Raw genomic sequence first — 109,946 nt, forward strand, 5'->3', positions numbered from 1 at the left:
AACCCAGCAGAACTTGACTTCGCAACCAGATTTCCCAGTTCTGAACAAAACAGATAAAATCTCATTAATAAGGTCAGGCCGAGCTTTTGATTTAAGTCCTCTTATAGCCATCAGAGCAGCTGCTGAGTCAGAACAAATGAGGACTTTCTTTGGTCTTACGTCCTCTGTCCACCACAAAGCCCAAAGAATTGGCAGTAGTTCTGTTGTGAAGACAGAACTTCCATCAGTGACACGCCGCTCAATCCTAAAACCAAACTGAGCCAAATACAGTCCAAATCCTGCTTTCCCACTCTCTGGGTCCCTAGAACCATCTGTAAAAACTTTCAAATAAGATTCCATCTCTCTGTTGAGATAATGTTCTGTTTTTGATCTTTTTTCTTCTTCTTCTTCTTCTGGTTTTATGGCGTTTTCGAACCAACGTTTTAGAGAATTACCGCCACCGTCAGGAAAGAAGTGTGGATCGGGATTCTTTCGGTTTAACCAAAAAAAAAAAAAAACAACAACAAGTATATCCTTTTTATTAACCTTGTGCTATTGAATAATTTATCCCCGCATCTCCCAGATTCTTAACCAAGAATTCTTCCTCTAAATGATATAAGGCAAGATAACATCCTCAACCGTCTCTACTTGAAGGGAGTAATCACAACTTCCACTGTTGTTTGCTCATTAAATTAAGTGTACTATCGATGCCCATATGTCCTAATCTCATTCTAGATATGACCATATCCTATTTTTTACCCCTTTGTGCCTTCCTCATCATTCCCACCCTGTCCTGAACCTTAAAAAAATGCTATTCAGTTTTGCCATCTTTTCCTCATTTCAGTTTTAATCAAAATCTTTATTTCTGCCTTACTAAAATTTAAATTAGCATCCACTATAACAAATTTGATCTTTATCTGGTTTTTACTCTGCTATTCTCTATAATGGTTGCGTCTCGACCCCTTTGACTCTCTTCACTCATATTATCAGTGCTGTGCACTTTGACAAACGTCTGCAAGCATTTCAGCCTTCTCCCCATTAGACACTGCTAACCTTTCTCCGTTATCTAAAATGGGGTATCCATATTCTCTGTTTATCTCATTAATTATTTATACAATTCCCCATATTTCTGCTATAGGTGTTTCTCTACCAACTAATCTACAAAAATTCCCCCAACACTGTTTGCATTCTTACTGGTTTTCCTTGCATTAGCTTGCCTCTTTTTATACTCAATTAAATTCTGGAAGTTATGTGTTCTTTTCATAATTCTAAAGTATTTATTTTTATTTCTTTACAGTCTTGTCACATTATTTTGTCCACCAAGGCACCACCTTTCCTTGGTATAGATTATTATGCTGCTACAAATATTGATCCACTTATCCTCTGATTTGCCATTTCAGTATCAATTTTCGTCAATTTTTGCTCATTCAAAATCCTTAAATTTGTCCCAATATGCCAATTTAAAGTTCCACAACTTAAATCTCTCCATCGTCTGTCTTTCTACTCTCATTCCTACTTTAATTTATATTGGATAATGATACCAAAGTGGACTTTTATCACATCCCATGAATATTTTCTTGCCACAGATTCAGAGACTGGTATGATTTCAGTAGCCAATTCATTGCCTGTATTAAAATTTAGTTTTGTTTCATTTCCATTATTTAGACAAACAAGCTTTTTGTTCCCCATTAATTCTTCTATTACTGAACCATTGGCATCATTATGATCAAGAAAATTACTATGTCTACACTGTGTGACCAAAGATTTGCCACCCCATAACCTCACATTCCTACAGTAAAAAAACAATGGCAGTAATGGTATAACTACCTGGGAAGGTGGTCTTTGATAATGTAATGGACTTTGCTGAAAACAGCTTGATTTAATTATTTTATTGAATTATTTAAAAGTGCCATGTATTGAATTGAATGGCCATTTTGGAGAATTTTGCTATCCCATAATTTCAGATTCCTACAGTAAATTAATACCTGGGAAGCAGGATGTCAAGAATCTAAACTCCATTTTGGAGTGTTCAATACTGCATTTTGGAATATTACTGCAGGTAGTAACTTTATCTTCTGTACATTTGCATCATAATCAGGTTACCATAAAGAGTAATGCAGACTGTGCACTAAAATTTTAAGTGTAGATAGTTTGACCATAGTTTGTATGTTGCTATCGGTGTGTTTTAGCTACCTTACTAGTGAGCTAGTTTAGCAGCTGCACTCTCTTGTTCTTCTTTCCTACGGCGCCGCAGGACTGCCGCCGTGGGCTATATGCGCCGCAAATTGTGGTCACTCACTCACTCACTCACTCACGGACAACCTTTGGAGGCGCATGCGCAGGAGGTGCGCCGTGGGTCTGGGATGGTTTTGTGCTTGTTATATGCAAAGCCTCCTCCATCCTCAACCCCACCCACACATCCATCCATAGAGAACACACCCTCAAGAGCTACAAGCAAAATATCAAGCAAAGAAGTGAGGTGGTCAGAGATATTTAAAATAGCATTTTAACAACATGCAGAGATGGGAAGTATTTCTGTTACTTGTATTTGAAATACGTATTTCAATTACTTTTGAGTATTTTGTAATTTGTATTTGACAGGGCTGAAAAAATTCAAATGTAATTTGTAACAAGATACTTTAGAGTGGAGTAGTTTTGTATTTTCAAAATACTCAAAATGCTTTCTCCATGATTCATAAAAATAATCATGTAAATACATCTTAAAATGAAGAACAATACACTTAGACACACTCAGACACAGTGATTTTGTAAGCCCACACTACTCAAAGTATTTCTGTAATCAAGTTCATCTTCTGTGAAGTTCACCCACCGCCACCCCCTGATCTGCACAGAGTTGGGTGAGCAGTATAAACTGTGAATGCGGCTGTGTTATGATCCACATTTTGCGATAAAAATAAATTATGCGTTTTGTGTAGATACATTTTGCTGATTGTAGTGACATGAATGAGCTGAAATTTTTTGGGTGCACCTGTGCTGGTGCAAATGAAAGTTAGGTGCACCAGTACCACCAATGTAAAAAGTTAGTCTGGAGCCCTGTTAGGCTGGTGCATAGCTAGTGGTTAGCAAGCTAGCTTGTCAGTTGGGTAGCTAATGGGAAGAGGGAGATTGGGAGCTTGTACACATTTTATGTTCATATGTTCATGATAACCTTATGAAGAGATGTCTGACCATCTAATTCTTTGCACTCCCTAACTTAGTTGTTGCTCAGTTGATGAGAGCCACAAATAGTGGCTAGCTTCCCTTGAACAACATTAGCCTAGTAGTTATGCTCTGTTATGCTGTATCACCATGTCAACTGTGATATTGGCATTGGTTCAAACTCTCACCAGAGCCTTGTGTACATTATAAAAATCTGAATGTTCTGCCATTTTTAACAAATTCAGAATACCCAATGTTGCAAATGTATTTTCCTGTATTTTGAAAACACAAAATACATGTATTTTATCTTGATACATTTTCTGACTCCAGTATTTCGTATTTTATTTTTGATATATTTAGTTGAAGGGTATTTTGTATTTTGTAACAAGATACATTTTGATGTATATGTATCTTTGCCCATCTCTGAAAACATGAATGATGAAAGATGGTAGTAATTAGGTGTTATCTTTAGGCTGAGTGCACCCCTTAGCGTGTGAGAACATCGTCTGGTAGCTACACCGTAGTGCATATTTTGTGTTTATCCTGGTATTTAGCCATCCCAGTTCCATTCCCCAAGCCGAAGACAAACTTACAGAAGTGCAGACCAAAGAAACATTGCATCAAATTAAATAAATCTCATATCTTCTTCTGTGGGCCTCAGGAAAAAAAAATCGGTGCCTGGAGAGTAGTTAGTTCAATGTGAAGACATTTTAGAACTTAAAAGAACTGTCCAAAATAATTAAATTTGACCAGGGTAAATTCGTAGTTTTGAATGGACTTCAATATGGAAATTTGCTTTTTGGCACCAAAGGCTTACTAAACTGCAATACCTCGAGTAACCACTGGAATTTACGAGCTTCACATCTCCGTGGTAACGACGACGTCTCGGATTGGTGGAACTCGCTTTAGCATTGTGGGTATCGTAGTACTTCACCTGGAATACGGGATTAAAACACGATTTCTTAAAAACGAAGCTGAAATCAGTCAGATGTATGGCTTTTAAATGAATATAAACCGTCGTTTCACAATCTCATTGCTCATGGTACATCTACCTTTTATGGTTAATACATAATGTCCACGAATCAAATCACCTATGGTGAATACGAATCGTACTTCTACTTCCGGAACAAGACGTTTCAGTTCAATTCCCGGACCATCTTCACACTGCATGCGGCATTTGAAGACCTTTGAGAAAGTGCAGGTCCACGCTGGGAACAAAACTGGGACATAGAATATTCTACATTTTACCATAGTATACGTATTGCGTAAAGAAAATCATAACACGGCTGGCAGAAATATAAAGCAAATATGGCTGAAATAATCGCCAAAGATGCAGAGAAACTCTCAATCGGTAAGCTAAATACTATTGCTAGCTACTATACGGTGTTGCATCATTCCCGTATAACCTGAATAAATCGCAAAAGAAGACGTAAGGCACCCGTAAGGCCATGTTACATACATCTGAAATAAATAACTGTTAACTTCTGACTAAATTTCTTCCAATTTAATGGGTGTCATTAAGTTTTTTATCCAAATGTATAGCCAGCTGTCAGGATGATGGTGCTTGTGTTAACGCATAGATGGCTAACTGACTCACGAGTTAGTAAGAGGAAGCATGAGATGTATTATCTAGCAAACTGTTGGCGCACGTTAGCTAACGTTACCTAACAAACCATTAGTTAATGCGAAATGGAAAGCGTTGGAGTCGAGGATGTTGAAATAAAAAAAAATGTAGCCTATGAATACTATGCTTTTGCCGTTTTCAGCTAAAGCATAGTATTCATATCTCGGCTAAGTTGCTAATGTGAAATGTCTGGCATAATTTGCAGTCGTGAATCTAACGTTAGCTTGCCATACGGCTTTTCATCGCCACTTTATTTGCTTCGAGACCGTATTGCTAGCCATCATAACAAAGTATTTATAATATTTATCTTAATTCAACTGTAATTATTGGCGTGGCAGCAAGGTAACTTCCTAGTTAGCGTTACCACCCTGTTTGTAAGATGGAGAGAACGTTCTGTTGATACGGAGTTGAAAAACGTGTTTGGTGCAGCCTCTGGTTTGGTGTTGGCTGCATAGTAGAGCTGGCTCGCTTTCCATGAAACTGCCCTGTGTGCAGTGGTTTTCCTGGATCAAAATCGAGATTAAGGGGAAGTAGCACAGGCGAATGCCTAAATAAATAAATGACTCAATACCTGGATGAATGAATAAATAAATATAAATGCTAGAAAATTTTTTAAAGTAAATGAAAATGTTTAAAAAAATGAATGTACACAGAAATAAATTAAAGGAGTACCATGGTGATTTTCACACTTTCTCGGTTTTATGTGCTATTTGCACAAGAGGCATTGAAGAAACACTGAGTAAAGTATTTTTGCAGAAATATGCGTTTTAAATTTATCGTCCGATTTTCAACCGGTTGAGAAAGTTGTCAACTTAGATAGTTATGTAGCCTAGCTATTTGTAACAACAAGCACGGAACCGTCCAGACCACGGCGCAACTCACTTCCGCAGACACATTTTAGCTGGCACCACCTGTGCATGTGTCCCACAAAACGTCCGAGTGAGTGAGTGAGTGAGTGAGTGAGTGAGTGAGTGAGTGAGTGAGTGAGTGAGTGAGTGAGTGAGTGAGTGAGTGAGTGAGTGAGTGAGTGAGTGAGTGAGTGAGTGAGTGAGTGAGTGAGTGAGCGAGCGAGCGAGCGAGCGAGCGAGCGAGCGAGCGAGCGAGCGAGCGAGCGAACACAGCTATGTGATGATGCACACAATTGAAACTTTTGCCAGGCTTTTTACAATCATACCAAGTATCACCAAAATTCCTTTGTATTCTAAATATTCATATGGTGAATATGAATATGACTTTGTCTTCATTTTCCTGTTTTAGGGGAGCTGTATGTCTCAGAAAAGGAAGGAAATGATCAGGATGCTGATGGCACAAAAGAAAAACCTTTTAAAACCGCGCTAAGTGCATTGATGTTTTTTGGAAAAGAACCATTTCCAACAATCTATGTGGACTCTCACACAGAAGGGGAGGTGCGTTTTAACTGAATATAGGGGCTGGCTGCATAAAAGCAAGCAAAAATGATTAATTTGTTGCTTAACCTGTACAATTGAACAGCTGCAGTTGTATGTTTGGATGGTGGGGAAGCAGTGGTCTAGTTGCCTGGTTTTTAGCTTGTTATGTATCATTTACATTCTGCTTCATTGTAATGTAATTTTTTTTCTTTTCCAGCGCTGGGCAGTGATGTCAAAGACTCAAATGAAAAATGTAAAGAAACTGTGGACCCGGGAACAGATGAAAAATAATGCAAAAAACAAAAAGGAGGTAGGGAACAGTTTGTAAGAGAATTTGTTGAAATTCAAGACATAATTTTTTTTTTTTACAGCTTTAACCCATTAATGTGGAGTCCCTTTCAGAATAATTGGCACCCTTGATGAAAATACTGTGATTTTAATACTATTATTCATTTTAACAAAATAAAAAATATTGTCTCAAAAACATGGATGTGAAAATTGGCACACCCTAAATATTCATTAAAATAAAATCAATGTTAAATCTGCAGTAAACATCTGCTTTGTAAGTTCATCTCAGTCTTAAAGGCATACTATGCTGGATTTCTTCTTTTCTTGCTTGGCTTGTGTTTACTATCAAAAACATCTCCTCCATTCTCAACTCTGCCTACACCCCCAAGATGAAGACGTTCATGCACAAACAAAACAACTAGCTAGCAATGTGGCTAGCAATGTTGCTAGGTTTAAAATGCGTTGCAGACTGTTGAAATCTCCTCTCTGAGAAATATACAGCAATAGCTGCATGCAGACGGGCAGTCACAAGTATGCCAAAATGCTCAACTGAAATATCCAAGAGAAAAAACTCCCACTTTGTTGTCAAATGCAGCTGAGTTACAGGGTGGCTAGCTTTAGCTATGTGGTGATGGAACAGCCCTATGCTAGCCAAGGCTAACATAGCATCAGCGGTCTTCAGTCTGGTGCAAAGTTCTGTAACATAAGAGTGTCGCTGTGTCCGATGGTTTTTGGTGGTTGAAGCAACATTTTGCTTTATACTCCTGCTGACTGTTGCCCTGTGGTCACTTTTTTTTGGATGGTTACTGAAGATGTCACTGCAACATAAAAAAAATTGAACTTTGACCCTGTCGCTGACTCCATTGTTAGTGTAACATTTGTCTCGGGTAGAAGAGCCTTTGGCTTGAGTGGTCAAAACACTAGCTACCCATGTATAAATGCCCATCATTGCACTGTCTAAAAGATTCTCTTAAAGAGAATGCCTAGTCACAGATTGCTGCCGATTTACATATTTCTCATAGCCGAATTACTAGTACTTGAAAAGTAACATCAGATATCTTAAATTAACATCTTGTTTACAGACTAGCAGGTTAGAAAATTTTCCTACCTATTGTGTTAATAGCATTTTAAATTAGCAAAATTTACAATCAGTATTAATAATAATGTAATTTCACTGATTGGTCCAAAGCTAGACTGTGCTGAGAAAGAGATGCAATCCAACGTGGGAAGCAGCTGGCTTCCAGTGTTACAAGTTAGTAGTGTTAATAGTCTGTATTGTGAGTCATTACATTCACACATTTGGCTAGCTAGCAAGTGTTTATGTGGACTACGCCTGCAAATGTATTGAATTTATTTGCTTTAACAGTAACTTTATCTGTCTAATATTATTATCAGTAGCCTATTAAATTGTAGGCTGTATTACTGTAGGGTTAAGATCAGTCTTTCATTGGGGGATATTAGCTGACAGTGCCTTGGCCTGGTTGTGATGCAGACTTGCTGTACATTTGAGTGATAAAATATGCTCTGTGGCATTCTGATGTAGCGAGTGAAATACCAACCTCCATAGCCTATACTTCAAACTCATTTCTCTAATTAGAGAACTGTACTTCCCCAATGAGCGCTGGCTTGTATTTTCATTCCTGACATATGGTCTTCATGTTTGCTTTCTCCTTACTGATATTGCAAATGAAACAGCCTGCTCCACATCCTTGAATTTTGTTTCTCTAACCAGAGAACTGTACTCCCCCAACGAGTGCTGCCTGTATTTTCCCCAGACATTCCCATGTCACCCCCTTGCTCACTGACCTCCAATGGCTGCCTGTTATGGCTCGCATCAAATTTAAGACCTTGGTGCTTGCATACCAGGCAGCTAAGGTCATCAGACCCTACACACCAGCCAGACCTCTCCGTTCTGCCACCTCTGGACGCTTGGCACCTCCCCCTCTTCGCGTCTGTACTTCCCGCTCCCGTCTGCTGTCTGTCCTGGCCCCTCGCTGGTGGAATGATCTCCCCGTGGCGGTCAGAACAGCAGAGAATCTGACTACCTTCAAACGCAGACTAAAGACTCATCTCTTCAGGCTGCACCTCTCCCCACCCCTCCCTAGCCTATAGTTTAGCTCAATGTACCTAGTTAGGCTAATACGATTAAATTAGTTTTTATTTGGCAGGATTGTTTTTGTTTTTGTCTGATTCTGATTAGGCAAATGTGATTTCAGTGCTAGTTTGTACTTGGCAGGATTGTTGTTTGCTGAACAGGTTACTCTACAGGGTTGGAGTCCCGATCTATGTGGTCACTTCTGGCACTACGATCTTTACTTCACTCTAGTGTGTTTCTTTTGCACCTCTGCACCTTGAACTAATGCACTTGTTGTACTTCGCTCTGGATAAGAGCGTCTGCTAAATGCCTGTAATGTAATGTAATACATACATAAAGTATACACGGAGGACATATGCCCTCCATGTTTACTTTCTCCTTTTGAGGAGGAGTAAAGCAGCAAGCATAATGACTTGTATTATTAGCATTGTTGTTATTATTATCCTAATATAATTTGTCATTTTGGTTGGTTTTATTGAGTTATTAATAAAGCATTTATTTTCTATGTGGGAAAATTTCAAAATATATCATTTTGTGCATCTGTCAAGGTACCAATAATTCTGGACCAGACTGTATGTGGGATTGTTTTTAGGGTAAAATTGCCTATCACCTAACTTGCCTCAAAAGGGTTAAGTGCCTAAATCTCTTTCCATGGCTGCTTAACAAGCTATGGGCCTTTGTGTTTCTGACTCATTTGTTCCTCTGCAGGCAGAAGATGCAGACAGAAGGGAGAAGAACATGGAAGAAGCTAAGAAGATCATCATTGATAATGATCCCAGTCTTCCAGAACCCAAGATGGTAAGATCTGTATCATTATAAATTTCCAGCCAATATTTTCATTTAAGTCATTACTGGTGTTGACATTTTTATTGACATCTTCATTCTTATTTAGACTTTGTATATAACATTAGGACATTTTACATTGTAGGCTAAAATTTACCAACTGGAGCCTTACAGGGAGCAAAGGGTGAAGGTGTTTGGTTGGGTTCATAGGCTGCGCAGACAAGGTGAGTGGACACTTAACTCTGTACTCGTCTTTCTGAAAATGATCACCACCGCACGTTACATGTCTTCTAATGCCCTGTATAAAGGAAGGTACTTTAAAATAAGGCCTTGCACTCCTATGAGAGTTTCTTATTGCATTACAAAAATGTATTCTGCTTTAGGTATTTGATGTTTAGGTATTTGATGCAAAGCAAAAAATTGTTTTTGAAATTAATAATCATCAAGCAGTTTTTTTGTCAGACACTAACTGTACGGTTTGCCTACTTGTTTGGCGTTATTTAGCAGTTAGCTACAATCACTGATAGCAGAAGCTGCTGAACTTTGTGGCAGTAATTTGGGAAAGTACCTTATATCTTTAATATAAGGTCACCAAGTCACCAACGCAGTAAGGGCAGATCAGAATTTTTGGAATGCCAAATTCTTTCATTGTTGCTGTAGGTAACAGTACCTGCAGCAACAATGCAGGTACTGTTACCTGCCTTACAGTGCCTGCATTTACTCAAGTAAATGAGTACTGACCAGCAGATACTTAATTGTGCAGGAAAAATGTAGTTCAAAAAAAATCAAAATCAAAAATCATTGTGATGCATATTCTCATATGACATGATGCAGGTGTGCAATGGCTTCTTTTTGCACGTAGAGAGAACCAGCAATGTGTGGCAATTGGCAGTTGACTATTTGGAAATATATATATATATAACTAATATTACAAAAAGAAACGATATCCGATCAAAAATACGTTTTTAGCATTTTCAGATGTTACATAACTGCTCTTACTTTTAATATGGGCATTTCCCACTGCTTTTATCAAACACTTATGTACCCCTGCCTGTATAACATTCAAAAATACTGCAGCATGTCCATGTTAGTAAGTAATAAACCTGAATTTAACGTGCAAGTTCCTTTTGTAAACATCACTGTCAAACATAATCTGTGCTTAATTAGTATAAATTACTTTATTAACTTAAATGATTAAGATGATGCAAATGCTATAATTGTTTGAGAAGTGGCTTGACAGAGAGGCTATCAATTTCAATAAAATTCATTGATCTGGGCTTTAATCTCCTTCTCTGCAAAGGTAGAGCCACACATAAATGTGGCCATGATCCCTGTTTGAAGCCTAGAGATTAATCTTTTTGTGGAAGCCAGATCTGTGGATTACGAGGCTTTGAACTTGCAACTATGAGAGTAATGCTGCTATTGTGTTATAATGGGGCACGTTCTAATGGGATTCCATTGTATTCGGATTCTGAGCGAAGCCATATTCAACTTGTCTTTGCAATCACATCACCATCGGATTACAATAGGATCAAAAAAATATATATGCATGTTATGTTAACCGAGGTAGTCTAGGAATTATAAAATGTATTTGGCTTTTCCTTCTTTCATTTATCCAAATGAATTAGTACTATTTAACTGTTATGAGTTACAATATTGGATCTGTCACATGTTGCTTATTGATTTTATGCTAACTGGTTTTCCTCACAGGAAAGAATCTGATGTTCTTAGTGCTGAGAGATGGAACTGGTTTCCTTCAGTGTGTCCTCTCTGACCTGCTGGTATGTAATTTATTTTGTTGTTGGAAAAAACACTGCCTGATCTGAGGAATCCCATTGTCTGCCACAACATGCAGATAGTAGGGTCAGAATTTGGTGTAAATTACATGAATTGATGGATTCATCCTGCCTTGTTTCAATGGTGGCAGCTGGTGGTGGTTGTGTAATGGTGTGGGGAATGTTTTCTTGGCACACATTCAGTGGCTTAATTCCAATTGAGCATTATTTCAATGCCACTGCACAAATAAGCATTGTTGTGGACCATGTGCACTTTATGATCAGTCTACCATTTTACAAATGGATACTTCCAGCAGGATAATGCACCATGTTATGAAACATGAATCATCTCAATCTGGTTCTATGAGCATGAATGTGACTTCACTTTACTGTAATGGTCTGCACAGTCCCCAAATCTCAATCCAATAGAGCACCTTTGGATGAGGTAGAATGGGAGGTTTGCAGCATAAATGTGTCATTGAAAAATTTCAGGAATGAGTGATGCTATCAAGACAGCATGGACCAAAATCCATAAGGAATGTTTGCAGCACCTTGTTGAATCCATGCTGCAAAGATTTCAGGCTGTTCTGGTGGCAAAGGGTGACCTTACTAGTACTGTGGTTAACTAATGTAGACACTGAGTGTATGTTTCTGTATAGTGAATGTGTCAAGTGTGCCAGTTCTGTAATTCTTTTGTTATATTCCAGTGTCAGACCTACAATGCCTTGGTCCTGTCCACTGAAAGCACTGTAGCCCTGTACGGAACTTTGAAGCCTGTACCTGAAGGAAAACAGGTAACTTGCATTTTGCTCTTTTTTAAATTTGGTAACTTAGTGTGTAGTGTGTATAACATTGAAATGACTTGTAGGATCCACAATTGCTTACATCATATTCAAATGAGCAATTATACTAATTTGTTTTTGGACTGTAACCGTTAGAGACACACTGATTTAATTTTTCCTTGACCAGTTCTGACACCACACTGTTTAAATGAATCTGCTGACATGGTGTATTCATGATTGGATATATTTTCCTCATGTAGCAATTAGTGACTATGACGTTGTTACAACCCCTGTTGTAAGTTTTGTTTACATTTGTCTCTGCTGCGTGTGTTTCGTTCTTCTTTTTCGTCATCTGATGGTCGTTTCTCTCTGGTTACTCTTTTTGAAAAAGCCGTCGTTTGCCACTTACCAGTGCTGACTAGCTCTTCAAACTCATGCTTGGTGGTTTGTGTATAGTGATTGCTTCATTTGACTTTGCGTATTTGACCCAGCCAATTTTTGATGATTGATATTTGTCCGATTCCCATCAAACTAGGGTTGGGTCGGTTTCCGGTTTTGCCGGTCCAGTCCGGTGTACGAGCTTAAACCGGTTTGATTTTATGCGAACTGACTGAACCGGCATTTGTCATTATGCGAGTAGCCTACTGGCAAATTAAAAAGTAGCCTACATCAGCAACCTGTGCCGACGGCGCTAAATCAAACTTGTATTGCATTAGTAATAAACAATATGACAATATGATTAACATAATATTATGTTTGTTTATAAACGAAGCCACTAGTGTCTGAGTGAAAAAAAAAAAAAAAAAAGATTGACCGGCCGTGCAAAGTTTAGTGCCGAGACTGGCAACAAGGGGATCCAATTTCGTTATACAACGGCTTGGCTGAATACTCGATTCTGATTGGTCCAAGGGTGGGCATTATTTCTCAGTAAAGGGACACCTTGGCCTTTTAACCGTTCTAAAATCAATGTGCTACAAAATCCAGCATTCTAAAGCAGTTTAAACAGCAACTTTCGCATTTGAATTGTTCTTACATCCCCTCTCGTTTTCAATGTCCCAATTTCACAATTGATGGCAACGTTGAATCACATTTCTAGTTACTGTTGCTAGCTTTACAAATCGGAATCGTCCCTTATTTGGACAGTAGAATAGGCGTTACACATTTTCATCTGAATGTTTGTGAACGATTGCATTTATAGTAAGGGTCCGTCGTTTTTAATACAATTCAATAGTTAGCTAGCTAGCTAGCTAGCCGGGATAACAAGCATGCCGTGAGACCATTCTGACCTAAAACCAAGAATTCAAAACCCGTTTCAGAGGGTCTTAGAAAGACGTTATGTATACACTGCGCAACCACACCATTTAAAAAGCAAGACAGTGCTAGGGAGATTAATTTGATTGACTTATGGTTTCATGCAGTTTTATTAAATAATATAATGACAAAAATGACCAAAATTGGTGCTAATTGTATGGTATAAAACGAGAAGGAACTATTTTTTCTTGATAGCATCATTGTTTTCATAGAATTAATGACCAGAGATTTTTGCTTAACAACGGTGCAAATAGAACTACCAACCGGAGTTTTGCTTGACAATGGTAAAGCCGCTACACTCTCATGCATGGGCTCTTATTATGTTCCACTCTGGAGCGGCTGAGACGTGCGACACCTAGTGGTAAAATTTGGTACTTCCGGTCCGGTCTGGTATTTGGCTTAATATCAAACCGGTTTGAAAATTTTTACATCAGCCCAACCCTATATCAAACCGTTGTGGTTTGTTTACTGATTAAATCTTGTGTATGACCACTGACTCGTTCCCTTCAACGCCAATTCTTACCTTAGCCCTTGTAGTTTGTTTTCCCCGTGATTTTGTGTGTTTGATCCTTCACTCGTATTCTATTTTGATTTTTGCCTAGCTCCTTTGCTTTGTTTGCTGATTGGATTTCATGTTCGACCCTTTGCTCGTCCTCGACCTTAACTCTCGTTTTGTTCTCAGCTCACCATGTTGTGACTCCGGTTTGTTAGTGTGCTCCCAGCTGGGCTACCAGTCCTTCCATTGGGATACAACTTTGATATTTAGCTTTGTTATTTTTCCTCTATTATTTTTGAAGGTGCTCTGGGTGGAGTTTTAACTCCCCGTTGGGGGTGCGCTATTCCAACTTTTGGTTTGAGGCTACAGACTAATATGCCCACTACCCTTCAAAGACTAGCCAGTTTTCAGTTAGATTTGGATAGACCGGAGTTACTGGTCGGTTTGCTGTATTATTTCCCTTAACTTACATACTGTTACAGTCTGACCCTAGACCAGGTCATAACAGGCATGTTTGCAATATCTGTGAAAAGTGATTTTTTTAAATCAATCTTTCCCCCCATATTTGGAGCTCTATTGCACCACTATTGCTTGATTTATCCAGTTCTAAGGGCTGTCATCTGAAAGTACCACAACGCATTTTTCACAAAATATCCCATAGCACCAAAGAGTGGCACAGTGTACATCAAATCATTCAACAATGCCCCTCGGTGTATCACAGGATATACCGGAAATTATGAAAAGCACCACAAAGCACAGCATGAAGAATATTGCAGCATCACAAAATGCTGCACAAGGGGGGCCTGTCCCAAAGCACCAAACAGTCTACACCAATAAAAACTACCCAGTAAATTAAGATATTTTAGACTATTGTTATATTATTGGTTTATGTTATTACGTTATTTAGCACAAATATCTTTATCAGGTCTGTAATGTAATGAACTAGCAACTACAGAAAAAGTTATTATGTTGTGGGTAAAATGTTGTGGGTATGTTTTTGGGTTTGTATTACTTCATGAGCTTTATAACATTTGATTATGCTGCATTGTGGGCAGTTTTTGTATGATGGGCAATTATCACATTTTGAGGCCTTTACAAAGCTCTCTTCCCTTTCAGGCCCCGGGGGGTCATGAGCTTCACTGTGACTTCTGGGAACTGGTTGGCCTGGCGCCAGCAGGGGGAGCCGACAACCTGCTGAACGAGGAGTCTGACGTGGATGTGCAGCTCAACAACCGGCACATGATGATCCGTGGGGAGAATGTTTCCAAGATACTGAGGGTGCGCTCCACTGTCACCCAGTGCTTCAGGGACCATTTCTTCAGCCGAGGATACTATGAGGTTAGCACGCCCAATTTTACAGATGTCCCCACCCTCACTACATACACATTATGTCTTCACACCTAAATATTGAATCTGTGACGCATTATCATTCCTTGAAGGAAATTTATTTGGAAATTGAAAAAAAACAGCAAATTTTAATCATTTTAAAGACTTGAAGTTTATTTATTTATTAGCCATTGAATGTATAATATAAACACCACTGAATTCATATCATTGTAATACTTTTTCTGTGGGCTTGAATTCACCTCTTGGTGATAATGTGTTTAGCAAATTCAGTACTTGATTTCTAGTGTTTTAAATGTTCTGATATCCACATAATAAAATTTAATGATCAAAAATTTTGCATCTACATTCAAATTGTTTTTTCCCCCCATTGTTTACAAATTCAGATGCAAAAAATCAAGTTTTCAGTTATTCAAAAGACTATGTTCAGGTTGTTAATCCTGCTCCAAATTCAGTTGGTCAAATTCGGTTTGCAAAATTCAGTTTCTAAATTTGAATAGATCATCCAGGCTGCCAAGGATAGGCAATTGAGCTTGAAGTCAAACCAACATCTGGCTCTGCTCTGTCTGTCAGCCATAATCCAACAAAGAAATAGCCACGGAAGAGAATGGGTCTCCATTATGTGCGTTTATTCAGTGTCTTCTCTGTTTTTTATTATCTAACTGCATTTAAATCTAGGGAGAATATTAGGAGTTGATGTGCAGTGATGCTAATAAATACAGCTGATTTGCTCTTACCAGCATTGTTGCCAGCTTGTTAACCAAATGCAGCTATTGTGTTGTTGTGCAAGCTACAAATCAGTAACAACTGCAGTTGGGCTTGATAGATATAACAAAGGCAGTTATCTACTTGCTAATTGAACACAGACTTTGTTAATCCAGCTCTGCACGTTCCAATAAACGAGGTGGTGTCTGCAAGAGTCGTGCAAATTTACAATGGTTGTTTTGATCGATTAATTTTAATATTAATGAATGATTAATCGGTGTTGTTAAGATCATTTCCATGAAATAACGTTATATAGTTCACCAATGAAGTTGAAAAGCTGTGTTCAGGTTTTTTTTCACCATTTCAAAATGCAATAGATCAAAATATATCTACTACAGTGTAGATATAGGCATAGAACAATATTTGTTTAGATAGCTGTTAAAGTTTGATGAAAAGGTAACATGATCAACCCAGAGAATTTAATTCCTTCAGGCTGCTACACTTAAATTGTCTATTGAATTAGGTACAAATGTTGCCCACAAATGTTGTGGACACAGTTTTCACGGGTATTATTATAAATGAAAGACACTGTCACAATTACAAAGCCTTATTGTAACAATTCCATTGATAGGTCATTATTTCTACTCAGTTAAAGGGCATAGTATAGAAAAATGTAACATAGTGGAGGACATCTTGCCAAGGCACTTGAAATAGATCCAACTCCAGAGGGCAAAATATTTGAGTTTCCATAGGAAAACAGTGATCTTGGATTTGCAGTTTTATTTATTGCCAAGAAACGCATGGCTAGCAACACCTAAAGGCATTAGCCCACAAAGTGACATCATTAATGTTGCTTCTGCAGTTGAATGTTCAAATTGAAATCGTTTGATTATGCTCATCTAACTAATGTTAGTTTACTGTTCATGGTCAGCATGATGTATTTTACATGGCTGCTTCCCAAGGATTCAATACAAATGGATTTATTGATCATAATCTTCAGACATATTAAACACAGTTTTAATATGTCTGAAAATAGCCTCTTTAAATTGAGCAAAAATGGCTGATAATGCTCAAAATGTGCGTATTGCCACAAATTTATGTCAACTGCAACAATACTTCAGGGGATGATAGATAGCCATATTGTGGACTGGCATACACAGGATAGCAGTGTTAGTGCTATAGTGCAGTATGGCCTGCAAAATATTAATTTGCTATGGCTTCATATGGCATTGCTGCTTGCAGCTATATTTTTTCTTAGGATTTTTTTTCCTTTCCTTTCAACTCCAATAACTGAGAGCTGGAATGGCCCAAAATCACCAAACTTCGTAGGCTTCTTTGGATGGCTGAACTCTTGGATCTCTTAAGTTGCAGATTGCAGTTTGAACACCTGGTGGCGTTATAGTGCATGCAACATTTTTAAAATTTGAAAATTTTAAATTTTTTGCAAAATGCTTAACCTTCTATAAAAGTGGACCAATTTTGATGAAATTTGGTATTTTACCTCATCTCACATAAATACTACTGGCATAATTAAAATGACATAAACTCAAATATTCAGTAAAAATCACAGTTCCCTTGCAGTTTCCTCACAGTTGAAACTTGCTACAATGACAAAAGCCCTCATTAGGAACATGCATAGATGCATACATACATACTTTATGGACTGGTGCCATCTTGAAATGGCTGCCATTTTGTATTTTATATGCTCATCCATTACGAGTTCTTCCCTAACTGGTTGGTTGATTCTTGGGCAACTTGGTATTTTGCTAGATTGTGGCATCCATCCAGCTAGAGCTGGTTCCGAATTTAAACCGGTTCTTAATTTCCAAGAAAGAAATGTTCGTTTGGAATCTGCTTATCGAATCCTGAAAATGTGTTTTCAATGGCATTTGCGATGAGTGAAATGCGAAGAATTTTAATCAGCTGCCCGGACCTGCTCCGCTTATGTCCACGTCGCTGTTATGTAATAGGTGTGTATCAACACGCCTGTAATATTCCAAGCCCCCCGCGATGGGGGAAAACAATCCATTGCGCTGCATATAGTTAGCACAGCAGTCAGTGGATTATCAAGATTATACAAATTCTGAAACTTTGTTGCATGGTGGGCTGTACAAATAACAAAGCCAACAACCCTGATTTTAAGTTTTACCTCCTCCCGTGCAAAAAGACAGAGCCAGTGAGGAGATGTGAAAAAGCCAGAAAACTCTGGGATCCTGAATCAAGTCACATCCACATATGTAGTAAATTATTCATTTTACTACAGATTAGTTTGGTGGAGTCCCAGAGCCTTAAAAATGGCTTTGTAACCATTTTCATGCTGATAAATTTCAAGAATCTCTTCTAGAATTTCCTTTGATCATGGCATAGTGTGCTTGTAGAAACTTTGTGGTGACTACTTCACTTCACTTGATGGTATGGTTTAATATGAGTGAGGTTTAGATTCAATAGAGCAGGGCTAACTGTTCAATCAGCTGAATCTAAATATGATTTAATAATTTTATTAAATTTGGCTAATTGGTTGATTGATTACCTGAGGGTCTGATGTTATGTTTTGTCGAAAGATCTGAAACCATTCTGTGCGACTAATTTGCAATAATAGAGGAAATCAGGAAAGATGCAAATATGGTAGGCTGAACCATCGTTGTCAGTTATTATACACACCACAGTAGTATCATCAGCCAATTTATAAATCATTACAGAGTGTAATCTACAGTTGTTTATGGACAAAGAAAAAGTACTAGTAAATGTTCAACTGAAGTCAATGAAAAGAACTTGTCCATACATTGATTAAAGGCATATAAGAATGAAGTGCAGGCACAGGGACACAGCGTCATCCAATGCTCTATATGCAAATTGGTGAGGATTAAGTACTGTCGATGTTTACAAAACAGCCACTCAGAGACTTGCATAATGACTGAGGTTAAGGCAGAGGGACTGCAGTCATTAAGCCAGGTGATGTTATTTTTCTTTAGCACTGGTATAATTACTGCTGACGAGCAAACTTGGAGGTTTCTAACAGCCAGTTACAGATGGTGCTGAGGACTGGGGTTAGCTGTACAGTGCAGTACTTGAATGTGGCTGCATACACATCATCAAACCCTGCAGCCTTCCTGGTTTTTTGTCGGCAGGGCAGGCTACTAACCTCATGTGCTGAAATGGTAAAAGGTGGCCTACCAATGCGCAACAGAGAAGGATTTATTAAGGCTGTCAGGAAGAGAAGGGTTTCTGTCCAAAACATGGTGCCTGGTTTTATGCTCTGTGATGGTCTGCATGCCTTGCCACTCACACATTGTCCTGTAGCTTAATCTGTAGTTTTTCTCTGTATGAAGCTTTAGCTGTTTTCACAGCTTCCAAACACAGCTTGTCTTGTTGTTCGTCTCTTGTTTGAAATGCACCGTTCTATTTAATTTTAAGTATACTGGTGCCTTAAAGCTGTCTCCTGAATTTTGCACCTAGCTGGCACCCCCAGCCCTGTTGTCCCACCCCCAGTCACTCAGGCCCTTCCCCACCAGTGGCTGATGGGCCTGTTTTCACTCCTAGGTGTCCTCCAGGTGAGAAACTATTACCATCTCTCACCACGTTCTGTCACTTTTATGGTTTTTACAGTAAAGGTATTTTGATGATATGAATTCAGTGGTTTTTTAATTTCAATATTAGATATTCAATGGCTTTTCAACTTCAAATCTTAGTCTCTTCTTTGCTTCCATACAACACATTCTTTGCTTTTACGTCATTACTATGGGTCTTTCTTTGTTACAACTGCAACCTTCAGTACAAATGTGCTGTCAAGTGCTAAGGGCTGTCCTCCCCTCAGATTGCTCCACCAACACTGGTGCAGACTCAGGTTGAAGGCGGCTCGACTCTTTTCAACCTGAACTACTTTGGGGAGGAGGCGTACCTGACCCAATCCTCCCAGCTGTATCTGGAGACCTGCATTCCTGCACTAGGGGACACCTTCTGCATCGCCCAGTCCTACCGTGCTGAGCAGTCCCGCACCCGCAGACACCTGTCTGAGTGAGTATTCTTAATATGACTGTGCAAAACTTCTCCCAAGAACATAAAAGCCTTTAAAAAATATATATGGAAAATTCATGATTGTTGCAAGGCCAAAATTTCACAGGTCACAAGGCCATTATAAATATTATGTCCCAAATACACAGCCACGCTTCATTTACAAGAGGAATTTAAAATGCTTTGTTGATCTCTGATGTTGAAAATACCTGGAACTTTTTAAAATGATATTTCATACAATTTTAAGTAAATGGCCCATATTATTCATGAATGTAACTTAGGCCAAGGCAAGCATACCAGCTTCTGATAGTGGTTGGCTATTTTTTTGACATCTACGTAACAATTGTTAAAAATTTGAATTTTATCTGTCTGTCACCACTGAAAATCTGAATGATCCAAGAAAATTTTGGAAAATCCATTAAGTCTCCAAATAGCAAGATAAAAAAAATAGAAATAAATACAGAAATCTAAATAATAAGCAATAGAGCATGAGCAATAGGCTAAGTGCTATGTATGCATTTTTTCCTGAGATTTACATCAAAGTAAAATTGGACTGCATATGATCCACAAAAACTATTGATTGCCTTTTGAATAGACAGTGAAACATGCTTGCAGAAATCCCCAAAATTAGCATTCCGCTGGTTGATGGCCTGCGCCATATGCCTTTGTCGTGGTCTGGGCAGGCGGGTGGCGAATGGTGCAAATGACAGACTGGATTGACTGGGAAATTCATGTGAGCTGCCAAAATTGTACTGCGTGGTGCGATATTGGCTGCCACACCCCCTGCAGCAGCTTGGCTCCCATTTTGGTGCATGGCGAGTCATGTAATTACCAAACCACTCAGGCGTGTGAAAAAATATGGCGAAAATACGATTTCACACGCCGGCCAGAAAATAGGGCTCATATATTCAGATCGGACATGTCCTAGCTGATACTCATTAAAATAGGGTGGTTTCGGCAGTCAATCTGTGGATCGGATTGATACATCCCTATTTATCTACATAATAAACATCTAGCTATTAGTACACTAACATGTCGAAATATGTCTGAAAAATGTACCGTGGTCTTAAAATGCGAGTCTGGAAAAGTCTGGAATTTTAAAATGGAAAGTATGTTAAGAACCCTGTACTTAGCACTTATCCATAACAGCCTCATTTTATTATTTTGCATTGATAAACATCTACTGATTGGCAAACAATTTCTGAATTTAAATGGCCTGCTGGGACTGATGGGGGAAGACAGTTCAGGTTGAAATTCAGTTTGACAGTTCATACGTGATGTGATTGAGATTTTCTGTAGGACTTGTATTTTGAAAGTTTTCTTTAATGGGACTTTGTGACTCATTTTCTCAGGTATACTCATATTGAGGCGGAGTGCCCCTTCATTACATACGAAGATCTCCTGATCCGCCTGGAGGACCTGGTGTGCGATGTGGTGGAGAGAGTCCTAAAATCCCCAGCTGCCAGCCTGCTCTATGACCTCAACCCTGTACGTCCTCCATATTGTCTGAACTTTTTACAGGGCTGATTGTCAGCTTCTCCTTCATGCAAGAAGCTGCCTGTCTGCTGTATGACCTCAACCCTGTACGTCCTCCATATTGTCTTAAACTTATTACAGGTCTTATTGTCTGCTTCTCCTACATAAGAGTGAATTGGGAGAGTCTACTGTTTTGTAAATATCAGTGAGAAAAACGACTGGTAACAGCAGGGGTTTCACTAGCATCACACAAAGTAAAGATGTATACAAAGTCATTTCTGTCTTCTATAGTATGTTTGTTTGTCCTATGGATGCAAGTATGTTTTAAAGTGGAATGGATCTTTGAATCTTGATCACATTTATGGAATTTCTGTTTTTTTCCCTGGACTTTTGCAGGACTTCAAACCTCCTAAGAGGCCATTCAAGAGGATGAACTACACCGAGGCGATCGATTGGCTGAAAGAACATGACATCAAGAAGGATGATGGCACCTACTATGAGTTTGGAGAGGCATGATTCCCCATCTGTTTAATTTCACTCTGAAATTTAAGTTTGGACCATGCTATTGTTATGACCGATCACACTATTGCTATAATACATTAACATTAGCCTTGTCCATGGCTATGCTTATTAAAAAGAGGAACTGGGGTATTTCATTATAATATTTAACCCCCCCCCCCCCCCCCCAGCGTGCATGCGCGCACAAAGCATTACCAGGTGTTTCTACATCCCCCTCAACAAGCCGCCTGAGTGCTGCTTATTCAAATAATTTCTCATTACCTGCAATATCTTAGTCTAAATAATGCAAGTTATGTACAACTATCTCAGTTGGCAGCTTGTACACATTCATTTTTTCCTTTTTCCTTTTGTACTGGAAGTAAAACTCATGAAGTGACAACCGTGTTTGTACATGTGTGCTGCAGGACATCCCAGAAGCTCCCGAGAGGCTGATGACCGACACGATTAACGAGACTATCCTGCTGTGCCGTTTTCCTGCGGAGATCAAGTCCTTCTACATGCAGCGATGCCCTGAGGACCGCAGGCTCACTGAATCGGTCAGTCCCCAACTCAAAAGTTCTGTTTGTTCAGTCTCATCATTTTGTCTTCTTCAAATGATTTACTTCCCTTTTTTTATTTAACTCAGACTTCACATGTCATTGAAATAAAATGGATAATAAGCAAAGAAAAGGCATTTTTGAGAGCACCATGGGTCATTCATATTCATTACACTGAGCATGGTCTTGTCCTTTGCGTTGGTCAGCTCTCCAGTATAAAATGGCAGTTTTTGAACCACAGTATCCCTGCTGTGTAAAAATGTCAGTGGCATTTCACAGGTGGCAGCAGCAATTGGCAGATTTTTATATTTAATAAAGGGCAACTTTTTTTACCAGCGTTGTAGATTTGTGTTTAGACACTTAAATGCAAGTAGTCTCCTTTAAAGTTGTTGTATGTGTTTGGGAAGCTGGGCCAGGAAATGTACCTGGGGCAAGTAGAACACTGCAGGGCTCAACGTTAAGAATTTTTTTCTACTGGCCCGATTGGTCCAATTGGAAAAAATCCTTGACATCAAGCCCCCCCAAAAAGGCTTAAAATCATCAGCAAATGATCAGTATTAATATGACCAATTAAATTAAATTAAATTAAATTAAATAAGTCAAGACTAACTACTGTGCATATGCAGTCACAATGATAATCACCCACAAATTTCTTTGATTCTGATTGCGGGAAATTAATGCTATAATGTCACAAGAGAAGGTTTGAATCTGAAGCAATTTGCCCAGTGGTGAGTATGTGTTGTTTGGAGTACAGAAGATGTATGTATGAATGAATATGTATAGGAAAGTGTAATAATTATTGCTTAACACAAGTAGTAATTCCTCTGTAGGTGTAATTGATGAGGTTCTCCGATTGAACTTCTTACAAAGCCAATATTTGTGATCAGGTTGATGTGCTGATGCCAAATGTTGGAGAGATCGTTGGAGGGTCAATGCGTATCTGGGATGCAGAAGAACTGCTGGAGGGATACAAGAGGGAAGGCATTGATCCGACTCCATACTATTGGTACACAGATCAGGTATGTATTTAATGAAGAGTGTGCAATTCCCGGATGGGATTATGCCACTACTGTGTCCTTGAACTAGGCACCTAAGCCTGTATTAAACCAGTAAACATTCTTGTATTGGTGGACATTGGAATGTATTTTGTGATGTTACCTTATTTCTCAGGTAATTTTTTTATTTTCTCTGATTTCTTTAACCAGGAAGGCCAGTTGAAAACCGTAGGAATTTGTCATGACATCTTGGCTAATGCATAGCATAAAACACAAAATTTTGGTTCTTTATGGGAATTACAGAATTTTAGAGTATGACTGTAAAAGTACAGATATATAAACAAGCCGACATCACTATACACAACAATATTCTAAATCAAGTTAAAATCTGTAATCATTATTAACTGTGATATTGGAAATGTAACATTATGTGTGGGCTTGCAGAATGCAGGATTAATTGTAAATGTAGTCTGCAGCAAATGTATTTTATTTTTTCACATTCTTACAGCGCAAGTATGGGACATGCCCGCACGGTGGCTATGGCCTTGGGCTGGAGAGGTTCCTGACCTGGCTCCTGAACAGGCATCATATCCGGGATGTGTGCCTCTACCCCCGCTTCATCCAGCGCTGCCGCCCCTGAGCTACCCAGAAATCTTCCGCATCGTTGTTAAAATTGCTAAAAATGCTATTAGACCAGTGAGTCTATTCGCTAGACTGCTTTAAAAAAAACAGTGTCGAAAATAAAACATTCTGAAGATGGTTTGATTTGTCTGTGTTAAGCAGAATATCCATCTACCAATAAATCCGCATAATTTATCCGATCTCCCGTGTTTGATAATCATTTTAAGGGGAGGGAGTGGATATTATTCTAGGACTTTAATTGAAGCATATGGAGGGTAAATTTGTAGCTGCTGAGTTTCAATAAGTCCACACAATTGTGGGTCTCGGAAGGTAAAGTTATATCTGCATGAATTGATTCAGTAGATGATAAAGGGTTACAAGGTAGGCATTGTATTTGGACCTGCAATGTCATGACCGCTTGTGATTCCAACTTCGACTACTAAAATCACTGTTGAGGCAGAGAATATTGGACATTTAAATGTTTCTTCAGCCCATCGTCCATGCTGTGTTCTATTATTTACATTACCTTATCACCTCCCTTGCATCCACCAGCTTTCTGACTGTAACAATGGGTCTGCCAGGATGCCCTCAATTTTAAATAGGTTCTGCATCGTGTTATAACTGCATTTTCTGAGACCCTGACTTATTTTCTTCACACATGTTCATACCAGCAACTCAGAATAAACAAGTGGAGTGGTTAATATTCAGTACTTAATTTACCCTTACATCCAGTGTTTTTGTTTGTTTTGTTTCATGGCATTAAACCCATCAAAATATGTAAGGAATGGAGATAGCCGGCTCCATGAATTTCTATGCATTGCTGTCCTTAAAAAATGTATACCTTATAAATGTATAATAGTGCAATTTTTTCACAAAGTAATGTGTAAAATTGCAAACAAAACTTGTATCAAGTGCTTAATCAATTCACAATTGGCCTGTACCTAATAATACTGCATCCTTTTTTCCTCTTTGAGTGTGTGATAGGATATTATAATGAAAGAAAGTCCACCATATGCTGAAATGGCCGACAGAGAACCTAGTTTATTTGTATTTTTAATGTAGACAACTGCTAACAAATGACTTCACCTACTGGCATTATGCATTGATATTGTACTAAAACAATTTGACTAATCAAGCATGCATTTGCACTAATTTGTGTGAATAAACGAAAACCACAAATATGAGTTAATCCATTCACCGAAGTTGTCTTTAATCATAAAAAACAGAATATTGATAGTCATAATGAGTACTGTGTACTATGTACAGTTTTGTAGCCTACAATGAGTATTCATCTTTTCATGTGATGAAACAAGCTTCACTAAACCATTCTCATTTTAATATTTGCAGCTAAAAAGATTATGAAATACATCCCAAAAAAGTGATTTATTTCAAAATCTTTGATGACAAGTAGAACAAGTAGAAAAATAGATATTAAGTTGCCCACTGGCACTGAAACATTAATATGATATTAGATGCAGTATTATAATGTTTCTGTACCAATAGTTACATTATGCCATCGATGAATAACTTGCTAACAGTAAGAGTGAATGCCAGAACAACATGGTACAATGTGAAGCCAGTTAAATAAAAATATTACAGATTGTCCAAAAGAAACATAGCCACTTCAGCATCACTTTTGATGCGTTACTTAACACACCTCAAGCGTTTGCTATATGGGAGCTAACTAGCTAGCTAGAACAGATGTAAATGTAATTGAGTTGGAGATATGCTCATTCCCTTATCAATGACAAGCTACATTTCATGGCCAAAAGTATGTGAACACCTGACATCCAACATCTCATCCAAAATTATGGTCATTAAAACGGAGCTGGTTCACCCTTTACTGCTATAACAACGTCCACTCTTGTGGGAAGGCTTGATGCTAGATGTTGGAACATTGCTCCCGGGATTTGTTTTCTAAGCAGTACAAGGTGGAAATTATTCAAGAACATGTCTTTGACTTGTGCTGATAAATGTACCCCACCACTTAAAAGCCATCCAAGGTCAATTGTGCTTTATGTCTGTGTTTGTTTTATCATGAAATACACGCTAAGAGATGTGATTACTCGTCTATATCAGCCCCATCATCATGCAAAGACAGAAATACTACAGCCAATAGCATTTTAATGATAGTTGGCTATTAGTAGCAATATCAGAATGATAATGTAGTTAAAATAATATAGTGGAATTGGCCATAATAGCATCTTAATTTAAGAGCCACATATGCCAGCTTTATTACAAATCATTTATTTGTCATGATTCATCACCATGACAAATGGGTATAAGGAAGTTATGGCAGGTAGCATCATTATTAGTGCTATTAATAGTAATAATATCAAAAAGCAATATAGTCAAAACAATAATGACAGTGGATTTATGTAATTCTAGGTCAAGGTTCAATACTCTACGTATTCTGATACAGGTCTGTGCAGGCAACTCTCAGTTCAACCCATAGACTGTATAAAAATAGGTTCAACCCTTTTCAGTGTCATTGAGTCAATCACAGCCCCATACTCCTTCATGCGCGGGTGTGCCTGTGTTAGCAGTTACGCGCACTGTGATGTAAAACCATGTGGACCAAATTGGAATAAAATAAATCTCATATATTCTTCTGTGGGACTCGGGCGGAAAAAAATCAGTGCCTGGAGAGTAATTAGTTCAGAATAAATATTTGAGCTTGAAAGTACTGTCCAAAATTATTTAACTTGCCCAGGGTAAAGGTCACAGGTTCGATTCCCCATTAGGACACTACCGTTGCACCCTTGAGCAAGGTACTTAATCTGCATTGCTTCAGTGTGTATCCAGCTATATAACTGGATGCAATGTAAATACTCTGTAAAAAGTTGTGTAAGTCACTCCGGATAAGAGCGTCAGCTAAATACCTGTAATGTAATGAATGGGCTTCAATGTGTTAATTCAAATGGGCTTTTCGGCACCAGAGACTTAATAAACTGCAATACCTCGAGTAACCACTGAAGTTTATGCGCTTCATGGAGAATGGCAATCCCTGGTCCCCTGGTTCATGTTTTGCCTTGTGTACCAGCTTCACATGCTGTCCTGGATTTAGCTACCTGAAAAAGTTTATTTGAGCCTGAACGATGGGTACAGTTGTAAGTAGCACAGACTGGAATTTTGACAATATGGCGTACATATCATAAATGTACTAACACTTAACAATGTTACTGGAATAACTCAATCAATCCATCAATCGATCAAATTGTATTTAAAGAGCATATTTCACAGCAATTGTCACAATTGGCCTAAACCCCCACAGGAGCAAGCCTAAAGCAACAGTGGCAAGGAAAAACTCCCAGTAGCAGATGGGAAGAGACCTCGGAAGGAACCAGGCTCAAGGGGGAAACCCATCCTCCTCTGGTCGGCTCAGGGTGTAGATTGGTGACCAACATGGTCAGTCAGTCAATGTTTACTCTGTAACTCTGAAAGCTTAGCTGTCATGTCGCGATATTCTTAACCAATATGGATATTGAATAATATTGCCTTTAGAAATCAGGACAATTTGGGTTTCAAGAAAAAACTATTCCGAGACACTCTTCTTTAGAAGGTCTTCTTAAGTTTTAAAATGCCTTTTATTAATATTGCAGTATATACCATGGGGAAACATGAAGGGAGACATCACGTTTCAGGTTTTTCCTCTAGGTTTTACGATCCTGTAAGGGATGCTGGCAAGACACATTAATTAAAGAATGAATTAAATAAATTGTTAGTGCATCATTGGCAACTTCTGGTAGCACCATAATTGTGAAAGCAGAAAGCTTCTTTCTACCTAATTTTAATCTTCATTGTGAAGGATCACCGAAATATTCCACGATCTTCAGCTTAATCATAATTGTTTTAATATATTATTTGACATTGAATTAATCAGTTTTCAGTTTTCAGACTGATTTAAAACTGAGAATCATTCAATTTATATAATTTTAATTAAAACATGTATATAAATAAACGGTCTTTAATTGTGCAGTTATAATAAATGAATAAATCATGCAATTATGACATGTTGTTTCAAATGTTGTTTAATTCAAATGTATTTATATATTTTTCATGTCGATGGCATATTAGTTATACATGTTCTCAACTTTCGGCCATAAACGCGCCTTAGAAATGCTTCGGCTTCTCTTTCCGAACCCTGTGCATTACATCATACAGACCTCCAACTAGAATGCCCAAATATGACGTAGGCTAAAATAAATAATTATGAAAAATTCATATTATTGTATGTGTGGTTGGAAAAAAATATATTTTAGCTTGGGAAAAAAAAAAATTTTTCTTCCTAATATAACGCACGGAATTAACATCATGTGGGAGTATTTTATTTTTTCTGTAAAAAATGAATGGAGCCCAATGGGGCAACTGGCGTGTTGAGCGAAAATCGTAGGCATCAGCAGGGGGCGACATTACATCCAGTGCTGAGGTTGAGAACTGAAAACTAGCCACTTGAAAATCTCCATGGTGATGAACGAAGAAACCTTAGCATTAACCGGACTTAAGAGGGGCAGCCCAATCAATCAATCGCAATCAATTATTAATAATTTGCTTGCAAGAGTGGTAAATGATGAAGGGGTGCAGGCACGGAACTGTATAAGAATGACTGGTGAGTGCAGGTAGTGGAGGTGGCGGTCCAGAGGCAATATTCGGGACTCAGGGCAGGCACCCCACAGATGAGAGTTAGACAAGGGCAAAAATGGGCAATTAGGGAAGAGCACTGGGAATCAAGCAAGGGCAGAGATGGGACATCTGGTAAGAGGTGTCCCTGTAATATATCCCCATCACGCATTGCTGTATGCTGTCAGTTCACTACCGACTCATTTCATTTGCAAAGCTGATTACAGCAAAAATACATAGAAGATTTATTACCAAATTAAAGGAGTTGTTATGATTAAATGTTATACAAATGAGTCGGCAGTGTATGGCAATGCATGTCTGGGCCAGACACAAGCAACAATTGCTGGGAACGTAATAATCTTATAAATATGAGCATATTACATGTAATTATGTCCAACGGTATGAGTTACAAGACGAAAAACGACAAAATTACAGTTCAGAAATATATTTTTTACTTTACTTTTATTTTGAAATACTTTAACCGGAAGTCTGCAATTGTTGCCCGCAACAATTGACAGCTTCAAAGACCAACGCAGCTTACGCTCTGCGAATGTTCGTGAATTACTCGAAACCATGAAACATCACGCACATGCACCGAATAAGGTACTATATTTTAAAATAGACACAGTAGCTAGTTGTGTTCTTGAATAACGTTTGCTTGCTACATGTAGGTAAGATAATAGTTTGGTAAAGTTTTTTGAAAGGTGAAGTAGCCAGGTAGCTAGCTGGTGTTCGTCACGATATCTTCCAAGATGGCAAGTTGGCTATGTCGCTAGCTTTTACTACGTGTGGCGGAAATTATTCAACTGTAGATCGTAGTCAAATTCTAAAATTAGTTAATGTTCACGTTAACTGTGGTGCTTGCAAATAGAGAGGATGTCCTGTTTGGAGTAACTGCTGCTATTCCCCTAACGCTGTCGTAAAAATTCTTCCTACCGTGAAGAGTGCCTTACTTGTTTGTTTACATTCAGCCTGGTCAGATGTGACTGCAAGCGAAATTTATCACTGTTACATGCAATGCCGGAAGTGCTGCCCTAAAATTCCTTCTTACCGCAAAGAGTGTTTGAACCACAAGCGTAGGGAATGTTATCATAATTTTATCGACGGCATAATTATATCGAGAAATACGATATTTAGGGAAAAGGTTATATGCTGTGATTGCATTTAGATAAAACATACCATGTATGAAAAAAATCACTCGTCAGTCACCCACTCAGTCCGTTTGTAATGCCATCGTAGCGCGGAGCGTTTAAAACATGATCGATAATGTACCCCCGTATAAATGGGGGGTGTACACCATTAGCTAAACCATATGGCTACACCATTAGCGTCTGACTTTGACAACTTCGATAGTAAATAGGCCCACTTTTTACTTAATAAAACTCAAAAGTAACTTAAACATCCAGGGAGCAGTAGTTACTACTAGTTCAGTATTTTAGTATCATTTTTTGTACTGGGGTATAGCCTATTTGATGCACTGAAAGTTGCATAGAAGTTCAAGTATAAGCCGACGTATACGTTCCTGAAGTGTATAATAGTTCAAAAGTGAACTAAGCACACTTTCTTATTTTAAAACTTTCTAGGGTCCACCTTGTTAAAGTTCCCTTCAGCCGCGGTTATTCAATTTGTATCATATGATATCATGCAATATATCCCAGCACCACTCATCATAAAATTCAGGGGAAAATCCGTAGTTAGTACATAAGAAACCTGAAGTGAGCCTCAGCCATGTTTTTGGGTTAATGAAACTGCACAACAAAGATTATTATTGAGTGTTATTATTGAGAAATTATTGAAAATGCATGAAAATAGGACAGTGCTTTTCCTGAGGGGAGATACATGCATACACATAAATACATGCAAATACACATGTATTGTAACGCAACGAAACACATAGGTGTCGATTCAGTCATTTTTCCTTTACCATAAATTACAAATAAATGAAAGTGTTTGTCATATAGCAATGGATTACAGTAAGTGTTTTTAATGGGTTATTGTTTACACAATAGACTGACTAATTGTTTTTTTTTTTATTGAACTGAGAAATAAAATTCAGACATTTATACCAAGAAACATATAATCATTCACCTACATGATTTAAAGTAATGTGTTAGCTAACTATTGTTCATTTATGTTGGCTAATGTAATGTCATATTCAGAGCAATCCCCTCTTGTAGCTATCTACAGTGGCATATAAAGTTGTAGTATCAGTAAACTACTGGGCTACTATTGGTGACACCGATAGGCCTAGCTAACTTTGTCTCATCCCGTTGGCATTGCTTAAACACTTTGGATCCATTTTTATGCATGTAAGTGACTGGATATGAGCATCTGCTAAATTGAAATTCTAATATAGCAGCAACGATGGTTAGAGGCAGGTTATTATAGTGCCGTTTTAATGTAGCTAGCAAGTAATGTACTCTTAAAGGAGTAACATGGTTGTTTTAACACTTTCTCGGTTTTATGTGCTATTTGCACAAGAGGCATTAAAGGAACACGATGAGTAAAGTATTAAATATGTCCGTTCTTTATTTTTGGAGAAATAATTGTTTAAAATTTATCATCCTATTTTCAGCCGGTTGAGAATGTTATCAACTTAGTGCGTCACAAGTACAGTAACCACTCCCCTTTCCACGCCCCGTAAAGAAATCTGACTGGACACACCGTCCTGCTACAAGTGTGCTGTGAAGTTTAGGTAGCAAACAACAAGGCTGAATCCTTATGACGGAATTTACATGGAAACAATACGCTCAGATCGCCTAGTTTCACTCACTGTGGCCAAGTGAAATCGATAATGTTTCAGAAAATATATATCTTTAAAAGGTTTAATTCAATCTTCTACTGGGACTTGTGCCATTTATTGAGGGTGTGAAAGAAAATTTTGGTGCCGCTGACTATAATCAAATGTTTTTCCAGATTTACCGTTCGATTGAGCAAGTATCATTCAAAGTACATTTTTATGGGTTAGTGCTGTCTGATTGTGCTAGCTACTTCACATTAACCATGTACGGCGATCAGTAAAGGCTAACAGCACAGCACCACTTCTATCACCACTGTAATGAACTAAAAAAAGGCGACAAACTACCTTTTCTGTGAGAAATGTATTGTTGAGCTCACGCGCATACACTGCTGGCGACATTCTAAATCTACGTTTTGCCATCCCTACACAGTCAGTCAGATTGCTGTGATAGCTCATTCTAAGTGGATAACTCGTGACCCATAGTTTGTGCCGCTGGCATACAGGCAAGACGATGCAAATATTTGACTAACGTTAGGTTCACTTATTAGAGTGCTTTTTGAGCACTATTAGACTATCTCTGGTTGGTTATATTCATTTATAGCTAGCTAGCTAACGTTAGCTAGCTATGTAGTTTGCTTTCATAATGTAATGTTATTGATAACATTAGCTAGCTAGTTTGCTTTCATAAGGACGTTATAGTTGTGGTTTTATCTTAACTTGGCTGGCTAGCTAACTAGCAAAAATTGGATACAAAAATTGGATATAAGTCAACGTCCTTAGCTGTCGATACTTGATATACTAAGTTAGCTAGCTTGTGAAAATTCAATCTCCCAAGATGCGCGCGTATCATGGAGGTAGCTATGGTAACGGGGCACGGTCTGTCAAGCATAGCTAACTGACAGTTCTCATTACCACGCCCAGACAGTTCCGGTGAACTTTTATAGTGAGAAATTTAGGCTTGGAAAAATACTGTGGCAAACAAGCCTGCCACAGGCCACCGAAGTGGCTTTCCTAGGGGCCCTCCAGCACAGAGACACAGGGAGATGATGTTCCAACAGTCCACATTTATTTACGAGGGTTGGCAAGATGGTACAGCCAAATGAGCAGATGTAAAACACTATCATGACAGAGAGGCTCCTCTCTGTGAGTGGGGATGGCAGATTTAACCTATGCGCACTGATTACCTCACTACGCACAGGTGCAGCCACTTCTGTTCCCGGGTCCAATTAGCCTGGCCAATTATCTAATTCATAACCAATTATCTAACTAGCCAGGTCTAATTAGCTTGACCCAGGGCAGGTGTGCCCACCATCCCCACACCACATACCCCCAACGCCAAACTGAGGCAAGGCCGAAGCCTGCCTACCCCCCCCCCCCCCCCCCCCCACACTCCCAACAAAGCAAAAAACAAAAACAAAATAAAAACACTCCACTAAAGAGTCAGGGTGGGTGGCCCCGGAACAGTCCAGTACATGTTGCAACCTCCCCCGGACGACAAGGCAGCCCTTCTTCCTCCTCCCTCCCGGAGCACGGGAAGTCCTGGGCTGCTCTGCTGGCTGGTGGGGGCGTTCTGCATGATGCATTTGGAAGTCAAGTCAAGTCTTTGCACTCTGAAGTGTTATTCTGTAATTAAATTAATGCATTTTATCTTTTTAAGGAATCAAGGTCAAGTATGGAGCCGGTGACCAAAAGACAACAGGAAGCAGGTAAAAAAGAAGGTAAACAAGAGGGGGAGAGGGTACAGTGTGATTCATATTAAAACAGCTGTTGCTTTGTACCAATTTTTAAAATATTATAACAAAAATATGAAGAATTATTGAAGCCTGAATTTCGATATGCATTTGCAAGTGAAGTGTGTAGGTTTGATTTTAATTTTGGGGGGTGGGGGGTGGGCACTGAGCATATTTGACTGTTGTTCCACAGGCTAGCTATACCCCTGCCTCCCCCAGCATGAGCGTGTGCACAGAGACACACAGTGCTATAATGGACATGCAGAGTTGCATCAACGATTGTCTGTGTCCGAGCTGCTTAACATTAGAATTGAACTAGAGCAAATTGAGGCGTTCTGTATGTGCCTATGCTAACCCTGCTTCGAGGAAATCTGTTAAATGTACATTATCAATCATTATTAACTATGAGTTAACCTAAAGTCATATAATGCTAGTTGACCAATGTTGTAGTCCCAAACAAAACTTTTTGTGTGTTCCGACATGTTCATCATTGGTATGTTTTTACAGATGGAGTTCATACTTTATTGGTCTTTGTGATGACTAGTTGCAATAATACTGGTGCTCTTGTGTTATAAAGTGTTCTTGTCTAATGACAGAAACAGTGTTCTTTATTCTTCTGTTGTCTTTTTCTATTGTTCTTTTTTCTTCTTCTGTGGTTGACGCCTTTGTTCTATGACCTGTGTGATAGGACGTGACATTTTTTTTGTTCTGTGCCCCTTCCTAAACCGCATAAAAGCGATTGAACTTGGCTAATGCTAGCGAGTGTCTAACTAATATTATTCTGCCGTTTATACTGACAGTGTTTGTCGTTGGAGTCCAATTTAACCTGGTTACAAAGATTTGCATGTGCCCTGTCAGCCATGTAATTCACAATTTGGATGGATGGATAACGGTAATAGTTTTTTTACAGTATCGGTGGTACTGAGTCAAAATTGGTAAGGACAGCCTCCCATTGTGTCTAAGTCAGCTCGTGCAGCTACAAATATTTTGTTAAAGTGGAAAAATGGCAATATACAATATAGCAAAGGTGTACATTTACCACAGATGTGGTTGTCATGCAAAAACACTGATCATTATTATTTGTTCTTGCTAGCTAACCAGCTATTGTTCCTGTCCATGTCTCACTTCACTAGCTAGCTAGCCAGATAAATGGAGATCACTAGCAGTAGCTAGCTATGTGACTGATTTTGGCACATATTTACCACATAGCTTACGTACCCTGTTGTATTATGACACTGGTACATATAATGATAATATTATGTAATAACCCAGATTGCCAGGAACTCCAAACTCACTGTTTGTCTGCCATTAACCCCATTTTGCCTAGCTCGGCAATATTACGTTCAGGATATTTTACCCAATTAGATTGTTTCCCTTCTTTTCAGGAACATCATGAAGAGTCTTTAGCGTAATTATTACAACTTTTGAAAATAAACCGAAAAACAAAACTGCTTGCTGTTGTTCAAATAAAAAAATTTTTTTTTTTAAAAGTCAAAATTTCATGATGTTTAATGTTTCTTCAATAAAAGCTGCTTGATATATTCATGCCAGTTTTCTGTGTAATCCAGATTAACCAACTTTTAATTAAGGATGCAGATGATAGTTGCAAACTGTATAATGTTATCACATATCTGCATTCACTACTGACAAAAAATACAGCATGCAGTTTTGGAAAACATTACTCTGATATTCGTATTTGTACATTCATGCTTTTTATATGCTGTTGCAATAGGTTTAGTATTTGTGTGCAATGAGAATGTAAAATTTTTTTTAACACCTGCCAGTTTTTAGAATGCATTTGAAAAAAGAGCAAATGGACTTCTTTCACAGCAGTCCTGCAAGTGAAAATGAAATAATCCTTCAACATTTACCAACAGTTTTCAAATACATGCGTGTCATTTATAGGTGAAGCCCAATAACTGTAGTATGCATTATGGGTTACATTTACAGTAATCTGACCTCGGAAAAAAAATCACAACTAAAACTGGTGTCCCCAGGTCAACCTGTGTTCCACAGCCCTGAACTGCCAGCAACTTCCTGGGCCAGTGTTGCCTCTCTGCTACCAAGGGAAACCATTACCTGGAAAATCAATGCTGCCAGCTCCAAGGCCTCCTCCCAGGTATTGTTTTTGAATGGTCTTTATTGTGGTATGTATCATTTTTCATTTAATGTAAATGCGGCAAAACGTGTGATCTTAATGCATCAGGAATAGAGGATATTCAGGAGTAAAATCTTTCTTGGAAAGGGTAGTCTTAATTACCAGTAAGAATTTGAGTCCTTTGTTGTGTGAAATCATTATTTACATGACTATGGTTTTGTTGTTGAAACAGGCTACTCACGTGTGAAACACTAGCAAAGCTTAGTTTGATTAGGCTGTGTACTCTGACTTGTTTCATTAGGGTATCATTTTCCATTTTGCTGATTTTGGTGAACATACCATCTTCTGCAGTGGTTATATGAATGTTGATGTAGGGATAGAGATGAATAGAATACATAAAAAACGAGCAATTTCCATTTACTAAAGGAGGATAAACCACAATCAGCACTGGAACAAGTATCCAAGAAGAAAAGGAAGAAAAAGAAATCTAAAAAAGCAAATGATGACACACAGGTGGAGAACTGTGACACCCCAACGACTGACCAGAAGCCACCACAGTTTCAGGTAATAAATATGAAACTAACAAACTGACTGGGTAAATACATTTATATAAGATTAAAAAAATATCTTTTAATTTCACAGCATGAATAGTTTTTTGTTCCACATGCTTTTGAGCAGTGGGAGTTCTGGCTTTGTCTGTTAAAGTACACATGCAGTCTAAACCCACTCAGCTATGTGGACACAGGTCATGTGCTCTTCTGGATTAATATGTTTCTGTGCTAACAGCAAGTTAATGATCAGCTCAACCGCATGGTCACAAAGTAAACCTGGCCTATGCGTAGGCCTTGTCCCTTATTTTAATAACCTTATTCATCTTTAGTCAATATTTTAAAGGAATCTTCCTGCTTGAAAGAGCATATTCACTTGGTCTGAGATGGTCAGATGTAAACCATTTGCAAGTTATAAAAAGCAAATGAAAGCATGTAAGAAACACGGTAGCATTGTTTTGGAGTAGGCCTCATTCCTATGAGCCTTATGGCCTAAATGGTTTGCAGTAACTTGATTTTTATTTTCATATGATTTGGAAGGAGGACCTGAGTTTTTTCAGTATATATTTGTAGACATACAGAATATATGTTTTGTGTATAGGAGTACATTTACAACTTTGAAATGCAAAAACAAATACCTTTTGTAAATAACTGCCTCAGGTCTACCAACAGCCAAATCTGCTAGCGCAGCCTGATGTCTGGTAGCCTTGTACAATATATGCTGTATGGCTAACCTATGCTTCTTGCTGACAATTTTGAGGTAACATCCCAGAAAACACCCAAAAAATGGTGATTATCCAACCAAAATAGCATCAAGTTGTGTGTGCGCAGGAATCTAGGTCAACTTCTTAAACACTCTGTACCGATGTTATGATGAAATCTGAGGTGTTGTTTTAATGGTGGATTGTAAAACATATTTATTTTGAGTAAGTCAATTGAAATTATATAAAAATGAGTAATGCTTGATAAGAACCACAATAACAACAATTATAAATAATAATAATATTTATATTCCTAGTAGTACAAAAATATGCAATCGACTATCATAATAGCATATGTAATATTGCTAATAATAAATATAATAAGAGTTTAGGTCATGGGTTGGACCATGATAGGAACAGATCTCTCCCAACCCACAAGACCAAAACCGAATCTAGCTGACACTGTTTTTAACTGACAACAGTAATGTTATTTTTTTCAATATAAATTATTTTAACACAATAAAACTGGCTTCAGGATTAACCAACTCATAAACAAAGAACATGCACAGAAAGGAAAGAGACTAAATACTAATCTAACAATTTAAAAAAATAACTCACTAGACAACTCAAGCTAACACCCCACATTAACAGGAGAAAAGTTAACTGAAAGGATGGTTCACTCCTATGCTTTGGCAATGAAGCATGTCAGTGAAGACAAAAAACAGATAACTTGCACTTTGAATTAAAGACCAGAACAATTTCTGCTACATGAACAGTCTGGGGAAGGTCATTGCAAATCTCTGGAATCTTGAAATTAAAATTGTGCTTTGCCAATTTTAGCACAGCAAGAGAACTCATATCCTCGTATTCTGGTATTCTGGTATTTATTTGGAAGCGTTTGTTGGTCAGGAGCTTTGCTCCTACACTTTGAACTAACTGAATAGGGGGCAAAATATGGTTTGACAGTTTCAAATGAACACACACGTAATATTTCAAGTGAATATTTAGTTCAAGGACAGGTGCAGTTTGCCTAAAAGATGAACTTTTTATAGTGCAGTAACCTTTTCACTTGGTCCTTAAAATGTAACTTTCTCTTATAGGATGAAGGGGAATTTCCGGACTTGGCTCTTGCATCTGTCAGCCCTTTCAGAGGGCTAAGCAATACCACAAACCTTTTTTTATACAGCAGCATGGCGAAGAGACACAAAGAGGTACAGTAAAGGTGTTAAAGTGTGCTTTGCGTATAACAGCTGCAAATGTCTACCATAGTACAGCTAGTACAGTTTTTATTAGCTGCGTCCGCAGCTATCTCTGTCTGTCGGTCGGTCGGTCGGTTTGGTTGGTCGGTTGGTCCACAAAAGTGTCCCACCCCGTAGTGGACACAGTTTTTGCCCCAGGAAGCTGAAATTTGGCATGGAGGTTGGTCATGACCGAAGGTAGAGCTGAGTAACTTTCAGCCGATTGACCAAGAGGGGGTGTGGTAATGGGCGTGGCCTATCACAAAAAGGCGCATAACTCCCAATTGGATTCACAGATTTGCACATGATTTTGTGGAAAGGTTGGTCATGAGCCAAAGAAGAGGTCACGTGTTTGTGCGAGGGTGTGTGCGTGGATGCATGCACACATGGATGCATGCGCATACGGTCGCAGGTATTGTGGATTTGCGCTTGTTGGTGAACGCTGATATAGCTTCTGAAACATTTCAAGTTGTAAACCCTCAATGACGTGAAAAGGCTTTCAATGACCAATACCAAATCCTCCAGCACTGAGCAGTATCTAATGTTTTTAAGCTTACAGGGTCATGTCATGTCATTTTACTGATTTTTTTTGTTGTATTTAAACATTTAAAAACATTCAAAAACATTTTTAAAAAGTATGATTCTGATTTGGGCCTTTTAAATTTTAAAGTAGTTCCTGTCCAAAAACTCTAAAAGATGTGCTTTCAAGGAAGATTTGTACTTGGATTAAATAATTTCTCTGTCATCAGGTTTATTAAGGCACACTACTTTCCCTGTCTTGGTACAGAACACTAACGAATCCGCACCACAAAGAGACATAAGTGAATTGCATCTAAACAAACGGAAAGACCAGACAACTGCAAAGAAGCCTCCTCCACCACCTGTAGCCACAGAGACGAAGAAGGGACAGGTAGGCACTCGTAACTATTCATTTATCTAGGATTGGAAGATCAATGCAGCAGCTAGACTGTATGTTAGAAATATTCAGCATGATGCAAGCGTACAATAACTGTTCTTAGCAAATTCAGTGTCCACCTGCATCTTCACAAACTAAATAAAACTATTTCATTTCGTGCTCTTTGGCAGAACACTTTAGTTGCCATGCTTTGAATGGCTCAGGAAGCATTCTTTTCTAGTGTGAATGTGTCTCACATGGCCTGTATGCCTTATTTTTCTGGCTGAACAACATTTTATCACATTTCCTGCATGCTTCTTAAAAATGGACACCATTTTAGGTGATCCACATTTTAGTTAGAATATTTGCACTTACCAATTACTGTTAAATCATAATTGGAATTATGCTCCATTTTCTGGTTTTCCAATGCTTTTTTCAGCTGTTTTGTCCTTGCCCTACTCAGGCTTTAGTTTTTTTTGTGTTTATGTGTCAAAGGTTCTGGTGTAGTGTAATCTTTGTCGTTTTTAAATAGATCTATAATTGGCCAAGTCAGTGGGATCCAAATTTGGTTTCTTGAGTAGTGGCTTTTCTGCCATCTTGACGGATATGGGAACATGGCCTGATAACAATGAAGAATAAATAATGTGAAGAATTGGTCTCCCAAGAAAAGGCAATAGCTCCTTCTGTAGCTTTGTGGGTATGAGGAGGCTCTAATGCAAATTTATGCTTAACAATTTTTTGTTTGCGACAAATACATTAGATTGAATATATTTATTTGGGTCATTGGTGTGGCTCCTTCTACAGTCAGCCACACAAGAATAGGAACCATTGGTTCGATTTACCATCATTGTTTAATTTTCTTTTTTACTGTGAACTGCTCATGGGTTTTTGGTTCCTGTCACGCATTTATACCAGGAAACATTTGCTAGATCAGTCTTCCCATTCTGGCATCTCATGGCACAGGGAGGAAACCTCAGCACTGTAGCATTTGGTGTGGGAAGGCCATGTTCCAACTGAAGCTCTTATTCTGGCCATGTTATTATACAACATGTCTGATTATTTGACTTATTTTTGTAAGAGCCTTTTGTGCTCTGAGGCTGATGTGAAGAAACCACAGCATTATTTATGAGCAAAGGAATTCACAAAAATGTGATTTCTGGACAAGAACTTTCTAGTTTTTTTTTCTTCTTCTGCCAGAAAAAAAATAAAAAAAGCTTACTCAATTTGTACTGATTTTAATGTGACCGTCCAAAGGTTGCACTAATCAAATCTGGACTCGCAGAGAGAGAACTCCTCGGTTTCCTGGTTATGCATTGTTCCGTTCAAGGCAACTGTAGGTGTGGCTTTGTGTGTGGGTTTGATGTGGGTCACGTGATCCCATTTTACCTACACTGCATTCAGCATGAGCTACGACACAGTGCAGCATCCTGACCGCTTGACAAGGCAGCTTTCCCATGGTTTCTTATGAACACCACCTGTCCAGCCTGGATGCGACCTGTGTTACCTGCTTTCAGCTGCTGCAAGTCCTCAGGTTGGGGCTGCTGTGCTGCAAACCTATTGAGATGTTTTTGGTGTTCGTTAGTTCTACGCAATATTGGGTTGGATCATCTCTGAACACACGTACATCACCTTCTCCTACCATACAAGTGCTGGTAGGGAATTTCATAGGAACTACTGGGGAGAACTTCAACACAGGGCTCTCCTCTTTGCCACCTGCACCGCGGAGACAGCACCTACCCGATTTCGGCTTTCCCGCTTCAATGTTCTATTTGCTCTCTCCACCGTACCAGTACTTTGGAGGTGATAAGGACACTGGAATTTTAGCTGGATCCCCAGTTCTTTGCACAGCTCCCTCATAACTGGGGATATTCATATTCTGTAAAGGGAGTTCCCTGATCGGCCTCCACTGCAAAGGACACTATATATTTTTCTCTAGTGCTGTTTATTTTATTTTTATTTACTTTTCGTATTTAAAAAAAAAATCAATTACAGTTATTTTTTGTGATTCAAGTTAAATCCTGATAGAATATTTTAAATATTAGGTTAATTGAATACCTTTTTATTTGTTTGACTCTTGTGTGTGTAAATGAATAAAATTATAGTCAGCCTAGCTCTTCATAGTTCATCAGAGAAATGCTTATGCTATATTGTGGTAATGATGGGTATATAAAAAATATTCAAATGTGAATTGACATGTTTTTGTATTGGCAGAAATCTGAGAAAGGTGGTGGAAAGAAGAGCAAGGCTCCTGTGCAGCTTGACCTGGGGAGCATGCTAGCTGTTCTGGAACAGAAGCAACAGTCACAAAAGTCCAAGCATGACACAAAGCCAGTTATCCTTTCAGGTAAACCAAATTTAAAATGGGATATGCAAATTGTACTTAAGCTTGTAAAACTTTTAAAGCCACTCTAGGCACTGTTATCCAATTAGGAAACCCTCAGAAATTAATTAATTTATTTATTTATTTTATATATTTATAAATTTATAGAATATAATTATATTTATTTATCTAGGAAGTCTCACTCAGATTAAAAAAAAGAAATCTTTCTTCATATGGACGTGCCCAAGATATAGCACTATAACGTATACAGTTAAAAACTCGAAAGCAACACAATAATCAGCGATTCCCATTGATTGAGAATTTATTTGTGATGGTCAAAATTTTGCTGCGCAGACAGAGTCCACATTGTCTACATTTTCTATGAATGTCATTTTCTACAATTTAAATAGTATTTGAATATCAAACCATCTTTTGACAGTCCGAATTGATAGAAGTGTCTGTCAAAACAATCCTAACGATTGCCATCCCAAGTCCCAACACTGGTTCATCCTGTCAGAAAAAAATAAATAGGGGACTGTGTCAAGTTTTATGCCAAGGGAAGTGTCTGTGTGGGAAATTATAAATAATAACTTCTTGAAACATCGCTCATCTGATTTGTCATGTTTTAAATTGCTTCAATCTTCATAATGCAGTTGGAGGGACATTACCAGTGGTACAGAAGGACCCCTCTGCTCAGAAGAAGCACCCTAGGGAGCAGCAAAAGATTGCCCACAACCCTCTGGACTCCACCAGTCCCCTTGTGAAGAAAGGCAAGCAGCGTGAAGTTCCTAAAGCAAAAAAACCCACACCTCTGAAAAAGGTGAGTATAACAGAGACAATGGGACTTGAACAGTCAGTTTTAGCAGTTCCTGAACCATTTCTCATTGAACTTTATTTCCATTCATGCCGCAGATTATTTTAAAAGAGAGAGAGGAGAGGAAGCAGAACCGCTTGCTGGAAGAGCAAGGATTTGTCCCTCAAGCTGAGGAATCCAGGCCCTCCAGTAATCCAACAGAAGACCAACAGGAAACCACTGTATCAGAGGAGGATCTGCAGGGTCAAACAGGGGCAGACAGACAGATGCTGGGTAATTTTCCCGGGTATAAACAAGCAGCTGAACTGCAAAAATTGCTATTTGGCCTCTTCATATGGCCAATGTAAATTAAAAACCTGTTGCTTTAAATTTACCTGTAGGTGATATTTGTTGTACTTTTTGTGCAGATTGCTAGTACTATATATGTACCTTTGGCTCTATTCATACTGGGAAGATTTACACACCTGCTTGAGTGTTTTTGGCCTAGTTGAAGCTGTGCAGTAAGCTGAAGCAAGTATTCAAAATCAAAACTAATTTACTCAGGTTAAGCACACACACGTATGGACAATATGTAAGCCCTGGCATTGCGTTCCTAGTATGTGAGACTCCTTGAACCCCCAGTCAGACTTTAATTATGAAAACTATTAAATTAAAGTGATCCTAAAATCAGAGGTTTCTGCATATTTGTTATTTGTGGGATAGCATTACAGTAAGTCATCACTTAAAAGCTGAATTGATCTGACCACATATTTTTTACTAGACCAAATTTATGAAAATGCATTCTTCTGGCTCTCTTTGTGGAAGACCTGTTTTTTGGGGCCCTCTGATCATTTCAATTATGAAAATTCAAGCCAACTTGTGTTTATTTCCTTCCACTTCTATTTTTAATGTGCAAATGAATTAAATATGCTTTAATTTATTCGTTTTATTATTTATTATTAAATAGTTTTCATCTAGACCCAACAGCAGCCACTATTTAGCTGCTTTTGACTGTTATTGGAGGTAGTTATTTTTTACTGATAGCTGACAAATGTTAGCTAGGATACTGGCTAAAATAGTACCTTTTTAAATTGAAATTATGGCAAAATTATATTGAAATTGACACGTCACCCATTGCAAGCTAATGCTATTCTAGATACAAAGGTAATACATTAAACATGTACCTCTTGTTAGTCCTAGTAGTCCTAGTTGTTGTTAGTCCTAGTGTGACTTTTATCAGATGACAGGTATGTGACTTTGATTTAATGTTGAAAAATAGTTTAGTGTTGAAAAATTGTTCACTCTAGGATAATTTTTTTTTTTGTGTACGGAAATATTTCAGTTTTCCAACTATAGCTATTATCATTGCTTGAATGAGAGACACGTGTTTTTAATGATATGTAAAAAGTAATCTTGTAGTTATGGGCAACTATTAAAATAAAATTTGAAATTTTATAAACATACATATGGCGTGCATAACAGGATGATCAGCACCCATTCAGTTTGTTGGCGTAAATCTTTTCTCAACAAAAGCGGTTGTCATGATCTTTCATCGTTGGCTGCTTATTTTTTTTTTTTTAATTCTTCTGTATAACGATGAGTCATCCCTTATTGAATACAGATGTAAAAATAAAAAAATCTTAGCTTGTTAACACAATTTCTGTTGTTCATCTCAGATCAACAGATAGGCCTAATTTGGATGGTAGACAATGCATTAATTGGCTTTAGTCTGCAGTGCAGAACAAAGCACTTAAAATGACAATACAACAAACATTTGCTGATCATATTAGGCTCAGCCTTAAGCCTATTCAAGTTCATAAATTTTTGCTGCTATTTTAATCAAGTAGAAATCGCTGCCTCCTGGTTACATGACTGTTGCTCGGTGAAATGGGGTGATAATAATGATAAATTGCTTTCAGACAAAATAAGTGAAATGCATTTTTAGAACCGTTATTTAGGTATTAAGCTATATTTATTTGTTTATCTTTTTGTCTATTTGCAGGCAAAATGTTTGGAAGTAATTTAAAAATTTAAAAATTTTAAATTGATCATTGTTCCTTGGCCAAAGAACATCAATTGCCAGCAAACACAAACTATATATTTTAGAATTATACATTTTGCATTTTCCTTATTTATTTTTAGTTTACTGAAAATTGAAACTGCTGCTTTTTAAAATTATTACTTGCACGAGGGAATCATATTAAAAAGCCCATTGTAAAAGCACTTCTATTCTTCAATTCTATTCATACAATCAAAAGTCGTAAGTGAAAGGAGTTATAAAACTATGAAACAGTCTGCACCAAAACTGTTTATTCACATGGCAAGTACCAGTATTTTCTCAGATTGTATGAAGATGGCTGTGTTCTGGATATATTTGTACTTATAGTAGTTAGTATAAATAAAGTATATTATATAAATAGTAATACAGTATTCATTTTTACATTTCTATATTCTTATCTTTGCTGTGACATTTTTGTTACAAGACTGCTTATTTAAACCAAAACTGAAATTTTGCGGGTACCTGTGAGTCGATGCCTTTTGTTTTTATTATGCAACTGTGTGTTAAGACAAGGTTCATGATAGACTACTTGGTGATTTGCGGAAAAACATAGTATCTCCAAAAATATGACTTTAGAATGTGAACAAAGTAGTACATTTGTGACAAAGGTGGTCAGAATCCCAGTGATTCCCATTCAAATCCCAGAATACTAAATTGATTCCTGTGCGTAACTGTGTTGTTCTTGCGGACAGAAATCAAGTCAGCTTTCTCGCATAGTGATCCATGTTTGATATAACTAAGGTGGCCCTGAAGAGCAAGACAAATAAACAAATCATAGAACACAAAAACAATTCATAAAACAAATGAACAACTCATAAATAACCTGGGGCCTTGTTTATAAAATTTTTGTAAGCACGGATATGATCCTAAATTCAATAGACTTTATCTTACGTGGAAATCTACGCATAAATTGAGATTTATAAACACTTAAAACTGACGTGAAAACATTCTTATGTGTAGCCTACGCAATGCAAGTGTACAGTCGGCTCAACATGCTTTTTTTAAGATGTGAGAATATGGAGATGTATAGACTATTAGACTTGACCATGCACGTGTCAGATTTGTTTTTGTGAGACGCAATGTTGTTGGTCATTAAATAGGCTATTGCAGCTATATGCGTAAGTTTGGGGGAGTCACCCCCAGTACTTTTGTATATATTGGTCCCTAAACTTGCTAGTATGCTTGTCAGACTTGACATTTGACTATGCAAGACAAGGTGGTCCAGCAGTGTATCTCCCTTGTGAAGTGAAAAATTTACTATGTTGAACTCTATTGATGAGAGAAGCCCTGAAAGGCTATGTGAAAAAAACAAAAACATTTTTGCTGTAAAAGTCAGCTGAAAAATGAATTATTCCAAACGTACACTGCCCCTCCAGCCAATCAAAACATTTACTCGTATTTTTTTGTATTGTGATGCCTGGAAGGGAATTGGGGAGCTGCCCTCCAGGGGGCAGCACCGGCCTTACAGACAAGTATGGCCGCAGCTGTGACTCATTGTAATCCCATCAGCTGTGGCCCATTACCTAATTATGGGCTCTATTCGAGGCCTAGCGTCCAGGCCTAGGCAGATGAGCGTTTGGAGGGTGTTTGGGAGCTGGGCTATGCACAGTGTGGTGGGTTGGTGCAAGTTTTTTTTTCCTTTTATCTTTGAAGCATTTCCTCTTTTCTATTAGATTTATATTGCTTTTTATATTGCTTTGGTGTTATGCCATTATTTTTTTGCAGACAAATTTTGTTTTTGTAGCAGCACTAACATTATTGGCTATATCATATAAATATTTGCTGCTGCCAGGGGCATGCACAGACAGAGACAGGAACAAAAAATGCAAAAATGGGTCCCACAGTCCTGCCTCAAAATATATTGTTGCCCACTGTTTTTTTTTTTTTTTTTTTTTTTTTCAAAACTTCAATTACTATCACCACAGTTGCATGCTATTCAATTGTTTCCCACTGCTACGCATAAGATCTCGGTGCTTCGTGAAAATTCTCAGTGATTTCTACCTCTTTTTTCTGTTTTCCGTGATTTGCCTTGACTACTCTGTGACTTTTGTTGCATGTCCTTCTCCAGAAAGTCCAAGAAAGTACTTTTCAGTTTTTAATAGCACTTTATTATAAATTATCCATCAGGATCAAAATTATTTTTAGTCATATTTTTCGAAATTGTGTGCCTTAATTTTATTTAAACAAAAGCTTTAAAAGAGCATACTGTATGCGGATCCTGTCATGAATGTTAACGTTTTTTTCCAACTTGACTGCATTCATGTTTATGTTCTAATAAACGTATGTACCTATATTAGCTATGTCTCTCGTTTCATGAGTTTTCCGTCTTATGGACATAATGCGCAGTGACACAGCCCAAAAGTTGGTCAAATGTAATTCAGCATTTAAAATTGTAATATATATTCAAATACATTCAAATATAAATATTCAAAACTGTGTTTTTAGATGGAATATTTGAACGTCTTTTTTGGCCAATGTTGACAGCCCTAGCACATTTAATATCTCCGCCTGTTTGTGTGCAAGGTTAAAGTGCAGGAACAAGGACTATGTGACATATAAACAACAGGGTTCCACCAAGGCTCTTTAAAATCATTTTGTTCTGTTATTGAGTAATGAGTAAAATAAACTGAAAATATGGAAACCTAGGGCCTCATTTATAAAACTGTAGATTTCATACTAAAATGTTGTGCACACACAAAATAGAAAAAGTGTACAGTCAAAAATATCCTGATTTATAAAACCGTGCATATGCCGCATGCAAATTTCTCTTTATTAATCACAATCAACTTGATATTTTGCATAAGTGCATGAGCTTAATATTCTGCCCCATTAACTTGCACAATTAACGGTAAATGGTTAATGGAATGCATATTGTGAATATGATATGCATATAAATCAGCTTGTGATTCCAATGTCAGACCGCAAAGCAAAAAATAGAAAGAGTGTAAGATGCGATGCTTGTTCTGGAGAAAGAAGTCAGATGCTTGGTGGAAATACTTGAGGCATTCGGAAGTGGTAGTATGTCACAGCTGCCAAACTTAAGCAGCCAAGCAGAAATTTAAAAGAAGTGGTCGGACATTAAAGTGGATGCAAAGAAGCACATTGTATGCACAACAAAGCATAAGTTTCTGCGGTAAATTTCGGTTAGGCTACCATAGCCAGGAATGGATAGTAATTGTTGCGATTCATTGAGTCATCGCACTTCTCAGCTTCTGATGAGACATTATTCAAAATATGATATGATACGTAATACTTTGTCTGATTATACAGAAATTTATCTTGCATCTTAAAGCAGCAGTTTCACATAGATACAAAGATGAAAGACAGATACATCCACACAAAACATACAGGTATCACGTCCACATAAATACCTCACCGATAAAATCCTCACCATCAAATTGAAATTGTATTGTTGGTCCTTGCATTCAGCATTTAAATGGATTCTGGGATAACAGAGTGCTTGAATCTTATGCATCGGTACTGTGGGACGATGGCATAAGTTGTGAACACATGGGAGGTATCCCCAGAGATATTAATCGTTTTTTGGACAGTGTGGATACTTAAATATGGATTTCAGACTCATAATCACCTGTAACTGCTTCATTGGAATAGCCCATTTAGTGAATGTCTAGTAGAATTGGGTAAGGGTTTCATTTGTTAGCAGAAATAATGAGTTGTGTTGCTTCACAGATTCCCCAGACACCGAGCTGTATGAAGGTGCTTCTCCTGAAGAACACGATCCTGAACAGGAGAGGGACGCAGAGGAAATTGCAGAAGACAACACCCACCAAGAAGCCTGTTTACCCTGTCGCCCTAAAATCCACAGCAGGAAATTCAGAGAGTAAGATTTAACTGTCATCCAGTGCAGAAACACACACACACACATACACAATGTACATTCTTTATTTAACAGTCTTGTTGACACATTGAGGGTGGGACCCTTTTCAATGCTGCCAAGGTACTACTGTATAAAACCACAGGCTGCTGCTCGCTGGTGATCCCTAAGTCCTCTAGTAGTTACTTTCTTCTTTAGGACTCTTATACTATTGACTTGAGAATGCACAAACAATTCTGCAATATAATTTTTTTTCTTTTATCCTTACAATAGCTTTCTTGGTTGTCATATCCAGTTCCCTGTCCCTCGTGTGCAGTTTTCTCCTTTTGCATCTTGCACCTTATAAAGTAAACTCCAGAAATGCTTTCAAAGGATGTAACATATGCCCTGACACTCAGCTTTCCATTTATAAATAATTGGAGTACTTTGGTAAACCTGTGAAAGTTGAAACAGCTGATGGTCATTTTGTCCCAATACTTATGCTGACTTGGAATAGGGGGACTTGGCATTGTTGTAATGTCTGTTTTAAAAAAGCACTTGAAATACTGTACATGCAGACATTGTGAGTTTTGCCTCACAAGTCATTGCTTAATTGGGAAATACAAATTTGATCAATGATAAACCAACCAGGTGTCCCAGTACATTTAACTGTCTGTGTGTGTTTATGTAATTATTTAATTATCTAGTTTATGTAACAATTTATGTAATAATTTAATTAAATAACCAGGTAACATTACATAAATAGTTGTCCAACACTTGTGAGGCTCCTGGGCTGCATACAGCAATATCTTTTTTCCATTTAGTAATTTAGTTAGACAAATGTTACTTGTTTTCTTTTTTCATTTTGTAAAAACATTACAATTTTCTGGGAAATTATGTTCCCGGAAATTTGGGTTCTTAGAAGTGGTATACAGTGCACTCCGTAAGTATTTGGACAGTGACATACATTTTTGTTGTTTTGGCTCTACTCCAGGACATTGAATTTGAAATGGAGTATAAGCATAAAGTGCAGATGGTCATCGTCAATTTGAGGGTATTTACATCCCTGTCTGGTGAACAGTGCAGGAAGTACAGCCCTTTTTATAGTTCCCCCACATTTTAGGGGACCAAAAGTAATTGGGCAAATGAACATAATCTTAAATTAAGTCATCATATTTAGTAATTGGGTGCAAACCTTTACATCTGATGACTGCCTGAAGTATGTGACCCCTAGACATCAAGCACTGCCTGTCCTCCCTGGCGATGCTCTGCTAAGCCTCTACTACAGCCATCTTCAGTTCCTGTTTGTTTTGGTAGCTTTTTTGCCTTCATTCTTGCCTTCAGAAAGTGAAATACATGTTAATTCGGATTCTGGTCAGGTGATTGACTTAGCCAGTCAGAACATTACATTTTGTGTCCATAAATACTCATTGGTTGCTTTAACTTTGTCCAAAACATTATGGAGGGCACATATTCTGCCTTTGTGTGTTGTTGTTGACAGACGCCCAAAATGCAGACTGTTCTTGACCTGCACAGTTTTGTGCATTTTCCATACTTTACCCACTATGAAAATGTAAGAAAATGCAATGAAAGAAATGTGTGTTCCTGACTGTAAAGAGATTATGAAGGCCAGACAGGATATTCAGTTTCAAAGGGTACATTTGTCGGTGCTTGCCGTATTGATGCTCTCAGTTAGCGTGGAAGCTAAACTGAAACAAAAGTGGTGTGGTACTGCCACAAATGACTGAAAAATTATTTTTGTAAAGGCATTCTGCCAGACGGTTGCAGGGGGCCTTTTGTTGCACACATACTAAAATACACAGAAATCAGAATCACAGGCACATTTATCTCTCATATACCAAGATACTTATAATCATGCTGCTTGTCATTGCTTGCTGTGAACTCCATTGGCCTGTGACGGTTGTGTCTGTCTTGTGTTGTTCACCCCATCAGCTACTGCAGCCAAATGCTGAGCAAAGACGTGGACGAATGTGTGACCGTCCTGCTGAAGGAGTTGGTCCGGTTCCAGGACCGCCTGTATCAGAAAGATCCTATGAAGGCCCGAATGAAGAGGCGGTTGGTCATGGGCCTGCGGGAGGTTCTGAAACACCTCAAACTAGGGAAGGTCAAATGTGTCATCATTTCCCCAAACTGTGAGCGGATACAGTCCAAAGGTAATGTTCCATCACTTTTAAAGGTAGATTGGCTTAATAATATAAAGGGGAACAAAATAATTATTCTTAAACCATACAAACGTAATAATGACAATGGTAGTTGAAGAGACCAATAATACATGTTGTAGTATAGACCAAAAGCCAAATGGGAATATTGATTGGAAAGTGCTCATAGTGGGAGCACGTCTCAAATGGAGAGGGAGAGAATTACAGAAGTGTGGAGAACTTGTTGAAGGCTTCGTCTCTCATGGTTGACCTTCTTTATTCAATACCCTATTTTTTCATACCCCAGGATGTATACAATAAAGTAAAAGTCAAATTTGCGTTTTCCAAAAGGTGGGCCCATATCTTCCAAAAACCTCTCCAAATGGCACCAAACCTCTCCAAATTGTAATATTATGTATATCTTTTTCCCAGCCATATTCCACTTCCAGATGCTAATTCTATAGAGGGTGGTACCCTCTGGAACCTCACAAAACAAATATTCTTTATTTATCCATTCTCATTTTGGAGTAATCCCTGTATTTCAGTCAAATGCTGTTCTTTTGGAGAGCTTCTATGTACAAAATTGGTTCATACTGGTTAGTCAATACACAAACTAAATTCACTTAGAAACAATCAAACTGTTTGGTTTTACCTTGCTGTGTGCTCAGACTGCTGCTGAAGTAAATCAGGGGTGTCAGCAGTAACCCTCCTGATCACAACAGAGTGAGAGCTCACAAGGAGGAAAATAACAAAAATGTATAATCAAACAATGAATGATTTACAATAATATAGTGCCCTTTATCACTACTGCAGTGTCTTTTATCCCAAGCATTTGCCGATAAGCAAACAAAGCTCCAGTAAAGCGTGTGCTAAGCTTCCACTCATGTGAAAACACTAAGTGAAAGTAAGTCAGTATGCATTAGAATAGCTAAGCTGTAGTTTCAGCTAGAAGGAAGCTGTCAGCTACGTTCAAAAGCTGTGTAAATGTTTGATTACCAGACTTGAGTCAAATACATATTTAAAGTATTTTAATAACTTTTAAATACTTTTTAAAAATTACTTGAAATACAGCATTTACAAATACTAGAATTTAAATTACAAAATGTATTTGAAAATACATTTAAGAAGCATTTCCATGTATTCCCAATTACTTTCACGTATGTCTTAAAAAACATGAGGTGACTGCTGCCACCTGATCAATGAAGATAAGTGAGCCAGCTCCAATAGAATGCTATCTCAGTTTTGTTGCACTTGATGCACTTGAGACTGACTGCAAAATGCCCCAAAAACAAACAGGAAATTAATCTGGCTGCAGTACAGGCCTGGCAGAACATCACCAGGGAAAATACACGGCATCTGGTGATGTCTATGGGTCACAGACTCCAGGCAGTCATCGAATGCGAAGGATTTGCAACCAATTACTAAATAGGATGACTTAATTTCAGATTATGTTCACTTGTCCCATTACTATTGCTCCCCTAACTGGACTGTGTATAAAAAGAGGGTATTTACATCCATAACGGGTGATCTGTGTAGGACGATCACCCGTTATGGATGTAAATACCCTCAAATTAAAGCCGACAGTCTGCAATTTAATCTCATATTTATTTTTTCATGTCCAACCCAATGTAATGAAGTACAAAACAACCAAAACTGTGTCACTCTCCCAGTACTTTTGTATTTAACTGTACATGTTTATATATAATTGTTGTTATTTCGGTGGTGACTTCATGTTGCATATGTAAATAGGTTTGTATGTAGCTATGCATGTATTTGGTGTTGATTATTGGGCTATGTTTATTTTTAACAGGTGGTCTGGACGAAGCGCTCCATACCATCATTGACACCTGTCGTGAGCAGAATGTACCCTTTGTCTTTGCGCTCTCCCGGAAGGCCCTGGGACGCTGTGTCAACAAGGCTGTGCCTGTTAGCCTTGTTGGCATCTTCAACTACGACGGAGCACAGGTGGGGTTGCTTGCTGCGAAGGCTTGTAAGAATTGATCAAAAAAATTGTTGGAAGGCAATCTGAGTTTTAAAGAAAACATTGCTTTTCCTACATTGTGAAAATTTTATACATCAAGCGATGTGAGCAGCACATGAATTTGTACATAAAGCCAAGCTTTAACAAAGTGTATAGAACACAAATGCTATGTTGGTATTGTTTTGGGTGTTCTTTCCTTGATTGAATCCCGCAGAAAGACTTAATTGCCTAAAGACAAGAGAGTATTTGTATGGCAAGGCTGCCGCTTACCACTCTTAAAACTACTCTTAAAAATGGCAACAGGGACCACCCACAAACTTTGCTATATTAAAAAGTCATGTTAAGTAAATGAAAAAATGCAAACATAAAAATAAATATAGCTGCAAGCAGCAATGAAGGAGCCAAGCGCTACAGCGCCTACATGTGACCAATTTTGTTAGTTGCCCAATTCGGACCCATCATCGTTATGTTCTGTCCAGATTCAGTTTTAATTGCTGTTTGAACCTGTTTTTTTGGTATTTAGGTATTTTTTTGGTTGACCCCAAGGGCATATGATTTTCCAGTTAAGATCCTTTACAGCAATGGTCCACAAACAGTTTGGTTGATATATCTGCTTTCATTGCAGAGTAATCGGCATAAAAGATTTTTTTCTGGTATAGCCACCCCCAAGTAGTCCAATTTTATGCAATGTCTTTGCTTTCAAATTATTTGCACCATATTATTTGGGCTAGAAACTACCATTTAATAACTTTTGGTCAAAGTACTCTCAAGATGATTCATGCCAAATATGGTGGTGATCAGTCACAACGCCTTAGGGCTAGTTCACCAAAGTAGGTTTTTCCAAATAAAGAATTGCAGCAAATTCAATATGGCTAGACACGAGTCATTGCACAGGACTGCATTTAAGCCCTGCAGTGGGAGTATTCCCCACCACACACAAAGGCTTTTATTCCAGCATTTGATTTAGTTGAACATTAGAAGTTTTGGTGTTCACAAATTTTCTCCTCATGCAACAATTTTTGCTAAGTCCTGTTGGGAAAATTAGATTAATTCAGATGGTAATTTAATAGCGAGAAGGCACTTTGGTGGAAAAGAAACCTGCTGGTTTGTGGCTCTGGAGAAATCGGACATGACACCCCAGAACTGTATCAACTATGATTAAAATAGCTCTTTATTTAATTAATTCTTTGTGAATGACATGCTATTATAATGCCTCATTCATACATGTCTTTCTTCTGTAATGTTTACAGGACCATTATCATAATATGATTGAGCTTTCATCCCAAGCCAGGAAGGCTTACGAAGTGATGATTGCGAACTTGGAGAACTCAGCACAAGAAGAGCAGAAAATTCCTGTTGATGAACCTAGCCTTAACTCACCTGTTAGTCCTACAGAAAATGAAGAACCAGAATACAGTAAGTACAGTTAACGAGGGCCTGATATATCATGAATGTATGTCATATGGCTGTCACATGAACCAGATTTTCATAATCAGTGTTCAGAGCTAAAAGAAAATCTAAATATGAACCTTTCAGGAATGGAATTATGTAGTGACAAATAGGAAATTAACCAATAATCAAAAACATGTCAGTTACCACTTATTTGAACACATGTTCAGTGTTTTTCTTATATGTTGGCTTTCTGATAGAAACCGCATTTAACACACACAATAACAGCCTGTCTGTAGCTGACAACTGTGAGCAAAAATGCAACCCAACTTGCATTGTCAAAAATGAAACCATCACTAAGTTAATGCCATAAGGAATGTGGCCAATGTGTGTAGATTACTGTGAAACTTAAGGCTGTTGACCAAGAAAATGACATGGGGTAAAATAAAAATACAGAGCAAACCAGGGACAGTCCTTACCTTGTTATAAAAAGACATGGTATCAGTGATGGGACATTGAAAGGGGTCTGAAAGTAGCTTAATTGTGCAAGTAGCTTCTGACCACCACAGGTGCTAGAACTCTGTTGCTTTTGTCAGGATTGTAATTTTTCCCCATCATATTTGATGTGTAATAAATTTTAGCTGGTACTCCAAAGGCATACCAAACTTGATAGGCTTGTTTGCATGAGAAACTGACTTAAAAAATAGCAGCTGGTTTGGGAATTTATGATCTAAGCCACACGGCACCCACCATTTTCACCGTATTTTCTGCCATTTTCCAAAAAAAACTTAAAGGTCTGGGAAACTGGAGTCACATTGTGGTTATAGTCCCAAGAAGTGGCAATTGATTTTATTCTTTATGCTTCTTTCATGTTTTAACCCAATTATAACCATTACCTGGCAATAAACACTATTAGATTACCATGATCTGTTCAGCAGATAAGAACAGGGTGTGTGTACTCATTAATATTCTTGTACATAAACAATTCCTCGTCGCTAGCTTAGAGCAGGTTGCTGCCCATTATAAAAAGTGTATTGTTCAGTGAAAACACTGGTACAATACAGCCTTACGTGTAACTTAGGAATGTTGAAGACAAGTCGCACAGCAGCATTCTAAATCATTTGTAGTGGCTGTATGACACACGCTGGCAGGCTTGCAAGGAGGTAGTTGCAGTAATCAAGACAGGAGGTCACCATAGCCTGGACAAGTAGCTGGGTGGAATGCGTGGTCAGGTATGGTTGAATCCTCCTGATGTTGTATAGGAGGAATCTGCAGGACCATGATGTTGCCTTGATGTGGTCCTTGAGGTCCAGCTGGTCATCCAGGACCACCCCCAGGCTCTTTACAGAGTGAGAGGTAGTCACTGTGGTGCCATCAACAGTGATTGAGAGCTTGCATAGTAGGGAGGTCTTGCAGGGGATGAACAGCTACTCTGTCTTGTTGACGTTGAGCTTCAGATGATGTCTGGCCATCCAAGTTGAGATGTCAGCCAGGTAGGAAGATATTTGTTGACCTGTAAGGCAGAGAGGGAAAGTGAAGAATAGTTGTGTATCATCTGCATAAGAGTGATAGGACAAGCTATGTGAATTAATGACTGTATCAAGAGATTTAGTGTATATAGAGAACAGCAGAGGCCCCGGTACAGATCCCTGCGGGACACTTGTACCAAGAGGGTGAGGTGCAGAGACAGACCCATCGAGGTGACCTGGTAAGTCCTATCGGCAAGATAGGAAGCGAACTAAGACAGGGCAGTCCCAGCAATGCCCATCTCAGCCAAAGTGGAGATGAGTAGTTTGTGGTTGACCGTGTCGAATGCTGCAGACAGGTCTAGGAGGATTAGGACAAAGAAGAGAGATGAGGCTCTTGCAGTGACGAGTGCGTCTGTCACAGCCAGGAGGGCAGTCTCTGTTGAGTGCCCAGATCGAAAGCCAGACTGGTGAGGGTCAAGCAGGTTGTTCTGATGGAGAATAGAAGATTGTTGTTTAAGCACGTTCAAAAGTTTTAGACAGAAAAGGCAGAAGTGACACTGGACGTTAGGTGTATCATTGGTGTGTAATTGCAACTTAATCTGGAAAAGGTTGAATAAATTATAGTCCAATTCTTCAGAATGATTTCCGTCAAATTTTTGGCTAATATTACTACCTGACCTTCCCTTATAAAGTTGCTTATAAAGATCATTCTGTACTTGTGAAGTGCCAATGCATGTAATGAATAAAGAAAATCTGGAGATGTTGATCCTTATTAATGCAGCCTGTATGTTAGGTGCTGTAAATGTATGTTAGGTGAGAAGTAACCATAAAAACGAAGGTTGATCATTCATTTCCCTACCTAGAGGAATATGTTTTGACCCAACAAAGAAAGCTCTCTGCACTTTTTTCAGATAGTATTTTTTTTAAATGAAAAGGGTCTGCAAAGCCTAATTTCAAAATGAACTGAAGTCAATGGATGAGGAAGATCTAGAATTTCTTTTAAATATCTTAGAAATACAAAAAACTGTTTTAATTTGTGCAAACAAGTCAATTTGTAGGCTAATGGCAGCAACCCTAAAATGGCTTTTAATGTCCATTTTGAACACTAAATAAGTATGCAAATACTGACACATATTTTTTGGGTTAGTCAGATACTGTACAAATAGTAGCTACTCAGTACAGCCCATCAATGCTTCGATCAGTTTTGCATTTGGGTCTAAATAAAGTAATTAACTCTTGACATGTTGGCATGTTGTTGATCTGTTGTGGATTTTTCTAATGAAAATAAATACAAGTATGCAATTATTTTTGTTTGCAGTTAAGATCTGGAAGAAGATGCTTGAGAAGGACTGTAATCATCAGCTGTTAAACTTTGAGAAGCAGCTGGCCACTGTCTGTGTGGCCATTGACTCTGGACTGCAAATGGATGAAGAGGAGGGAAGTTGATGAAGAATACTAAAATGTATAATTTATGCAGTAAATCCGTCTTGAATTAAATAATTGCAATACTTGTGATTTCACACGATAACATTACTAATATAGAATTTATTTTCCTGTCCTTTTCATTTTTGTGTTTTCTGGCACTGTCAAATAGTCAACCAAAGATGGTGTTGTCACATTATTATTCTTTTTTGTTCCACTTCTCTAATTCAGGGTAATGAATGTAACTTTATGTAAAATGTAACTTTAAAAGTTTTCTTTTTTCTTTCAAATCCAAACCAATCATCTGCATGGCAGAATCTGGGCCATATTTACATTTAAAATTACAATGGCAAATGACAGCTGTACCAGTTTTATGAATCAAGTGCATGTTTTCTGTGGAAAAATGCACCCATTCCTAATTATTGCATATCAGTTTGCATTTAACCCTTTGAAGAGGTTTCTTGGATTGTTTTTTCAAAAGTCTGTGAGTTAAAGTACCATGATGTTGGCATGTATGGTTACTTCTCTTTGCCAAAGCTCACCTACAGTTTCAAGGATTGGATTTTTTTCCCCAGTTGGGGTCTGTGACATTTATTTTAAAGATATACTGTAGAAGGGCTGTAAAATCATGAAAAAGCTAGTTAATTGCAGGGTTTGATGTGAATATTTAAATTTTTTATTTGCTGAAATTAAGCTATACAGTTGACATTGACATACTATGGCACAATTTCATTTGAAATTGGAATTCTTGCTGAGAAATTAGCAAGCCAGATGAATTCTCATTTGCTTTGGAAACTACAAAAATCATGCATTGTGAATAGCGCAAAGTGACCAGGGTAGCAATAAAACTGAGTTAATTAAAATAGATTTTTGTTTTTATTACAATCTTCAGAAAATAAAGCATATGTCTGTGAAGACCCATGTTTGTGATATAATTTTCTTGACAAAGTGAACAGCTGTCTCTCTTATCCCATTTCCGATTTTAAAATATCAAATACTGCTGTAGAATTATTTTTTTAATGCTGTGCAGTCTTCAGCAAACATGGTGCAGGTATACACGTATATTCAAGTATAGCTGTACTTGGGCTACCGAAAATGGATTGTGTAACCAGGTTTGGCTGCTAGGAATCCCAGAGGACTACCGCTTAGTTTTTATATCCACCCTTGACAACATATGGAATATGTAGAGACACTAATTCACCTAAAGTAGGTGGCCCTAAATGGTTTCAAATTGTAAGTATGTCTAAATGGCGAAACAGTCCAATTGGATTATTAGGTGTGTTCATTGAAATCATGCTAATTTGTTCTAGAAAAGCCTGAAAGAAAACTCCAGGCAGCAGCCAGCGCTCACTCCAGTCAGGGGGATGCACCAAATCTTTGTCTTATTTTTTATTTTTTGGAGCCAGACACTTCAAAAAAAATCTATGAACATTTGAATTACGTCGTTCTATTGCACGTAATACAGTATAGCCTAGCCTGCTGTACACGAGTGAGGTATACTTTTTTGTAGAGGGGCTGGACACAATGACGTATCGGTCTCACAATAATGTTAAGTGATTTTGAAAATCTAGAATAAAGCAATGTGTAAATTTGTGGAAGCCTGCAACAAAGTGAATGGTTAATGCTGTTAAATGGAAAATGGGTGGATAAATGGAATTGGCATAAAACACCTTACATTTTTCCCTTTGCATAAAAAGTTAGTCCAAAGTTTTTCCCTTGGATGTTTTAATGGATTATTCCCCTTATCTAAGGGAAAAATTGTACATTGCAGAAAACCCCTCAAATGTTTTCCTAATGTATGGTTATTTCTTAAGTGTTTTACTGTATGTCGGCGTATGGTAAAAACGGGTATCCCCAAGTAACCATGGAGATGATATGGATTTCCCTGAAGAGGCATTAAGATAAACAAATTCTTTAAAGTCTGTTTTAGTTACACATAACAGACAACATTTTGAAATGGAGAGTAAAAAACAAAATCCAAATTTGTCAGCGGAGGACAAAAAATATTAGAATTCTCCAAACAAAAGTAGCTTGTTAGACATGGTAGCTATACTTAGCTAGTCTAGCTATGTTTTGAAGTAACAGTAGATTAGACCAGCTATTTTGTTCATTTATGTTGGCTAACACAACATCTTATTTGTAGCAATCCGCTGTTAGACTAAAGCTATTTACAGAGACACTTAAAGTTAAATTGTAGAATCCGTAAATAACTACTGGGTTACTATCAGTGACACCAATAGATAACTTTGTATAATCTTGTTGCCCTGGCTTAAACATTCTGTACTGTGGATAAGAGTGTTGGCTATCGAAATTACAACAGGCCTACATAGTGGCGTTGTTAAATAGCTAGCTGAGTAATATACTCTTATTAATATACTGTTTAATATTACCATATAGAATATTTTCTTACTGTGGCTAGCTTCACAGAGCTCAAGCCTATTTGTAGTCTACATTTAAAAAAATATTTTTTAATGCTAATTCTTAGGGGGAGGGCTGCCTCCCACAAAATATGTCTCCCATTGGCAGCTTGGTTTAAGGGACCTTGAAGGGACTGTTTAAGTTTTTGAATGCAAATTTCCTCTTAAGGTGTTTTTTTGCAACTGGAAAATGATTTAAGGGAATACTTAAGGACAATACTTTAAAAATCCTTGAGAAAATACTTTTTAAATAAGCTGTGGTCTGCAACTCACTTAAAGTTAAGGTTACTTTAAGGGAAAAGTTAAGGGGAAATTTCCCTTAAGGTGTTTTATGCAACCGGCCACTGGTCCCGTGGTTATGCCCGCATTCTGCTGGAAAAAGTTGTTGGACTCTCTGGATTTTTGGAGTAGCACTTTGGCAGTCCAGCCCCTGGTCCATGTGGCACTGTAGGTGGAGGTGTAAGTCTCCCAACATTACAAAGGCTGCACAGGACACCAGGGACCCCAGGTTTTGCACCTGGAAACAAACATAATCAGAAGTGTAAGCGCGGATCATTGGACATAACCTACACACATCAGAACAACACTGCGACAACACAACTTATGTGTCACATTTACCTTATATAAAAAAGAGGTTCAACCACATAAATGTACTGTACAATTGCATACAAGGAACTAAGAGCCCACAATGGCCCTCTAATCTGTCTGCTCATTGGCTGCCTCGTTTATGTCATTTGCTCATTGGCTATGTTCTTTGTCATCTTCTCATTGGCTGTTTACAGTAGATTTGCTCATTAGATAACGTTTTTGTTTTTGAGTGATGAAAATCTTCAAATGCATACATGGATAGAAAAATTCCTCATCCTTACACCATGAGTATGATAGATGATTTCTTTTACTGCTAACAAGAGATAATCAGTTGAATGTTCACAGAGATATTTGACCTGTAAGAGCAACATAATTAAAAATATAATACCTTCAAGATACTGTAGGATGGGCTCACCTGAGTTCAGGGGCAGGGCACTACTTCAAAAGAGGAGAACCCCCTTGGGTGGAAAAAGGTCTTTCTTATGCTCAGGTGTGGGAGGTTTTAGGGTGTGGCTGTTGCTGTCCTGGACAATTCCAGTTTTTGCCAGAGAGGGTAGGCTTGAGTTTGGCTCCTTGCTCAGGGGTATGCTGTGGCCGCCAGCTCTGGGGGATCCCTTCATCCCAGCGACCCTCAGGCAGGACCTGAAATGCAGAATTCCTTAAAGTCAGCCTTTGCAAAGCAGCATCTATCAAATGTGCTCCATTCTTGTGCACGTACACTCATGTTCATGGTACATAAGGTTGGAAAATGGTTCCAATGGTTAATGTTCCACTCACATGAATTAGCCATACTTCCCGATACTAACGTGAGGTCTAAGCATGAAACTGTATTTCTGGTAATATTCACTCTTGTGCCACTCCCATCATTACGACAGATAAGTGATCTTTCATCCATTATTTATTCTACTACCATTCCATTGGTATCAATATGAGTACTACCCCACAAGCTATTGTGTGCATTGAAGTCACCACACCATATTTCAGTTGTTTCTATATTGTCTGCAATTGCATTAAGCATTTCATGAGTTAACTCTGACATGGGTTATAGAAGCTGATTAGTTTAATATCCCCTTCTGTCTTGCTTATTTAAAAGAATTTTACATTCTGTTTTTGTTGAGGTAGACAACTTTCTGTAGGCCAAACTATCCTGTACAAATGTTGCACATCCACCACCTTTGTGATCAATCATACCTCTCGCCTCTCCAGGTCCGATATGCTCTCTATGGTTTCCCTAAAAGAGGGCGTGAACAGTAAAGTATCCAGCTGTGAGGCCAGCAAAGTAAACATTTTAATTTGTTTTAAAGAAATAAAACTACAATTCCCATAATGCCCTAGTAACAACAAACGCGTCAGGCTCTTTTGAAAGCTGCAAGTTTTGGTAACGGCACAGGTGTTCTTAAATTCTCGCCGATGGTTATAAGATGAATACCGAAAAACTTGCAAATGGAGAATGGAAATCGAAATGGGTTAGCTGTCTAGTTTAAGCTGAGCTAATTCAAAATAAGGGCTGTTAGTTGCACAAAGGGTAGGCAATGTTTTTCAACAAGCGAAGCTAAGCGGTTGCCTTGGTAATGTAGCTATTGCACATGCTAGCTAGCGAACTCAGCTAGCTAGTTTGATAGGTAACTAACAAGCCGGTCAAACGTGTAGTGCGCACATTTTAGTGGCAGACGATATTTCAGCCTACACTATTTTGAAATATAATTTTGGATTTTAATTAGTTGCTGTAGCTCACCGGGATGTTACCGGTATATCAAAACACTAACAACAACGTTTCTAAATCGGATATCGTTTCGTTTGTATTACCAAACAATTACGATATGGCAGCACGGCCCGGTGCATCTGTGAGGGGAGCACTGGATGAAAACGCTTATGCAGTTGAACGTAAGTAAGGTTAACTGATGTTAACTTTGTGGGCTTGTTAAAATGCATAACGGAAGCGGTCAGTGCATAAACTTTTGCTGACATGGCTAAATCTTAAGCCGCAATATTAAAACACTGACATAAGCCAAGCTTTGCTATCTTGGCTAAGTAACTGTAACATTAGGCTGGTGATGAACTGTCGCACCAGCCACGAGATCTTGGCATTTTCACAGGGTAATTTAGGATAATTTCTTATTTTCAATCTTGACCTCTGAAAACTTTCTGGTATTTGACATAATGTTACCTTGAAGTAAGACTGTAATAACAGTATACAGTATATATTTGAGAATAAAAGAAATGATCATTAAGAAAACTGGGGACAATATGTCCACTTTCACTCCACTTTTGGGCTACCCACCTTTATTTTGAGACCTATATACACTGACCTTTGTAAGAGGTGAAAACAGTATGTGTGATCACAAAGACTTGCTCTACAACCTGGGTCATATTTGAAGACTTAATTCTTAGCATTGATTATTATGAATTATAATTAAACAATCCATCCCAAAAACTAATATATATATATATTTTGGTATATGTAGTCTGATGTGAATACATGCCAATTTACATAGTGGGATCACTTGTATTCTTTGTTTTACAGTGCAATTACAAGACTTAAAGGGGTAATAAACACTACAATACGTTTTTGAGTAATAAAGCCTTATCTCCATTTGATACATCTCATTTGACTTATTGTTAAAAAAATCAAAGCCCTGCCACTGCATTTTGTCCCAAAAAAAGAGCCATGCACTTCCACCCAAAGGTGAAAAGTTTTGTTTTGCCTGGCGCCCAGTCCACATCCGTGATGCAGAAGTGGGTAAAAAGCCTGCTTTTATGTAAATAAGTAAGCCCCACTCTTCTTGATTGATGATTAAGTATTATGTATTCAAACAGGTCTGACATCACTGCACAAATTACCCTGCTCATTTCAAATGATCTATGGTTGAGTGACAGCGTGGACAGTGATTTTTTTTTTTTTCCTTTTTAGATTATTTTGGCTAGAAATCCTTTAGATCATTCTTTTTCCATTCCGGTTCCTATTCAGAACAGTGGAAGACATGGGATTTATTTTTCATTTTATATATTTTTTAAATTTATTTTTATTTTAAAAATTATAATTTTTTTTTTTTTTTTGCAGGTGCGGAATTGTTTTCACCCTTGCATGCTCTGCCTTCATGCTCTGCCTTTATGCTCTGCCCCCCAAGTTATTCTCACACCGGGCATGTTCGTCACGTGGCTGTTATATTGCTGCTTGTTGCCGCTGCATTAGAGGGCAGTTTGACAGCCTCCTGCCGGAAGGGCCCGCGGGAGGTAAAATGAAAACTCCCCCCAGGTGCTATGCCACCTACCATCCGGGGCCGCCCCTAATTGAGTGTGCCCACTCTCAACCCCAGTTCGCAGCTTTTAAAATTGTTTAGTGGGCGGAAATTTTTCAAGGGGGATTTTCAATGCAAAGAAATGAGTCAAATATTCAACATGATTCAACATGTTGTAAAGCAAGTATTTGTGATTACAATGAAGTCAAGATATTGTTTTCAGCATTTACGCATGTCAAACTTGGTTATTATCTTAAAAGTATACCATTAATCATTACTCCAAGGTTGCATTATGGATGGAAATTAGTGAAAAGAGAATGATGGCTTGGCTTCAAATATAAATGTCAATTCTGAGTGAAAAATTTTAAAAAATTAGTCAGCGAGCAGCCGTACATACTCCAGTGCACTCTATCTTCAGTGACAAAAGTTGAAAAGCCTTCATTAATTAATTTCATCATTTCAAAGCGCCATTATGGCTGACAAATATCGGAAAGGTCCATTCTGATTTCTTATTCATTTACGTGTATAAAAGAAATAGTGTTACAGTGCTGACCTCTTTTTGTAAGCTAACCCGGATGTTTCTTCCGCCATGGGTTCCCTAGTCAGATTTCCGAAGCTTGTTTCCCATAGGAATGTCTTTCTCTGCCGAAACAACCATTGTAGTTTCAATATAGCAACTTGTTAGCAACTTAATTTATAAAAGCACATAACAGCTTTGAAATCCACGGTGGTGGTATTAATGGGTGTAATTTATCTCGTAGCGCAAAACGTGAAGCTTTCTTAGGCTTATGTTATTTTGGGCACCACCGACCTTATTTTGGGCAGAAAACAAAATTCCTGTAAGGAAAAATGCATTGGGAATCTGACGAGGGAACCCATGGTTAAAAAATGCAGACTTCCGGGTTTTAGGACTTCAAACTGTAACACTCTATTGGACAAAATTATATTGTCTGCTTGCTTTGTATTTTCACAGTTGGGTTTGATGCACCGCCTGAAAGAAGTTCAAATCTGGAGATGCTAAGGTATGATCCACTTCAAATCATGTTTACGATGATTACTATTAGAAAACGTTTTCCAGGGTGTTTAAAAAGACACAATTCAATCAAATAAATAAACAAATAATGAAATTAGAGATGCACAGATAAAATTTTAGCTGATACTGATAACCTATTACCGTTTTCATGACTTGGTTACTGGTAATTTATGTTAATTAATTTAAGCAGTCCTTAGACAGAGCAGAAATACCAGGTTATTGGTGCAGCTGACTCAGTATCAATGTATGTGTAAAGATGTCAAGCTGTAAAAAAAGGCAGGTTAAAATAACCCAGCTTTGACTCACCCTGACCTGGCCCAGTATTTCTTCTGTGTTAAAGTAAAGCCGGAGAAATACCATGTAAACATTCCATCAGTTGTCACTTGTCTGCATGAGTTACTTTGTGTCAACAGTTTCAATAGAAACAGATAGACTACATTTTATTTTATAGTCTAACAAATAGACTATAAAAAGTAATATAAAATCTGTGGTGTGAGGGACAGATTAAAAAGGGAACAAACAAAACAATGGCCACTGGAGGGAATAGAGGAAATAAGTGGATGGAAGTGGAAATTAGAGAATTATTCATTATAAGATGGGAAAGGGAAATTATTAAACAAATTGATTATATTGTCTGTGACTGAAAGCTCAGGGAATAAGGTAAGAAAACGGCAAGTTACCTCAAAAATAAAAATTATGAAGAGGACGTAGGCCTATCTTAAGTAATTGAATATTGGATAATTATGGAATCAATATTGGTTCTTCTGAGCAGCGTAAAGAGCAAATACCGGGTTAAAGGTGATAAAAGCGTCAGTGTAAATTGGTCATCGTTTCATTTCAGTCGTCATTAATATGTATACGTTTTACGTTAATATATTTTACATCAAAGATATACTACAGTGTATGTAGGATTTCACAGCCCTTCTAGACTGTTTGTAATCAAACAAGTCTCCTCACCCACACCTCCATTGAGGACACACCCTTGAGCGTTACAAACAAAATGTGAAGCAAAGAGGTTGAGGTGGTTCCATATAGATGGTAACAGTAAGTAGGCAGTGTTACAACAAGCTTTACACTGAGTGCACCCCTTAGCGTGTGGCAAAATTGTATGGTAGATACTTTGTAGTGATGTTGCAGCTATTTTGTGTTTTTCCTCCTTCGGTATTTAGCTATTCCGGACATTTAGAAAGAATTGGGATGTAATCTTATTATGTGTGTAATAAGTAACAATAGCCGGCCATAGGTCTATCATTAGCTAGCTAATACACTTGTAAAGTAAATTAATTATCTGTAGCCTATCCAAATATTAGCTTCTTTATTTTCTCAAATGAACATAATATGTTAATGGACGTTATGCTCTTAGCACCGTCCATAGATCCTTTGGAATAAATACATTTGGTCCACACATTCTGAAACACAAAGTCCCCATCATTTTAAAACTGTACAATACTTTCGTCTTCAATAAAAACCATCTTTAGTCTGACTATTAGGCTATGGCATTCTGATGCAGGTAGTGGGCACCGTCTGCTTGCACCTTTCTAGCTAGCACCTTTCAGCTAGCCTCACAGTTTCTTCAGGAACTGTACTTACTGGTCTGGTTTTACCAAACTTGGCAAAATGATAAATCCTTGTGCAGTTCGGCAAATGTGCAAGTTTGAGACACATCGGCCTCATGGTGCCACTGTAACACTCTGTTGAACCAAAATGATCATATCTCATACTGTGTTTGACCTTTACATTATGCATTCATCTTGTTTAAATCACCGTGGTCTAAAATGAAAACTGTAGAAAATTGTAGGCTAGTTTATCTTAACATGCTTGCTCTGTCTTAATATAATTTTAAAGTGAAGGAGTTTAAAAATGTGTACAATGTATTTTGGTTTTATTACGAATGGAAAAGGGCAAGCCTCAAAACACCAGAAATTTTAAGGATCAACACTGTGCCATTTTTTAGGTCATGCTGTAAATATGTTTATAGTTTTCTACATTCCATTTAAAATCACCTAGAATTTATTTTGATTCAATTTAAAATGCTTAAACATTCAAAGGTGCAATGTTTGTGATTGTGTTAAAACTTAACTGTTTATTTCTAGCCTACGTTTTGGAGGCCTATGTATTAGACTAGATGCTCTCACAACTTTATTATTCACTTTGCTGCTTGTTTTGTGCAGTTATTGTTTAATGGGTCTATTTGTTTTATCAACTGCTGTTCTATTGATTGGTTAATAATGTTTAAAAGTTTTCCCAATTTTCTGAATAAAAGCATTGATTTTAATTTTGCAGGCAATGTTTTTATGAAACCAAAGCTGTGCTTATGTATGCGTTAGGTCAAAGTTTATTGTTAGTATTTGATAACAGTCCAATAATAGTATAATTAATAATGGTTTGGTTTCTTTTAATGAAATATAGGTATTTTAATTGGCCTTTAAATTGTTCACTGCCATGGCCTTGTACAAGGTGATGCACTAGAGAAATAATTATGGGTTGCCATTTCAGCTTCATCTGACCGATACAGGTTAAGAAAATTTGCATTAACATCTGCTTATACCACTGTAGCTGCTGGTATATTGTGCATCCCTGTGAAATTGTAATAAGCAGGATTGTTTTTAGAGCAGATACTTTGGTTCCATATCTAATTGAACAATGAAAGTAAAGCATAAGAATTTCAAAAATGACCTAGCAAGGGTTTCGAACTGGCAAGTGAGAAGCTTGAATGCATGTGTTCTGGTTTCATGCTGTGGAGAAGTCAAATATCTCATAACGTGATCTTCTGCTTAAGTGTGTGCAGTACACCACTGTAAAATGTGATTGATTTATATAATTATTATTCCGGATATTAATGTGGTAAATGATCTGCTCAGTGAGGAGCTGGAACGGCAGACGAGAGAGACGCAGAAGTTACAAGAGCAGGTAGAACATGCAACCAAACGTACCATGGAGAGGATGGGTCGTACCCTTGGAGGCGTCACACCCCACGTGCCCAAAACTGCCAAGCTTCACTCCATGGGTGAGGGCACAACTTACACGGACATATATCTTCTGTTATCTGATGTGGAACAAACACTTGTCCAGTGCTGATACTTGAGGGTTGAATTTGGGATAATATATTGCACATTGGAATAGAAATTTGTAAGTAGGAATGTAACAATGTCACAAACATGCAGTGCATCAGTCATTTATGGCAAGCTCAGTTAAATAAAAATTTCCTGGTCCTTGATTTATAAGTCTTTGCTCTCCCCAGTTCATACCAACCAGAAACAAAGTTTTGTTAAAGAATGTGGATGTGACTGACAATAAGTTGTGTTCATCTGGTAAATCACCATATGGAAATCCTTGTTTCGGTTAAAGAATGTATGTATATTACAACTCGGCCCTGGTGGTGCAATTCTTTTCAGTCGTATGCCTAGTTAATTTTGATTATGAACCTCTAAAAGGGACACGCCCTCTCGATTAGTTCATTTTATGTTTTAGAACTGTATGTGGTAGGGGAAAAATATGGGTGTAGAAGAAATATAGCACAAAGTTATCTTGAATGTTTGATGCAAGAATTACTGGCATTAAAGGCATTAAATCAGGAATATATCATAAACATGTTTACACTAAAGTAGACTGGGCTGAGATTTAGGAGCTTTGACCTGAGATGGAACTGACTGTATCACCCTGTCTCACAGGTGTCCTGCCGGAGGTCAGTGTTCCAGAAGTGCACGTGTCTGGTCAGGACTTCAGGGTCCAGCCGGACATGTATGACCATGACCTAGGTCTGCTGAAGCACAATATGAAACACTCAGGGAAGGATGTGGCACACGAGTACTCCCAGCAGGTCTCAGAGCTACAGCAACACCTGAATACGGTCAGTCAGACCAAGGCTTTCTGCTCTTGCTTGTGAACACAGGCTATTATGATTGGGGAAAAAAAGTTTTTCATTCATGAATATGTATCCTTGAGAGCACAACACCTGAATGCTTTTCATTCAGTTGTGTGTTGTAACAATGTCTATCACTGTAGTTTGGTAAAATGTAAGTATATTGATGTTCACAAAGACTATTTTCTGGAATCTGAGTAAATGTTTTGCAGACGCATGCCCTTCACGAGCAGCAAAATCTTCACCTTCGTCAAAGCATAATGAAGCTGCAGACAAAGCTACAGGAGAGTCAGTTGGAGATGGATGCCCTTTTGGAGCAGAGGTGAATATGTTCAAACCCTTTTTTTGGTTTGTCCTGAGTATCCCACATTATTGTTACGCTACAATCACTTGGCAGACATCATCGATAATGAATAACTTCAGTATTGCTCTGAGTAATACAAAAATGGGTATCACCAAGAAGGCACATTTGCTAATTTAAAGTTGGAATTAAAAAATGCTCTGGGAGTGGTCCAAATTTATATTAATAACATTTACAGTTATCTTTATAATGTGAACATATTCATTCTGTTTGCTTTTTATTTCTTTTATTTCTTATCTTGTTAGTTATGATTGTCATTCTAATTGTGAATAGCACCATTAGTGTTGAAAATACAGGTCTTGGGAAAATGTTAGTTTGAAATCATTCTGCTTGTTTTGACTGCAGAGTGAAGGAGTCCCATAGGCAGGCAGACCTGGTGGGAAAACTGCAAGGAACAATCAGGGAGCTACAGGGCAGTAAGCAGGTTGCGGACCATATGCTGCTGGAGGCTGAAAACCAGGTTGAGTTGCTCTGCAGGAAGCAGGAGGCCTTGGACCAGACTCTACAGGAAGTGGGCTCCGCTCTGCTGGACTACGAGAAGCGAGTTGCCAAGAGAACGTATATGGACAAGGTTTCTGCCAGCCCAGGCCACCATTCCCTGGGCAAAATGGTAGGGACGGTGCTGCAGGACCTTGTGATGGAGAATGCAAGTCTGAAGGAGAAACTCCTGCCAGTAAGATGTTTGCCAAAGTTTCAGGATCTTATTAATTTTTTTCTTTTTGTCAGCTATCTGGTTGACACATCTCTAAGGGAACAGAACTAGATAAGAGGCAATGCAGTGTTATCCATTCAGAACTGTGAAGAAAAATTAAGGTCACAGACAGAGAGCAGGCGCAAACCAAATAATTATTTACTACTCCAGTATTAAGAGGGTAATCAAGAAACTCACGCGAGTAATATTTTTGAGAAAAATGGGACTTTAATAGTGTGAATAGATATTTCTTTATATTCATACACGTACATTATTGGACTGCCATTGCTGTTTATTAAATCAATCATTTAATGTGATCATGTTCATTCTGATTTTATGATTAGCAGTTCACAATCTTTGGAAAAACATTTACGTCTGCCACATGATTGTAATGTAAAAGTTTTATTTTGCTTGGTTGTTTGGAGAAGAATCTGTATCTTGCTGAATTATAATAGTTCAGCGAAGACATTTTTGTAGTTTTTTGTTGCCAACAAATTTGACTTGTTCATGCACATTTTTTATTCTTTTCTGGAGTGCTTCTTCAAATTTTAGATCCTACCAGTCATTCATCTTACCAGGTAGTTGCTTGAGAAGCCACATGCAAGTTCATTAAACTGTTATCATCACTGTTTTCTGTTTAAAATGCATGTAGTTATTTCCTCAGGGAAATGAGTAGTCAATAGGTGGTCTGACATGATTACCCTTTGTATGCCAGATTGAGGAACAGCTGGGGGTTCTACAGTTGGAATTCCAAGAAAGAAATGTATTCATGATGAAGGAGCAAACTGAAAGGTAATTTCCTGTAGAATAATAGTTTTATTTGTTGTTGTGAGTGGCATCTGTACAAGTTCTGTGCAATTTTGATCAAGCAACATTGGGCCTCATTTACAAAACTTTTCTTAAATTCTTCTTTTGTTTAAGTTTCCTATGAAAAACCAACATGTTATTTATGAAACACGCTTAGAATTTTGATTTTGTACTTATCCCAGGTGTACCAGATTCTGAATTCCAATTATTCATAAACTGGATGTGTGTGCCTGTTCATGTTGATTAGCGTAAGAAAAACCGAAGCAATCCCATGAAAGACATGGCGACTTAAGGGTACTCTGCGAACCTCAGTTATTCATCGCAGAAGTATCTGTATGCCTAGTCACTCTCTCTCCAAGGCATGATTAGCCAAGTAATAAAAGCAGCAAATACTGTACCCCATTGCTAAGTGCAGGGTTTCACCTCCTACTTGTAGGTTTTTGTGTGTCATTATCAAGGCTGGGTGTTTGACACAGAAAATATTGGCGAAAGTCACAGAGCAGTCACGGCAGGTTTGTTGGTGGAGAGCTGAAAATAAGCAGTAGAGATCAGAGTGTTTTAAAATGATTCATTTATTAAGTTAATAGACCTTGTGCCACAGTGGAGAATGTATGAAATAACATGCCACTGTAGCAACAAGTGCTTGATGTTTAAAAGATAATCAACTGTCAGTCGCTGCTAGGAACAAATAATAGGCTGGTGTTTGATGTTTAATCGCTTTGGTCTGTCATGGATAGAAAGCTTTTTTGCTTTTAACAGAACATTGTTGGAAACAGTGTGCTCAAATTGCATTACTAAAATAATAAAACATGCTTACCGTGTGTCCATTATTATTTATTTAAAGTTTATTTTGGTACAAACCCTGGGCATCAGTACAGGGACCATCAAACTTCTCATTGTTACAACTGGCAAGGATGGGAATCTTGATCGCAGCGCATTCCAGAATTTGTATTTTCGCACTTTGTTTCTCACAGTATATGTTAATATTGTTAAAAGGCTGAGGCAGGGTTTCCATTGATTGATTGTAATGATTTAGAGTGCCATGTTAACATCAATCCCCCAAAATCAAACACATTTTAATGTGATTACTGACAACACTCAATACAAAAATCTTGCCACTACAATTCATTGGACATGCAAACCTGGCATCTATAAAACTATATGGAATGTGTATCATTTGAAGTTTGGGGAAAAAGCCCATCTAATCTCACGCACCTCATCCCTCTGGCTGTTTCGGGTACCCAGTGTAGCAGTGAGGAAAAATATAAAGTTTTAGCATGTAGCTACCTTAACTTCTCAAGCAGATGAAGCAAAGATATGTGATGCTGTTATGTTTTTAAGGAGTAATTGTATATTTTCAGCCTATCTCCACCTACTGCTCTATTTTAAAAAATGCTTCTTGGGGTGGATGGATAAATTATTCTCTATGCAAATGAATTTGCCAGTGTAGCTGTGCCTGGGTAATGAAACTTGGATCAAACTGTCAAACTTGGTGCTGCAGATGAAATATGAATCAAGATTCAGCAATTATATGGCCTATTTCTCACCTCACCTCACTTTCGAAAACATATTTTAGCGGACTGTTTTGGTGGTGGTGAGAGTTTATGAACAGGCTGCCGTGTTTCTCCAGTTTGAAAATGTTGGGCCGAAACCAGTCTTGCCAATTAGGTGCTGGCAGTAGTGTTCCATCGTATTAAAAAGTAAACCGACAAATTTGTGGGCGGTAACAATTTTTTGGCTGGGTATCTTGAGCGACATTTACACCACCTTCCCACATCCTCATAAGGTTTACTCCAGAATTGATTTATTCTTGCTCTCAAAGTCACCCAAAGTCCATGCTTCCCTCTACTTTGTCCTGTTCTATTAGCAATTATTTCAGACCATGCCATTGTCACGTTGGATGTGTTGCCATATTATGATAACTTTCGGATTCCTGGATGGAGGTTAAATTCTTCACTATTACAAGAATGACTCAGAACACAGATTAAGGAATATATAGAGAATAATATGCCAACAGGACCATCAAATTTATATTGTGTGTGACACAGTGAAGGCCGACACCGTTCAAGTATTGTTTGTTCAGAACGACCTGCCCTTCAGTTCGGAATGTGTTTCAAGGCCGATGACCATGTCTGCAATTAATGGATGATTTTAATGGACACGTCCAATATGGGTCATTTTGGTTGGCTCACCTTTCAGCCATTTTTTGATGTATCAACTATTGCTTTGCAATTTAGTTAGGGACTAATACAATGATGGTTCGCACCAAATCTGACATTGACCAGATGAATGGTTCATGAAAAGAAGATTTTTTAAATTCTATCCAAAAAATTAATAATAGCACATTTTATTGGCCCAATATTATTTTCTCCTTTTGAACGGGGGCTTAATAGTCTTGGTTGCATGTCTCTATGGCAATTGGTTCAAAAGTTCTAACTTTTCAAAGTTGGACTTTTTGAATGTGCTCTATACCGCCACCACCAGGTCAACAGCTGCTGTTTTGTAATAGATTGCAATTTCACACATCCCTAACATGCCTGCCAAGTTTCAAGAGTTTTCACCATACCGTCAGGAAGGTATGTGTTTTCCTGCATGCTTTGCTGCTTGGACCCCTAAACCGTTTTTGTAATGGTACAATATTAATTTGTAAAATTAGTTTTTACTGAGAAACATTTGCACATCTACGATAAAGTATGTAATTCATCTACATATTTTAGTTCCAACAGCACCATATGTAAGGTAAGAATGTTTCTTCACAGTTTTTATATTTATATTATTTATATAGTCATTATATTGCACAAACGGGCTTCATTTAAATGTTTAGCTTGTCAGGTTTTGTATGTCTATTACTGAGGTGTGCATTTTCTTTTGTTGAATGAAACCTCTCCTTAACAGCCATGTCCAGGAGGTGGCATTACTGACAGAAATCGGAGTATGCTTGCCCAGGCAAAGCAGTTACAAAATATAATTTGAAGATCCCAGTGAGCATGACAGCTTTGATGAATATGTTTTGCTTTTTGTTTTTTCAGAAAAGAAGCTGAAAGACAGGCATCTACGTACCATAGTCAGAAGACTGAACTAGAATCATCTGTTTCCATCTTGCGCTCTGAGCTTTTGGAGGCTCAGCAGACACAGAGAGAAAAGGTGATATATCTATCCTTCTGAATAAGAAACAAGTGATTCTGTCTGCCAGTACCAGTCATCATGAATTCATCAGCCATGTCCTTATGTGGACCTGGCTTGGTTGTTTACTGTTCAGTACATAAAGGTGCTGCATTGCAGTTTCATGTGTGCACTAGAGATTAAGCATGTTGCATGTTGGCTTTTCAAGACCTTCAAGAAAATGAGTTTGTCTCAACATTGCCATGTTGCAGAAAGAGTTTACTACTCCTTTCTGTTTATAAGGAGTATGAAGCTCTACAATAATGTATGAATGTTGGTGTCATGCTATAAGGTCACTCTCTGACCTGTGCTTCTTGGACATACTGATTTGCTGGAGGACTTTGAAGCTCCACTGACCTGGACAGATGAGATTTTTAACTGATGAAGTGACTCTCTGTGGGCTGAGACTGCACAGTTTGACTGGCTTAAGAAACACTTATTTTTGGAAGAAGTTATTTTGGCAGTTTTGGAAGGGTTTAAGTCTATTCCTGTTTAAAATGGAGACTTAATCCATTTGAACTCTTTTTTTTTTGAAGGAGTTTTGTGTTTTTTTTATTGACCTGACCAGCAGAAGCATTGATTGTAGGATTTTGAGTTGAAGGTGTGGTGATAGTTGATGGTTGTGAGTTGAGCATGTAGATGGTTGTTTAGTGGCTAGAAACAATGAGATCTGGTGAGTGATGTGCTGTGCATCATACGGGGTTGGATGTAAATGATTGGACTAGAAATTTGCATTGTATTAGAATTGGAAATTCCATGTCCACTCTTATTAATGGTCACTCACTGTTATTGACAACAATTGTTAGATGAGTTGTTAGTGTGTACCATGGTTATGAAAATTTAGAATTTTTCATTGGTTTTTATTTTTTATTCACTTTCCAATTTTTTCAATTTTGATTTCAGTTTAGTTTTAGTTAATATTAAGTTGTTTTTGCTAGTGTTAGTTTAGCTCTCATTTTATGGAAATGCTTAATTTTAGTTTAGTTTGAATTCAATTAAATTTTTTTTGGGTGGGTATCCTATTTGTTAGGGGCAAAGTTTTAGAGGTTTAGAACAGATGTTGTGTACATGATTATGAATGGGCAGGGTTAACCAACTAGTCGTTTAAACATTTAGAAATGAGCTAAATGGTGTCAAATACAGTATTCTAGTCATTAAAACTAAAATCATTTCATATTTAAGTAATACTTGGATAAGGTTCAGTAGCCTCATTATGAAATAAAAAACACTGGACAGTATAACATCTCTCAGGTATTGTTGTCTCATGTTATTGTTTCAGCTTAAATATTGGCTTTTTTTGTAACATTTTTAAATAGCAAAAAATGTCTCAATCCACGCTTTTATAAATAATGTTTGTGATAATAAGCAATGAAACTTATCTCGGCAATCTCGTATATGGCGACGTGCCCTGGCTGGCATTTGCTCATTCGCCAATGCGTGAGCACGAGGTGCCCATGGTTAGACTGACTTGTTTGTCTATGGAATATTTTCTCTGTGACACCACTTGTGTGAAGTAGTGTTCAACAGAAAAGAGGGGGGAAATTATCAGCTCCCTCTCCCTTACCTGGAGCATAAATTATCAAAAAGATGAAAACTAAAAACGCTGCATGTGTTTTTTAAATTTAAAAAAAAAAAGTTTTTTTAAGAGTAGGTTACATTTTTGCTTTTTCAAAAACTCGTTTTTATTTTTATTTCAGTGTACTGTAATATTTTTTCACCCATGGTTTTTATTTTAGTTTTAGTTTCCGATCATAACCTTGGTGTATTGTACTAGCCTGACAAATATTTTCACACTATTCAAGCATGCCAAAATATTCAGTTAATTTAGCTATCACACTAATTCATAAAAATTGGAACATAATTGGAATATAAGACCACATAAATGCATAATTATGAAAATTGGCCATTTAGCCATCTAAGCTCATCTACGTACCTATAGTCTAGAAGCTTGCACTGGTAGAGTACTGGTTGGAGATTGAGGGAATGTGCTGTGTCTATTGTCAGGTGACAGCTGTGGAAAAGCAACTTTCTCAGGCTGTGTCCAACATGGAGGAGGCCGAAAAACAGAAGGAACTTTACAGGCAGCAGGTCAAGGACATGGAATCTCGTGTCAGCCAGCTCACGGTATTGTGCAGCCTCTTCTCACCATCTACAGATCACTTACCTACTGTTCAAAATAAGCTACAGAAAAAAAAAAAAAAAAATTTACAATATTGCTTGTCCTGACAGTTATGTGCCAACGAATGTTAACTCCAAAGTAGTTACCTAGATTAGAGTTTGTCCAAAGTAGTTTCCTAGCTTAGCTGAAGTTTGCTGGCAACAATACAGTGCGTCTTGATTACAAAGTTCTTGTAGATCTAAGCAGCACTCAGAAACCATATAAGCTCAATTTTTAATTTCCTGTAAAACCTAAAATTATGTTTACTGGATTTCTTTAATAATAGCATGTCAACAGGATCAGGGAAGTGTTTATGTGTAAGTAAAGGCTGTTACCTAGTAATATTGTACTCAATGTACACAAATTAGTGTTGGCCATAGTAATTCATTTTGCACCACACATTGTTCTTGTGGGTTCGTTTGATTTATGGTATGTCATGAATCCTCAGCTCAAAGGGGAATTTCACTGTTGTTATGCAGGCTCGGTTAGGCCATAACAAAGAAGGGGAGGTCCACACGGTAGCAACAGTTTTCTTAAGAAAATTTTATTAAACTAAATGAAAAATCAAGAAATTGAGTGTGGAATCAGTAATCAGGAAGCATATGCATGGGTGGATGTAATGAAAACAGTATGGTGTGTGTAGGTGTTGAAGGGTGCAACAAACAAAGAAAAACCAAACAAAATGGAGGTGCCCAGGCACCAGCTGGCCAGAGAATCGGGAGACGGCCTAGTCAGCTACAAGCAGGCCTTTTATGCCTTCTCCCCCATAGGTACAGCCAATCAAGGGCGGAGCCAGTCACTCAAACTGGCTCCTACGGCACAGGACCTTAAAGAGACAGAACAGGGAGTTACAAACAGGAAGTTCTAGACAAACAGGGAGGGCAGACAGCCAGGGCCGTCACACTGTAGAATTATATTTTGCTTGTAGAAGAGTGGCTGTCCTCCTGATTAAAATGATCTCTGCCAGCTCTCTAACTGCAGTGACTGCAGAGATATAGCTCCAAACTACTGTGCGTGCTCCAGGTGCCTGCCTTATTAAAGCCTACAACAGGTGAGCACTTACAGTCCATAGGTGGGCAGACAATGCCAGTCACAGGTTACCACTCCTTTTGAATACAAATGGAGAGGCTGGGCGTTACTACTTGACCTGGAGAGCAAGCTAGTCACTAAAGCCTAAAAATCTAGGTTTCTGTTCTCAGTTTACTGCTTAAGTTCTACTAAAAAAGAAGTACTGCTTCTATGGGGCTAATTGCATGGCGTTAACATAAGTACAATTTGAATTTGATTTATGCAAGCTATTTCAGGCGTGGTCACCGGCAAGAACAGAGGATTTTGTATGATACCGGTCGTAAGAGAGAATGGGGGAGGGGAGACAAGGGCATTATTAAGTCATGCAAGGAGAGATGTATGGTTGACATTTTTCGCATTCCCTCATACGAGAACTGATATGGATATTTTCCACTAAATTTGAATTCACTGGTCTATGTAGCTCTGATAAATCAGTTTATGGTATTACCAGTTACCCTGTCAGTTAATGTTGGGTTTTTATTCATTTTATGTCGTTACACTGTCTCTCTGTCATTCTACTTCAAGCATTACATTACATTACAGGCATTTAGCAGACGCTCTTATCCAGAGCGACTTACATAGCATTTTTTTACATAGCATTTTACATTGTATCCATTTATACAGCTGGATATATACTGAAGCAATTTCGGTTAAGTACCTTGCTCAAGGGTACAACGGCAGTGTCCTACCCGGGAATCGAACCTGCGACCTTTCGGTTACAAGCCCAGTTCCTTACCCACTGTGCTACACTCCGTCCTGCATGAACTTAAATGTTTTCAGTAAACGGTTTGTCATGTCTCTGTGTTGTTCTTTTTAATAATGCGTCACAAAGCCTATATCTAAATAGCACAACGTTTATTGTAGGCATGGGTGGTTATGTACGAATGGAGATTTCATATTAGCCATTTTCCTCTGTCCCCAGTTTTGGCCTAATCACATGGCTGAGACCTATGAAACTTGGCATTTTGGGGACTGAGTGGTTTTGACACTGGTTGGCCACTATAACTGTCATTGAATTTCTAATATTCAAACAATCATAACTCCTCGCCCTTTTCAGGTAGAGACTAGAATCCTGCCTGAAAAGATGTCACAATGGTCAGCAGTCATAATGCTCACCATTTTGAGTTTTCCACAATTTTTAATTTGTAAAAAAATTTTTTAAAGACATCTCCTAGACCAGGGGTGTCAAACTGAATCCCAAGGGGGCCTACAGTGTTTGTGGGTTTTTGCGTTTTCCTTTCAATCAGCTGCCAATTAAGGCCTTGAGAACAAGGTGTGTGGATTTCCTTAGCCAATGAATGACTTGATGACATATGAAACACTTGCCAGGGCTCCAGACTAACTTTTTACAATGGTTGCACTGGTGCGCCTAACTTTTCCATTTAGGTGCACCAGCACATAATTTAGGTGCACCCAGAATTTTTCACCACGCCTTTTGGCGCTGCAATAATACATTTTAAGCGTTACCTTTTTTGTCAGTTCCAACACACATTGGTAATTTCTTAACACATTATGTAAATGATAGTAAACAGGAATAAATGTGCAGATAAATGTTTTTTCTTTATTTAAATCACAGCACAAACAAGAAATCACGATAACCACAATTGTTTACAAAATAAACTTAAAAAGTACTGATATTTAAAGTACTTGACAAACTCAAATAAATAAATCAAACTCAAATAACTCAAGTGTATGCACTGCTCCCGGAGGAGTACAGGGCGCGGTTTCACACATATACATGCCTTTTTTTTCCCCCACCCGCATTCAGCGAAGAAGAATTTCAGGGTCAGAGCCAATCAGAGGCAGAGTAGGGGTGGGTCTTTGCAGAATGCGGGTGGGAAAAAAAAAACCCTGCACACATACACACACTGTACTACGACGGAGTATTAGGGCCACATTGAGGGGGAAACAATTCAGAAATTTCGAGAATAAAGTCGTAATATTACTAGAATAAAGTCGCAATTTAATGAGAATAAAGTCATAATATTTTAAGAAAAATGTCATATTACAAGAATAAAGTCGTAATTTTACGAGAAAAAATCATAATAGTACGAGAATAAAATCGTAAAATTTCTAGAAAAAAACAATTTTTAAGAAAATATATTACCAGCAACCAACAAAATGGGCGAGAGGACAGTCTAATGGCAGCCTGAGCCTGCAATTTCCTCCAAGTCCGTGTGGTTCTTTCTTCGGAATAGACACAATGTCCTGATACTTATGATAAGCCAAAATATTAAGTATTTCGTTATTTGTGAAACCTATACTAAAGTATAACTTCACAAGATGCTCCACCTTCCTCATTTTAATGCAGGCGGCAGGCTGCTCTTCTGATATTTCCCCTCTAAAATAACACGTAGCCTAAAATCACGACTTCATTCTCGTAATATTATGACTTTTGTTCTCGTAAAATTGCGACTTTATTCTCGTAATATTATGACTTTTGTCTCGTAAAATTACAACTTTATTCTCATAATATTACGACCTTATTCTCGAAATCTCCGAATTTTCTTCTGTGGCCATAATACTCCGTCGTAACACACAAAGACAGACCTGCAAAATTTCAGGCGCACCAGTACGACCAATGAAAATGTTTAGTCGCACTCTGGAGCCTTGCTTGCGCCGACAACACACCAAAAACCAGAAGACACTGCGGCCCTCCAGAACTGTAATTTAATACCTGTGTCCTAGACTATTTGAGATAACGAAATGGAACTTGCGCAGTGACATTGTAGCCAGATGTAACTGTAACACAGCCATTTATGTTTTGGTCCATTACTTCTGAATCGTGTAGTCCAGATTCAAAATTATTTTCTCCCTAGATTCTGTGGCTCATGCTGAACTAAATGTCCCACATTTAATATGAGCATGCTGATATTTTCTGCCATTTTGAATTTTTTGGAAAAACTGGGATGACAGGTATGCCATCCAGCCATGTTACGCCTTGGCGGGCATGCCCCATACCTATACAGAGTTTGGCACTTTTCAGGGTTCCCCACAGAAATAACCACTGACACTCAGCCCTTAAAAACATTAATTTCTGTACATTCTGACCCCAGAGAGGTCAGAGAGAATTCATAAACAACTTCACATGACCACACAATGAAGCCCCAAACTAAGAGGATTTTGCATGTTCTCCTTCTTCTTTTTCCTGCCAGAAATGCTCCTAGCCCACAAAGAATATGTCTCCCCATTGGACATTTTAGCAACACCAGCCAATCCTTCACATACACCAGCCAATCAAAATCTCACATACACACACAAAATGGACACATCTTTTTACCTGAAAAAATTTCCAGTCTCAACAGCTAGTCCATTCGTGGCTCAGTGGGAAATGTCGCGGTCTATGGATCCTTGAGTCACAGGGTCAAATCCCGCCTGAAGCAAATTTCTTAAACATGCTTTTTTGCTCACTAATATTTGTCTATTACATCTCAACTATTGCTTTTGCACCACATCTACCCGGCGTTCACCGAACGTACACACTGCAATATGATGTACCATCTACACCTTCAGTTAACCGGCTGCAATATCGCCAGGCCATATAGATTCAACCGGAGCTCAGCTGTCTTCTTCTTTAAAGCCGCAGACACATTTCCCCAAGACAATTCACACCCCTGGACAGTTACTTGATGGTGGCGCACTGCCAATGTTACTGACTAAGAAGCGCATGTCTTACACTAACATTTTCTTACACTTATATTTGCTAACTAATAATTGTCTATTGCTTTTGAACTATTGCTTTTGTACTTATCAGTATATCAGAATCTTCAATGCACATCTTCCCCAAAAGTCACTCACAGCCAGCCATATGCATTTCATGACTGCAAATGTATTGATTTTCTTAAAAAGTTACACCAGCTGACCACTGTGCCATTTCTACAAACTATATTTCTTCATTTGGCTACTGTAGAAAACATTCTTATCAGGAAAGCCACATTTCTGCATTCATGTTACCTTGCCCTGTTCTCCGTCTACCCACATACAAACAATTACTACATGTACTGTCTGCAACACCCCATTAAAACATTGCATTTAAAATCATGAGTCAATCATAATTATAACTACTAGTATTGAACATGAGAAAAGTGCATGTGTACAACAGTTTTCCTGTGCAATGTCACTCATTACTTCACCAACCATTTTAATGAGTAATTTTTAATACCGTCTGTTTTTTGTACCATTCAATAAGGAAACTTGTCGCGCTCATGGTCACTTTATTTTCTTTGCACTATAGTCTGTGATCATGTCAACCTTCACCTACATGCCCATTCTGCTAAAAACATATTGTTTCAACTACTCGTACTACTTTTATTTTCTGATATGCAAAGATTGCTGGGACATATGTCTGTGCTGCTCCACTGTTCTGTTCTACTTCTCGAATTCTCATGTAAGGCCTAGCTAAGCTAAACAGCGAAGAGGAGTCCTACTTCTCGAATTCTCATGTAAGGCCTAGCTAAGCTAAACAGCAAAGAGGAGTCCTACCTACAGCTAAGCGTATCAAAATACCTTATAAACCTTAGTAACTCTAAAAGTGCATCTCGACGAAATAACAGAAAACGGAGCAGGACAGAAGGGCACACAAGTTGCGACCTAGGGAGCTCAAATTCTCCAAGCTTACGGATAATTTTGTCAATGAAGGCTCGTTGGATGGCCGTCAAATCAGTGACTACATACACTGGGGACATCTCTGTTGCTGTTCTAATGGTGCAAGCCTCTTTTATACTTACGCCACTGCACCATTTGCCACAGCCATTGTTTTACATATATAGCAAAGCGAAAGTGATAAACGGTACACGTTGATCAGACTGTACAAATTCACACAAGGATAGGCATAGTCCACAACCGTTTCTCCACAAGGGTTACGTCGCATTTTTACACCCAGGTCCGCTTTGCTGCTCGTCACGAATCATGTCCTCAACTTGCCCCACCCCAAAAATCTTGCTCTGCCTCCCAATCAAACCAGTCTGCATCCGGGACTGCCGACACTGTATGCAAGTTTGCATGTATGTACTGTATGTGTACGCATACTTCTCATAGTCTATAATTATATGCATTACAGTTCTCACTCTCTCATAAGAAACACTTTGCAAAAAGAAATGATATCTCATAAAAAACACGTTTTCAACGTACAAAAATGCCAAGTTACTCACACATGCAAAGCACTGTCTATAACTCATTCATTCAAACTGGCAAAATATAGGCCTGCTATTAAAAGTATTGATATCAAAATGATGCCAAGTTACTGTACTACAAACAATATAGGCTGTCTTGCCTCACCTAAAGTAAAGAAGCTGTATTCCAAAGCAATGCTACCCAATGTTTCCTAAATTGTTTAAAGTTTGGATTTCACCGAACATTGGTGTGAAATCAACTGGCCAAACAACACCACTTTGGTCTTGTCTGTCCAGAGGGCAGTGTTCCAGAAGTTTTGTGGCTCATTCAGATTTATTTTTGCAAACCTAAGCTATGCTGCAATACTATTTATTTGAGAGAAGGGGTTTTCTGTCTTCCCTTTTATGAAAGCCATACTTGCTATTTTCCTAACAGTGGAGTCATGACCCTGGATGTAGTTTAGTTTTATGGTTCTTTGCAATTTCTTAGTGCATCATACAGTCTGATTGTGCCACTTGCCTTCTTAAAGGATATGGAATCATTAAGGGTGAACTTAGCTTGTGTATGTTTGATGAATTCTGTTTGAATAAACAAAGTTTTAGTTATCTACTGTTAAGCCTAGATGAGGGTCTGTCATGTCCTAATATGTAAAACAGTATAATTGAAAGGGGGTGTACTTTTTTTTGTACTCATATCACTGCAGTTGTATAAGCAGTTGCAGACAACGGGCATGATATGTGGAGCCTTGCTACAACGAGTGGTTTCATAAGTGGTCCATAAACAGAAACCAGGAATTCCAAATGTCATTAAAGAATGATGTCAGGGTTGCTATTGGGGGTGAAGCTTTATGATCGGTCTTTGATATGTGTTCACTGGACCTCAGACGGACCTGCATAAGACCCAAGAGGAGCTGGCCCTGGAAAAGGAACAGAACAGGCGACTCCGGGAGCGGGACAGAAGCCATAGCGTGGCCATCGATGGCCTGCGGCAGGAGCTGGATGGGCGAAGCCTTGGAGTTCTGGAGCTGGAGAACATGGTGGGCTCTCTGAAAGATGAGTGTCTGACACTGATGGAGAAGCAGGTGAGATGACTCAAACGAGTACTGCTAGAACTCAGATGGACCTGTTTAAATTGGACATTGGATTTGGAAGCAATGCAAGTGGACATTAATTTAGCCATAAAGATGCAAGTCTGTTTATTAAATAACAATCACAATGTGCTTGCTGAAAAATGATTCCCGTCAGACTCAAATGAAACTATACTAGCTCACCTGCAGTACTGTGTGTTGTGTAGTGTGGCCAATGGTCACTGGCTTGTGGCCAGTGCAGAGGTTTTGGCTGCAGTGCTGCGTGCGCAGATGAGGGCACTTCCACTGTTCAAGCCACAATTGGCAATCCTGGATTGAGGGGGGAAATGGGAGGGGGAAATGTTTATTTTAAATAAATGCATAACTATATAACATACAATATAAAAATAAGGAGTAATGGCCATAGTGTACAGCTGTATTATTCAGATGGTGCATGTACCATTGTTGAAGGAATATAAAATAAAGACTTAAACAGGAAGACTGTATTGACTAGTTTGGGTTCATGGACAGATCATACTACTGCTAGCGGAAGAATTTTGAGCCTGACACTTTGTTCCCATGTAGATTTCTGCAGAGAAACAGCAGAGCAAAATGCAGGACAATGCAACACGCCTCCGCAGCGAGCTAAAGGCAGCACGGGATCAATTGCAGCTGGCTGACCTGGAGCACACGAGAGAACGCGCCACCAAGGATGAGAAGGAGCGTGACGGGAAGAGACTGTTGAGCCTGCAGCAGGAACAGCAACATGAAGTGAAAATGCTGCAAGGTCAGCTAGAAGAGCAAGGTCATCAAGTCAAGATGTTACAGGGTCAGCTGGAGGAGAAGGAGCGCGAAATAAAGAGGCTTCAGTTCCTGCTGGAGGAGCAGGGCTGTGAGAGGAAGAGGACTAAAGGTCTGATGGAGGACCAGGACTGTGAGAAGAAGAGGTTGAATGATCTGCTGGAGGCACAGCAGGGCGAGGGGAAGAGGCTGCAGGACATACTGGAGAATCAGGAGCACAAGATGAAGAGGTTGAAGGGTCTGCTGGATGAGCAGAGACAAAAAGGGAAGAGGGTCCAGGGCCTCCTGGAGGAAAAGGAATGTGAGGGGAATAAGCTGCAAAGACTTCTGGAGGAACAGAAGCAAGAGGAGAAGAGGTTGCATGACCTGCTGGAGGAGCAGAAGCAAGAGCAGGTGAGGTTGAAGGGCCTGTTGGAGGGCAAAGAGCAGGAGTTGCAGCAGAAGGAGCAGAACCAGCAGCAGGATGAAGCCCGGCTGCAGGAGGCGCAAGGACATGCCCAGGCGTTAATGGCAGAGGGAGACACACTGCGTCTCAAGCTGGAGGAAAAGGAGAAGATGGTGGAATTGCTGCAGTTGCAGATGGAGGGCATGACACAGCTATCTCTGCAGCACAGCAATAGCATTGAAGTGCTTCAGGAAGAGAAAGAATGGCTCATCAGCGAGATTGACAAACATCAGCTTGAGATCCATCAACTTAAGGTCTGAGTGTTCTTCAAAATGTGGCCTCTGTTAGACCTAACTACAGACACTGTAATACGGGTACTTTTACTTTTAACCCCTTAACTCCTTGAGCCCTATGCTGATTTTGACGTACCTGGCGGGAATATGTTCTGAGAACTGAAATGGTTAAATAAAACTGTTTTGTTTTATTTTGACATTGGAACCAATTCAAACAATACATACAACTATTTTTAACAATAATAAATTATAAAATAAAAATTAATTTACATTATATATAACTATGACATAAAACAAAACTAATGACCTTTATAAATAACTATGCATACAGCTACTAATTTTTGCTATGAAATGAATGATTAGTCTACAAGCTACTGAAGCAGGCGATAAAGAACCTAACAGCTTAACTGGCATTACTGCTTTGTAATGCCTGTAAAACAATAGTTGTATTCCTATAGTTATAATTGTTAAAATAGTATGTATGCATAGTAATGTTTGGATATCATTACATGAACCGTAAAAACAACACATTACCTATTAAAATAGCGTGAATTTGTTGGTTTTAGTTTCACTTTGCCTTCAATTGCACGTCGTCCTTCATGGAAATAAACATTTCCATCCACAGGAAGTGAACATTCACTTTCTCCTCCCGAACCATTATCTTTGTCATTATTTATAATACATTATACATTTTTCTCAAGTATTAGAACTGTAGCGCTGCATGCTCTGTGCTGTGTGTGTTTTCAGCTGCTAGTACTGTTGATCACGAAACAGCTGAAATTTAGCTAAATGTAGTCGTGTTTTTCAAATCAGGTTTTATTCTCAGTCAGTTCGAGGCACATTGGTGAACAAAGCCTGTTGGAGAATTCCATTCAGTGCACTGTCTTACTTGTAAAACCTGGAATGACTCAAATTACTTTGCATCGGGTGCGTTGTTTCCCTTTTTGTAGCAGTGACGATGCGTCATGTTAGTAAAATAATTGTCTGTGTCTTCTTTGGGGGGGAAAGCAGGCGGGCTGGGAGCAGCAGGGCCACATGCTGGGGGCTCTGGAGCACGAACAGGTCCAACAGAAAGGTGCTCTCTCAGAAAAGAACCGCTCCCTGCATGAGCTGACATTGCAAAAACAGCGGCTGACCACTGAGCTGGAGGTACAGCGGGTACAGCTGCTCAGCCTCACAGGTAGTCATCCATCCAATGATCACATTCTAGAGCCGCATGCTATGGGTACTCAAACTGAAACACATATCCTGTAACCCAACTGTTAAGTTGCTCATATGTAATGGAACTTTATTTGTAAAATGATAGAGCCTATGTGCATGTATATGTATACATTGTATATCAAAACTGAGCTTGTCATTGGAATAAGTCTAGACCTTAAGATTTTGTTGAAAAACCACTTTTGCTTCTCCATTGTGGTAGGTGATGGTTTAGAAACTTTGTGATAAGCAAGGCTGGATCATTCCCCTCCAGTTTCTGTTTTGATCTAATTTAGCTGTTATTGTTAATGTGTTATAAGCCTTTTTTGACTTTATATTAAAATTCACTGACCTGCCTATCTCACAGATGAGCATGAGGCTCTGAAGAAGACCCATGTCCGTAGGATTCAGGAGTTAGAAGGGATTGCTGCCAAGTTGATGGGCCAGCTTCAGACTGTCCAAGCTGACCTCTTTCAGGCCCAGAGCACCCTGAGGACCCTGGAGGGGGCGGATGAACATGGTAGGCCCCTTTTAATGCTTTGCTCCCTATCATTTTATCTGAGATTTGCCATAAACCATCTGAGTGTGACCACATGCTGGAAAAGTTACATTACATTACATTCATTTAGCAGACGCTTTTATCCTAAGCGACATACAAAAAAGTGCATTTTCATGATCGTAGACAACTGCTGAACACGGGTTCAGTAAGGTACAATTACTTATTTTGTACAGCTATTTCTAGCCGAGAACAATGAACACTATCCTGGTCTAACATCTGCAAAGCCAAACTAGGCAGAAGAATAAGCTACGGTATTAGGACAAATACAATTTACCAAGAAGTGGGTAGGGGTTACAAGACGCCCTGCTGCCGCAGAGTGGAGTGGTCGAGCAGGCACATAGAATTGAGTCATGTCCTGCAAGTAGATGGGGGCTGTCCTGTTGGCAGCAGTGTAGGCAAGGGTCAGGGCTTTGAATCGGATCCTGGCAGCGACCGGTAGCCAGTGAAGTGATCGCAGCAGAGGAGTGACGTGGGAGAATTTGGGGAGGTTGTAGATGAGTCGGGCAGCGGCATTCTGAATCATCTGTAGTGGCTGTATGGCACAAGCTGGCAGGTTTGCAAGGAGGGAGTTGCAGTAATCAAGGCGAGAGGTCACTGTAGCCTGGACGAGCAGCTGGGTGGAGTGCGTCGTCAGGTATGGTCGAATCCTCCTGATGTTGTATAGGAGGAATCTGCAGGACCGTGATGTTGCCTTGATGTGCTCCTTGAGGTCCAGTTGGTCATCCAGTACCACCCCCAAGCTCTTGGCAGAGTGAGAGGCAGTCACTGTGGTGCCATCAACCGTGATTGAGAGTTCACGAAGCAAGGAGGTCTTGTACGGGAAGAAGAGCAGCTCAGTTTTGTCGAGGTTGAGCTTCAGATGGTGGCTGGCCATCCAGGTGGAGATGTCAGCCAGGCAGGAAGAGATCTTACCATTGACCTGTGTGTCCGAGGGGGGGAAAGAAAAGAAGAGTTGTGTGTCATCTGCATAACAATGATAGGAAAAGCCATGTGAATTAATGATTGAACCAAGAGATCTGGTGTATAAGGAGAACAGCAGAGGACCCAGTACAGATCCCTGCGGCACTCCCGTAACAAGTGGATGAGAAGCAGAGGCAGACCCCTTCCAGGTGACCTGGTAGGTCCTATCTGCAAGATAGGAAGCGAACCAAGACAGGGCAGTCCCGGCAATTCCCATCCCAGCCAAGGTGGAGAGGAGTATTTTATGGTTGACCGTGTCAAAAGCTGCAGGCAGGTCAAGAAGGATTAGGACAGAGGAAAGGCGTGAGGCTCTTGCAGTGGCAAGTGCCTCCGTCACAGCTAGGAGTGCAGTCTCTGTTGAGTGCCCGGATCGGAAGCCAGACTGGTGAGGGTCTAGCAGGTTGTTCTGATGGAGAAAAGAGGTTAATTGTTTAAGAACTGCTCGTTCAAGGGTTTTGGACAGAAAGGGTAGAAGGGATACGGGTCGATAATTTGTTACATCGGAGGGGTCTAAGGTGGGTTTTTTGAGTAGTGGGGTAACACGAGCCATCTTAAAAACAGAGGGAACATGACCAGAGGAGAGAGAGGAATTAACAATGGAAGACAGATAGGGAAGGAGCTCGCTGGAGATGGATTGGAGAACTTTAGATGGGATCGGGTCAAGTGGACAGGTGGTTGCGCGATGAGAGGTGATGAGTTGTAATACATCGGAGTCCTCCAGCAGTTCAAAGGAGGTCAGTGTGGCTGTGGGTTTGTCCTGGGGGGTTGGGGGGCTCACTGGATGGGCGAAGGAGTTCCGGATTGTAGCCACCTTTCCTTCAAAGGCGGCCAGAAAGTCATCTGCGGAGAGGGAAGAGGGAGGTGGGGGTGGAGGAGGGATGAGGAGGGAAGAGAAGGTGGAGAATAGTTTACGTGGATTAGAGACACATGCACTGATCTTGGATTGGAAAAAAGAGGCTTTTGCAGACGTGAGGGCAGATGTGAAAGTCGCCAGCAGGGTATGGTATGCGGTCAGGTCATCAGAGGATCGGGATTTTCTCCACTTCCTCTCTGCAGCCCGCAGTGATGTTCTGATGTTACCATCAAAGTTACCAAAGAGATACCATTAATTTAGTAGATGAGACTGCTGGATGTGTCCCCTTCAAACACACACACACACCGTTAGGGAATAATCAATTCAATGAAACCATACAGGATTTTTGGGTTTAGTCGAACTTTATCAGTTGATTCAGACTGAAAAATCCCTAAAGATTTGAATTAAATGATCATTGCAACATACTAAGGATAAAGCAGTACAATAATGTACTATTTTTCCACTTTTCAATTTGTGGCATACAGTATGTAGAAATGTTTTTGGACATTAAGCTGTAGTTGATAACTTTCTCAATGTTATGAAAACAATTTGAAAATCAACAAAATTTGATTTTTGTTGATTTTGGCCTTGTCCACAGAGAAAGAGACACACCCCTACCCCCTCTCTCCCCACCTACTTCTCCACACAGGTCATCTACAACACTCATCAATGTTTATAGCCACAACTCCTCAGTAATCAGGATTACAGTATTGCACACTGAGGGGTAGGGGTGTGTTGCTACACTAAAAATGTCAGCTCCAAGAGTCCTGGTAAAACAAAATTTTGGTTGTTGCTGAGCTTACCAATAATACAATAAAACATTTTCCATTTTGGCACCCAGTTTGGTAGCTAATGAAGTGACGGTTCACTGGCTGGTCAAAAGTTAGCTATTTTCCATGATGGTTCACGTGGAGACCTTTCTGAAAGGTCACAACAGGACCTTTCTGATATGACCTTTCTAACAGACAGCATTATAAAACGTCCAACCGAGTACCGAATTGGAGCTATGCGTTTTGGGTAAGTTATTCTGGGGTAGAGGGTAGCCTTGTTCAATAATTTACATGTATAAAAATATATATATATTTACCCAATACACATAGCTCCAATTCGGCACTCGGCTGGACGTTTTATAATGCTGTCTGTTAGAAAGGTCATATCAGAAAGGCCCTGTTGTAAAATGTTCATCAAGGTTTTCTGGTTTTCTGTAGGTTAATAGCTACAGGTTAATGGCTATTTATTGTTTTTCTCAAAGTAACTTCATGTCTAGGGCCTTATGTTTTTTGTTTTGTGGAAATCACGGAATCAGGGTTAAAAAGCATAATTTGTGTGAAATGCCATGGAATTGAAATGTTTTTGCGAATTATTTTACAAAAAGCATTTGGTGCTTCTGGGGATGGGGATTCTGTTTGCATTTAAGGATTTTGTAGTGGTATGTGCAACATCCCTCTTGAGAAAATGAAGAAGCTACGCCCCTTCCTCATTTGCACTGCCTGAGACCAATGCACCCCATTGGTTTTTAACAGTTGCTCTGTGCTGTTTTTCAGTGCCACATTTCATAATGCTCCGTTTTTGACATTTGCTCTGTGCTGTTCATCAGTGCTGTATTTTGTAACACTGGATTTTGTGACATTTGCTCTGTGCTGTTCATCAGTGCCATATTTGAAAATGCTAGGCTTCTTGACAGATTCTTTGCCATGTTTTATTTATGTCTCATGGTATCTTATAAGTCCCTTTTGTGATGTCAAAAGTCCATATTAAAATTATATTGTCTTTGTTGCCTTTAAAGTTTATGCTGACTAGTTGCAGCATGACAAAATATTGCATCTTACTGTGATTTATAGCACAGGTTGGCACAAACATCAATATCTCTCCTTTTGACTCGTAACAATATTATAATGACACTCATTACAGTTTTCAGGTAAACTGCTGTATCCTCATTTCTGTCTGTTTGATTCAACAAAACTTTATGAATATTTCAGCAAATTTTTACGATTGTATGTAAAACGTGTACACCAAGTAGATCTGCCGCTGCTTGTATCTCAAACTCAGTTGCCCAGCTTCCGACATCATTTGTGATATTTTCACATTCCACAGAAGAATATCCATGTCTGAGATGATAAATGTACTTGGATGGATTGTTCTCTAGTTTTAACCACGGCACATTTGATTTTTCTGTGATAATTTTCACTTCCACCTTCTGCAAATAAATAGAGCTCTGGAAACGCCGGTATATCCACCTACAATAGCCTTTTTTGCTCAAATGCATATATATATATATATATATTTTTTTTTTTTTTTTTATTTTTTTTTTTTATTTCTTCAGTAAAGGTACATGAAAATGGTTATCCTCCCATCACAAGAGCTCAGTCAATTTGACTTTAGAATCTGAGGGTTTCGATTATTGTAGGACAAAAAAGGTTGTTTGACAAATCTGTGTGGTCTGACTCTTTTAAATCTACATTAGGAAATTCAAATTTGATTGCTAGTTTATTTTCAGAACAGTTGAGCTGAGCGAGCAAAAAAAATAATTAAATAAACTGACCCCTGTAAAATACACATTTAGATTGCTGGGAACCTGTCTCTTTGAGCATGTGTAGATGGAGTCTACCACAGTGCTTTTGACAACCGGTTTTAATTAGCCTAATGTCCAGCTTTGAAGCATATTTAAATATTAGAAATTACATTTCAGTTTACTTGTTAAAGAAATTAAATTAAATTTTTTCTATTCAAAGGAATGGTTAAAAAATATTGACAAAAAATTAACAGAATTATAAATCATTACTCTAATACCTAGATTAAAATATTATAAATATATTTAAATAAAAAACAGTGCAATTTGTAAAGAGTAACACTAAAGAGAGGGGAAATGATTCAAGCGTGTTGCAGCATTGAAGAAGTGTATTGCTGTCATACAGTAGCCTATCCATAAATAAGTATAATGCACCATTAGAAAAATCTGTGAATTCAATTTGTTTGTAGTGCTATTTGGAACGATGTTGTCAGAGAGCAAGTTTTTTAGATTGGATGTCCCAGTGGATTCATTCCAACAAAACCTATGGTATGGCAAAGCGACATCACAGTTTTCAAGTCTTTTAGCCTATCTGCTAAAAGATATTAAAATAGCTTTTATAGTAGTGGATTATGCTGTTGTTAAAAGGCATATTTACTTCTTGAAACTTGAAGTTTTCTCCTACGGAGGTTGCGTTAACACAGGTGTGTGTGTGTGTGCATGTGTGCGTGTGTGTGTAGTGTGGCAAATAAGTGTGCTAAGCTTGCTGAAGCTTTCTTTTGATAACCAAATTTAGTCACAATGCTATGCAATGCAGGAGCTAAGCTATCGCGTTTTTATGATTCTCAAAACACAATTTGCAAGCAGGTTTTTATCTGAAATGAAAATTCTTTCAAATTTTATATGGGATAGATATAATTCAAGTAAAACCTACTGCACCTCAATCTCAGTAATGAACAGTCAGTGACTGGTCTGGTGCGAGTTGTTTCGCGATTATGGTTGGTCTTTCATTTTTTCCCACCTCATGTTTAATCTTGCTTTAATGCAGAACATTTTTCTTGAAGACAAATTTCTGTAATTGTAGCACAATTTTTTACATTTGGCAATGCTAAATGTCCAAAAAATTGAGCAGAATTACGATATGCGCAACATTTTACAATCAGCACCCCATAAAATACACACTGGTAACTGCTTTTAATAGGCAACACTTGGTGTAACCTTTAAAATCCCGTCACTGCACTGATGGAAATTTAACCATGTGAATTTTCATAACTGCCAGAATGATGGTGCCGAGTTATCCAGTAATTGTAACAGTCCTAGCCAAATCATGTATTTTTTTCACTTAGGTAGTTTTACATTAGCTTTTCTGTCATGTACATTTGAATGTAACCTTATGAGTGGGCACTACTAATAAACTATTCTTGTTTAAAAAGACAAGACAAAACAAGTCACAATTCTCAGAATGGAAATTCATAATAAAATATACAATAATGAAAGTACAATGTTCTTATATCAGCTGCATAGAAGTGGTTGAATAAAATAATGAACTACAAAAGCTTGGGTGTATTCTTCCTCTGTTGACATTCACACCTGTCCAAGCACAAGGACTAATGCCTTATGGATCCTCCTCACAGGAATGAAGGTCGCTTTGGGGATGCAGAGACGAATCACTGCCAAGCGAGAGCAGATTGATACCCTCCAGGGTCGGATCCAGATGATGGAGGAGAATACAGATAAACTGACAAAGGCAAGGTTCCAAACTCCTTCACCTGCAAACCCATCCACAGTCTCCTCCCAGTATCTTTTGCGATCACCATACAAGTTTCTTACCGCAGTTATGAAAATCTATATGGTTAAATTTCAGATCGGTTGAGCAGGTTGCATTTGCGGTATTAAACTAGTAAGGAAGTATAAAGTTCAAATGAAGGGACGTATAACACAACAAGGATGTCCTGTAACTGGAATTATTAACAATTACTCATGCAATCTTAATGCCATCAGAATCTGATACACAAATTTACATAAAACAAAACTGAAAACTGTATTTAAAATCCATTACTGTGGTGATGGAAATTTGAAGAAGTTTGGAGCATGAGCATTCACATGCAATAGCATGTTTAAGATGAACATGTACCATTTACAATACTAAATGGTAGCAATTGCATAGAAAACAAAGCTGTGGTTTGAGTAGGCTGCTGCAGTAATTACTCAGTTTTTGCACACCCTTGTTATTGGCTGACAAATAAAATTAGTAGGGTCCTAATTGACAAAATTATCTGAATTGCCAAACCTGCAGTGTTAAAATAGGTTTAAGGAAAACTTGCGGAGCTTAAATGTTTGTTTTTAGTACCCTCAATTGATCAAGAGTTTGGGTTTTTTAAAAACCAGCTCACACAGTGGACTGTACTTCACATACAAATGTCTGTGCACTCATTCTAGGATTAAAAAACCACCCACGGTTGAAATCTAATTATTTGTCATCCAGACCAAAAAAGAGATTATCATGTGTATTGGCCAGTGCTTGAACAAAACAAACTCATTAGAGGAGATCAAAGGGATCAGTAATGTGTACCAACAATACTTTGTGTTCCATCCTGCAAAAAAGTAATCATTTTACATTGCTTATAGGATAAGCGTCAGCAGGCTGCCGAATGCAAGCGGCTGAGTCAGCAGCTGACCAGTGTGACTGCGGAGAAGAAGCAGTTGGAGAATGAGGTGGAGGCCCTCCGCTACCTGGAGAAACAACTCAGGGACAAAATGGGCAAACTGGAGGGGGCTCTTGATAAGGTATTCCTACATTTTATTTATTATTATTATTATTATTATTATTATTATTATTATTGACCAAATTGTATATTTGACATTTATTTTTGTATAGTACATGCACATTTACCGGACAATACAATGCTTTGGTCGATACAGTGCTGTGAAAACGTATTTGCTCCCTTTCTGGTTTCCTCTATTATTTGTCATACTGAATGATTTCAAATCTTTGGACAAAATGTTATATTAGACAAAGGAAACTAAGTAAACACAAAACACAATTTTTAAATAATTATTTTGTTTATTTAATGAAAAAAGTTATTAAACGCCCATATCTCCCATTTGAAAAAAATTAATTGCCCCTTTAGTTACTCAATCAACCAAGTGATCAAATTTAATTTGATAATTAGGTTCAAATAATTGAAGACTTGATTGCAGCCAGCCCTGTTGAATCTAAGTCTCACTCGTAGTGAACCTTACCATCAGGGTGATGAAATAGTCACCACAAAGCTTCTGCATGCAGACAATGCCTTTATCGAAGGAAATTCCAGAAGAGATGAGAAAAAAGTTGTTGAAATATATCAGTCTGGAACAGGCTACAAAGCCATTTCTACGGCTCTGGGACCCTGGCGAACTGCAGTGAGATTATCTCCAAATGGAGAACACTTGGAACAGTGGTGAATCTTTCCTGGAGTGGGCAGCCTGCCAAAATTTATCCCAAGGGTGTGGCAATAACTCATCCAGGAAGTCACAAAAGATCCCAGAAGAATATCCAAATAAATACAGGCCTCTCTAGCCTCAGCTACAGTAAGGTCAGTGTTTATGACTCTGCAATAAGAAAGAGACAGGGCAAAAATTGGATTCATGGGAAATTAGCAAGGCGGAAACCACTGCTAACCAAGAGAAACATCAATGCTTGTCTCACATTTGTAAAAACGCACCTGGATGGACTGATGAGTCACAAGTGGAACGTTGTGGATGACACAGGTACCCTTATGTCTGCCGTTAAGCAAACATAGCATTTCACAGTAAGAATATCATACTAACAGTTAAATGTGGTAGTGGTAGTCTGATGGTGTGAGGATGCTTCAGGGCGGACACGGTGGCATAGTGGTTAGCACTGTCGCCTCACAGCAAGAAGGTCGTCGGTTCGAATCTGGGGCAGAGTTTGCATGTTCTCCCCGTGTTCGCGTGGGTTTACTCCGGGTACTCCGGTTTCCTCCCACACTCAAAGACATGCATGTTAGGTGCGCCCCTGCAGGTGCCTTTGACCTCAGAACTGGAGTTGGTCCCCGGGTGCAGCACAAGAGAGGCAGCTGCCCACTGCTCCTAGGTAACTAAGGATGGGTCAAATGCAGAGGACAAATTACTCTACGGGGTTCAATAAAGTATATCTTCTATCTTCTTCTTCTACCTTGGGACCTGGAATTCTGCTCTGTATCAGAAAATTCTTCATGAGAATGCCTGGTCATCTGTCCGTGAGCTGATGCTGAAGGGTAATTAGGTTATGCAGCAAGACAAAAGCAAGTCCACATTTGAAAAGAAACAAAATTGAAGTTTTGGAGTGGCCTGGCCAGTCCTGACCAGTGTTGTTTTTGCCACAAGTTTTTTATTTAGCCATGGTCTTAGTCTTTTGACTAAAATGCACTTGTAGTTTTTGTCATATTTTAGCCACGCCTTCTCCATTTATTTTCGTCAAGACAAAAATTACTAAAATCCTTCTTATTTCAGCCGACGAATAGAACCAAGTATTTTGGTCACATTTTAGTCCTTACTTAATTTTTTTGCCACATTTAATACCCTGCCTCCATGAAATGCCATGTCTGTAAAATACTTTGAGACATACTGTGACAACACATCAGTTATGACAGTGCATGTCCCTTACTTCACGTGCATGCAACAATGTCCAGCTTCAGTGTGAATGTCACTGTCACAAAGCAGCTTTATTTTTTTGAAGACAATAAAGACATTAAAGATTAATATAAAACATGAATACGTTTTTCTTTTACTTCATTTTTAAATTGGAATTTCAAAAGCAACTGCAACAAAATTGTCTGGATTTGTTTTCATTTTGTCATTCATCCATTATTTATACCCGCTTCTCCTGAGCAGGGTCGTGGGGGATGCTGGAGACTCGTGCATTGTGTGAGAGGCAGGCATACACCCTTGACAGGCCGCTGATCTATCACGGGGCACACACACCATTCGCTCACACACTCATACCTATGGGCAATTTAGAGTCTTCAGTCGGCCTACTTGCATTTCTTTGGAGTGTGGGAGGAAACTGGAGTACCCGGAGGAAACCCACGCAGACACGGGGAGAACATGCAAGCTCCACACAGAAAGGTCCAGGCCAGATTCGAACACAGAACCTTCTTGCTGTGAGGTAGTCTTGTGCTACCCACTGCCCCTCACAGCAATCCAAAACTAATTATTCGTCATCATCGTCTCAGCATTCTTGTCTCATTATGGTCTTTGTCATCATCATCAAAAAACTGTGTGTTGACAAAACATTTAGTCATAATTTTAATTGATGAAAACAACTCTGGTCCTGTCTTGAACCTGATAGAGATGATGTGGGAGGACCTGATATGAGCAGTGCATGCTCAAAAACCTACCAATTAGTCTGAATTAAAGCAGTTCTGCAAAGAACAGTGGGCTAGAATTCCTCCACAGCGATGTGAAAGACTGATATCAAATTATAGGAAGCATTTGTTTGCAGTTATTACTGCTACAGCTGTTGCAGCAAGTTAAGTTTAAGGAAGTGATATGGGTCTTTGATGTCTTTTCATTAAATAAACTAAATAATAATATAGAAAATGTGTTTTGTGCTTAATCTGGTTACCTTTGTCCAATATCACATTTTGTCTAAAGATCTGAAACCATTCAGTGTGACAAATATGCAATAATAGAGGAAATCAGGAAGGAGGTAAATACTTTTTCACTGTAATATAAAGGTAATTGCAGTAGAAAACAATAGTACGAAGTACAAAATGAAATTTGTACTGTTTTAATTAGTGTCATTAAACAAATGTTCAGGAGGAAAGTTTTCAGAAAATTCCATCTGCAAATACCTTTTCCAAGTACACCAGTTTTCCCCATGGGTGTAAATGGCCACTTACCTCCTCATCATTATGTCAGATGTTACCAGAATCCTTGTAGCTCACCTTTTCCTCCTGTATTCCACATTTTTCTGTTTTGCCTTCAGTCACATTGTTGTTTATGTGCAAAAAATGGGGCAAGTGGGTATTAAAAAATAAATTTATCAAATGTACTACAGTATTCAATTTATGACTGGTCTCAATAGAACCACTATCAAATGCTTATCTGTTGTATGGAAAAATGCATTCGACTGAATTACTGTTTACTGAGTGCCAGTTAATAAATCATGATTATTGAGACACTAAAGTGACAGAGTGCAGAATATGTGCATATTACGTAATGCAGTTGACTGCTACCACTGCCTGTAACAAGTTACCAAAATGTTTTGATTTTGAGATACAATTTCTTCTAGAGGGTCTTCCTTTGTGTCACACTCTCTCTGTGGTGTCTCTTCAGATGAGTGAGAGATTTTCTGAATGCCAAGACTTTATTCAGCAGCAGGAACAGCAGTTTATGTGTCTTAAGCTCCAGCATGCCCTGGATTTAAAGGTTGGTAGCCATCTCTTCAGCTGCATTTTACTGGCTCTTAGCCAAGGGTTGCTGTGTGTTTTTCCTGATAATATATATTGGTCAATGGTAGACAGGACAATGTTTGTTCGGAGCCCAAACACACTGCATGGAGGTAGTCTTGCTTGCTTATCCTTTAAAGGTCCAGGAAACTGAAATTTGTGAATTCTTTACTCGTGTTGTTTTCATACATTTTTGCATTCTCAAACAGCCAAGAAATATTATAAAATGTTTATCGCAAAAAAAAAAAAACATTTAAAAGCCTGTGCCAAAATTGGCTTGCTTTCCCCTTGGTTAAATGGCAGGTTTTCTGTGGGCATGGTTACTGTAACTAGGTTACTACGTAATAAAATCCTTGAGCCCAAAATGCTTCCGTTATGTAATATGTAAATTAAGCTCTTGCCACTTTTGTGCGGGTAAGGCAAGCTAAGTTGAAAATGCCTAAGCATTGTCCCTTCTTTGGATGCGGGGAAAACAATTTGCTTTTTTCTTTTCACAAAAATTAAGAGACCAACCAGAAATACGTTTTATTTCTGGAGCCCACGGGCACTGCAATAGTACAGTAACCCATACAGTTAGTATTTGCAGTGCCCACTTTTGCCTGCAACTTGTTGCAGAACGTGGTGGATGGATAAGTAGGCCTACCATTAGCCAGTGACAATTAAATATCTTTCAAGCTTAGACATGTAGAATCTAAGACTTTCTTTATTCGGGTGTAATGTCTGGAGTTTGACCGCTATAAAGTTTAATGTTAGTATACAGTAGCTCAGTGTTACAGCATCATTAAACATTGAATGATCTTCAGGTTTAACATACGATAGTAAAGACTAGTTTATATCACTTTTTTTGTTTTGTCTGGTAGTTTAAGGTTACTGCTCTAACCAGTTCTAACCTAGCTAGCGATGAGTAGTGGTGTACATTTGACGTGTCTCACAGATATGAATGTTAATGTGCGCTGGATACACGCCCACCCTGTCCTTGTCTGCTGAACAGGTCACAATAATCTAATAGTGTTTACAATTTAATGCCACTAAGTGTTCAGAAAAGTGCTATATAAATGCAGTGATTCAATCATTATAACTGGGTTAAAAACTTGAATTGTCACTTCTGGGGAATATAACCATAATTTGAATCCAGTTTCCTGGACCTTTAAAATACTATGGCTACATTCAGGTGTCTTTAACAGTGCCTGCTTGCTGTATGCAAGATCAATGTGCAATCAGTCTTTTGCAAAAATCTTTTTCCTTATGGATTCACACAACAGGTACAATTTAATTAAGGTTATACTGTAGGTATTAGATTTTCATCAAGCTGGTAAATTGGACAAAAGAAATAGTGATGGTGGGCGGCATGGTGGTGCAGTGGGTAGCACTGTCGTCTCACAGCAAGAATCATCCTGGGTTTGAATCTGGCCTTGGCCTTTCTGTGTGGAGTTTTCATGTCCTCCTCGTGTCCGTGTGGGTTTCCTCCTGGTTCCTCCACAGTCCAAAGACATGCAGGTAGGCTAATTGGAGACTCTAAATTGCCCATAGGTGTGAATGGTGAGTGAATGGTGTGCGTGCCCTGCAGTAGATTGGCAACTGTTCAGGGTGTATTCCTGCCTCTCACCCAATGTACGCTGGAATAGCCTCCAGCACCCCTGCGACCCTGCCCAGGATAAGCAGATATAGATAATGGATGGAAATATTGATGGGTTGACAGTAATACAAAAATTAAACCCCAGAGGTGTTCCAGGTAAGCAGATTTGCACAAAAGGTGAGATTCCAGTTGAAATATAGGCCACCAGGTTGGCCTGCACTGGGACAGCGCGTTTGACTAGGGTAGGTTCTTGGAATTGCAGTGCACACTGGTCTTCAGCCAACCATTCCAAGTGTTCTGGACTCCCATCTTTATAATGCTGTGATGCTGTCCGTTATTTTCACTCTTAATAACTGTTTTTCTTCTGAAGGAACAACAAGGACAGAATTTGAGAGTCAATGGAAATCTGCAGCTGTCTCCAAAGTGCAACTCACCCGTCCCCACCCAACTGCTCCATTTCCAGAAGATAACGGGGCAACTGTGCAAGGTCCGTCCAGAGCTCAGTTTCAGTGAAAAAAACATTAAACCTGTTTTTGCAGCTCTGTCTGCATCACTCAACCAAGGAAGCTCATGCAAGTAACGTAGACTGTTTTTGTTTACCAGCTGTTCTGTATCCTGTATCTTATTTTAGAAGCCTCAATGGAAAGAGAACTGCTGTGCCGTCTAACCACAAGTGTAATCGGTGTTAGTTTCTCAGTATGTCTTTTGTAACTAAAGTTTATCCTTGCATGTAATCCATCCTCATTTCTCTCTCTCTGCAGAACCAGCCGGATAACCCTACACTTGAGCTGAAGACCTTGGTCAAGGAGTTGCGCAGTGTGATCGATGAGGATGACCGATCCAGCCCCATGAACAGGTGTCACACAGGAAGAGCCCGTAGACCACATCTGACCCACATTCTGTGTAGACCATAACTTACCCACATACGGGTTTATGCTACTCGTCCCTGTGCCATAAGGCTCAAGGCATTTAATTACTGCTTGCCATTTAGCTATTGCCCTGCAGGGCCACAGATAGGGGGATCAACTGGCATACTTTGTCCCTGGTTTGTGTAACTATTTTTAATTTGTTACAAAATATATTGGGAGGAGGGGTTTGAGGTGGGGGGGGGGGCTTCCTATGTAAATTTTCATGGGTCTGAAAATTCATATTGTTGGAGTCTTGAAAATAAAGATAGTGGACAAGCAGGGGCAGGCTAAAAGAAGGTATCTAAATGTTTCAAAATTGGAATTTCTACTGTTAAAAACATGATTACGAAATGGAAGTTAAGGGGAACTGCTGAATTCAATAAGACCAAGAAAAATCTCTGATAGAACTACTCGTAGAATGGTTGTGTATGCAATGCAAAACCCTCCCGTCAATGGCAGAGAACCCACAGAATGTCTATTGACCAGCATTGCTTGCGCAAAAATAATCTGCATGAAAGAGTTTTCAGAAGGAAACCTTTCCTGCGATAACATCACAAAAGTTACCACATGCTACACACAGGCTTTTTGGAACAAAGTGCTCTGAACTGAAGAAGCAAAAAATAAACTATTTCACCAAAGATACATTTGAAGAAAAGAACAACTTGCCAGCTATTAGCATGGAGGTGGATCTATTATGCTTTGGGGTTGTTTCTATATGTGGATCTGTGTGAGTGGTCAGATTGAATATATATATTGATTCGGGTTTTCGTTGTCTTCTAGAAATGAGCTGGTAAAGGACAACATTGTCAGTACTTCTGCAAACAGAAAAACAACCAGCAGCAGGTAAGAACATGTGTTCATAGAAAGTTTGTATCCTTCCAAGGTAATGTTTAATGTAGGATCTTTTTTTTTTGAAAAGCAGCTAATTATTTTTTGTGTGATTGTTCTGTGTGTATTATATGTGTATGTCTGGGACCTATTCTCGAGAGTGTGCATGCATTTGTGTTAATGTTAATGAAAGGGTGTTTGTTTCAGTATGCACGACTGCGTTTGCACCATGAGCATGACTGTATGGCTTGAGATATTCTCCAAATACGCATCCTGGCTTATGATGGGCTTATGATAGATGGGCGCTTGGGGTTGAATATCTGAAAAGGTGTGTCAAGCAGCAGTCTAAACACTTCTAGGCTCCCATTAAATAATTTAATGCACCAAAGTGAGTGATATTTCAGGCACACAGGCCCTTCATCAGACTCCACTGAAAAGATGTGTCCAATTGAATTTGAAGTACAGTGAATCCTGTGTTGAGATGTGTGCATTTTTATCTCGTTTTATCTACCAAGGCTTTTCTGGCACGAAAGGTGGAATAAGTATGCCAAACCTATGGAATCACACACCAATGGTTTTTTAGGCTGCAAGGCCCAAAAGTGGGCTGGAACCCTATTATTATTGTTATTTTTATTATTGTTATTTTTATTATTATTCAGCCTTATATGTTTTTAAAAACATTTTTTTATGCAGTACTGACAAAATTGATTCAACCAATGTTATGACGATTTAAGACTTCAAATGGATAAAACTTAAAATGGTATACTCATAAATTCCTAAATTTCACGTCATTATGCAGTCAATGAATTAATTGTAAATTTTGCAAACTGAACCATAGGGCATTATGATAAACAGATAAGGATTTTAGTAAGTAGGCAGCTGCATTAATATAGACAGTGTCTCCATAGTCCAGGACAGATAAAAATGTTGACTGAATAATTTCCTTCCAATTGTCAAAAGAGAAACATGACCCGATTCTTTATAAAAAGCCAAGCCTTTACTCTTCACTTTCTTTGTAAGTTCCTCAATATGAGTATTGAAAGCCAAATTGTTGTCCATCCATACACATAAATATTTATAAGAAGGAACTAGCTCAATCTGAGTTCCATCCAGAGTGTGAATAGAAACCTCAGTAAAATGGATGCTATGCATCCTAGAGAAAAACATGCTTAGTTTTGTTTGTGTTTAAGACCCATTTTTGATCTAAAAAGATTCTGAATGACATTGAAAGCTGTCTGCAGATCATGCGGCTTGATTGACAGATTGTGCACAAGAATGCAAAATGGTATCACCTGCATACAGATGAATTAGTTTCTAATTAATAAGCCAATGTCACTTGTATATTGAGTGAAAAATAATGGGCCTTGATGGGCCTTTTTTGTCCAGAAACCAATATGTGATACCATCTGCAGCAATACATTGAGACCAATCTGTTCGGTATTTCCTAAACCAGTTACAGGCATTATGATCAAATCACATTGTGGACAGTCTTTGCAACAAACAGCTGTGGTCAACTGTATTAAATGCGTTCAACAGATCAATAAACAAAGCCATACAGTGTATTTTATTTTCCATAGAGCAAACAATACCATTAACTACTAGAGATGCAGCAGTAATGGTCATGAGCCCAGGCCTGAACCCAGACTGACAGGAGTACAAAACCGAGTCACTTGCCAGAAAAAACGTTGTTGAGATCCGACCAATCATTCCAATAATTTAGCTGGAAAACAGATGTTAGAAATTGAGCGTATCCAGCCTGCATTTCCCTCTCAAGTGTATGCTCCTTTCCTGCTTATTTATGTGAGTGCATGTGTTTGCATACTGTCTGCAGGGATCCTCTCACCCTACACACTGCTGATCTTGAGGAGGGGAACAGCAATGGCACCTTCTCCAGTGACGGTCAGTTTCTGCACTGTGATCCTGCTGTACACGGGTGTCCAAATCCAGTCTTGAAGGGCCACAGTTTCAGTGTGTTTCAGTGCCAGTGATTCATTGAGGTGTATTTACATAGACTTTATCGCTTTGATTTACTTTTAAAGGGTAATTACACCCTAGATAACTTTTTTTTTGTTGCAGTAAATGTGTTTGTATTCCTACTTTATAATGAAACACTTTAGTCCATTGTTTAAACATTTCTGAACTAATCTTATTTGGCAGAAAAAACTGGTAGAAAATGTCTTGGTGCTTTAATGTTTGAAAAATGCTTTCTGCTTTCCACTCTGGCCCTGTCCCAATCGTGATGCCAGAGTATCTTTTTAGAGGTACTACTGTGTCATGTATATGTCAATCAAGACGTCGAGTGGTCCTTTTATTTATTTCGTTTTTTTATGCTCTTGATCAATATACTTAAATAATTAAGAGACCATATATACACATACACCTTGCTCCTACATGCACATACACACATACAGAACCAACATACAGTACATGACACACACATACACATACAGACTCACAAAACAGGCACACACCTACATACAATTCCCCATCCATACAGCATGCATATATATATATATATATATATATATATATGTATATACAACACATCCATATCATCACTCATAATCTCCTGCTTATCTTCACACCAAACATCCACAGAATACATATTTATGTATTGTCTGCCTCACCCCCCTTGTTCCCTATTCTTTGCATGTTTTGATGTTTGTTTGTTTTCCATAAATTACTTTCTGGTCTTGTTTTTGTCTTTGTCTTCTCAGCTTCTATTTGCACTCATACAAAATGTCTAAGTAAAAGCCTTTACGGCCTATGCCCATGTTTGGTGCAATTTTAAAAAATGCATTCCTTGACTAAAAGAATCTTAGTCAGACAAGAACATTCAGACTAAACAATCAACTGACTGACTAAGGGATTTCAGCCCAAAGCATGAATACTAGCAACATCAGGTGCTCCTGTTGACTGTTGTCAGCATTGCTGTTCTTCCCAGTTGTCAGGCTCCCAATTCACTCCCATTCATTTTTGGGACCAAGCCAAAATGAATAGATTTAAAGCACACACTACAGAGGATAATAGATCCATAAAGCAAGATTGCATTGTATATGTTTGTTCTCATATCTGATGTATGTTTATTGCCTTACAAAGGAAAAGGAGATTAGGCAAAAAAAGTTTTATTTTAAATAAGTGATATATCTATGTGCAAAAAAACAAAACAGATTGAAATAGGTGTGTGCATTAAAATGAATCAAACTATGGCTTGCTGTATTCTATGCTGTAGACAACCTGAGAACAGTTCCATTATTTATAGCTAACATAAACCTGAAACAGATAACTTTGATTAAGAAGATATCCGTTGTAGTTAGTTTGTGCTTTAGTGTTTAGTGAACTAGCTTGGTTTAGTATTGGTGATGATAAATGCTTTGTTGTTATGAGTTGTGTTTTAGGAAAAAGCATAGGGGAAAAACACTTGCGTACTGAACCAGACTTGGAAAGTAATACCCGACAGCAATGTCTAAATATTTTTTACTGTACCCTCATTTTGTACCTTACCATACTGCCCTTGGTTATAGCTACATGACATATCCTTTGTTCTATATCAAATAAATATTAATGGCCATTTCGGAGAGCTCTGGTGCATCTCTTACTCATTATTCCTGGTGCCAGCTGTGATTTATAAGTGCTGTTTTTTTGTATCCACAGGCTATGAGCTGTCCTTCCCTGGCCCGCCTCACTACACCTCTTCACCCCGAGGTCCAGCAGTAGGCTGCAGGTCCCCTGTACACTCCTTGCTCACATCCACCCCCCACCCCTCCTCCCCAACAAAACCACAGCTGGAGAATGGGGGCCCATACCCAGACCTCAATACCAGTAAGTCCCCTGTCCCTGATGCAAGTTCCAGTATAGATTCCACCCTGACCCAGGAGCAGTTGCTCATTTTTTATTTTTTGAAAAATGGTTGGGGTTAGGATTAGGCGCAAAAACAGGATAAGTTGTTGGAGTTGGAAGTTGGAAGTCATCATGTGCATAAACACCAAGATTTGGTCAATGCCTGAATGGGATTTCAGGTCCAAAAGTGTCACATTTGTTTCCATGCCGGTCCGTGGGAACTATCATAATTTTACTAGCGAACACACTGCTACACTGCTGAAAGTTTTTTAATGAATAGTCATAAAACCATTGGCTTTCTGTCAGGCAATTATTTGGAGTAATTATACTAAATTGCAGTTGCTCTAAGAGGCTGTAATATTTGATAAAATATTTCTTTCTTCTACTGCAGCCAATTAAGCTAATTGTACGTTGCAACCAATCTGGATAGTGTAAACAAAATATTCATGATACAGTGGTCTTCCCTCTGCCAATGTGCTTGTCATATAAGTTAACAGCTCAGTACATTTGATGGCAGATAATGCTGACAGGTGCTAGGATCTGCAATCAATCAATGAGCCTCAGAAGGTCTAGTCACCTGAGGTACTAAAGGTACATTTTTCAAAGCAGTCCTGAGTTGATCTCAACCTGCATGAGCAATAGGGCTCAGCCTGTGTACAGTGGTCCAATCCCAAAAACAGAGCCCTCTCGACTTGCAGGTTACGGACTCACAGACATTAAGGGTGTATTTCCGGGGGACAGATGAGTCCACAGTGGACAAATGCTGATGGGCTGGTGCATTTAATCAATTTGGTCCATCACGGAAAGAAAGAGCATGTTTTTGTAGTTTATATGCAAATCATCACCCTCGCTTACCTACAAAAATACCTACGACATTGACGTACTTACTATGTCATTGGCCCATACTGAATTTTTGGTTATTCCCAATGGTTTAAGTCTGCAACAAAGCATGTTTAACAAGAGGTTTGATAGAGGGTACAAAAAGTCCACACATGAGCACTCACAAAAAAGCTGTATTGACAATGGGACAGACCTAAGCCCTCATGGATTTGATGGGAACGTACCTTTGGGTTCACAAGTCCACAAGTCCAGAGAATAGGATTCAGCCATCGAGCGTATTTACTAGTTGTTTAGCTGAGGAACTTAAATTATATAGGTCATTGGTGTAGTTAAATGTTCTAAAATGTCATGTGCATTTTTTCTTATTTATTACCCTTAGATTGGGTGAGAAATATTTGGTTCTGGTTTGGGTCTGCTGTAGTTTGTAAATTCCATTGATGTAGATATTTGAACCTGTGGGGACTACAGAATCTGAAGATAACTGGGACACTAAATTGCAGGGACATTTGTCTTATGATTGTGAATGTCCTGCATGAGTAATCAGGAAAAACAAGAGCTGAATACAATCCTATAAATTAATTTACCACTGTCCTCGTGAATATTGTTTGTGTTGACAGTATTTGATGTGTCGCAAGTCTTCTGGTTCAGTGTGTTGCTTGTTGTGAGACTGAAAGGAACTAACCAACGTTACAGGAAAGGCGTGCAAGAAGCTACAGGGCAAACTGGACAGCATGCAGAGCCTAGTGGACGACTTGCAAAACAAGGCACAAGGTGTAGCCCAGTAATTTGTCAACTCTTCTTAAGTTTTCCTGGTGCTCATGTTGTATTGTCATCTTCAGTTCAGGTTAACTAAGGTCAGTGTAATATACATCATCAATACATGACTCATTCACCAATACACAGTTGAACTGGTTTAAGTGTCAGGTATCGGCATACTCAACCTTGTATGCTGCAAATGACCATTTCTTATTCATAGTGACATACAAAACATAATGCTCAGATTTAAATCAAGAGTGTTATCAATCCACTGTATTTTTGCAGTACCTACTGGGTATGGGCAGGTTGCATGTTTCTGTATCTCTAAATATGCACTTGCTACATTTACAGGTTTATTTTTTTAAACTGCTAAATTCAACAAATAAATAGTAATTGTGCATTAATATTAGCAGAACTATGTCATGTTTAAGCATTCAAGCTTTTTCATACGACTGCATATTTTAGGGATTGGATGGTGAGTGGTGTCATCCATTCTGTGAAAAGTATGGAAAAATATTTTTCAATAGACTTTTTATAATTATATGGTTTTCAATAGTAGGACATAACTTACCTTCATTGAGTTCTGACAATTGGTACATATAATTTCATGATAAGTATCACATTTTAATTTGTCCCTCATAACAGATTTTTACTTTGTCTTTACATATTAAACCAAAAATGAGCCAACATGCAGAAACCAGTGAAAAAGTGCACTCATGATGCAGAAGCTTGTAGAACCCCCTTTAGCAGCTGTTATGTCGTATCAGTATGGTGAGGATGCAGGGAAAAAACGTATATGTATTTAATACACCTTCATGTCTCTTTTAGGCCTTATACACACTGGTCAGTTTGCTTTTGGTTTCGGAAACATTTTAGTTGAGTTTTTCACAACCTTGACCTGTTTGTACACATTACTTGAATGCATTCTGTGGTTTTTGAAACCTAGAATGTGTTTCCTGCCACATGTTTCCTTGACAGCAGATTTGACTTTTTGCTATCCTTGGTAACCATAGCGATGTGTACAGTTGAAAAAACTAGAATAAACAACATCACTGCATTTGCTGCTTTCCAAGTGTTTATGGAGATGGAAAGCATCAAGTCACAAAGACGAAAACGGTGTTGAGGCAAGTTCTTCTTGACCATGAAATAAGACTTACGACAATCTTGCATGTATCCTACCATCCATCACCAACATATCCTGTACAGCAGGGCTGCCCAGTCCTGTTCCTGTAGCTCCTGAAAAGCTACAGGACAGTAGATCTCCAGGAACAGGATTGGGTTGCCCTCCTGTACACATTCACGGCTATAACCAGTTAAGGGTTTTTGCAATGTTTCCAATCCTTGCTCTGACGGTTTTTTTATTTAAATATTTTCACAACCCCTGACAGTGTGGGTTTGATTGTATTAAAGGGTAATTACACCCTATATCACTTTTTAAAAGCTGTAAACATGTTTGTATGCTAAAACATAAGTGGTCTAGGGTGCAATTACCCTTTAATACTGCCAAACCCACACTGTTAGGGGTTGTGAAAATATTTAAATATTATTTCAACATTTCTGAAATAATACCCTTTGTCAGAAAAAATTGTAGAAAATGTATTGGTGCTGCTCTTTAATGTATTACAAATGCTTTCTGCATTTCACTCTGGCCCCACCTCAATCCTGATGTCAGGGTTCCTCTTTAGAGGTACCAGTATGTCCATGTAGATGTCAATCAACACATTGAGTGGGAAAATTGTTGCTGCTTACCAATTTGTCGATTTACTTTTTCAATACAACGAAACACTGCTGGCACCTGATTGGCCAGGTTGGTTTTGGGACAGCAGTGTCAAGCCTTAGAAACATGGCAGCCTGTTCACAAACTTTCTTGTAAACAGTCCACTAAAATATGCTCATGAAAACATTTGAGGTGAAATATGGGCCATGCAATTGCTGAATCTTGATTCATATTTTATCTGCTACACCTAGTTTGACAGTTTGGTCCTAGTTTCATGAGCCAGGCACAGTTACGCTGCAAAAATTAATTTGCAGAGCGAATGCCTTATGGACACACATACTCCACCCACCCCTGGAAGCATTTTTTAAAATAGTGTAGTAGGCAGATTCAGCCTGAAACTGAGAGTGAAATTACCCTGTAAGGGGCTGAAATGGTTTTAGAAAAGGGTTTTAATGCTCAGGAGTGAGGCCTTTGTCAGTACTGACAAACCAGGCCATTTCAATCTTGACTGACTTCACACAGGGCCAGTGTAACCAACTTTTTCCCCATGGAAATTAGCTAACGCATGCACAGAAAGTAGCTAGAAGAGGCTAAATGATAACATATGCTAATTCACATATGTCTGATGTCATCACATACTCATGTTCATATGAAAACGTGTATCTCACTGGTGGATGGTTGACTGTAGCTTCTCTCTGCATTCACTAACCAGCCACAGTTATATGAACTGTATAGCAATAGCAAGCACATGTAAGACTGCAGATCCATTGAGCAGCGTTGGCAACGGTTTCCAAGGAAGCGGATGTCTGCTGAAAAAGTTGCAAGATTTGTTGTTAGGTTCTTTTTTGAAATAAAGTCTCTAAAGGGGTTTGAAAAGTTGCTAAATCTAGCAACAAAATGTTGCCAAGTGCATTGGGCACCAATTGACCATTTGCAAAACTTCCAGAAGTCCCACCCTCATTAGCAACTGTTGCTATGTACAACAGAAAAAGAATAGACAATGGAGTCAGCTGGCAACATCTGAGTGAATTACCACAAGAAATTACATATGATTAGTATAGTATAGAAGTATAGACAAATGTCTTTGAATAGTAGACAGCAAGATCTGTAGTTTCCCCAGGAGGGTTACATACACAACATGAAACTAAGTAGGTTGCTAATAAGTGCAAAAGCATATCACTTGCATGAAAAAACACAAATCGCAAATTGAAGGCACAAATATTAGGTATTTTTACCGGTGTTTAATATTTGTTAAAGAAATTAGCTGTTCACCTATTTTGCTTGCTGTATTGACACAGCATCTTCTTCTGGATGCTCCAAGTGATTGAAAGGAACAACCATGTGTTTGCAGGCATTTATAATAAGCACACACCAGATTGGTCTGTTTGGTAGGCTATTTGCTTTGTAAAAGCTTACCTGTGTGTTAAACAAACAAAATCAGTTTTCCTCATCAATTTGTGCATTACCACAACTCACTTCACAGAAGAATTAAATGAATGTCCTTTACAATCCAAGAAAATCACAGACCCCATAGACAGGATTTATCACAGAAGCCTATAAGATCCACTTCATGCTGCCCCCCCCCTTGTTCCCACCATAGCTCTGCTCTATCAATAGCTAATGCCCTTAACTTCTAAAATTACACCACATCTCTTGCCATAAGCTCTATGTCTAAATACAAAATAATAAGCCAACTGCCTATATATTCTTCATCCAGGCTGCAAGGTCCACCTCCAACAAACTCAACCCCTAGCCACAATTTAGAAATACGAAGTATGAACAAAGATCTTTCTTCAATACACGCACTACAGCCTGGGACAGTATCCCCTTTCTCCTAGATAAGTCACATATCTTTATTCATTCATTCTTTATTCTCTTTATTCATACATGTATACATTTTTATTCTTCCCCCTAACTTAATGAGGTAGTGGAAACCTGCTGAAAAACCATTTCAGGCTCTGTTTGTCAATAACTGTAATATTTTTGTAACATCTAGTTGCACAGTTGCTTTTTTAACTTTTTTAATAGTCTGAGAGGAGACTGTTGACTGGGTACTCTGGACCTGTTTTTCTTTCCTCTGTTCTTCCTTCTTACCATGAACAAACTTGTCCTGCTGTGAGGATGCCACTGGGGCTATGCTAGGGGACAGAGGGCTAGCACTAGCATTCAAATGGGCCATAAAGGAATCTAGAAATCATTGCTACTTCTAATGCGTTGAAGAGTCCAGATAAGCTTGTCCACTAGTCTAGAATATGATCTATATTTTACATTTGCAAGATTACCACTAATGGCAGATACAAGAAAATATTATTACGCTCAGTCCACACAACAGGAAGAGAGATGGCAGGATAAATAAGCATGATTACTTTCATGTTAACATATGAGTTAACAGAGTGGATATTCCAATGACTTCCTTGTTGACTTTCTGAATCCCGATGTCACAAAATTTGGTTAATTACAAGGTATCTGTGACATAGAAGTAATAAACGAAAAGTGCTTATATATCTAAAAATATGAGAAAATAATTTTTCATAAAAACTACTGATAAAACGGCACAGAAAAGCACACCTCCATAATATAATTTAATTTCAAACAGGAAATGTTTGAACCCTTCACTGATGATCTCATAAATATATTTTGTACTTTGATTGCTGCATTAACACAAGCATGAACGCTCCAGACTAAGCTTTCAGAGTTTCTGCTTTTAAATACACATAGTATCACTTCCTGATGGTCAAAAATATGTGTACCTGATTAGTACATGATTCTAATTACCATCTTAATTGAGAGAGGAGCAGTAAGGATGCAGATACTTTTCACACATGGATTCTGAATGTTGGCGTAGTTTTGGTTGAATGAATAATGACAACATATTAAATGTCCAGTGTTAATTCAACTCCAGCGGAGTACATATGGTCCCACTCTGGAAAATGCATTGCTGTGAAACGTATTTGCTGTATTTCCAGAAAGTCCACTTGTTTACAGTATGTTCCATTTCTGTAAGGGACACCGGGAACCGTTCATGTTCATTGGTGCCGGAGTGAATATGATGGAAGCTGAAACATTTCTTTTCTGTTTTCTTAAATAGAAATGTCTTCTATGATAAAGACTGAAGAGACAAGGATGCGAAGCGTAAAAGACAGAAGCAAGCTTTCAAATGGATTAGACTCTGACTAAATTGATGATTTTAAATTTAATAACACCTGATTAAATGCAGCTACGATGCTTCTAGTTGTAATTGTTAATAATTCATATTATTTGTAATACGGCATAATCTGGAGATTAATGAATTCAACAAGGTCATATCAGGATTTATACTGTATTTATTTATTTTTGTACCAGCAGCTATGTATTTTTTATGCTTTTATGATAAAAATGAACAGATTATTCAATAAGCAAGAAATAGCTGCAAAAGACCTGTGATAAGAACAATTGTTTTTAAATAAAGCCCAGTATGAAACTGTTGATTGCAAAACACTTAATTGTGGGGTTATTTGGCAGGATTTTTATTTCAGCCATAACTGCCGTCAGAAAATTCAGTCTGAACATTTGCTTTTGTTGTCCCCCATAAATTATGCCCTTGGATACAAGTGTATTTTTAGAAGATTGTCAGACACTGCTTCACACACCTCAGTGTTACTGTGTTGAGGAGCTGGGGACGTGTTAAGGAGTTTCATTTAATCTCACTGTTTATTCGCTTGAACAGACTCCTTACTTTTGGTGGCCTATATTTTCACAGGGAATCATTTATCATGTGATTGTAAATTACTTGCACCTGCATCCCAACCCAGGATTCAGGCGTACAGTGCTGACCTTGGCATGGCAAGAACAAGAGTCATCCTGGAAATTGATGGTGCCAAAGGCATCTGTGGGGGTAGCCTTAGTGTGCAGACCCATGGACTATTCCTACTCACCCTTGTCTGATTGGGCCAGCTGGTGTGGGGGCGGGGCCCGCCCCAGGGCAGTGTGCCCTGTGCTCCCCAATAAGCCTACCACCACAGCACCTGGTAAAGAAAGAGAGAGAAATGGAAACTAATTCTTAGTGTGGGACACCCAATAGCAG

At 38.5% G+C, this 109,946-nt stretch overlaps 3 protein-coding genes across 7 annotated transcripts; all 3 read left to right on the forward strand.

The window, feature by feature from the left end:
• The first annotated feature begins 4,257 nt into the window (after window positions 1–4,257).
• On the forward strand, window positions 4,258–24,366 carry nars1 (asparaginyl-tRNA synthetase 1). Its single transcript, XM_035379960.1, has 14 exons — window positions 4,258–4,489; window positions 6,020–6,168; window positions 6,368–6,460; window positions 9,242–9,331; window positions 9,462–9,540; window positions 11,027–11,097; window positions 11,799–11,885; window positions 14,797–15,018; window positions 19,544–19,743; window positions 21,093–21,228; window positions 21,613–21,726; window positions 22,140–22,271; window positions 23,159–23,290; window positions 23,775–24,366. The coding sequence occupies exons 1-14, from the start codon at window positions 4,447–4,449 to the stop codon at window positions 23,904–23,906; spliced, it is 1,680 nt and encodes a 559-aa protein (XP_035235851.1). The 5' UTR covers window positions 4,258–4,446; the 3' UTR covers window positions 23,907–24,366.
• A 4,634-nt stretch (window positions 24,367–29,000) lies between these two features.
• On the forward strand, window positions 29,001–56,782 carry LOC118206538 (selenocysteine insertion sequence-binding protein 2-like). 2 transcript variants are annotated; one of them, XM_035379339.1, is made up of 14 exons: window positions 29,001–29,110; window positions 32,905–32,965; window positions 34,975–35,096; window positions 35,502–35,639; window positions 37,425–37,535; window positions 38,350–38,472; window positions 40,669–40,801; window positions 41,431–41,597; window positions 41,690–41,864; window positions 47,320–47,470; window positions 49,397–49,617; window positions 51,413–51,567; window positions 52,834–52,999; window positions 55,760–56,782. In XM_035379339.1, the coding sequence occupies exons 1-14, from the start codon at window positions 29,081–29,083 to the stop codon at window positions 55,885–55,887; spliced, it is 1,881 nt and encodes a 626-aa protein (XP_035235230.1). In that variant the 5' UTR covers window positions 29,001–29,080; the 3' UTR covers window positions 55,888–56,782. The 2 variants fall into 2 exon arrangements, with proteins under 2 accessions (XP_035235230.1, XP_035235231.1); XM_035379340.1 differs by having other exon boundaries at window positions 32,905–32,953.
• A 3,434-nt stretch (window positions 56,783–60,216) lies between these two features.
• On the forward strand, window positions 60,217–109,360 carry LOC118206603 (coiled-coil domain-containing protein 158-like). 4 transcript variants are annotated; one of them, XR_004761210.1, is made up of 23 exons: window positions 60,217–60,752; window positions 63,081–63,129; window positions 66,002–66,147; window positions 66,812–66,990; window positions 67,215–67,324; window positions 67,709–68,036; window positions 68,770–68,846; window positions 71,891–72,005; window positions 74,028–74,147; window positions 81,245–81,442; window positions 82,013–82,927; window positions 83,915–84,086; window positions 84,471–84,623; window positions 90,619–90,731; window positions 91,613–91,771; window positions 95,306–95,398; window positions 97,365–97,481; window positions 97,756–97,850; window positions 98,683–98,745; window positions 100,562–100,629; window positions 102,385–102,552; window positions 104,104–104,264; window positions 108,972–109,360. XR_004761210.1 is itself a non-coding variant. In XM_035379472.1 (23 exons), the coding sequence occupies exons 1-23, from the start codon at window positions 60,608–60,610 to the stop codon at window positions 109,058–109,060; spliced, it is 3,750 nt and encodes a 1,249-aa protein (XP_035235363.1). In that variant the 5' UTR covers window positions 60,217–60,607; the 3' UTR covers window positions 109,061–109,360. The 4 variants fall into 4 exon arrangements, 3 of the variants coding, with proteins under 3 accessions (XP_035235363.1, XP_035235364.1, XP_035235365.1); XM_035379472.1 differs by having other exon boundaries at window positions 104,104–104,181; XM_035379473.1 differs by having other exon boundaries at window positions 83,918–84,086; window positions 104,104–104,181.
• The last annotated feature ends 586 nt before the right edge of the window (window positions 109,361–109,946 follow it).

This window comes from Anguilla anguilla, chromosome 10 (assembly GCF_013347855.1).
Source record: "Anguilla anguilla isolate fAngAng1 chromosome 10, fAngAng1.pri, whole genome shotgun sequence".
Taxonomy (NCBI): Eukaryota; Metazoa; Chordata; class Actinopteri; order Anguilliformes; family Anguillidae; genus Anguilla; species Anguilla anguilla.

Excerpts from the sequence above, each read along its gene's own strand:
- nars1 (XM_035379960.1), top strand. The coding sequence starts at position 4,447 with ATGGCTGAAATAATCGCCAAAGATGCAGAGAAACTCTCAATCG. Across the intron at positions 4,490-6,019 it reads TGCAGAGAAACTCTCAATCG|GGGAGCTGTATGTCTCAGAA; the intron begins GTAAGCTAAATA and ends TTCCTGTTTTAG. Across the intron at positions 23,291-23,774 it reads ACTATTGGTACACAGATCAG|CGCAAGTATGGGACATGCCC; the intron begins GTATGTATTTAA and ends ACATTCTTACAG.
- LOC118206538 (XM_035379339.1), top strand. The coding sequence starts at position 29,081 with ATGAAACATCACGCACATGCACCGAATAAG. Across the intron at positions 47,471-49,396 it reads CACAGCAGGAAATTCAGAGA|CTACTGCAGCCAAATGCTGA; the intron begins GTAAGATTTAAC and ends TCACCCCATCAG. Across the intron at positions 51,568-52,833 it reads TCAACTACGACGGAGCACAG|GACCATTATCATAATATGAT; the intron begins GTGGGGTTGCTT and ends TAATGTTTACAG.
- LOC118206603 (XM_035379472.1), top strand. The coding sequence starts at position 60,608 with ATGTTACCGGTATATCAAAACACTAACAACAACGTTTCTAAATCGGAT. Across the intron at positions 91,772-95,305 it reads TGGAGGGGGCTCTTGATAAG|ATGAGTGAGAGATTTTCTGA; the intron begins GTATTCCTACAT and ends GTGTCTCTTCAG. Across the intron at positions 102,553-104,103 it reads ATACCCAGACCTCAATACCA|GAAAGGCGTGCAAGAAGCTA; the intron begins GTAAGTCCCCTG and ends CCAACGTTACAG.